The sequence below is a fragment of the Pseudochaenichthys georgianus genome, chromosome 4 (genome assembly GCF_902827115.2).
Source record: "Pseudochaenichthys georgianus chromosome 4, fPseGeo1.2, whole genome shotgun sequence".
In the NCBI taxonomy this organism is placed as follows: domain Eukaryota; kingdom Metazoa; phylum Chordata; class Actinopteri; order Perciformes; family Channichthyidae; genus Pseudochaenichthys; species Pseudochaenichthys georgianus.
The window spans coordinates 18,524,355-18,628,520 of record NC_047506.1 but is presented as its reverse complement, the minus strand read 5'-3'; the positions used below and the strand labels follow the sequence as shown (position 1 = coordinate 18,628,520).

Here is a 104,166-nt window from a genome sequence, read left to right as displayed (position 1 = left end):
TTAGCTAACGAAACGAACTGCCGAGAAAAATTGGAAAACACTGGTAATTAATTATTCTATAATTTGTAAAACTACGGTGTTAAAAACGACAATTTCAAAAATACAGATTCTAATGGTCAGATATAGATATACAGATACTAAAGATAGGCAGGTACTTGCTTTCAAGCAGAACACAGGGGAAAACAAACTTAGCGGGAGTGTTTTACGTGTGTAGGCGTAATGACGTACAACGGCCTCGACAATTTCTGTAGTCCTATTCAGCCACTCGGTAACAACCATTGTTTTTCAGACACGTAAACTCTTCAAAGATCACCAGTGGGGTCACTGCTGATGTATCTACTGTCGTAGAACAAAACGTGATTTATCTCTTAAATTTGTGTCAACCACAGACCTTATTAGTGCGAATGCTGTTTACAGCATTCCACTATAGTGCTTCAAAAAACTTTATTCTTCCTCTTATTATTATTTCAGCCAATACTTTGGCTCTCCATAACTTCAGCTTATTTTCAGCTACAGAAACCATTCAAATATTAAACTATTCAGCCTGTTCAGGAATCGATGGAAACCTTCAACTTTTTCAAAATATTTTATACTTTTTGAAATATTCAGCTTTTTAAACTATTTTTTAACATTGAAGTCAATGGGAGATGCCTTCAAATCCACTTTTCCTACACTTTGCGCCAAATGCATCTCCTTCTCACATAATTTCAGCCAGACACTTCATTCCAACTTTCAAATGATCACAATACCTTCAGCTATAAAACTTGTATAAAATAATTTTGATATCTTTTCAACTTTTTGAGATATTGGAATTAGTTTGGAGCTTAGCAGAGAGGCTTTTTCCAGATCTTAACATTAGAGTGGATGGAGCAGCTCGTTAACTCTAGAGTGCTTTGATCTCAAAACAGAGTGCAGCAGTGCCTGAAATTCTCCCCCAAAAATGTTTTAAACTTGCCATAATTCCCAAACCCTACACTCCTCAGACATATTTTTTCATGGAAAACGTAGGAAAACCTCTCCAGCTTGGAAAATAAGAAACATTAAGAAAACATATTAAACAAAATGCCTCTTGAGGGCATGAAGAGAGAAAAAGTCCAGCTAGCTCCCAATTGATTGCCATGTTAAATTGTTCCGGATCTTTCTTCAGAGCAGGGAGAAGTACACTTTAGACAAACTGCTCCCATCTCCACATTTTACACACAAAACCAAAAAAACAACATATTTCAGTTCATTGGGGTTCCCTGATGCTCAGGTCTGGTCATTTTTTTTATAGGTGCCATAGTTTTTGAACAGGTGGAAAATTGTCAGATATACTCCTCAATGCATTCTTATGGGACTCAGTGCTGTAGATGGTTGTCATGGTGTTGATGTTGGCAGATTGGAGCCACACACACGTGAGTGACATCATCCAATCAGAGCAGACACCATGGAACCCTTTGATCTCTGGTTTACACACACAGGTGTTTGTAAACATTCAATACTACTACTTACATTTAATATCTGTATGTAACTCCTTCAGCCTAATTTCAGCTGCAGGAACCATTCAAATATCAAACTATTCAGCCTTTTCAACACATGATGGGAAACTTTCAACCTTTTCAAAATATGTTATACTTTTTAAAATATCTCTCACACACAGACTCACACACACAGACACACACTCTCTCACACACACACACACACCCACTCTCTCACACACACACACACACACACACACACACACACACACACCACAACACACATAGTCTCTCACACACAGACACACCACATAGTCTCTCTCTCTCTCACACACACACACACACACACACCGTCTCTCTCTCTCACACACACACACAACACCCACACACACACTCACTCACACACACGTCTCTCTCTCTCTCTCTCACACACACCACACACACACACACACACACACTCTCTCTCTCTCTCTCTCTCTCTCACACACACACACACTCTCTCTCACACACATAGTCACTCCTCACTCACATAGTCTCTCTCTCTCTCACACACACATAGTCTCTCTCCAACCTGATCTCACCAGAATGCGTGACTCCACCCGACTCCTTAACACCACAACTGGAGTCACGAACTTTGTTACATTTGCGTGTCGGCACCACGCAAACAACCCCAATGTAAAGTGAATGAGGCTCCTTTGTCGTGGTGCACACACGCATTCTACAACGTCCCGCAGTGAGCTTTTATTCTATACAACATTTTTTAAATCTACTTTATAGCGTGTAGTAACTCACGGGAGGCTTCTTTTATTTATTTGTATTCATAATTATTTTTTATTTTTCGTCAGAATGTAAAAATTACATTAGTTACGAATTTGTGTTCTCAAAAAACAGTGCATTGTGTGTAATGCAACTGTTAATTTTATTAAATTAGTTTGTTTTTAAGGAAGGCCAGAGCTTCAGCTGTGTCAAATAGATTGTTCCCTTTAGTTAACGTTATTTAAAAGATAATGATCATGTCTTGTATTACGAGCGTCCATTCCCATTGGATAACGGAGAATTTTACACCCGGAAGTAGTGTTGCACGGTGTACCGATACTTGAAAGGTACCGCGATACCCTTTCGTTAAAAACGGTACGATTCCTCCGTTTCATTAGTATCGGTACTTTAAGAATGACGGGGAAAACGCCGTTTTAATAAGAGCCGTGTGTGTTCAGCGCTGTGTGTTCAGCGCTCTGCTTCCACTCCCTGCAGCGGTGCCTGCAGTCCCGCTCCTCTCAAGCACGTTCTAAGTCCCTCCCCTCTCTCGTGCACGCGGCCACGCGCTAGCTGCCAGAGCATGTGAGAAAACGAGAAGCATGGCTGCAAGTGGGAGTGCAACTGCTGCTGCGCCTCGGCTTGTTGACAAAAAAGACGCCAGAAGTCTGTGAACGGGCCGTTCAGGTGTTTCAGAGCAGAGCTCCCTGTCGGAGCGGAAGAGCGTGATCTGCACTGAAAAGTGTTTTGTCGCAATATTATCGTTGAGCAAACTTAACTAGCAAACTAGCATCACTATCTGCTAACGTTAGCTTTAGCCTTCGTTTTCTATTAGTTTTTTTCATAGGCTATAACGGAGGTGGTATAAGTATATATATTGTACTTGAGTAAAAGTAGAAGTACCCGGGTCTTGTACTTGAGTTAAATAGAAGTACCAGAATGTAGGAACAATCCTGCAATTAAAATGTTCCTCAAATAAAAGTACAAAAGTATTATCATCAAAATATAGTTAAAGTAGCGACAGTAAAAGTAGAAGTACTCAGGTCTTGTACTAGAAGCACCAGAGTGTAGGAATACTCTGTTACAGTAAAAGTACTGCATTCAAAATGTTCCTCAAGTAAAAGTATTAAAGTAGCGACAGTAAAAGTAGTCATTGTGCAGATTGGTCCATTTCAGAATAATATTATGATTGTTTTATAATGATTGATCATGAAAGTGTTCTCAAAGCTGGTAAAGGTGCAGCTAGTTTGAATCTTGTGGATTTACTCCAGGTGGAACTAAAGTCTGATTTAACACTTGATTATATTTCACATCATTCCTCCACATCTGTGAAGTAACTAAAGGGATTAATACATGTAGTGGAGTAAAAGTACACCATGTACCTCTGAACTGTAGTGGATTAGAAGTACAAAGTAGCAAAAGAAACATTGAAATACTTAAATAAAGTACAAGTATCTCAAAATTGTACCCAAGTAGTACTTGAGTTTATGAACTTAGTTACTTTACACCAGTGGCTATAAATAGAAAGACTAAGCCTTGCACAGAGGCATGAAAATACATTTTCAAAATGCTCAACAGTGCTGACAAAATGTTAAACTCACTGCTACACAATTAAAATAAATGCTTTTATATATATTATATTAGATGTGACTCTTTGGTGTTTCTGTTCTTAGTACACTGCTGCTTTAGTTGTTCTGACTGCTAAAATCATCTGTTATTCCTAATTTTAAAGCCGATATTCCGTGTTTCCCTTTTTTTAAGAAAAGTATCGAAAAAGAATCGGAATCGCAATTCTTGACTTGGTATCGGTATCGAAACCAAAATGTTGGTATCGTGACAACACTACCCGGAAGTAAGTAGCCTCTTCTCCTTACTGTCGATTGATTTTACAGTGATATCTGCACTACTCATCGACTAAAAAACACCAAATGGTCCTTGTTAATTACACAACATTGATTGGTTTGAATTGTGCAATGCTTTTGTATTTTCCCCCTTCGATTCGGAGAAACAAATATTTTTTCGGAGTTTTTGGACGGCAGAAGACACTACACTACCCAGAATCCTCAGCTATCGTTTGGGACTACACCATGAACCCCGTGATCAGCCCTCAAGCTCTTTGATTGGTTGACCTCCAACTGCATTCCATATAAAAAAAAACGTTTCGTAAAAGAGAAAATCATACTTTATTCAGCAGTGCTTGCTTTACTCTTTGATAGTCATCACATGAATGCATTGTAATAAATGGTTTGGCTGCATTAAATATTACACATCTGTCTTAGTTCTTTATTTATCTACAGAGATCGGGCATCAGAATAGAACGGAAACTATTCTTTTACCGTTCTGTTTTAATTTCACAATAAAGTTAGTAGTAATATTTTGTTTTGATATTATTGTTTTTTATTAACTACTAGACGACTGGGTCATGTTAAGACCATCTTTTTTTGGTTGCTATGGGTTTTTTCCATCGCTTTTGTGTTACAAATATCAAAACAATAACAAAATAATATTCGTCGTAAACTAAACCGGAAACAGCAGTATATTTTATTTTGTTAACACTGTAAACATGACAGCTTTTTAACCTATGCTTTTAACCCAAACCACCTACTGGTTAAAGCACGTTATTACACGTTTAGAGTAATTGCAATGCAGGAAGATTGTGTTGCTTTTTAATGACTGTTTAAAATGCCTTTTTCTTAATGTCTTTCATTTTGTAACGCACTTTTGAATGTGTTATATTTTATGAAAACATTCAAATATTAAGAGTACATACAAATAGTGGGAAAGTAGAAGGTCAATTATATAAATATAGAATAGAAAATATCAAGAAGATACTCAAATGATATCTTCGATTCCTGTTTTGAATAGTGTGCCGTCCATGGGTAGGGTTGGGTATCGTTTGAATTTCCACGATTCCGATTCCGATTCTACTTTTCGATTCCGGTTCTTAACGGTTCTCGATTCCGATTCTTTGAGGGGCAGGGTAAAAAAATGATACATGCTTCTTCCACCAAAAAAATTACATTTATTCGAGAAACTTTTACACAGGTTAGTTTAAAGTAATATTCACATTAATCAGTCTGTTTTATATCACTGCTATGTAACTTTAACCTGAGAACCCCTGAAGCTACAACAGTTCAACTTTTAAAAACAGTTCTTGTTGAGAAAAACAAGCATATCTGCCTTCTCAGGCATACCGGGAAGAAATGTTTGAACATTTTTGAAGTAAAATGCTTCAATCTGGTGCACACGCAGAATTACTAGAGACTAGATCTAGGGGGTACAACTCCAAACACCCATATGAAATCGGTTTACATTTGAATAATAAATAACAAATAGCCTACATGTAATGCATTTTATTTTTGTTGTTCATTCATATCTTATTTTACTATTTTATTTATGCATATTTTTTATCTCCAGTTTAAAACGATATGTCTGGTTTACTGTCCCTATAGTATACATTGGAATGATTTCAAACCTGTTTTATCCCAATAATTATAAAGGAGTGCCTTGGAAATATGTGTTTACATAAATTGTGATCAAAACGTTTGAGACCCACTGAGATAACTTAGACTAAAGTGAACTATCTAAACACTGAGAGTCCTTTACCTCACTGAGCTGAAGTTATCAGCCTCTCAGTCTGACTGGAGAGGACTCTCCCTCCACATCATTGTAGAAACATCTTCTTCTTCCGTAAGAGCAGCTAGCACCAGATGCTAATAACAACAGCGCCGGTTCCAGTGCACCCTCGTGAGCTTGCGGTTGCCAGATAAGCCAACATCCCCCATTTTCATCACTTGTCAGCGCCCAACGTACAGGGCAAATGAAAAGTGTAACCGGGATGAAAAGGGTGTTACATTTACTTAATTATGAATGTTGTTACATCAAGGGCCGAAAATTAGGATGAGCACCAACGGTCAAAACATTTATTTTTTCTCCCAGAGCTGTCAGCGCAGCGCCTCCACAGATCTGGCGCCCTAGGCGAACATTTATAATGCCAGTGCGACAGGCCGGCCCTGGTCTCAGGTTACACTGTAGGAAATGTAGATACAACGCTACATTTCCCGCCCCGCTGCAGTCATGCAGTAGGCTACGGAGAGCGGCGAGAAACATTTCCTCAGGAATCGAAAAGCGGAACCGAAATTCACATTTCTAAATGATACCGTTGGAATCGAAATATTGGAACCGGTTCCGAACCGGAACCGGTTCTCGGTACCCAACCCTATCCATGGGTTTCATTCCATTTCAAAGTCCTTTTGGACGCTCTGTGTAAACGTCGCGCATCCAATCACAGAGGTTGAGGACTGATCACGGGTTTGTCAAGCTAAGCACATGGTGTAGTCCCAACGATAGCTGAGGATTCTGGGTAGTGTAGTGTTCTTCTGCCGTCCTAAAACTCCGAAAAAATATTTGTTTCTCCGAATCGTTGGGGGAAAATACAAAAGCATTGCACACAATTCAAACCAATCAATGTTGTGTAATTAACAAGGACAATTTGGTGTTTTTTAGTCGATGAGTAGTGCAGATATCACTGTAAAATCAATCGACAGTAAGGAGAATAGGCTACTTACTTCCGGGTGTAAAATTCTCCGTTATCCAATGGGAATGGACGCTCGTAATACAATACAGAGGACATGATCATTATCTTTTAAATAACGTTAACTGAAGGGAACAATCTATTTGACACAGCTGAAGCTCTGGCCTTCCTTAAAAACTAACTAATTTAATAAAAATCACAGTTGCATTACACACAATGCACTGTTTTTTGAGAACACAAATTCGTAATTTATGTAATTTTTACATTCTGACGAAAAATAAAAATTATTATGAATACAAATAAAATAAAAGAAGCCTCCCGTGAGTTACTACAAGCTATAAAGTAGATTTAAAAAAACGTTGTATAGACTAAAAGCTCACTGCGGGAGGTTGTAGAAATGCGTGTGTGCACCACGACAAAGGAGCCTCATTCACTTTACATTGGGGTTGTTTGCGTGGTGCCGACACGCAAATGTAACAAAGTTCGTGACTCCACCACGCATTGTGGTGTTAAGGAGTCGTGGTGGAGTCACGCATTCTGGTGAGATCAGGTTGTCTCTCTCTCACACACATAGTCTCTCTCTCTCTCTCACACACACACACACACACACACACACACACACACACACACACACACACACACACACACACACACACACACACACACACCACACACACCACACACACACACACACACATCTCATTTCACTTTTCTACACCTCACACTCTCCAAACCACACACCCCCTTCAAAAGAAAAGCCCTATAGATGTAATGCTACTTGAACTTTATACTACTACGTACATCTGATATCAGGCAACTTTCAGCTGCACAAACTATTCAACTATTACTTATTCAGCTATTTCAGGACATTGGGGCTATACATGTTGTTGTTTACACCTTTTTTTAAACCTTTTCTTTTAAATATTAAGCTTTTCCTGCATTTCTTTTTAGCTAAAAGCAGCTACTATTCAGCTAATAACATATTCAGCTTTTTCTGCATTTTCAGCTAAATTCAGCCATAAATGTTCACAGTTTCCAGCATTCGCACGCATTTTCTGCAAGAAATGCATTTTCTAGTTTCGAGCTATTTTCCAAAACCCTATGGAGAAAATACATTGGTTTTAGGACGCGTCACTGCGGTTCTCTATAGAGAACCGCAGTGACGCGTCGTAAAAACCCGGAAGTAAGTTAGCATTTTTAGCACTTCCGGTTCCTTCGTCAAAAAGCAATGCATTTTCTCCATAGGGTTTTGGAAAATAGCTCGAAATAAGGTCTGTGGTTGACACAAATTTAAGAGATAAATCACGTTTTGTTCTACGACATTAAATACATCAGCAGTGACCCCACTGGTGATTTTTGAAGAGTTTACGTGTCTGAAATACAATGGTTGTTACCGAGTGGCTGAATAGGACTACAGAAATGGTCGAGGGCCGTTGTACGTCATTACGCCGAACACGTAAACACTCCAGCTAACTTTGTGTTCCCCCGTGTTCTGCTTGAAAGCAAGTACCTGCCTATCTCTAGTATCTGTAGTATCTGTATATCTGACCATTAGAATCTGTATTTTTTTTTTTAACACCGTAGTTTTACAAATTATAGAATAATTAATTACCAGTGTTTTCCAAGTTTACTCGGCAGTTTGTTTCGTTAGCTAACGTTAGCTAAGGCTAGCGCTACTAGCTACGCAATGGTTTGTTGCTTTGCTCCGGGTTGCAGCCACAGGTCTTCGCATGAAACGTGCTCGTTCTTTCGTTTCCCAGCCAATGTTTTCAAAAGGAGAGTCTGGATTCGTGCCATGAGGTGTAAGGAAATATTTGTATGTATTCATGCAACTGTGAAGAAGCTTGAAAATGATTTGAGTAAGAAAACTGTGAACTGTTTTCGGGGCCTGTGAACATTTGGTTTTGTTGAGGACAGAGGAAGAGGGGGAAGGTGTGGAGTTGACATACAGTCATCTCAGATCCCTGTGATAAGGAAGCTGAGCCACTGGGATTGGGGACTTAAGATGTGAGCTGTTGATACTAATTTGGGCAGCCAATCACTGGTCTGGAAGGGAGGCGCAGATAACTCCTCCTCTGGTCAGCGAAGTATATAGACAGGAACCCCGCTGTGCTCGCCCTCTCTCTTCACGCGTCACTGGGACTGGAGGTCCGGGGGCCTGTGGGCAGGAGCCAGGAGTAGGCCAAACTCCTGACAGTACACATGATACGATATGGTTGTGTATGGTAATGTATTTGATTGTATTGCATTGTATATTACCATTAAAATGGATTATTGTTAAACGGTTACTTGTATGATCTGGATTCCCTTCCTGTAAGATAATGGCTTGTGTAGGGACGCGAGGAGATTTGGAAATGCGGCCTAATTAACATTTATATCTCCTAACAAATGGTGACTCGACGCTGAATAAACATGAGCTGTGGAAGGATTCAGAGGACCACACTGGGTCGGGAACAAGCACTTTTAGACGCCTCGGACAATAGCAGGGCCCTGTGGGATTGTCTGTAGGCGTTTCAGAGTGTTTTTGAAGTTTGAATGGAGTATACAATGCATCTTTTTTACCATGTTAGGAAAGTTATATATAACACGTGAACGTTGATCGCCAGGTATAGAGAGTCCTGCGTAACAAGAAATTAGAGCAGTTTAGCGTGGATCTTCAGGTAGTTTAGTCCTGAAGTGGCGTAGGAGCGGTGCAGTTCGTGGGATGTGCGGTGTGAGTCCCACACGGCGAAACCTGGATGATCGATATTTCAGATCGATCCGTCGTTTATAACTGGGGGTAAAATAGCAGTCTGAGACCGAATAAGCGAAAGTGTCAGTGGACTGTTATCTGTTAAATCCTTGGGAGAGAGCGCTAACGTCACCTACATTGTGACGAGACCGGCTCCCGTTTCCCTTGTCTGTAAAAATTAATTTGAAAGGCTGACGTAAACATAACGTTGATCGCAAGGTAGGCAGAGAGTCCTGCGTGACGACATATGTAGCACGTTATCAAGCCGGACAAAATGTACGGGGAATAAATCTGTGTGATTTTTACCTGAATAATCTGTGTGACCGATTGTCTGTGATAATCACACATTCGCTCAGAAGAGTGAAGCTCATTTGTGCTCTGCTGCTGCCATCTAGTGGCTGAAAGGGGGGGAAGCACGTTAATTAAGTCAGATAAATAAAAGCGAAGTCAATATATTGCGTATATTTAACTAAATGAGCTGTCTGTAGGTTGTCATTGTTGATTAGTACAGACCTTGTTTTATGTTGGTAAATGTAATGATACAAAAGCAAGCTATTCATCACAATTGTATTTTTAGGTTATGAATAGCATAAGGGATAAGCAGAAAGGTTTTTGAACGCTTGTCAGTTATGGCAGAGGTGCTTATGCCCGCTTCGGTTTTCAATGTTCGCCATCACGTTAAAACAGGATTGGTGGCATTTTCAGTTCATTGCTTGCTTCCACACGCCTTCCCCCTCCTTGTCTTTTTCACGACTATAGTTAATGTATTAGAACGATTGTCAATTTGCCGTGTTTCTAGGAATCGGACTCGCTGTTCCGGAACGGCCTTTCAAAATAAAAGCCGAAGGCCGCTGTTCGCCAGAGAGGCCTTCACAATAAAACAGTAATTACCTTAACAATATATTTAACTTATATTACGTCCTTAAATATTGATTTTAATTCATTACAGATCTAACCTGCTTGTAACACAACTTTGATCAAAAATAATAGGATAAGCAAGTGGTTAAAGGGGGTTTCCTGTCTGGCTCATTTGATTTAGAACTGAAGTAAGGGAGAATAGTGTTTTATGAGTCATTCCTCATGGTTTCTGAAGATAAATCATCAGTTTGTCTGGACTTTGATATAGAGATAGGATCATGGTGGAGAAGGAAGACCTTTTTTGGTTTCAAATTAAAGAAGAGTTTAAGGATGAAGTAAGCAGGACTTCAACTGGCCAAAAGACATTTTAAAGTTTAATATTCTTGGTTAGCAAACAAGACATCTGATTATTATGTCACACATGATAATCTTGCTATAGAAACTAGCTTAAAATATTGGAGAAAATATGTAGATGTTCTTTCGTAGTGTGTGGAATATGTGATGCTGGAAACATGTACGTTTTTCAATGTATAGGAGAAAATGGTTTCCTGAAAGAGTTATGTTGGGTAAATATGTAGCAATGGATGAAACAATTTTTAGAGTGAGTTTTTGTAATATCATTTGTAGACATCAATTAGGTTGTTTAGATGGCATTTAACAATTAAGACAGATAGTATGATTACAAAGAGTCAGAGTGGAAAGGGTTGGATTTATTTAACCTCAGTGTGCTAGATTTTTTATAGGTAATGCGTCCCGAGACCTGGACTCCCCCTCTGAGTTAGAAAAGGCTACGACCCGACCCTCCAAGCAGACAAAAGACCTAACCCAACGGGAGACTCCTCCTTCTCCATCGAACAGACAGAGAACCAGAGCTGAAACAACAACAACAACAAGACTGCAGCCAGAACTATCTCCACCTGTGGCATCCAGAACCAAACAGCATGCTGACGGGCAGAGATCTACGCTCATCAGTCCCTCAGACAGGACCATGAAGTTCCAAGCTGAGCACAAGAGCAAAGTGTGGGAGATGAGAGCAGAATCTGCCCTCCATAAAAACAGCAGAGAGACTGTAAAGGAGGGGATAAAATGTAAAGCAGTGCAAGAACATTGGCATGAGGGCGCATGCAGATGTAACTGGGCCAATGGCTGACAGCGGATGAAGTTACAGCTGATGGACTGAAGAGAACACAGAATCAGAGGAGTTGGCATGGTCGATTAGAAGTGAGGAGGCCGGGGTCACGGCTTGAGAAAACCAGAGGAGGAGAAAAGGAAAACGGGAATGAGTGAGTTTGCACATAAACACACTTATTCACAAAACGCACATTTAAAGCATAAATACGTAAAGGCAGAAAGATTTATTAAATTAAAAATAGCAGTAAACTATTAGAGTAAAATGAGAACACACTGAGGGTTCAGAATACAACCATATTCTTCAATCTTTTCATCAGGTTAACAAAATATTCTTTGACATTTTTATTCACGTGTGAATAAAGTAGTGGGATAGTTTTAGGAACCACTCTATAAGACAAATCTTTATCTGTATGGATAATGTTAAAGGGAGAGCTGGTGCCAAGCCAGATATAGTATTCCAATCTAAATAATTGATTTCACCATTGTAGCATAGTTATTACCATAGGAAATATGAAATGACTTCTGTTTTTAAATCCTTGATAAAGGAGGGAGGAATGGTTGCATGTTCGGACATCCAGGGTTCCACACACTGCTAAAGAGTTTAACATTGGTTTTTGGGTGGACCAGAATGGATGACATGTGGTTGTTATACCATTGTTATCGTGAACAAAACATAGATAAGGACGTAGTATCTGCTTGAAGATGAATGGATTTCATATCCTAGAGGGGATTAGTTATTGTGAAGACTCCACAAGGTATCTACTAATGTATTGTAAAGAACTTGAATTGACTTGATAAATAAGTGAAGATAAGAAGATGTATGGACCATAAATTAGTCAAGTGGTAAATAAAAATAGCGGAAAAGAGGGGAACTATTAAAGGGAAGTGGAAAATCAGTCTAATACACACTGATAAAAAAAGGGGGGGGGCATGAAGGAAGTATGCACTGGATTTTTTATTCGTGTGTGAATTTGGTAGTGTTTTAATTTGTTACAGTATTGATCAGTTCAAAGGGACAGTTTTAGTAACAGCTCTATAAGATCAGATAAATATTTATTTATATAGGTCATGTTGAAGGGAAAGCTGGTTCTAAACAAAATATAGTATTTCAATTTGAGGTACTGGTTTCATGTTCAGACACCCAGAGTTCCACGCACTGTGAAAGAGGGTAACATTGTTCTTTAAGTGCACCAGAATTGAAGATAAATTGATAGAATGAGTTATGGAATACATAGCAGATCTTTAACAGATCCTAGTAATGTTTTGACACAAGATAGTGATGTACACATGTTTCTGAAATAGATCTATTAGTCATTTTAATACTAATTAGGTGTAAATGAATTGCAGTAATAGTAATAGTACAATAAGGAAGTGACATTTTTTTGGCTAGACACTTTTCAGGGAATGTGGGAAACAGCAAGGAGGGGTTGGAGATATCTTGAACATTATAGTTGTAATTGTGAATTAATAAATGATGGCGCTCCATATATACAGATTTGTATAGACGGAGGATGCTGGCCTGTGCTGGAACATCTTTGCAGAGCACGACACATGGCCAAAAAGACTGAGACCAACTGACCGACAGGGTAACTTGGGAAGGCACTGTCAATGACTGACTCTGCGGTGAACCTGACCAAACCTGACTTTACAACCTGACAGTGTGAGTGTGTGTATGTCTGCACCTGATCAGTGCAACTGCATGATTTAAAACGATGACTAATCAAGCATGTTTTGGACTAACACATTATTTTTGTGTGATAATAATGTGTGAAATGAGAGGTTTCCTAACATTGCACAAAAGGGGAAACCGTATCTAATCTGCTTCATGATGTTTCACTCCCACAGGAGGTGGCGGTTTGAAGAATGTGAAACTCAAACTATGAAATTTGGAATTCTGTTTCTTTTAGGACTGAATGATGGAGAGAAACACTCTCAAGTGTTTACTGGGAAAAATGTTTGGTATTGTCTTATAATCCATTATGACCTGAAGGTTTTCTTCCCATACAGGTTTTTGTTTACACATGAGAGAATGTGTAAGAAAGGGGGAGTGTAAACTTTACAATGTACATTTTTCATTTAGGGACTGAAAGGAACCTGCTGCCCAACTCCATTGTTCAATCTGACCATTGATTGACAGTTTTAGAATTGACCTGCTCCATATTTGGGGATAAGAGGCTGTTTGGTGAATGTTGACATGTATATAGTATTGATTGAGTTATAGCAGGTAACACAGGTAGAGAATCAGTGGCCAAGGGGCTACCAGAGAGATGTAAGTCCAGAATGAAATACTGGAGAGGCTGACCGGTTAGTAATGTGTCAACTAATGTTTCAACAGGTATTAAAGTAACTGAGGTTTGAAATGTAGAAAGAACATATTTACAGTTAAGCTAAAACATAGTAATGTAATGAGACACAATGTAATTTGGACAACATCATGTAACTAGTCTGGTAAAGAAGTAAAAGCCATAGACTTTATTGTTTAGGTCATTATGGGGATATACATTTCATCTACATTTAGAAAGACATTTGATGACAGTTGGTGGGAACTCTGTATTCATTTTTTGCACTGACGGGTAGAAGCAGTATCACCAGGAAGCCATTCACTTTGTTAGTATTGTGATTTTGGTTGTTTTTGAATCCATAAGATTAGTGTGTTTCTTTACCAGAAACATTAGCAGTTCAAATCATATTTTTAGATTTTTAATGGGATCTCAGGGATTTCATTTAAAAATAAATACAGATGCTTGTCAGAAATTCAGAGCTATTGAAATATGTTATTTAGTTTACCTAAAGATGTTGGGGTTCTTATTTAGTGGGCACAGTCCAAGATTCTGAAGCAGCACAATTAATTTAGAAAACCTGTGCACACACGTCTGTTGTTTTAAGACACCCCACCAACAGGCTCCAAGTTGCCACGCACTGGTGGGTTAAACAGCCGAGGGCCCCAGAGCCCGGAGCGTAGGCTTGAGGGATTTGTATCAGATTTCTCCACACAGGTTGCGGACGCCGAAAGAGGGACCCGAGACGCAGGAGGCTGACTGTCAACCCCAGGCTCTCCGGCCCCGACCGAGTGACCCAGAGGACATCCCGTGTCGTCCGCCTACAATCAAAGGGGGACAACTGGTACCACTGTGCGGAGCCAGTGTGCGGCGGGGGAAAACACCTGCGAGGACCCTAGACGACATCAGGACGGATCGGGCTCTCATCATGGAGGTCGACTGGGAGGCATCATCATCGGACCGGAGAAGGAAGATCGGGAGGACATCTATTCAGCATCGACTCGGAAGCCGCCATCAGCAAGCCGGAGGAGAAGGAAGACATCTCGCCGCCGTCAGCGGATCAGAGGGGACAAAGACACGGCAAGCCAGGATGGCACAGGGGACTCCACTCTCCGCTGAAACAGGAGTGTGGGTTAAGTGCAACAAGACGGTGTATGGAGCCAGCCAGGCCTGCCAAGCTATGGGCAGCCTCTACCATGACAGCTGCTTCACCTGCAGCGCCTGTAGTCGAAGGCTGAGAGGGAAGGCGTTCTACTATGACGCAGGAAGGGTTTTCTGTGAAGAGGACTTTCTGTACTCTGGGTTCCAGCAGTCTGCAGACAAGTGCAACGCAGGTGGACATCTAATCATGGACATGCAGGCCCTGGGGAAGTCTTACCGCCCCGGTTGCTTCCGCTGCGTCATCTGCAACGAGAGCCTGGACGGAGTGCCCTTCACTGTGGACACTGAGAATAAAAAGTATGGAGACTCAGCAGACAAGGATGCAGTGCCTTGTGTAAATTGCACTCTCTTGCACTCTCTTTTTTAAGAGTGCAAAAGAGGGAATTGTAAGGAAATATTTGTATGTATTCATGCAAACTGTGAAGAAGCTTGAAAATGATTTGAGTAAGAAAACTGTGAACTGTTTTCGGGGCCTGTGAACATTTGGTTTTGTGAGGACAGAGGAAGAGGGGGAAGGTGTGGAGTTGACATACAGTCATCTCAGATCCCTGTGATAAGGAAGCTGAGCCACTGGGATTGGGGACTTAAGATGTGAGCTGTTGATACTAATTTGGGCAGCCAATCACTGGTCTGGAAGGGAGGCGCAGATAACTCCTCCTCTGGTCAGCGAAGTATATAGACAGGAACCCCGCTGTGCTCGCCCTCTCTCTTCACGCGTCGCTGGGACTGGAGGTCCGGGGGCCTGTGGGCAGGAGCCAGGAGTAGGCCAAACTCCTGACAGTACACATGATACGATATGGTTGTGTATGGTAATGTATTTGATTGTATTGCATTGTATATTACCATTAAAATGGATTATTGTTAAACGGTTACTTGTATGATCTGGATTCCCTTCCTGTAAGATAATGGCTTGTGTAGGGACGCGAGGAGATTTGGAAATGCGGCCTAATTAACATTTATATCTCCTAACAGAGGTAAGCTGACATTACATATTTGTCCATGTCACGGTGAAATGTAAATGACGGGTAGTGACTGTATCGCCGTTTTAGAGATGGCGCTGCTGAAAAGACCGTAACATAAGTAAAGATAATGAATACATCCTATTAAAACCTGTGTGGCTTATATGATAAGTCTAATTAGTACAAGCAGCATAACGTTTCACCATGTGACTAAAGATTGTAGTCAGGGAAATCAGTTTGACATATTGAACTAATAACAAATCACCTCTGGCTGGCAGAGAACTCTCTGCTCCATAGCTTCTCTTGGACGTAAAATCACATGTACATTTTACATTTATATTCAATTTAATATTCCATCCCTCACATACTTTTGTATATATAATAACAACTTATATTTAGTTTTTCTTGTTATGCTGCTGCAACACAAACATTTCCCAAATTGGGATCAATACAGTAATATCTTATCTTAATTAAGAAATCAAACTATTATAATTAGTGTAGCAGCTGACACCTATTTTCAATATGGATTAATCTACCATTTGTTTCTTTTAGTTCAATTTTGATCTATACAAATGTCAAAATAGTGAAAATGTTCACGAGACTTATCAAAGTGCAAGGTTATATCTTTAGATGTTTTGTTTTAGCCTATGTACTGTATGTCTTAATGCTCTTATATGTGACGGTGTGACTTCCATGAAACTAATATTTTATATCTTCCCAACAGACGAGCTGACAGGAAGCCCAATGCCAGTTCCCGCATCTGCAGCTGTCATTTTCCTTTACAAAAGAGAAAAAGGCCTGTTTCATTTGAAGCACAGAATGTAGAAGAGCATTCCTACTGTCTGAGAGGGATAATTGATGGAATGGAGGAAGGAGCTGCGTGTCTAATGACTGAGGACGAAGCAGGTCCATCAACACAGGCGGCTGCTAATGAAGATCCTCAACCACTATCTGAGAATGCAGAGGAGCAAGCAACCACGGTAGAAGAAAAACTTCAATCTCAGCAAAGACACATAATGCAGCTAGAGATCCAGCTAGAGGAGTCCAAGGCAAAGCAGAGTTACTGCCGTGACAAGTATTCTGCCTCTCAGCTGAGTGAAAAGGTTCTTCGGATGGAGACAGGATTGCCAGATAGAGACACATTCAGTGCTGTGTGTGAGTATGTTGCTCGTTTTGAGGGTTCCATTACATACCCAGAAGTAGGGGTGGGCGATATTGAAAAATATGTTATCACGATATTTTCAGGCAGTATCACGATAGACGATATATATCACGATATTTGTTCATGTCGGTTATTATGGTTATTTTTCAAGTTACTTAACAGTACAAGCACCTACAAGGTAACAGAAACTAAAACAAAAAGGAGTAACAGACCAAAATAGCATTTCAAGCTGGTTTTATTTCAGAAATGAATCCCTGAATGAACAAGTGAGCAGTGAACATCAATAAACATGAAAAGGAGGGTAAAACATAAAACATCAATGAGGAAAAGTCAGTGCCAAACAATTAAAATGTAAACTTTAGAGTAGACTTGAAGTGTATTAAAAAACTTTAGCATAACTGAAGGGAAAAACATAAAACGCCACAGCGTCAGTTATGTCTTTCCACCGTTTGCTAGTTTTTTCATAAGGAGCCCCTTTATGAAATGCCTGCCCTATGGTTGCTCGCTGCAAAGAAAGGGGGCGGGGACTTTGGGAGCGTGTCAAACAACTCGGACTGAACGAAAGCAGAGGTGCGCTGACATTGTGAAATCGATCGGGCTTGATATATGGTGAAATTAAAATCAGTAGGTGAGGCTGGGGGAGCGGGAGGGGAAGAGGCTCTCCGTCCGCTGTCATAGCCCCCTGCGCCGCGCACGGAGAGCCTCTTCCCCTCCCGCTATTTTTTTTTTTTATCACGATAGGACGATATCTCTGAAAAAGCATATCGTGGAGACCTAATATCGTCACGACGATATATATCGTCATATCGCCCACCCCTACCCAGAAGGTTGGTTCCCCAAATCACTGAGTCTTGAAGACCAAGTTTTCATGACCCTCATGAAACTGCGTCATAATTACACACACCTTCATCTGGCTGCACTCTTTCACTGCGGTGAAAGCACTGTCAGAAATGTGATAGTAACATTTATAGAGGTTCTCCATAAATTACTTTTTAAGGATATAATGAGTACTGTTCCCAGCCGGGAGAAAAATAAAACCAGCTTGCCTTCTTTATTTCGGCACATCCAAAACTGCAGAATGATAGTGGATTGTACGGACATCAAAATTGCTATCCCCAAGCAAATGGATATCCAGAAAGAGACCTACTCTGCTTACCGTGGCATGCACTTCTTCAAACTACTGCTGGGGGTAGCACCAAACGCTGTGATCACATACTGCAGCAAACTATACCCAGGATCAACAAGTGACAAAGAGATAGTACGGGATTCTGGTGTTCTTCAGCATTTCAAACCTGGAGATCTGATATTGGCTGACAAGGGATTCTTAATCCAGAACATTCTTCCTGAAGGAGTCACTGTCAACATTCCCCCATTCCTCTGTCATGGCCAACTGACACACAGCGAAGCACAGGCTACGCACAAAATAGGATTCACGTCGAGAGAGCAAATGCTCATTTGAAAGAATTTAGGATCCTAAAGTTCATTCCATCTCACCTGAGGCATTTTGCAGATCAACTGGTGCAGGTATGTTGTGCACTAGTGAACTTCCAACGTCCTCTCATAAAAGAGGTGGCAGAAAAATAGTGTCTTTTCACATGTAAACACATGTGTTTCATACACATCTTTTCAACTCTGTAAGCCCCCCTCCCCCCTCTCAATCAAAACCTCTTGACTGACTTTTCTGTTTATTTTATTTTACTATATTTATTTGTTTGCCTGTCCTTGTTTCTCTACCCTCCCTCATAATGTAAGGCGTCTTTGAGTTGTAGAAAAGCGCTATATAAATCAAATGTATATTATTATTATACTTTGTTTTACATTTTGAGTTCATCATTACACTCAAACTGTCTTTTCATTGGGTGCATTTTATTTCTTTTATTTAGATTCTGCTGTTTAATCAATCCAGAAACATGTTTCATACTTTGTTTTACATTTTGAGTTCATCATTAAACTCAAACAATGTCTTTTAAACTGGGTGCATTTTATTTCTTTTATTTAGGTTCTGTTTAATACACATTAATTTGACTCAGATGTGCTGATAATATCTGCAAATATAAATCTTTAAACTGTCTTTTTACCTTGAAGTCTGGCCTCTCGGGTAGGCTCTGTTTTCTGTCTTTCTTTATCAAAAACGTTACTCCAAAGAATGGTTTGTGGTTTGGGATTCAGAGGCAGGCTTGAATCAAGAAACCACAATAGTTTTCTGCATGGACTGCCTTTTTTTATTAAGAAATATTATTTTGTAAATATGTTATTCTCTGTAGTCATAAACCTAACACTCTAACAACCACAACATTGCAAAGGTGAGTAAATGTACATTAAAAACGATTCACAATTTCTTAAAATTACTATATTTGAAAATGATAGATTTAATGATCTTTTTCATCGAACATATGAACGACTCAAACAAGGATCGCAGCAGCTACAAGAAAGATCTTCAAAGGGGAACCATAACATCCTGAAGATGAGTTTTCTCTAAAAAAAATATTTAATTTTAACAACAGTGCTCTCTGAACTCAGAACAAGTCAATTAATATGCCTTTTTGTTTTTCTGTCTTTTTCAGAAAATAACCACAACAGTGAGAAAGGTGATTATTCCGGCAGTGCCAGCTTTGGAAGCATGTGGGCCTTGAAAAAGTCCTCGAGAGCCAACAGGTTAGGCTGCCAATTGTCATCTCGGGCTATCGGAATGATGACACTGTCTTTCGTAGTCCAGACCACAAAGTAGCAAGTCTCTCTTGCAGTGAGGTGAAGCTGACCTTGCACTTGGTGCCAGTAAGGATGCTCCTCACGCAGGCTGAATGGTTCTCCTTCCTTACTGACACAGAAGCCCTTGATTTGCAATGCTTCACTAATTGTCATTTCCCTGGCTCCGTAGGGACACTTTACCTCCAGCACAGCGGAAGACCATCTGGAGATGCCCCCAACACTCCTGATTGGGAGAGCCACAAACCTGACTCATGGGCCTGCATCTGGGTTGCAGTGGTGAATGCCCTGACGCCCTCACATTCATTCATAGTCCCCCACTGTACAGACAAAACACCATCCAGGGCCTGTTGTTGCCCTAGCACCCTGGCAATAAGGGAAGCAGTCACACGCTTTGACCTCAGGACAGCTCCAAAGTTGCTGGCAGTCAACCTTCCTTTCCTGAAAATATGCCAGTTTGGGTTGGTTCGCTGACCAGTGGTAGCCACCTGAATTGCCCTCTGTTGCTCCTCAGACTATGCCATGCTTGCCACAATTGCCTCACGTCCCTGATGCCCAACAGATTTGATAATTTCAGGAACAGTAAGTGTTTCCAAGCTGTAGTGTTCCTCTTCTGGCTCGGGGGAGAGAAGCCAAGACATTCCTGAGAACCTGCCCCTCAGCCAGTCACGATCTGCGGAGGTGGGCTCTCTTGTCAGCGGGTTGAATGACTTATTGGTTGGAGGAAATAGCTCCTCCACTGAATGTGTACATTTAGCTGCCTTTGGCTTCTTCCACTGACAGGGGGTGTCAGTGCAGCTGAAATTGTGGATGGCAAAGATGGCTAATGCAGCTGCATGACTGCATTTCCATTCTCCACGTGGGCATTCACATTTTGTGGAGAGAATTCCCTCTTCTCCTGTAGATACCTGTGGTGGTGGGATTGTTTTATTATTTAAAATATATTTACATTTGTAATGCCTTCCCAATTATCCCTTTAATTGTTTATATAAATATATATAAATATAATATATATATAAACTGTATGTTTATTTCATGGATATTTCTGTGTTTTCTGGTGTGTAATATTTGTAATAAAGATTTCATGTGACACATAAAATGGATGTGTTGATGGGAATTAATGTCACTAATGTGAATAAATTAACGGTACTCTTGCTATCACTACTCACCGACACTCTATAAACCTTGTCTCTCATGCTAGCCCTGACAACACCGGTAAGCACACCTTCATCTAGGCTGCACTGCTGTACGTGTCCTGACTTGTAGTGGTTCTCTCCTCTATCTACACTCTTCTTGTCATCTTTGTAAAATGATATCAGACTGGCAATTGACACAGCCATGACTTCTAATGAAATTCAGTGTGGCTCAAATGAAAAGCTTTGTTAAAATATGCAAGCGCGCGAAAGTCAGTTGAAACGATCTTAAGTTGGCGTGACGTTGAAGTCGTGCGACCCTGCTGCTGGACTGGCTTGTAGTTCGTTTATAGCATAACGTTAGCATTTTGCTTCTGGCGACTAGATTTATGATTTCAAAATTATAAAAGTAGGGTAGACATGTGGATATTATCCGGCTGAACAAAACGTGATCCGTCTCTTAAATGTGTGTCAACCACAGACCTTATTTCGAGCTATTTTCCAAAATCCTATGGAGAAATTGCATTGCGTTTTTGACGAAGGAACCGGAAGGAGTTTACATCCGGGGTTTAGGACGCGTCACTGCTGTTCTCTATAGAGTCTGGCTGCAGACCGCAGCAAGGAGGCGGATCCTATAGGGGCGTTTCCTATAGGGGCGTTTCCTAACTTTTTTTATCCAATAGCAACTTAAGGGATTCCAGCTGCTTTTATAAATCCTCGCAGAAGAAGTCATTGTTCTAGTGATGGGAATTCCGGCTCTTCTTGCTGAGCCGGATCATTTGGCTCACCAAGAAGAGCCGGCTCTTTCGGCTCCCAAAGGGCTCTTCAGTTTACCACATATTATACCTTTTAATTAAATCAAATGTAGCCCTGTTTTGACTAATGATTTATATGTGTACACATATATCACTTAAATGTTCCTATAGTGAACGACGGGAGCCGGCTCTCGCCCGCGAACGAGCCGTTTTTTGTTTTGTCAGTTGCCAAAAGTAACTGGCAACTGAATATGTGTCGCCGTAGCTATGATGTCTATGTCTGGACCGCTGCGTAAAAAGGAGGGTTTCTGACCCATTACTTCTCTTCTTACTTCTATAAGAATAAAACACGGAGGACGGAGATCTCTTTTTGTCCCCCTCTTCTCCCCGCTGCAGCCTAGCAGTTGATCTCAAAGCACGCTCCCCTCTCCTGCAGGGAGAAAAACTATATTTATATACTTTATATAGGTTGATACCGTAGCCCCTTTTTTAAAATAGTTTTTATAGGTGTTGTAATTTGTTTTGTGTAGCGTGGTTCTACAAGCAAGTCAATGCATTCATTGGGTGGTATCAGAGAGTTACACGGGTCTGTAAATGCAATGAAAACAATTGGCCACAGCAAATAATTTATATTAAACATGTAATTTTTACTTTTGAATACTTTAGTACAAAGGATGTCTTGAATAATGTAAGTGATATATGTGTACACATATAAATCATTAGTCAAAACAGCAGGCCCGATTCTACGGGGGTGCATAAGGGTGCATTGCACCCTCAATTGAGTCGTTATGCACCCTCATTTGAAAAATGAAAACTGAAAAAAAAAATTAAAAGTGAAAAATATTACATATATAATAACAATAATAATAATTGTAGTAATAATAAGAATAATAAGAAGAATATAGTCAGTGATGGACATCAGAAAATGGTTAAAACAACCAGCCCTTATCGCCAGCAGTAACACTGCATATACTGCAGGTAATAACAGTTCAGATCATGGGGACATTACGTTACCCGCGGCCACTGTCAAGGACACTAACGTCCTCCAGCCCGACTCGCCGGCTTTGCCCGCCTCGCACGGAGGCGGAGCAGCCGCAGCCGTCTTCATTGCCCCAAACACTGCCACCCCTCGGCGGCACGCATGTGCCAGAGGGCCTCGGCAAAACAGAGCCAGCCCAGGTATATTTAAAAAAGTACCCAACTCGCCTGTACAGTGGGGTGAGGCGCTCATTTTGCAGCTCACGGTTTCAAAACAGAGATTGGCTGGAATATTCATGTAAAAACGATGCCATCTTCTGCTATGCATGTAGACATTTCGGTTCAAGTACATCAGATGCCTTCACCACAACTGTACCAGAGTACCAACCGCTGTCTCCTGCTACTCATCTGAGTAACTCACTCACTAAATATGAAATACTATATGACAGTAAAACAAGAATGCAGTTTGAAAGGTGAAAAGTGATTTGTAAAATATCCATAAAGAAAAATTAAATCTGTTTACAGTTCTGTTTCATATGAGTGTTGAGAGATGTATCCATAGATCTCTTAATTTTGCTCTCATAATGCACCAGATTGATGCTTTTAACTTCAATATTTAAAAAAAATCTTCCCGGGGGAGCATGCCACCGGACCCCCCCAGAAGAGGTGAGGTCCACTCCCCACATATAAAAATAGCACTTTACCCCTGCACCCTCTCTAATCTCAGATGCACCCTGAGTCATTTTGTTCTGGAACCGGGCCTGCAAAACAGGGCTACATTTGATTTAAATAAAAGGTATAATATGTGGTAAACTGAAGAGCCCTTTGGGAGCCGAAAGAGCCGGCTCTTCTTGGTGAGCCAAATGATCCGGCTCAGCAAGAAGAGCCGGAATTCCCATCACTAGAACAATGACTTTTTCTGCGAGGATTTATAAAAGCAGCTGGAATCCCTTAAGTTGCTATTGGATAAAAAAAGTTAGGAAACGCCCCTATAGGAAACGCCCCTATAGAGAGGCGAAGTCCCTCCCTTTCCGGGAGCCTCCATGGGACCCCGGAAGCGTAAAATTATACATTGAAGTCAATGGAGAGAGAAAGGTTATCTTTTGATCCCGTTTGAATTGTGCCACGAATGACACATATGATGTTTGTCAATTTAAAAGAATATTTTGCAAGTCAAAAAAATTAAAATGTGTCGTAAAACTGTGAAGTTACAAATTGTTTTGTGTGAAACCGCTGAGTGAACTACAGGTCTCTTGGTCTCGCACAATACGCGTCACCATCACAAAGATGGCCGTCACGTTAGCAAATTTCACCTGTTTCTTTCAGAATGAGAATAAAAGTATAAAACGAGGTGACTACAAGTCTGGACACCTTGAGAGCTGTACATACACGAAAGGGGAGTTAGTCGGTTCTGTAAGAGCAGCGGGACCGGCGTTACAAGATGTTGGTGAGTAATATGAGTGCAATGTGTAACGTTAATGTCAGCTAGCTAACATTAGCTAACAAGGTACACTAACGTGTTTTGTTTCAGTAACTAGTGTTCTCCTTTAGAACTTCGTGGTCTGTGTGTATGCTGTGGATAACATTAGTGTTCACAAGAACAAGGTAAACTCCCGTGTTTTGTTTTAGTTGCTCTTCAGATTGAAGCGGCCAGTTTTATATCGACTATACTGTATGTGTGATCTCCTTTTACATCTCGTTGTGTCATTTGAGTTTATTTGCTGTGTAGATTCAAGGATTTTGGTTATCTTGTCAATTTGTTTGGTTATCCAGGCACAGCTGTGCGTGACTCCCTCGGGTACACTGGTATGTGTTTTTCTAATGTAGAGAGCATTGATTAATTAATAAACTACACACTGAGTCTAGATCCTGACCAAATCCTTTTTTATTGTTGATCAAATATTTTTCAAAAATGTATTCATACACATTTAGAAAAATACAATGTACAATCACAACCAGTACAACACACATTACAAAAAATACAGAAAAAACAAACAATAACAACAATCAGACAAAACTATGGAAAAATAACCCCTCCCACCCCCAGATCCGGACCATCCTTGTATTATTGCTCATTCAATCTATTATAGCATGCTAACAAACATGGTACTTACTTTATTTGAACAGATCTGCATGGGAGAGGATGGCGCGATGCAGAGCGCTGTCTGTGATTGTGCACGGGGGATGTACAAATGCAGCCACGCTGCAGCATTGGCAATATGTGCCATGTGGCAGATCAGCTCCACAGATGTTGAGTGCCAGTGGAGGAAGCCTGGCACTTCCAAAGTAGTCCAGCCGGTGTCTCAACTTTACCAACAGTGAGAGGAGACATACAACCCACTGGCCAGAGACATCGCCACTCAGGATGTAGACTGGTTCAGGTCTGCACTGAGGGGCGCACAGTGTGGCATGGCATGGCTTTTGTCACCTGAGCCAGAGCCGCGGCCTCAACATCAGGCCATTGTCACCGTGCCGGAGCTGGTGAAGGGGCATGGGGGCTTGAGGCAATTCTTGCCTCAATGCGACTGAGCAGAGACCAGCAAGCTGCCATCCAGACAGCCACCGGAGGACAGCGGACAAAGTGGCAGTTACACAGGCGGGGCAGGTTGACAGCCAGCAAGTTTGGTGCTGTGCTGCGGTCGGGACTTTCATCCACTCCATGCGCGTCCCTCATGAAGACGGTGCTCGGGGGGTACAACTTGGACGGAGTCATGGCTGTCAACTGGGGGGTTGTAAACGAGGCCGAAGGGGTGAAGGCTTTTGTGCAGGCCTATCAGGAGACAGTGTTCGAGTCTGGTCTCTTTGTGAGTGAGTCGGTGTTTTGGGAGCATCTTGTGCAGCCATCTGCCCTGCTGGAGGTGAAGTGTCCACCATCATTATATAGGATATATATATATATATATATATTTGTATACATATCTGTAAATTGTATAATTTTATTTGATTTAAAAGTATTTTTGATCTCTGTCTATAAACACAAACTGAGTAAGATTGACAATAAAGTTGACTTTGAAAAATATATATATTCTTTATGAAAATAGTTGACTGTTGGAGAAATGAATCCAAATGAAACGTTGGACTGAACTACAACTACGCCTTTAAATCTCTACGGCCTGTTTTTCAGTGGGATGGCAAGTTCCTATCTTTAAACATTTATTAGTTTTTTCTCAGAACAGATTTGATTGAAGTTAATTTAACTTAACCATGTAAGGTCATTATTAAAAAGGTACAATCAATTTGTTTAGGGTTGACTAAAATAATGATAAACATTTCATCTGGATAATTTACTGACAGAATAAGAAACTCAATGCTCTACTCACCTGTTCCTTTTTATAAAGTGAAACAGTTGAAACAATAGATTTTAGTAAACTTAAAAACAACCTTCTCCAAAAGCTATCAAGGAATATACCGAATACTTATTTTAGAACTTTATTACATATTATTTGTATATAGTTTGAATGATCCATAATTGACAGAAGCTTGTGTTTACACGGACCTGTCACTCATATATTAATGTCTTTGTAACTTCAGTAAACCACTACCTCACTCATTTCTTTCATCACGGTTCAGTAAACTAAGTGACACATGAACCAGTTGAATCATTATAATAACGTAGGATTGCAACTCTTTGAAACTGTAGGTGGCTCTTAAAAGAGCCGTTGTGTTTGGGTGTGCTGGTCTCAGGTCAGTCTAAGCCCTCTCTCTGCGGATGCAGCTGGAGGTCCTTGGGCATGATAGTGACCCTCTTTGCTTGGTTCATCTTACTGGGGGCAGCTACATGGATGTCGGTGCAGTCCACAGTCATTGTGCAGTTGAAGGCAGAATGGATGAAGGCAGAATGAATGTATTATTGACTCCGAATGAAGCACAACTTCATGTCACACAATACATTGACTTTATTTGTAATTGTGTGAAAACATATGAGCATAATGATTAGCAAGCAGGACCTGCAGGAACAGAGCACCATGATGGATGGAGCTGGGAAGAGAGAAGAATAAAGAAAACAGATCAACTTCATTTTCGGATATTAAAAATTCAATTTCAAAACAAGTTGCCGCTCCTACAGTTTTCTAGTGTGTAAAGATGATTTCACTTGACCTATGCACAATATCACACTCAATACATGTGTGTCTCTGGGGGGTGCATTGTGCCTTTGATGTATATCAATAATATACCATAACCAAATACTATTACGTACAGTGGAAATCAGGTTGCCAGAGCAGGTCAGTGTGCATGTTCCTCAGGGTCTCAGCAGTTACAGGTGAGGGAAAGGAAATAAAAGAGAAAAAGGTCAGTAACAACACTTTAAAGTAACACAACAGTAACACTTTGAATAATTATCCCTTCTAATAATTTTCTCTCAGTAATCACTCAACTACTGTCTTTCCAACAAACAGATTGACTCACCCTTACTGTCATCACAATGAAACACGTCCAGAAGAATCTGTCATGCAAAGCTCCCTGCCTGCCTTCGACTCTCCCTGACTGCTTCCTTATCACCTGGTGGAGGGCGCAGTAGGCTACTCTTCAAATGTTTCACGAAATACTTACCATCTACTCTTACTCTTACTTCATGTAATAAAATAATAACTTCATGGTAAGGCTACTAAAAATGACAAGGCTAAGTAATGTAATGCTAACTAACGTGCTCGCTACTCGTCGCTACTAGCTAGGTAGCTAACTTGACTATATGTTCCATGCACAACATGTATATTACCTGATATGTCTGATCCGGCGACTCCTGGTCCTTTCATCAGACGGGAAGCGATAGAACGAGCAAGTGGTTTGATCACTTATGTGATTACAACCTGGTACAAAGCACACATGCATCTTGTAAAAGTGCATTTATTTTTAGCAATCTCTTATTTATTGGAGGGAATACATCGGTTATGAGATCTTCTTCTTCTTCTTCGCTTTAATTACGAGTCGCAACCACTTGGAGAATTATCGCCCGTGACATCACTTACGCGAGCCAGAATGGGATTTGGGATTTGTAGTCTTTGTAGTCGCGTATTTTTCATAGTCTTATATTTCAACAGTTTTACGACAAAATGTGACTTTTTTGACATGGAACTTATTGTTTAAGATTGAAAAACATCATATGTGTAGTTCGTGGCACAATTCAAACGGGATCAAAAGATACGTGTTCTCTCTCCATTGAATTCAATGTTAATTTTTCGCTTCCGGGGTCCCATGGGCCGGAAGTAGATGGGCGTGACTTCGCCTCTCTATAGGAAACGCCCCTATAGGATCCGAGTCCTTGCTGCGGTCTGCAGCCAGACCCATCTCCCTGCTGTTGACTTGACAGTAGACAGCATGAGGATAAAGTGTATTGTGGATATAGTTCAAAACAAAGTAGGCCTATACATAGGCTATATTACAATTTAAAAAGTGGAAATGTGAAAAAAGGATGCATTGAGTAATACATCTGGAATTAAATTACAAGCAGTGTACACTGCAAAGGTGTATATTATATACTTTATTGAACACACAATAAAGAACATAGGCCTACAATATATCGTCGAAAAAACATACATATAATACTGTATATTACCATATAAACAATATAAAATTAAATGAAAAAATAAATCCCATAAGAATTACAATCCTTAAATAGGTTTAGGTGTTCATAAAGCCACGCCTTTCCTGAGCAAATCATTGCAAATTCCCTCAAGTATCTTACTGTTTATAAAGCTTAGGCAAAGTAATGCATTTGCATTTTAGAAGTTAAGACGTGTATCGGACACACTTTTCAGATAATAAAATGGACGCAGGTTTCAATTAATAATAATAATAATAATTAATTATTCAATCTATTTAGAGGCGCCTTTCAAAGCACCCAAGGGCACCTTACAATTCATAACATATTCGAAGGAAAGGTTTAAGACAGTACAAAAGGACGTGGGCTGTGTGTTTTATTAAACCGGTTCTTATTGACAGAGTTCTGAAGAAAAAATGGGTAGTCCATCACTATTAAGGCCCTGATTTACCTCAGGCATGTGGCTCTCACATCTCTTGTGATGAAAGCTATGCGGCAACCAACTAAAAATACCCACTCTGGTTTCCATATTGCGCAGGCAGAGGGGTTACTGTGTAGACTGCATTATTATAATTGTATCACACTAAGATCAACAATCGCATATCATTATCTTAATGTGAATAGTTTTTTGTGCAGTAATATTAGCATTTCACATCGATATTATCTTACCATGAGGTTATTTTTCACACTAAGATCATCATTCCATATTTTTATCATAATTAATGTGTATAGATTAGATACATGCTTTTTTAATAAAGTAATATCTTATATTTCATAGTGTTGCTGTACAATTCTATACGAGCCTCTTCAAATTGCTCCCAAGACAAAACAAGGGTCTCAATTGAGAGGGTTTCACACTTTTCTCTGTTTAATATCTCTGTAAATTGAATATCTTTTGGTTTTAAACTGTTGGTTGGACACAAATAAAGTTAAGACATTTATAGAGAAATAGAAAATAATCTGAAAATTACTGGTTAAAAAACATAAATGTTGGTTTATTTGTATACGTTTAATATTAAAAAGCTCCATACAATTTTTCTCAAATGTCTTTGGGGGTTTGTCGATATAAACAGCTCAAACTTTCATACTGTAATGTATCGTGCCTTAGTGGAGTTGTTGTGAAAATAAGGACAGAAAAAGCACCTGGAAGTTATTTTTAAAACATGATACACCTTTAATAGGATGCACATAAAACCTCACAAATACATTCCCCTTCGACAAAGAGTGGCTTCCTTTATATTGCACTTCAATAATATCATGTGCTTTTACTGGTACACATAAAACAAGACTAATACACTAAGGCAACAGGAGAAACATGTATGGACATCATTGTGTAGATGATCACATTTAAAAAGAAGAACATGTCTTCCTTAAACACATAACGTATATTAATAAATTCAGCAGCAGAATCAGATGCCTGACAAATACTGAAAAGTGCAGCAATGCAGTAAAAATAAATACCCAAGCCGGTATCAAACACAGCAAAAAGATTGTTTAAATGATTTTTGAGAGTAGTTTTGATGTTAAATCTGTATAAATAAATGGCACTATATTGTGTAAGTCAAGGTTTTTAAATCAACACTGAAAACTCACTTTTTCTCTCTGGCTTTTGTTTAATTATTTAGTTCTTTATTTTAATATTTATAACATAACATAGGATTTCATAAAGTATTTTTAAAATAGTTTATACATTATTCGAATATAGGAATAGTAGATAGGATTACTTAAAATATAGTACCTTATATTTCATCTTTTTTCCCTTTAGACCCTTGCGGTTTATTCTTAAAAACCCTTACCCAATACCCACCCCCCATTTTCCCTCTGCTGGTCTATGGCCTTGTAGAGGGTAACAGGGTACAGAGTCGCTTAGATAAGCGGGGGAGTGCATCTGACGAAGAGATAGGTTGTTGTGCTCCCTATCTCTGTTTCTTATCCTATATCTAATAGAACTGCTCGGGTCTTGATAGATTGAGTGGGGAAGTTCATGAGATCTTTCTCAAGGGTTATCAAGAATAACTTTTATCCAATGACCTTTTCCCTCTCTGTCTGTGTCTGTGTATTCTCTTGTTCCGATTAACCCAGCCAAATCTTTTTTCTTGTTTTGTATCTATATCTACGCCGGGATCCGGAGTCGAGGCTGATCCTCTTGCTGTAGTCCTGTGTCTTGGATCCTCTATCCTGAGTTCTGGATTAAGTCGTGGACTTCGGGTCGTGGCTGAACCTGTCTCTGCGGTCCTGCCTTGGGTCTCGTCATGCTGCTGCCCTGATGGCTTCCACAGGATTGTAGCTGACATCCTCGTGGATTCATCTTCTTATTACAGACACATGCATTTCCTAACATTCGGTCTATATGCTGTAAAATGTATTATCTCTTCGATTTACACACGGCATCTATTGCACGTCTGTCCGTCCTGGGAGAGGGATCCCTCCTCTGTTGCTCTCCCTGAGGTTTCTCCCATTTCCCCTCCCTTAAACTGTGGGTTTTCGCTGGAAATCTTTCCTTGTACGATGTGAGGGTCTAAGGATAGAGGGTGTCATTTTTCTCATACTGATATTCTGAACAATCTGTGCTGTTGTATCTGCTGTAAAGTGTCTCTACTGTAGGCTATTTTTATTTTTTATTACTTTGGCTCGAACAAAAATCGTTTATAAATGTGCTATATAAATAAAACTTGATTTGATTTGATGGGACAAAACCAATATGCAACACTTGTTTAACAAAGAGCAGCACACACTGACATTAAAAACACATGAATAATTCATGTAGCTGCCTTAAGAGGTCCAAACTGGCTTTAATATGAGATATCAACATAAAACACTACCCGTGTTCATTTGTGCAATCATTACTGTCCGTTGTGGTTTGTTGACAAGTACATTTGAGGAGACAAACAACACTGAGATACGGTCAAAAAAGGATAATCTTAATAAAACATTCAAAACTATACAATCAAAATGTCTAACAATATAAGGTTCAGTCTGTTGATACCTTTGTAAACACACAATCTAACTATAGGTTACTAACGTAACCCCAGTTCTCAGAGTAACATGAAGTGAGATGTCTCACTATGGGATACGCCACCCCGCGAATGCCTCAGAAGCATCAATCTCATTACGCCAATCCTGATTGGCTGGTGATCTTGACGACCACGTTAGGGAATTTGACCACCCTTTAAGTAGCTTGCGCTACGACGCAGCGTCATTCAAAATAAGCACCTCTTCTCGCTTCGCCTTAGCAAGAAGGGCTGTTTGGTGAGACATCTCACTTCATGTTACACTGAGAAACTGGGGTTACGTTAGTAACGTAACACTCCGTTCGATGTCTCACTATGGGATATTGAGACTCCCGTATTGCTAGACATGCTTATCTCGAAAATCACCAAAAATCAGTACTCAACAGGTAGAACTCTGGCCCAACACGGGGTCCAGCACCGCATGGGCCACACTTGGAGCAGAGACATCCAATCTGCAAAAACGGACAAAAGTGAGCGGTGAAGACCAGCTCGCTGCTGCACAAATGTCCTGGATGGAAACAGCCTTTAACAAAGCCCAGGACGTAGCCAGGCCACGAGTAGAATGAGCATGCAGGCCCGTTGGTGCCTGCAAACCCTGACTCATATAAGCCAGAGCTATCGCTTCCAAAATCCAGTGGGAGAGTCGTTGCCTGGTAACGGGCTTGCCCTTATGAGGGCTAGCCCAGGATACAAAGTTTTGGTCATTGCATCGAAACTCTTTAGACCTGTCCATATAGGTGCGCAAGGAACAAACTGGGCACAGCAAATTCAGCCACTGTTCTCGAGAAGAACACAACGGTGAAGGAAATGCCGCAAGGTCAATGGGGGTGCATGAGCCAACCACCTTGGGCACAAAAGCAGGGTTGGGCAGCCTTCAGCAACACTCTTGTTTGTCCCGGGGCAAACTGAGTGCATGAAGGGTGTACAGAGAGCGCATGAATGTCACTGGCTCGCTTGGCAGATGCCAGAGCCAGCAACAACACTGTCTTCAGTGACAGGTGTTTCATGTCAACTTCTTCCAGGGGTTCAAATGGAGGTCGAGTGAGCCCATCTAAAACCACTGCCAAGTCCCATAAGGGCACCAGTGACCTGGAAACAGGGAGGAGCCTGCGAGCCCCTTTCATAAAATGGCAGACCAAGGGATGTTGGTTAGCCGTCTTTCCCTCAAAACCCACGTGGCATGCAGCAATAGCAGCCAGGTACACTTTAATCGTAGAGAAAGCTCTGTTTATCAATCAAGTCCTGTAGAAATGACAAAATCACACCGACAGGACATTGAAAAGAGACATGTCCCTTTTGGAGGCACCACTCCTCAAACATCCTCCACTTGCAGTCATAAAGAGACCTGGTGGCGGAAGCCCTTGCACTCTGAATAGTGTTTATCACCTTCTGAGGAAGCCCCACTGTACTCAAATTATACCACTCACGGGCCAGGCCCGTGATCAGGCCCCTGATCACCAGCCAATCAGGATTGGCGTAATGAGATTCATGCTTCTGAGGCATTCGCGGGGAGGCGTATCCCATAGTGAGACATCGAATGGAGTGTTATGAATGAGAACTCAAGACTTCCATTCAAAATGTTAGACAATTTGTGCTGTATGTAACTTTAGCCCTTCATTGGTAAAACTATAATATTTTTACAAAGTAATTTTTTTTATTTAGGTAATGCTACTCCAGAAGATAAATGATATCTTTACCATTAATTAAGAGAAATAATTTCAAGGAAATTAAATATAAATAGGAAACGTCTCATTAGCTTTTTATATGCTGTTCCCCAGGAACGCATACAAATGTTCCTTTCAAATGGTCCTTTGAAAGCCTGTATCACAATCATAAGTGTATTAAGATCCTGATGTCTTTTACATACAAGTAATTTCAAATCAAATTGTGCTCTAAAAGGTTTTTTTGATTGATTAAACATTTCTTGATCAAAACAAGGACACATGATAATATACCAAATGAGTAATGCTGCTTAGTAGCTTTTTGGGCCATTCCATTAAATGACTGAACAACACAAAAACGCACACCACCTGTTGCTCACATAATGTTCACTCCTTGCGTCAGTGGTCGGCAGTAAAGATCACATATAGTAAAGTCTTCACAGTCACAGGTCGGTTGGTTAGCGTTGTGTGGTGTTTTGTGGAATAATAATTGGTGTGCTAGCGATGCCAGCAAAGGATTCTGGGAAGTGCAAATCCCTCTCCCACTCGTCTGTCTCTGTGTTGTACACCTGCACGATGCTTGTGACATTGTTCAGGTGCCAGCTGTAGCCCCCGACGATGTAGATCTTCCTGTCCAGTAAGCAGCAGCCAGCCTCGGACTGTCCTGCTCTCATGGGGCTGACGGTGGTCCACTGGTCGCTCTCTGGAATGTAATACTCCACCGCAAGCACGTCAAAACAACGGTCCACGTGATCCATGCGGCCGCCCAGAGCATAAACCCGATCCCTGGTGCTGATCATGGCATGCAACACTCTGGGTTCAATCATGGGGGCCCTGAAGTCCCACTGGTCTGAGGCTGGGTTGTAGCAGTGAAGTGTTTTCTTATCCTCCAACGACACGCCATAACCCCCCGAGATGTACAGCCTCTCCCCGCAGGGAGTCCCTGCATGACCCCAAATCCTGCGCCTCAATGGTTCCACATTAGTCCACTCGTTCTTCTTTGGGCAGTAACACTCTACAGATGACAGACTACCAGATCGATTGCGCCCTCCGGTGGCATACAGCTGTCCACGCAGCACGTTTAGCTGAAACTGGATACGAGCCTCATGCAAAGGTTGGATGCGCAGCCACTGGTTGAGGTGCGGGTCGTAACGGAAACAGCTGTCTACCGCCCCCTCGCCGCTCCGGTACTGTAAGTGCTGTCCACCAACGACGTACACAAAGTTATCAAGTACGGCAACACAGGCGTGGCTGCACCCTGTGTCCATCTCGGTCAGCTCTTTGAATTGACGAGAAGCCATGTCAGGGAGATGGTACACCTTGTTGCTCACCGTGTGGTCGTTGTCAGTGTACGGCGTCCCTCCAAAGGTGATGACTGACAAGACTTCAGAACGTATGTGTGTCCGCGAAGACTGCATCTCATGCTGTCTGAAGGGAAGAATCTGGTAGTTGAAGGCCTCGAGGAGATACTGGCGGCAGAGCACGTCCTCCACCATGATGTCCACCGTCTGAACGTTGTCCACCAGCTCAGAGGAGCGCATGAGGGGAAAGCGCACGTGGCAGAGGACGCTGCTGGCTTGAGCCCGGCGAGACTCGTCATACTGGAGCCACCTAATGGCGGCGTGGAAGAGGTCGATCTCCCTACAGTTCTTCAGTTTGTTGCTCTGCAGGAAGAAGACTAGGCGCTCCATGGGAATGTGCAGGAAGTCATCCTCCTCCGCAATCTGAAGGAAGTGGCGGAAGGTGAAGGAATCCACCGACTCTTTGAGGGAAGACAGGCTGAAGGTGGTGGCCATCTGGCCGATGTGAAGGCAGGTCTCCACGCTCATCGCTGATTTGAGGAACTCTTCGCAGAGCTCCACGACTGGAACCATCTGAAGGAAAACGGCTGCCCCGAGGACATCTTGAATACAGTCCAGGTCTAAAGTGACTTCTGAACTGTAGGCAAAGTCAATGATATGTTTCAGTCCGCGGGCAGACAGGCCCTTCAGCTCAATGGTATCTTGATTTGCCTCCCTCATGCCTCCAGTAAACATTGCTCTGTAACAAAAGAACAAGTCAATGAGCTAGATCACATTTTTACAAATCTATGTCTTCTAAATTCAAGATTTGAATTGTGTATGACATTTCAAGATTTAGTTAAGAGCACTTGTATGACATGAAATGTCATCCTCAGAAAATGGGAAAAAGAAGAGCTAGAACAGTAGGGTATATTCAGAAAAATAAATAACTTTACTGTAATGCAGCTTTAAAGAGCCTGTGACACGAGTTTCCCCCATCATCCAAACCCATCAATTTGAGTAAATATTGTCCCCTTGAAAACCGTTACTGAACTGATTTTGGATATTTGTACTTTGATAACCATTAATCTGAAGTTTAGGAATGAGGTGGTCAATATGGGCGATCATATGGTCATGTAGCCAGTGGTGGAATGGGACTAAAAATCATCCCGGGACTCTCGACCGGCCCACTTCGGTACCGCTAGTAAATTGTCAACGGGGGGAGTGGGGGATGTGAGGGGCGGCGGGTGCTGTAGATAGTAAATGTAAATATGTAAATATTTGTGTCACTGCATCCTGGTAAAATACAAATATAATGTATAATGTCTGTGTCTTTGACATTAGCGCTGCTAGCCACCTGTGCCCTGTACTACGAAGCCAGTTCAACAGACCCTGGATATGTTTGAGTAACAAACAAAACAAACAAAAACAAACTAACAAACGAGATCTCGCTAAGTGGTCCTACGACGCTGGTTATCAACTCGGTAAATCAAGCCAGGGTTTCTCTCTCCAGCTGAGAGCGCGTTCACGTCTAAGACACGAGTGGATCTGACTTGAATTACATTTGACTCGAGTGTTTCGTCAACATAATGTGTTGCTTAAAATAATACTTCTGCATACAGTATGTGACACTGTAAGTGTTGCACGGCCAGATACGGCAGGAGAAGCTGACTCAGATAAGAAAATATATTATATATTATGATATTATATGATCGATGATCTGATTGATGATGTAATATGAATGATAAGTGCGACACGTCGGCGTCTTCTCTGCATATGGCAGTTTAAACTGTATTTCCTTTATCCTGTAATATGACTTGAGAGATTTAAACTCCGCACACTGAGTTGATCTCTTTTCTATAGACGCCGGAGGCGGGCAGCGTCAGGTAAAAGAAGTGATTTAGCCTTCCCAAACCTGAGCCTCAGGCGCCACCTATGGGGGATGTGCTAGTGACTTATCCGACCGGCCCACTTCGGTACCGGCCCATCGGGATTCGTCCCGGGAAGCCTCGCTGCGGGGGAAACGGTGGACCTAGTATCCCGATCGGAGTGGGAATAATAATAATAATAATAATAATAATAATCCGTGCATTTTATCCATTAATTTCCCCAACATTGTGGTAAAAAAAAACACACGTTTAATCCATGTTGGTGTACTACAACTACAAAAAGCATCGGTTTGTTTTCTCATCAGGAAATGCAGACCGGCACAAACGATTTTTAATCATCATCCTCATGATCATTTAATGTATCATATGTTTGCCGAATTGACATGAAAGCACTAATAAATGTAGTTTCATCCACTTGAGTTTACAACTACAAAAATAATAGATTTGTTTTTATATCACATCCTACGGGAGGAAATTCAGCAGCTCTCGCTACCGATTTTTAATCCTAATGTAATCATCATCTTCACCACGATCATTTATGTTTATGTCGCCGAATTGACATGAAAGCACTGACAAATATGAATATACTGTAGTCAACTTCATTAAAACGTTATTAACGTGCCTAAACTCAGTAATTCACCATTTCTACGCATTACAACACACTTTGTCCGTGTTTGGCTCTCTCGCCGCACAGTGAAGGGTTCCCGCATTGACGTCACTTCCGGCTTCCCCCAAAACTTCAAAATGAGTCGAAGGAATTTCCTCGCGATGTTCGAAATTATTGATATTTAACGGAACGGTATCGCTTTTTCTTTTTTAAACTGACGGTTCGAGATGACTAGTAGCCCAATATTTCATTGCACAACAGTTGTTGGGATACTGTCACAGGCTCTTTAAACCAGTAAAAAACACTCACGCTTCACCATATCCTCACAATGTATCTGGTCTCATATCACAACATCTATACTACATTCATATATAATCACAACCTAGTTCAGATTAAAGATTAAATGAAAGAAAAACAAGTGAGCGCATCCTTTAGTGCTTGTTGTGAATTTCACATTTTTCCACTCTTTACCCTTTCCCCGAACTGAATTGCTCTTAATGTCCTATTTTATCTGCAGATTGCAGCTCACTCAGAGCACTCTGGATAAGAGCATCAGCTAAGTGCTTCCAAATAAAAAATGGACAGTGAGAAGTCTTGTGATTCATACTAACCTGAAGTAATCACTACAGGAGGCCAGCACAGCTTTGTGGACATGGAAGCGCTCCTCATTGATGGCCAGCACAACGTCAAGTAGTTGGCCCCGAGAGCGCAAGACGGACAAGCCCTGAAGGAGGCTGGCGCTGTGGCTCGGTGCAGAGAATGTACAGCGCAGGGTACTATTCTTGTTAGCCATACTGGAAATAAATAAATGGTACGGTCACAATGAATAGATCAAGGGATCCTATATATAAAACCCTCCTATAGTTTTAACTTGAACTTGTGGACACTTTCTTCATTTTTCACTATAAGGAAAGAGCTAGATGCTCTGATCTTCTGGTTGAGCAGGCTGTATAGCTCAAGAAAATATAAATATGATCCGTATGAGGATATCTAATGTTAATTCAAGGTGTAGCTGCACACAGCAATACAGTGATGGACATTTTATCTAATATGCCACTGAGCCAAGAGGAAATGCAATCTGTGGTGTACAGTGTCTTTGCATTAGTGAGAGTAAATCTGCACACAGGAGAGAAACAACATTACTATCAATAGAAATGTCATGTCTAGACTACCCGCTGTTGCTGCTGCTGCACAGAAAATGTAAACCATCAGTAAGAAGCATGATCACGGTGTTGGAAACATCCCTGCTACAGGTAAGCAATAACAAAGGTCAGTGTGCGGTAGAAAATCTAACTTGTTTGTTTACATCACTGGGGACAGACATGTCAAAAGACATAAAAGATACAAATATATTTGAAGACTAAAAAGGTACAAACTTTACCTGAGAAATAAGCTTACTGGCATAATTTCAAATATGAAACATTTGAACAAACACCACATGTAGAAAAACTATATCAGATATTTGTACTGACAGCTAATATTATTTGGCACTTTCCTAATGTACATGCTTTGTTAAATGAGAACCAAAATTGCATCCAATCAAATAAAAGGCAGATTACAAATGACAGAAATCCCATCTGCTTAACACATCCCATTGTTCGAATCCTTCACTTTTGTATTCCGATTAGAATATAATACCGAGCAGAATTCAGGTCGTGAAATATTTAATGAAAATAAAGCTCTGGAACATTTAGGCTTGTGTATACATGGCTGAAACAATACAATATTAAAAACACACACATTTTCATTGTTATGGATGAAGACAGATGATTACTTACAAATACTTACAAAATGACTTTCTTGCCCCTCATATTTTTTTATCTGATCAAATCAAATCAAATCAAATCAGTATTGTCATTACATGAGGAATATGCCCAAATATAAGATTACAATTTTCACATTAGGGCTAAAACAACAGTTTGTCTATAAAGCCCTACAAGTGTGAAGTATTCCACTTCTTTCATTTGTTGAGTACGGGAGTCATTTTGAAAACACTGGGGTTACTAAACCATCATTTATCAAAGTATTCACACCTGTGGGTTTTCCCACAGTGACGTGTCAACATGAGAAAACGGCCAAATAATTTATCCAAAAATACAGTTTTCACAACCCATGTTGAACTATCAGCCTTTATTGAAACCAATAGACAAGACTGACATCAGTCAATGTGTTTTATGAGATTATATTCAAAACAGAATGAAAACAAGTCAACACATTTTCACTTTTACCATTTATGTTCACAATTTGCAACTTTATTTAGTCGAGTTTCCAGTGAAAGCTTTGTAGTGTAACAATGTTGCTACGCCTAACTTCTTTTTGTTAAAATGTGCTGTATATTTTACGCAATTTTATCATAACAGTGACACTATTATGAATTGTGCCTTGATCTTTTCAGGCAATATTCTTCCTGTTACAGTCATGCAAATAAAGCATAGGCCTACTAAATTAAAATGTACATTAATAAGGGTGGCGTTATTAACATTTCAAAGTATTGAAAGTAGTAAAGGAGGAATGCTTTACCAAACGTCAACAGTGTGTTGAAGTTAATCTGCTACAAACAACAGGCTCACTTCGGTGTGTTTACTCCACTGAATGGAAATTGTCACACCCTTACTTTATTTCCACTGCTGGCCACCCCTATAGCAGTCAGCGTGGACGCCTGGAGGCCAGCTCAGCTCCTCTGTGTTTCCCGGAGTCAAGCCGTGACGCTGACACGCTTCAGCGGGTCTCGATAGGGCTGCAGCCACGGAGCCGTGGAGGCTTCGCACAAAGTAACACCGAGGGACCAAAACAGCACCGCGGACACAGCACATCCTCACCCGGCTTCACTCACCTGCTCTGTGGGTGTTTCGAAGCACAGTCCCCGCCATCCGACTCCGCCATCTTCTAGCACTAAGCAACACGCATGGAGCATTTTCAGTAATGTTACCAGAAGGTCAAAGGCACGTATGGCCTATTCATGCCGTTTACAAAAGTATAGACACAGCCCGTTATGCAGGCACGGGGGGAAAACAGCATTGTCTCCGGTGGGAACACGGTGCTGACCTCTCCCACCGGCGGTCTGCTGCACCTCCTTCCTCTGTACCGACAGCCTCTTGCCGCTGGGAGGCTCCACTGTCATACTGTCACATATTAGGCTTGTTTGAGACACATTAGAGGCTTCTCAATACTCAAATTTCCCCTCCTCGACTCCCCTCCTCGACTCCCCTCCTCGAGACTTAGTCCCGCCCACAGGAGATGCGAGCGGAGGACCGAGGAGGGGAACCGGGGAAAGAGGAGGGGAAGCAGCAGACGTTTAAAGAAATGAGAACTCCTCTCCTCTGAGCGGTCATATTAAAGCGACGTCCGTTCATTATTACGTGGCAACAGCTGCATCAGCTGTCGAGTGTTTTGTCATATTTTATAATCTCTGTTAGATCAGCTGAACATTGTTCCCCCACATATTTACCTTGAATTCATTGAGAGTGCGGTATAATGAGACAATAACAGGCTACAGATGCGGACACACACACACAAATATATTTATATAAATATATGCAATTTAAAGTATGAGAGCACTCTCATAATAACGTAACACAATCAGAGACTGGATATATCCCCCCCCCCCCCCCCCCCCCCTCTCTCTCTGGTCACTGAAATGGGGAATTGAAATTACGGGCCAAAAGTTGTATTTGCAAGTATTAAAAGTAAGCAGAGGACACCAAACCAACTGAGACCTGTCTGTCCGCCGCATCTGCGCACACACTGTACCACACACACACCTACACACTGTACAGGACATACCTACACACTGTACCACACACACACACACACACACACACACACACACACACACACACACACACACACACACACACACACACACACACACACACACACACACACACACACACACACACACACTGTACCATACACACCTAAGCTCCTAAAGCATAATCAGGCTACAGCCGTTGTGTATTTTAGTATGTGAAGCACTAAATGTTATTAGAAAAATATCGACTCTTTGTTTGTATATATCTACTAAACTAAAGCAAATAAAGAGAGTAGGTCTGTTATACTGAGTGATATTTATTTTACACACTGCTCTGCTTTCTGCAGGACCTCACAGCTGTTCTCACTGTAAACATCGCGTTGCGATGAGAGCAGTTTCTAAAATAATATCCAGGGGATGCATGCAGAGCTGTCATTGGCTGAGATAAGTCCGGCCGTGTGTCACGCCTCCACCGTTCCCGGAAATGCATCCGCGGAGGAGCCGTGGAGGAACCATCAGTGTATCCTCGGTTATAGCTCCTCCAGAGAGCCTCCTCGACGCTCGATCCTCGGTCCTCGGTGTGCATTTAGAGAAATGAGACGTCCTTCAAAATGGCGCGCTGAAATTCATTTCCGGGTCACTACCGGAGGACCGAGGAGTCGAGGAGTCGAGGAGGGGAAATTTGAGTATTGAGAAGCCTCTATTGCGGCTCGTCTCGAAAGTAGACGAGAGTAGCCGATCGCAGCCGGGGGAGGTGTTAAAAAGCTCGTCTTAAGTCGGACAGCTCGGACTCGGAGTCGGCTTGACTGGCTGGGTTCCATAATTAGAAATGCTCCTCCCTCTTAATGTTTGCAAAACTGATAGGTGGACAGGCTACAAATGATCAGTCCCTTCAGATCCGCACACGTGAAGCTTCATGAGCATGAATTGAACAGACCTGCTGCTGTGTTAATTATTTAGCTGCCACTTTAAGCTTTATGATGTGTACAACATGGATGTAATTTGATTTAATCTTGCCATTTTAAATGATGTATTCAATAAATAAGGTTAAACCAAATCATTACATTACAATAGATTTTAATGTAATGATTTGGTTTAACTTAAAGAGACATTTTATTGTTATTGCACATATTACAGGTACTGAGACAACGAAATGCAGTTTAGCTTCTAACCAGGTGCAACAAGCAGTGAAGTGAAAAGTAATGTACACAATCTACAGAATAACATATAGAATGAATTGAATGATGAATAAACAGTGGGGCAGGCCCGGACTGGCCATCGGGAGGACCGGGAGGTTTCCCGATGGCCTGGCCTGTTAAGTGGCCTGCTGGCCTGAGGAATTTCTCTTTTTTTATGTATGTATTGTGAACGCAACGCTGCGCAAATGTGGGTCTGACTCTGCCTCACAGAGGGTGACTGGCTGTCTACATGATGTGGCCTGCCGACATGGCCACTTTCATACAGATCATACATACACTAATGCCCTCGATTGGTCTCTGTGTGTCATTCAAGCTCGGGAGGGTGTGTGTAATGTGGCGCGAGCGAGTGAGAGATAAAGCGCGCGCACCGGTTACGTGTATTGTTGTTGTTAGCATCTGGTGCTAGCTAGCTGCACTAACGGATATAAGCAGCTTTTTCAACAACAAGGTAGAGGAGAGTCCTCTCCTGTCAGACTTAGAGACTGATAACTACAGCTCAGGTGAGGTAAAGGACTCTCTGAGTGTTTAGATAGTTAACTTAGTCTAAGTTATCTCTGTGGGTCTCAAAGGGTTTGGTCACCATTTATGTAAACACATATTTCCATTTGAGGGGGGAGTGATTAGTAAAATATGCATGAATAATAAAAAATAAAATGTTAACTAGGTGAAAAAAGGTAAGATAAACTTGTTGAGAGCTAAAACTAGTCTTTGCTGCTGCCTCAAAGAGGAGCAGGAGGGAGAGGAGGGAGACAGGTGAGGCTGGTTCAGGAGCACAGACACACTCGCAACTATAAATGAACCAAAAACAAATAGGCTAAATAAACAAGTTTCAATGTTTTTTTATATTGGATATGGTATGTTATTGATTATGGCCATGATGTTATGATTATTTAAATGTATACAGTTCTGTTTCATATGGGTGTAGTCTCTTTATTTCCCCCTCAAAATGCAGATGGATGCATTCAAGTCAAACATTTAAAAAAAATCTTACCGGGGGAGCATGCACCCGGACCCCCCTATAGGATTTGAGGTCCACCCCCACTTAAAATATGTTCACATAGGTCCCTAAATAGATTTTCACATTTTTTTAAATAGTAACCCATGTCCATATGTTTATTTTTGGGTAGTAGATTTAGACGGCTATCACTATGGGCAGCAATGCTGTAAAAATTGACAAATAAATCCAGCAAAATGGCACAAAAAACTAGTAGTGGCCTGGCTGGGTGTATAATTCCCGGCCTGACTTATTGTCCCAGTCCGGCCCTGCAGTGGGGTATGAATACACTAGATATCAGCCTGTGAGCAGTATGAACAGTGTGTATGAATATGCTAAGATATATAAAGTATGAAAACGGTAAGCAGTATAGTTTAAAATATATAGATATTAATTTCATGATGATAAACATTGTGGAACAATGATAAAAAATGGGAATGGATGTGGCGACGTAAAACTGACACAAAACAACAACAAACTTTTGCCAGCCAATTGGAGAGTTTCATCAGCAGCACGTGGTAAAAACCACCAATGAGCGCTCAGCTCGAGCAAGTCGGACAAAATGACTAACCATCATGCAACGCACTAGCAAGACGTTGATCGCAACTGTGCAGGTCTGCGCAGGTCTTGCTTGTCTCAAACAAGCCTTGCATCTACATGTGGCGGCTTTACCACCCCCCACTGGGAAAGAGGTATTCAGATCATTTACTATAAAAACAGTCATAACAGTGTTGAAATACTATTACAAGTCCTTCAATCCTACAATTTTACCTAGCCTACGCAAACGTATAAAAAGTATTGGACTGTCAGATGTAATATTAGAAAGAGATCTGCAAACTTTATCTTAAACTATAGGCCTGGCTCTGGGCCTATTTGTTGATTACATGTTTAATTATTAATCTGAATCATTCAATAATTCTAAATTGTACTGTGAGGAAGCGCATACACTCCCTCACTAACATGTGGCTTAACTATTTGTTTGTTAAGAAAGGTAGTACATTTTTCTTCAACATTTTATTTATTTCATTTAAAGTTGTAATATCACGTGGACAAAAAGGGCCTAGATAACCGGGGTATACAGTTTAAAATGTTAATAATATATTTAAAGTGTTCAAAGTGCAGTTTCAGTGCAAGTCAGTTGAAACGATCTTAAGTTGACGTGACGTTAAAGTCGTGCGACCCTGCTGCTGTACTAGCTTGTAGTTCGTTTATAGCATAACGTTAGCATTTTGCTTCTGGCGACTAGATTTATGATTCAAAAATTATAAAAGTAGGGTTGACATGTGGAGATTATCCGGCTGAACAAAACGTGATCCCTCTCTTAAATGTGTGTCAACCACAGACCTTATTTCGAGCTATTTTCCAAAATCCTATGGAGAAATTGCATTGCGTTTTTGACGAAGGAACTGGAAGAAGTTTACTTCCGGGTTTGAGGACGCGTCACTGCGGTTCTCGTAGATGGATTTGATATTAACGAGGCGGCAGTTAGCAGGTAGCGGCTAGCTAGTCATTATGCTAATGTACACATCAATCGTTATGTATTTATATTACGCTGTAACAGGATCTAGTGATATCCAAGCAACAGAGCTTCATTTAGCATGAAAGAATTATTGCACTGTATATATATATATATATATATATATATATATAATATATACTTATAATAATAAGTAATCTTAGGCTAACTTTATTTAATACAACATTTACAGTACAAGATGTAATCATACAGCCCATGTAGTATGATAATGAATTACAGCAAACATGTGCAATATCTCCATTATTACAGCTCCGTGGGATGGCAGTGAGACGATATGGGTCCGTTCTTATTGTGCATCCATGGGTAAAGATAAACGCAACTCACATTGGTTTCTCAAACAGCATCTCTGTAAACTACGTGTATTCACTGAATTTCACTCTCTGCCTTTAATGGCTCATTGTAGCTCCAATAGCTCCAGCCCCCACCCTCCATGTGAGCACAGTGTGCTCTGATTGGTCGGGACCATGCTGGGCGGCGCGGTCCCGTGGGTTAAATGCACGTTCATAATGCAGAGGGAAATAACTCTCAGAATAACGTTATTAGCACATTTTTACAACTTGAGGAACGAATGTTTTTAATAAGGGCTATACAAGTGCTCATACTGGGTAGTTTATTTAGTTTAAAATGTACAGACTGTTACGATTATGTTTTAAACAGGACCCAGGCGCAGGCAAGGACTGAAGATGTTTAAATAGTTTATTGCTTCGGAGACTCAGGCAGGTTTGGTAATATGGAGGTCCGGAGTGGAGGTAGGCAGTGAGAGGCTGGACTGATTACAAGGCAGGCAGGTATGATGCAGGAAGAAGCAGGCAGGTTGGCTGGAAGCTCTGGTGGACGATGGCCGAGGGATTGCACTGGAAACACAAGAGAAACTAGTTACAAAAGGTACGGAATTACACGCAGACAGGATAACTGAATGGGCAGCCAGGAGGATGTACTACCACTGATGTAGAAAACAATCTGGCGGTGAGTTGCTGGGAGACTGGAGTAGATAAGCTGTGTCCTGATTAGATGATGAGGGACAGCTGAGTCGGCCGGCCAGGTGAGAGCAATCAGGCTGCTGCCTGCAAGGGAAACCACACCCTCTCCACACACAGGGGAACAAACAGGAACACAGTTTGGACCGTGACAATACCCCCCCCTCAACGGGAGCCTCCAGGCTTATCTGGGTGGTCTCTGTGAAAGTCCCGAATGAGAGAAGGACCTAGAATGAGCTTGCGGGACACCCAGCTCCTCTCCTCAGGACCATAACCCTCCCAATCGACCAGATACTGGTACCCACGGCCCCGGCGACGAATGTCCAACAGCCGTCGGACCGTGTAGGCCGGGTGGTCATCAATAACAAGGGTGGGTGGAGGGGAGATGGCTGGATGGCCCAAAGGGCTGGACAACACTGGTTTCAACTGGGACACATGAAAGGTTGGGTGAATTCTCATGGAGGGAGGCAGCTTGAGTCTAACAGCAGATGGATTGATTATGCGCTCGATCACGTAGGGGCCAATGAAGCGTGGTTTCAACTTCTTAGACTCAGCTTGTACAGAAATATTTTTTGAAGAAAGCCAAACTTTCTGACCTGGTTGGAACTGGGGAGCTGCGGTCCGGTGGCGGTTTGCAATATGTCGATTGCGTTCATCGGAGCGGAGAAGGGCAGAGCGGGCATCCTTCCAAATCCTCCGACAACGACGGAGATGGGCTTGGACAGACGGAACTGCGATCTCGTCCTCTTGGGCTGGGAACAAAGGGGGTTGATATCCAAGAGAACATTCAAATGGGGACATACCGGTGGCAGCACTAGACAGTGAGTTATGAGCGTATTCAATCCAGGGCAGATGTAAGCTCCAGGAGGTGGGATTCCGGAAGGTGACACAGCGAAGTGCAGCTCCAAGGTCCTGATTGGCTCTTTCGGCCTGCCCGTTAGTCTGAGGATGATAGCCTGAGGAGAGACTGACAGATGCTCCAAGTGCTCGACAGAATGCTTTCCATACCTGAGATATGAACTGTGGCCCTCGGTCGGAAACAATGTCTGTTGGAATGCCATGAAGCCGGACCACATGATTGACTAAGAGGTCAGCAGTTCCAGAGGCTGTGGGGAGTTTAGGAAGAGGCACAAAATGAACCGCTTTGGAAAAGCGATCAACAATAGTGAGAATGGTCGAGTTACCCTGTGAAACCGGGAGGCCGGTAACAAAATCTAGGCCAATGTGACTCCAGGGACGACTAGGGACTGGGAGAGGCTGGAGTAGACCGATAGGAGCCTGGTGTGAAGACTTGCTACGGGCGCAAACAGTGCAGGCCAGCACAAAGGCTCGAGAGTCCGCTTCCATAGAAGGCCACCAGAAGTGTCATCTCAGGAGGGATAGGGTCCGACTCACACCCGGGTGGCAGGCAAAGCGGGAAGCATGGTTCCATAGGAGAACCTGTGAGCGGACAGAGTCAGGTACAAACAAACGGTTATCTGGACCATCTCCTAGATCTGGATGGTCTCTCTGTGCCTTCCTCACTGAGTTCTCAATCTCCCATGTTACAGCGCCCACCACTCTGGTAGCGGGGATTATGGTGTCAGGAGCTATGGGATCCTGATCCACTGCAAACTGCCGGGACAATGCGTCAGGTTTAAGGTTTTTAGAACCAGGTCGGTAGGTAAGGGTGAAGTTGAACCTCCCAAAAAACAATGCCCAGCGTGCCTGACGGGAGTTTAGTCGTTTGGCAGTTTGTATGTAGACCAGGTTCCTGTGGTCTGTCCACACAATGAATGGATGTTCAGAGCCTTCCAGCCAGTGCCTCCATTCTTCCAGCGCAAGCTTTACAGCAAGCAGCTCCCTGTTGCCAACATCATAGTTGCGCTCAGGGGTTGTCAGTCGTCGGGAAAAAAAAACACAAGGGTGAAGCTTTTGGTCGGAGACTGAGCGTTGTGATAGAACAGCCCCCACACCGGTGTTGGATGCATCAACCTCATCAATAAACTGAAGAGATGGGTCAGGGTTCGTAAGAATAGGGGCCGAGGTGAAACGTCTCTTCAGCTCAGAGAAGGCAGCCTCAGCCTGAGTAGTCCACGAGAAGGGGATTGCTGGGGAGGTGAGTTGGTTGAGAGGACCGGCAACACGACTGTAGTCTCTGATGAACCGGCAATAGAAATTTGCAAAGCCCAAAAAACATTGGAGCTGCTTCCTGGTGGAAGGTTTGGGCCATTGGGCCACTGCTTTAACCTTCTCTGGGTCTGTTCTCAGCTGACCTTGCTCAATGATGTAGCCTAGGAAATCCACTGAATCCACGTGAAATTTGCATTTCTCTACTTTGACAAACAGCTTGTTCTCGAGGAGCCTTTGTAGAACCTGCTGCACATGTTGGGTGTGTTCCTCCATGGTCTGTGAGAATATCAGGATATCATCAAGATACACAAATACTGAACGGTTCAGGAAGTCACGGAGGGCATCGTTCACAAGAGCCTGGAAGACAGCTGGGGCATTGGTGAGTCCAAAGGGCATCACTAGATACTCGAAATGGCCTAGTGGGGTGTTGAACGCCGTCTTCCACTCGTCTCCTTGACGTATGCGGACCAGGTGGTAAGCATTCCTGAGGTCGAGTTTCGAGAAAATGGTGGCCTTCTGTAGGGGTTTGAAGGTTGAATTGATGAGGGGCAGCGGATACTTGTTCTTGATGGTGATGTTGTTAAGGCCTCGGTAGTCAATGCAGCGGCGTAGGAAGCGGTCCTTCTTGGATACAAAGAAGAAGCCTGCTCCGACGGGGGAAGAAGAGGGTCTTATGATGCCAGCAGCCAGTGAGTCTTTGATGTATGTCTCCATGGCCTCACGCTCAGTTCGGGACAAGTTAAACAGGCGACTGGATGGGAGAGATGCCCCAGGAAGAAGATCTATTGTGCAGTCGTAAGGGCGATGAGGGGGCAGAGAAAGAGCTCGCTGTTTGCTGAAAACCTCTCTCAGGCTATGATAAACCGAAGGGACAGCGGACAAGTTGAGTGGCTCCTGCTGCACTGGGGTAATACTGACCTCTGCTGGGGGAATTGCAGACCGCAGGCATGAAGAGTGACAAAAGGAACTCCAACTCCTTACTTGATTCTCCGACCAGTCCATGTGGGGGTTGTGCAGTTTTAACCATGGCTGGCCCAGAACTAGGGGTGTGTGAGGGGAGGACATGACGTGGAACTGAATTATTTCATGGTGATTACCAGACAGGACGAGATGTAGGGGTTCGGAGATGCCGGCTGAGGCAACCAGTTGGGCATCCAAAAAACTCATCAGCCCCAGAGTCCACTAGGGCAGGCAGAGAGAGAGACTGTTGATTTAACAGCAGTGTGGCTTCGAGTGGCTTGCGGGTCTGGGGGGTTGAGGAAGAAACAGCTTTGCTCACCAGTATCCCCACCTTTACTGGCGAGCACCCTCTTTTGGGCGCTGGGGGCATGTGTCCACGAGATGACCGGAGTGAGCACAGTAGACACAAAGTCCTTCTCTTATTCTCCGGAGACGTTCTTGGGGAGTGAGTCGGGCTCTGCCTAGCTGCATCGGTTCCTCTGAAGACAGGAGAGGAGAAAATACTTCAGATGGAGCAACAGGACTTGGGAAAGTCTCCGACCTGAATCTTGCGAGAGGAGACGAGACAGGGCGAGAGGGGAGTGACCCAGGAGATCGGCTGGCTCTTTCCCTACGGCGCTCCCTAAGGCGGTTATCCAGTCTTATGGCTAGGGAGACCAACTCATCCAAGTTAGCTGATTCGTCCCTCACTGCTAACTCATCTTTAACAGAATCAGTTAGCCCGGTTTGAAAAACCCCTTGAAGGGCTATGTCATTCCACCCTGCCTCTGCAGCTAAGGTCCTAAATTCCACTGAGTATTCGGCTACACTACGGGAGCCCTGTCGCAGTGAGAGGAGACGTTTAGTAGCGTCCCTACCGCTGACGGGGTGGTGGAAAACTTTCTTAATTTCTTCTGTAAACTCTGGATAAGAATAACAAAGGTTGGACTGACTCTCCCATACAGCTGATGCCCAGGCTAGGATGTACTACCACTGATGTAGAAAACAATCTGGCGGTGAGTTGCTGGGAGACTGGAGTAGATAAGCTGTGTCCTGATTAGATGATGAGGGACAGCTGAGTCGGCCGGCCAGGTGAGAGCAATCAGGCTGCTGCCTGCAAGGGAAACCACACCCTCTCCACACACAGGGGAACAAACAGGAACACAGTTTGGACCGTGACACAGACCACTCTTTCCCCATGTAAGTCAATGGGAAAAAGTGTTTCCGGGCCTGGCAACCAAACGGAAGTGTAGTACCGCCGTTTGGCCAGCACGAATATTTTCATCTGAGTCCGGCGCACTTCCTGGGGGCTTGATCCACACGCATGGATTAACATCGATTTAATACATTAAAGGTGGGGTAGGTAAGTTTCAGAAACCGGCTCGAGTCCACTAAAATTTGAAAGTACACAGCCGAAAAGAATCCGCCCCTTCCTTCAGACTTCCTTACAGAGCACCTCCTCCAACACACATGAACGCGCAATGCACGCCCAATGACGGCACGCCCAATGAGGGCACGAGATACATTTGTGCGTGCACAAGATGGAAGGCTGACAGACAGGGCGGCAATCCAATCCGTTTAGGGCTAAACTGATTGGTTGTACTTTTTACAGTATTACGGGTTCCACCAAGCGGCAAACTCTGGGGAACAGCCGGGAAGCCAATACGGAAGTGCCACACACTGCAGTTCATACATGGGCCGCGAGGGACTGGCTGCAGAAAGGAGCAATTTCCATAGACCCCCATGTTAAAATGCCCAACTTTACTGCAGAAAAAAACATGTTTCTACCCATGGATGCAATACATATTATTATCGATATAGTTAGATTCCACCTTCATGATTATGAATCTGTGAGTGAATTGTTTTCTAACACGGCCCTTTTATTTATATTAGGTCTTAAAGTTTTTGCATAAATTAGGGCGTGGTCACGTTGATGGACACGTACATGCCTCACTGTCAGCTAACAGCAACTTGTCCACTCTGCTAGGCTACAACCATAGAGGCTACAACGTTAGTTAGTCATAGTCAGTGTTGGGAAAGTTCACTTTCTACATGAACTAGTTCAGTTCACAGTTCACACATTTTAAAATGAACTAGTTCAGTTCATAGTTCATAATTCAAAATGTTGAACTAAAGTTCATGGTTTCAAAAATGAACTAATTTATAGTTCATAGTTATTTTTTCAATAAGTTGCTGCGAGCTATTATTTGTCTCCTGTACGATGTTAATGGGCCATTTAAATGTTTACAATATCCTCAGAGGGCCGTACAAGTTATTGACCTCTGCTTAAAAAAACTAAAATCACAGCCCATTCATTTCATTCTGTGCAAAGAAAAAGCAACCTCTTAATCCAGATATCTCACCATGATGATGCATGCACGTGCAGGGTGTGGCGTGACCACCAAAACAGAAAGATACACAAGATGTGTGCAAATGTATTTAGTTTCCTATCCATGTGAACATGATTTAAGTGGGGGGGGACCTAACCTCCTCTAGGGGGGTCCGGAGGGCATGCTCCCCTGGGAAGATTTTTTTTTAAATGTTGAAGTTAAAAGCATCAATCTGGTGCACTTTGAGAGCAACATTAGAAGATCTATGGACACATCTCTCAACACCCAAACACAACTGTAAACAGATTTTCTTTTAATTTATGGATATTTGATAAATCACTCCCCTTTCAAACTGTATTCTTCTTTATTAATAACTGTCATATAGTATTTTATACCTGTTTACTTTATTCTCTTATTTTTTTGATAACTATAATGATCATATAAAGATGTGCCTTTACCTCACTGGTTGTAGACAAAGCTTCTTATATTCGTTAGCATAGCTAGCTAACCAGATGCTAATGATAACAACACAGTTATTGACTGTATGACAGATGAGCAGATCGCCACTGGGCTTTCAACTAAAGACACAGACACGCAGAAACTGCGGCATGTGTATGGACTTATCGGTACTGCAATTTCTGAAGTGCTGGAGTGGCGTTCTGGTGCTCTCCGTCAGAACTGCACCCCTGCTGTCAGTCGAGACATATACCACGTGATGACACGTTAGGCTCGTGTTGTGTTCAAGGACCCTAACCTTGGCCAGGAAAAACAGGCACTCGCTTGTTTAATTTTTTTGCGGTCTAGATTTCTTTCATTTTTTATTTTTTGCGTGTGTTTATAAATTACCTCGATAGCCGTACCAAATTGTCTCGACAGCCAGGGGTGACAGGCGCGTACGCGTCACAGGCAGCTTGCTGTTGCCAGATTGGGTGGTTTTCCGCATTATTTTGAAGCCTGTTTACGGTGTGTTTTAACTGGGTTTTCGGCTGAAAGGCATATGAAATCTGGCACACTTTTGAACGCCGTTATAATACAGTGCTGAGAATGAACGCACTTTTGAACGCCGTTATACAGCACTGAGAATGAACGCGTTCTCAATTACGTTCATCTAGCGGAAATACAGTACGTTCAGTTCACGTTCGCCCAAAATATGAACGCGTTCATGAACGATCGTTCATTGAACGCGTTCAGGTACATCACTGGTCATAGTACTGTACTTAACCCTTTAGCTTTAGCCGTGTTCGTGGTGATTGTGCCTTTTAGGGAATATTGTTACAAATACCAGACAATTAAAATGTCGTGCTCGTGAATGTACTAACAGAACTTCCAAGAAGTCTAAAATGATAATATTATACATGTTAACCCCATTCGCAGGTGTTTGTGTGCTTGGTAGCTTAGCTTGTTACTTATTGGCCAGCTAAGGACGTAACCCTTTATGCATACATATACATTTTAGTTTATGATTCAGCCTTGGGTAAGACTTTTATAGTCTATGGCTATGACGCCCATAATGGAATTTCCGGTTATTTTTACACTGGTTAACATGGGTTAACAATACCGTGTAACTGTCACGTTTGAAGGGACGAAATCATGACATCTTCACGTCTCCCAGCATGGTAAATCGTTTTTTTGGCAATAATACTTGTTTTATTGGGAATATGCAAACAAAATCAAAATCCTAAAAGTCTGAAAACAGGATTTGCTCTCTACCATTGGACAAGATGCATTGACAATGTGTATTGACAAAACCTGTGACTGATAAATGCTCAACTTTTCATATACAGGCACGCTGAAAAATGTTCATTGAAAAAAAATATTTCCTGCATAATAATTCTTCAGATAAAAGTAGGCTATTCGTCAGGTCTCCAGAGAAAGTCAAACAATACAGTATGTCAACCCTTGATAAAGCCCATTTGTGCAATGTTGTGCTGTAAGAACAGTTCAATTAATCTCACAGGGAGTCCCTCTTCACATGGAAGACCAGACCTTTCTTGTATATCAGCATGGCGATCTCATTGTCCAGCTGTTCCACATCTGTAATGTCTCCTTCTCTGGAGCTCCTCAGTGCCTCCCCTGTAGAGCCGGGACTCAGACCCTCATCACTGGATTCTCCTGACATCCTTGAATCCCATCTCTTGTTGTCCTCATCCTCATCAGTGTCTTCCTCCCACTCTCCAGCGAGGACAGCGCTCTCTTCTGCGTCCTCAGGGACAGACTTTCCTTCTGGGTGTAGCTGGAGCAGTGTCATCTCATCCACCTCCTCCTTTCTCTCCAGAAAATCCTGTTCAAATTAGCAGAGGAATTTAGGATTTTAAACTCTAGTATTGTCATACTGTATGAACAGAGTGTAAAAGGCAGATTCTTAGATTGCTGCCTTATTAATAGCATAAATAATATGCAAGTATAAAATCAAAACATCGGTTTAAGTTTAATACATTTACAATGAATTCAAGTTATTCCACTCACAAAAAGTGAACACATTAAAATGTATACCATATTTAGTGTGAGATATTTGCACAATTAACTCAAACAAACAAGACAGCATTTTACAACAGAATAGTAAGAAATGGCCCATCTTTTAGCTAACTAAAGATTCAACTGGTTTTAGAAGAAACAGCTGCAAACCCGTAAAGAACTGTCTCTTACCTGACTCTCTGGTTGAAAAGGTATGCAATCTGGAATAACAGGTGTCGGAACAGCAGGGAAGATGTTTTCTTTGATTCTAAGTGTGAGAAGAGGGTTAAAAACAAAACAAAAAAGGACACATTCTGAAAAACTGAGTGGACATATGATAAAACCAGTACAGATTGCCTTCACCAACTTAAACCATCAATTTGCTATATGGTCACACAAACAATTAAGAACTACCTAGCTTCAAAGCCAGAACAACAGTGTGTTAGTCTGAGTTTGAATCAGCTTTAAGTCTGTCTGTATAATTTATTAGGTTTATTAATATTTCATCTCAAACTGTAGAATATTTACACGAGGCTTCACCTACCTCTTCAAGATGCAGGTGCACAATGTTGTGAGTAAAAAAAACAGAATCAGCAGGCAGAGACTCCACAACACTAATTTTGGAGAAAAAATGAAAATTGTGTTTGCTCCCACATGTGTAAAAACGGCTAAAGTGACTTGTATGTAACTACAAATTCAGAAATACAAGGCAGTTTATAGTTTATTTATACCATTCACAGGCTTCTCTGGTGGCGTGTTGATAGTGAGTGTGGCTTCAGGTCCTTCTCCTACTCGGGTCACTCCAACCAGGCTGACGTGGTATTTCGTTCCTTGCGTCAAGTTTCCCAGCCTATATTTCATCACTGAGGCTGATATTTTATGGCACTCTGATGAAATGAGGGAAAACTTTCAGAAAGGGACACACTGCAGTGCTTACACTTAAACACACTTGGCTGTGAAAGTGAGTTTGTTGTTCAATCAAAAGTAGGTCAATATACAAATACATAATCAAGTAAATCTAATTGTTTACTTGAAAATCTACAGATGAGTAAAATTATGTTTCCAACCTTTGCGCTCATCTTGTGAACTGTCTTTCACGCTGCACAGGCTGTAGTGTGTGAGGAAACCTCGCTGGTCTGCAGAGGGAATGGCTTTCCAAGACAAGTTAGTAGAAGTGTGTGTTTCACTGAAAGCAGTGAAGTTCTGAGGTTCTCTCTGGGGAGCTGCAGAGAAAAAGAAAATGTTCGGTCAAAGTTCCTAAATTAATAAACTTAGCTGTGTTTACTGAAACTTGATCACCAGCCTAACCTGGATCAGTGTCAGCATCATATCTCATAAATACACTGCATGCTGGCAACATTAGACAGGTAAATAACTGTTTTCTCAGTCATGATAACATGCACATACAATAATGTATCTGATGTTGCACACATGAGATGAGGAGTAAGGATTATCATTAATGGGAAATACCTGTGGCATTAAACAACTCTTAAAGTGTAAATCAGCGTTGGACTGTACATGAATGGTAGCCAATATGGTGTTGCGTCTCGTCTTTTTAATTATGAGGAAACCTTATCTTATAAGACACTTTATTATGTTTTATTTATTTATTTAGGGACATCAAGGGGGACCTCTTTTTGTGATTTGTGTGAAATCTTGGACGTACTATATTATTGTATTTAAATCTAATTTAAACAAACTTACCATCCTCTTTTTGATAATAGATGCACATTGTTACTGTTTGTAGTTTCCGGCCAACACATTTGTGTTTAAAGTAAAGGTAGCGAACGTAGTCCTTCATGTCTGTAACACAAACAGATTTATAGTTTCCTGGCACAGAAAATAGTTCTTATAGTGAGTCACAACATCAAATATACAAAATAAGAACATTTGTTGTATGAAAACGATTTAGTCTTGTTTTTCTTTCTGTAGTCTTTCCACAGAACTAACCCATTCTTTCTTTCTTCGTACTCTTTGCTGTTAAGTGCATCACATTTTCAGGCCTTGAATCTCCATCTTGAAGCTCGTACAACTCAACGTAGGTTTTCTTCTTTAATCTTTCACGCAAATCTGATGTGTTGTCACAAACTGCCGTGAAGAAAATAAATATTAGCTGTTGGTCGACTGAAGGATAAACATACTTCACATATGTGACACTCAGGCAGGCAGGCAGGCAGGCACGCACGCACGCACGCACGCACGCACGCACACACGCACACACACACACACACACACACACACACACACACACACACACACACACACACACACTTCGGCCTACTTTTTAACCCTGCAGCTTGTACGGCTGGTACTTGTAGGATTGCTGGTGGAGAACTTCCTGCTGCGTTTCTTCCGATAACAGAGATCTTGACGGCAGAGTACGAGACAAAAGCAGTATATGTAGTCTCAGTCGTGTTGTTGCGATATCTGTTCTTCGTACAATTACAGCCATTGGAAGACTGTGTGTCATTCAGACTGTACGTCGCAGCATGAGGCATCTTCTAAAGAGCAGAAGAGACAAACAGCAAACTGAACCACTGGACAAGGTCACCATGATAAACTGTGAGTGGTACAAAGCAGCACCAGGTGAAAGAGAGAAATATAAGATGAAAAAGGGTAACAAACCCTGTTTAGAAACAGTCAAGAGAGTTTCATGTGCCAGGTTTCAACTCATTCAAACTAGTGAGGTTGAACATTTTCTTTAAACTTTTAAAATAGTCACGAAATGTTTATCTCTATTTGGCAACATTTGTTTTATGAAATGACAAGACAACCTGAAGTTTTTTCTCTGCGGTAGAAAGAGTTTAACTGCGTACATTGTGAATATAAGGAATTTACTGTATTACATACATAATGTCAGGAATATACACAGCATTTTTTTATTTTATTAAATGCATGTTGTGACTCGACAGATATGTTAGGTTTAGTTATGTTTTTATTTTGAAAGTAATCTTTCCTGTCATTTCAGATCCCACAGTTCCTGTCTTTGTGTGTTTCCCGCCAGTGAGATTGCTTGGCCCTGCCCTGATTGTTTTCACCTGTGCCCATCCCCCTCACCTATATATAGCCCTGGTGTTTCTCTGTTCCTTTGTCAGTTCGTTATGTTTCATGTCGTGAGCACCCAGGCCTTTTGACTCCTGATACCTACCTTGGGATTTAGACCTTTTGTCAAGTGAGTTTTTGTGTTGCTGTACAACTTTGTTTTGGCTTTTTATCTACTTTCTATTTTTTGTGAAAGTACGATTTAATTTGTGATTAAAGAACATTCTATTTTTGGACATCTGTCTCCGAATCCTGCTTTTGGGTCCTGCGTCCTGTATCTCGGTTCATAACAGTACGAACTGACCAAAATATGGACCCAGCGGATTCAGAGACAGTGAAGATAGCTCTGCGAGCTCAAGGAACAAGACTACACCAGCATGAGGAGCAGCTGGGCGCAATCAACCTGGGGGTGAGGGAACTGACCGGCCGTCAGGAAAACTTTCAAGCCTCAGTCAATACTCAGGTGAATCACCTTGCTGAACAGCTGCACCGTGTCCTCGCTCACCTGGAAGCTGGTTCATCCCCTCAGCACCCTGCTGTTGCTCACACACCTATTGTTCCAGCTGACCATGTGCCACTCCCAGTGATGTACCTGAACGCGTTCAATGAACGATCGTTCATGAACGCGTTCATATTTTGGGCGAACGTGAACTGAACGTACTGTATTTCCGCTAGATGAACGTAATTGAGAACGCGTTCATTCTCAGCGCTGTATAACAGCGTTCAAAAGTGCGTTCATTCTCAGCACTGTATTATAACGGCGTTCAAAAGTGTGCCAGATTTCATATGCCTTTCAGCCGAAAACCCAGTTAAAACACACCGTAAACAGGCTTCAAAATAATGCGGAAAACCACCCAATCTGGCAACAGCAAGCTGCCTGTGACGCGTACGCGCCTGTCACCCCTGGCTGTTGCACTAAAATATAAATATACTAAATATATCAGACTCCTCACAACAAACAATGTGGAACCGCGGAACCGGCGAGCATTGAATGAATGAATTAGTATGGACAAGCCGAGAGCAGCTGCAGCAGCACTCGCTCAGAGTGAGACTCTCCGGCAGGGGTGGGGAACCTCCGGCCTCCGGGCCGTATACGGCCCGCGAGACAATTTGGTACGGCCCTCGAGGTAATTTATAAACACACGCAAAAAATAAAAAAATGAAAGAAATCTAGACCGCAAAAAAATTTAACAAGCGAGTGCCTGTTTTTCCTGGCCAAGGTCAGGGTCTTGAACACAACACGAGCCTAACGTGTCATCACGTGGTATATGTCTCGACTGACAGGGGTGCAGTTCTGACGGAGAGCACCAGAACGCCACTCCAGCACTTCAGAAATTGCAGTACCGATAAGTCCATACACATGCCGCAGTTTCTGCGTGTCTGTGTCTTTAGTTGAAAGCCCAGTGGCGATCTGCTCATCTGTCATACTGAGCAGACAGTCAATAACTGTGTTGTTATCATTAGCATCTGGTTAGCTAGCTATGCTAACGAATATAAGAAGCTTTGTCTACAACCAGTGAGGTAAAGGCACATCTTTATATGATCATTATAGTTATAAAAAAAATAAGAGAATAAAGTAAACAGGTATAAAATACTATATGACAGTTATTAATAAACAAGAATATAGTTTGAAAGGGGAGTGATTTGTCAAATATCCATAAATTAAAAGAAAATCTGCTTACAGTTGTGTTTGGGTGTTGAGAGATGTGTCCATAGATCTCCTAATGTTGCTCTCAAAGTGCAAAAAATCTTCCCAGGGGAGCATGCCCCCCGGACCCCCCGGGTTAGGTCCCCCCCCCACTTAAATCATGTTCACATGGATAGGAAACTAAATACATTTGCACACATCTTGTGTCCATATCTTTCTGTTTCTGTTTTGGTGGTCACGCCACACCCTGCACGTGCATGCATACGCGAGTCATGGTGAGATATCTGGATTAAGAGGTTGCTTTTTCTTTGCACAGAATGAAATGAATGGCCTGTGATTTTAGTTTTTTTTAAGCAGAGGTCAATAACTTGTACGGCCCTCTGAGGATATTGTAAAAATTGAAATGGCCCTTTAACATCGTACAGGAGACAAATAATAGCTCGCAGCAACGTATTGAAAAGATAACTATGAACTATAAATTAGTTCATTTTTGAAACCATGAACTTTAGTTCAAAATTTTGAACTATGAACTGAACTAGTTCATTTTAAAATGTTTGAACTGTGAACTGAACTAGTTCAGGTAGAATGTGAACTTTCCCAACACTGGCCACTCCATGCTCCACCGCCTCGTCTGGCATCTCCAGAGCGATTCTCCGGAGATTCCGGTGACTGCCGCCCTTTCATTGTTCATTGTGATCTCCATTATAAATATAACCCTGCTGCATTCCCCACTGATCACTCCAAAGTGGCCTTCATGGTGAGCCACTTAACGGGGAGAGCAGCGGCCTGGGCTACGTCCGAATGGGCGAGAGATTCATCTACCTGTAATTCGCTGGATGTATTTACAGACACTCTCAACAAGGTGTTTAATCGCACGGCTCCTGGAAGGGAGGCAGCCAGAGTACTGATGCAGATTAAGCAGAGTCAGCGCAGAGTATCGGACTATGCCATTGAGTTCAGGATCCAGATAGTGGCTGGAATTCTGCAGCACTGCTCGACGCCTTTTTGTCTGGTCTTTCGGATTCCATTAAAGACCAGTTAATACCTTTGGACCTCCCAGAAGACTTGGATTCTGTCATTGCACTGGCAGTTCGAATAGACAATAGACTGGCCGAAAGACAAATAGAAAGGTTCAAGAGTGTGGCACGTCTGCCTCGACACCAAGGGGACACACCAAGCCATCGTCCCGCCTGGAGACCTCCTACCGATACTCCTCCTGAGAGAAGAGTGCTCCCTGGTGTTTCAGAGGAGCCCATGCAGTTGGGTCGGGCTAAGTTGACTCCGGAAGAACGTCTTCGGCGCATTCAGGAGGGCAGGTGTTTTTACTGTGGGGAGCAGGGGCACCTCCTGGCTTCATGTACAGCAAAAGATCGGGCTCATCAGGGACGAGGAGGACCCTGGTGAGCCGACTGTCATCTGGATTCCCTCCTCGTACCTTGACACAGGTACAAGTAAAAATAGACAGACATGTTTTAACTCAGGGGGTTCTCATAGACTCTGGTGCGGATGAAAGTTTAATGGATTGGGGGTTGGCCAAGAAGTGGAACTGTGGGGTAATTCCTTTGACGCAACCGTTAAAGGCCTCTGCTCTGGGTGGTCGGTTATTGTTTACCGTTACCCACTGTACTATGCCCATTGAAGTAACCGTAAATGCAACACATACTGAACACATGACTTTCCATTTATTTGACTCTGCTCAGCATCCACTTATTCTTGGTTACCCATGGTTAGTCAAGCACAACCCACACATAGACTGGAGATCTGGGAGAGTTAAGGGATGGGGAGAGGACTGCAAGCATTTCTGTTTGAGAGACAATAAGACTGATGACAACACTCCCCATGCAAGAAGGATTGCATGTACAGAAATGACTGAGGCTATCCAAGTACAGGAGCAAGTTTTCCCTGACAAGTCCAAGGTGCCCAGTTGCTATTGGGACCTAAAGGAGGTTTTTAGTAAAGCCCGAGCCACTGCCCTGCCACCACATAGGCCTAATGACTGTGCAATAAACTTGGTACCTGGCTCCCCAATTCCAAAGGGTCGCCTCTACTCTCTTTCCGGACCCGAAAGGGAGGCCATGAACAATTATATTGAGACCTCCTTGCAGGCCGGACTCATTCGCCCGTCCTCGTCACCGGCGGGAGCGGGCTTCTTTTTCGTAGACAAAAAAGATGGATCACTCCGGCCCTGTATAGACTACAGCCCTCTGAACGCAATCACCATCAAAAACAGGTACCCTCTCCCACTCATCTCCTCCGCCTTTGAACTTTTGCAAGACGCCAACATTTTCACCAAACTGGATTTAAGGAATGCTTATCATTTGGTGAGAATCAGGGAGGGGGACGAATGGAAGACTGGATTTAACACACCTAGTGGACACTATGAGTACCTAGTGATGCCTTTTGGCTTGACAAACGCACCGGCAGTATTTCAGGCCCTCATAAATGAGGTGTTGGGGGACTTCCTGAATAAGTTTGTGTTTGTATATCTTGATGACATTTTGATTTTTTTCTCCTGACAACATAACCCACCAGCAGCATGTCCGTCAAGTCCTCGACCGCCTGCTACAGAACCAACTTTATGTTAAAGCAGAGAAGTGCGAGTTCCATGTCCAAACCACATCGTTCCTGGGTTTCATCATTGCCCCCGGTCAACTAAAGATGGACCCTGCCAAGGTCAGTGCCGTGGCCGAGTGGCCAGTTCCTGTCAACAGGAAAAAACTACAGCAGTTTCTGGGGTTTGCAAATTTGTATAGACGTTTCATCAGAAATGTCAGTTCTATTGCTTCCCCGCTACATGTACTTAACTCTCCTCATGTCCCGTTTGAATGGAACTCCAAAGCTGCTAATGCTTTTCAAGCTCTAAAGGAGATGTTCACCTCTGCTCCCATCCTCACCATCCCAGATCCACTTTGACAGTTCGTGGTAGAGGTGGATGCCTCTAACCTCGGTGTGGGGGCAGTTCTCTCTCAGCGGGCTGCAAAGGATAATAAGCTCCATCCCTGTGCTTTTCTCTCCCGTAAGTTGTCCTCAGCGGAAAGGAACTACGACGTGGGAAATCGTGAACTACTGGCAGTGAAACAAGCCTTGGAGGAGTGGAGACATTGGCTAGAGGGGGCCGCTCAGCCGTTCCTGGTATGGACAGACCATAAGAACCTCGAATACATGAAAAAGGCTAAGAGACTGAATTCACGCCAGGCTAGATGGACACTTTTTTTCAGTCGTTTTGATTTTACCTTGTCATTTAGACCTGGCTCCCAGAACACCAAGCCAGATGCCTTGTCCCGTCTGTTTGACCCTGAGCCTGCTGCCAAGGAACCAGAACCCATCCTACCACTGAACCGTGTGGTAGGAGCGGTAACTTGGCAGATAGAAAAAGAGGTGCAGCAAGCAAATGTTGAGAGTCCAGCACCTAGTGAGTGTCCGCCTAATAGGCTGTTTGTTACAGTGCCCTTACGCTCCAAGATCATTCACTGGGCTCACACGTCCTTGCTCACTTGTCATCCTGGGATTAGAGGAACCATGTTCGCACTTAAGCAGCGTTTCTGGTGGCCGTCCATGGCTAAAGATGTTGGTGAATATGTGAATGCCTGTCCTGTTTGTGCTTGCAGCAAAACCTCTTCCATGCCTCGGGCTGGGTTGCTGCAGCCGTTGCCCATTCCCCAACGGCCCTGGTCTGACATATCCATGGACTTTGTTACTGGACTCCCGGTGTCTCAAGGTAATACCACTGTGCTAACAGTGGTAGATCGTTTTTCGAAAATGACTCATTTTATTCCATTGACCAAGCTACCCTCGGCCAAGGAAACGGCGGAAATTATGATGGTCAATGTGTTCCGGATACATGGATTTCCCAGGGATATTGTGTCAGACCGGGGCCCACAGTTTGTTTCCAAGTTCTGGAAGGAGTTCTGCAGTCCCATTGGAGCCACCGCTAGCCTCTCCTCTGGGTATCACCCCCAGTCCAACGGACAAGCGGAGAGATTAAATCAAGTGTTGGAGACATGTCTGAGGTGCTTGGTGGCTCAGAATCCCTCATCATGGAGCAAGCATCTAACCTGGGTGGAATACGCCCACAATTCTCTTCCTACCTCTGCCACTGGTATGACTCCCTTCCAGTGCGTCTTTGGCTACCAACCACCCGTGTTTGCTGAGACTGAAAAGGAGGTCTTGGTCCCGTCTGCACATGCCCTGGTCAGACGTTGCCATCGCATCTGGGCGGCTGCCCGTCGAACCCTTCTAAGGAGTTCTTCTTCAATGAAAAGGGGGGCTGACCGACACCGCCGGCCAGCTCCAGTGTACCAGCCTGGGCAGAAGGTGTGGTTGTCCACGAAAGATCTACCCCTCCATGTCGCTTCAAGAAAATTAGCCCCCAGGTTTGTTGGTCCCTTTCCAATAACGAAGATCTTGAACCCTGTGTCTGTGCGCCTGCGACTCCCCAGATCCCTGCGGGTCCACCCTACATTCCACATTGGGAAGATCAAGCCTGTCAAGGAAAGCAGTTTGGTGCCCGCAACTAAACCTCCGCCACCCCCCAGAATGGTTGATGGTGGCCTTGTTTATACAATAAAGAAACTGCTGGCAGTCCGGAGAAGGGGACGTGGCAGGCAGTTCCTCGTTGACTGGAAAGGCTATGGAGCAGAGAATAGGATGTGGATCCCGTCTCGCTACGTTGTGGATCAGGAGTTGATCAGGGATTTCGACAGGCAACATCCTAATCTGCCTGGGCCGTCAGGAGACGTCCCTAGAGGGGGGGGGTAATGTTGTGACTCGACAGATATGTTAGGTTTAGTTATGTTTTTATTTTGAAAGTAATCTTTCCTGTCATTTCAGATCCCACAGTTCCTGTCTTTGTGTGTTTCCCGCCAGTGAGATTGCTTGGCCCTGCCCTGATTGTTTTCACCTGTGCCCATCCCCCTCACCTATATATAGCCCTGGTGTTTCTCTGTTCCTTTGTCAGTTCGTTATGTTTCATGTCGTGAGCACCCAGGCCTTTTGACTCCTGATACCTACCTTGGGATTTAGACCTTTTGTCAAGTGAAGTTTTTGTGTTGCTGTACAACTTTGTTTTGGCTTTTTATCTACTTTCTATTTTTTGTGAAAGTACGATTTAATTTGTGATTAAAGAACATTCTATTTTTGGCCATCTGTCTCCGAATCCTGCTTTTGGGTCCTGCGTCCTGTATCTCGGTTCATAACAATGCATCCATATATTTGTATGTAGCCAGTGGCGCCGCAAGAGGCTCTGGGGGCCCCAGGCAGAAGAGACATGCCACCCAACACATCAAGCACAACTGTAGTAAATATTTATTTTTCTAATCTCGACCCAGCATGAATATATTGGTGTTGTTTCCGGACACTGGTTTACCTTCCACGTTAGCGCCACCTTTCGTGTCCCATTTGAAAGGGTTATATTCATGGTTACTTCAGGTTTTTGTTCCAGCTCTGCAATAAAAATACAAGATAGGGTTAATAAGGCTAGTATCTTAAGGCTGCATCTGCTCACATATTTCCATCTAAAAGGTACAAATAAGGAACATGTATGCATTTTGAAAAACAAATCTAGGGCGGGCAGCCTAATGTTCTTAGGGAGGTCTTTTTATAGGTGTTGAAATACTCTTAACAACCTGACTGCTATTAATAGATCAAATGCTCTGACGAAGAACAAAAAGGTCTGATATCTGTGGCTGTCGCAGGACTTCAACCAACCTTCCTGTCTGCGCGTGTCATTGTGCGTCACCATAATCTTCCACACACTGCTAGCTTGATAGCTGTGAGTACTAACAATGGCCATTTACATTTTTCATAAAGATAATTCTGGGATATTGGCTTTGAAAGGGAGTCCTGAAAGGAGCGCTGTCAGTGTTACAAATTGTTGTTCTTCGAGCAACTGTCATTGGAAAATTAGTAAGCAAAACCGTTCTGGGTTTTAGGTTAAATGATAAAAATCAGACTAACTCTTAATGGCTTAAGGTTACCTAGCCACACTTTGTAACCCTGGATAATGTAAGGGGTGGTAGAGAGGACTGATATGTCTAGGATAAATAATTGAGTTTGAGTTATCCAGTGACAGATATCAGTACATTTTCTCTGGTCTCAGTGAGTCTTTGTGATTTGTGAAGCCACACACTTTATCAATCAGAAGTCTTTAGCAAAATACTTGAAATCAGGGAGTTTACCTGCAGGAACAATCACAACAGGAGACCAGTCGCTCCACAGTGGGTTTAGGGCCTTAGTGGACCGATGTCTGATTTTAACCTGGTAAACTGTATCCTTTAACAGATTCTCAACAAGCACATGGTCTGTTGGATTAAAACAAAAACAGAGATATTTAATGAGTTTGAAATGTACACATTTTCTATTCTCAATTCATATTTAAACATGTTCTACTCTTAATTCATTACTTTTACGTTTTAATATATTATTTGTTTCCTATCATCAACAAACCACATGAAAGGACCAAAGTTAACAATGAATAAAACCAAACAGTAGAAACCAAAACCTTTTTCCATACTCTGATATATCTGTTCCTCTTCAACATACATGTAGCTCTCCATTGTTGCACTGTGAAATCCTCCTACTTTATAATGAACCAGGCAACTGCATTTTAGTTTGAGTGAATATCACATTCACTGCTGTGCTGCTGTAAACACACACTTGTTCATATTAGGACACAGAATATAATCCTCAGGAAATGCACAATTTCTTCTCAGTGACATCAATGTTTGACTGAGCCTGTTTAAAGATTTAAGAGACAACTCACGCATTGAAGTGTCACTGGTGGTATGTTTTGTTATCTGTAATAGCAATAAGGTTAAAAAGTTATTAATTAGCAACAATTTCAGTTGAATTCAACATGGTATCAAAATCTTCCTTACGTGTTTCCATGAATCTGTGCGGTGTGCATCTCTGCGTAACCGGATTTCTGCTGCAGCTGGATGCTTCTCTGATGCCGTCCAGCTCAAGCTGAGGTTGTTTTTTAACCAGGACATGGAAATATGTTTTGGTGCTTCATACTTAACTGTTGAGGAAAAGCAAAAATAAACGTTTTATGATGTTTGTTTATTTACAATTATTCATATAAACGTTTCTACCTTATCAATAGCAATAGCGGCAACAACAGTGTTTTAAACTCTCATGTTGTTGGGTGAAATAAGAGGATCTTCCAGTACCTGTGTGTGAGAGCACAACAGACGTCTTGGTGGACGCACAGCTGGAGTTTCCTATTCGAGCTTCAACCCAAATGTAATATTCTTCCTCTACGATTCCAAGCTCATCCTTGGTAATTATTATCCATGTCTCCTTGGGCGCATCTTTGTTTCTGATGCTTTATTGAATGGATTGAAAATAGAAGAAAAACCTTTTACATGTCCATATACCATTAGACTGAAGGACCACTTGACATCCAATGTGTTACTCTTAATATTTTTTTAAAACAAGCCAGGTTAATTGTTTACCCTTAAATAACGCTAAATAACCATTTCCTGGCTCGGTGTTCAATGTAAAGACATCGCAGTTATATCAATCTTCTCATCTATTCAAGAAAGCTTGAACAACGTTGTTGGTTAAGTAGATGTCAACTTTAAAATGTTGCAGCTCAAACAAAGAACAATACTCACACATTGTTCATGTAAAGATCAAATGTCACATCGCTCTCAGTGGTTTTATTCATGCTCCATTCACACCTGTATTCGGGAGCTTCAGCGGTTCTTCTGAAGCACTCGGGACTGGAAGGAGCCTCACATGCTGACCCTCAGGAGAGACACATTTCAAATGATCTCATTTATCCATTTAAACATTTATTTGACTGAGTCTAGAAATAAAACAGAGGCTGTTTTCTTATTTTATTTAACCTAATATATTGATACTCCAAATGCATTGTCTCCTGTTATTTCAGGTATACTGTGAGGCTCTTTTTATTTCACTATGCAGACAAGGTTAGAGGTTTGGCAATTTGTCTAAACTCTGAACCTCTTCCTCCCTTAGGGTTGATCTGTCAAACTGAGAAGTCAAGTTAAAAACTGAGGAATTATATTTTAGCTTGTACATCCTATAATAGAACTAACCCAACAATATGTGTAGAACCATGTTAGACAAAACTATTATGATAGCACTTCAATACGGATGCACAGAGCAGCACCCTGCAGATGCAATCTGTTGGTGGAAACCACCAGATGCTGATAAGCTAACCAACATTTTGTGGGTGACAGTTTACATTTATTGCTTAAGGATTTTCACTTTCATATGTGTGACTAAAACATTGCACTATCTTCTTTGTATATGATCAGATAAAAGGTTAACAGTAAATGCTATCATTAAGTCACTTAACTAAATTAAGATAAGAAAAGATAAATAGCATGTTTCTACCTTTGCCGACCGTTGTGAAGAGCAAGCACACAACAATGCATTCATGTAGTAAACTCCAGTGTTTCATAGTTTCCATGATGTTGTGTCAAAAGTCTCGTAGGCTCATTCTCCTGCGTGTGGGAGCCCATGTATTCAACCTGTCTTAATGTAACTCACTTGTCTTTCTCAGAAATGTCAGACAAAGTTTCACGTCCCTCATGTTATATGAGCAGCAGCAAAAACCACAAGTGTCAGGGGCGGGGGGAGGTTTGGGTTTGACGCATTTGCAGACACACACAACAGTTATCCTGAAAGTGATGACATTTCAAACCAATTTTGTAATTTCTTTACCTTCTTTTAAAATAATTTGCCAACAATTGTTGCAGAATCTACATCAAAGACAAACGGAAGGAGACTCTGGAAACTACAGCAACAGAGTTCAGACACCTACTGTAATGTGTCTGCGTTTCTATGTCCGCCACTAAGTGACCTGCATGCAGACCATCAGGATGGAAGAAGGTAGTTAGTCCAAGGAGTTTGTAGCAGAAGGGGAACATGTGCATCTGCCTGGATTTTCTCTTTTCATTTCATTTTGATGTGTTACTGACATGTTTAGGGCATCAACCTCTATACAAATGTAGCTACCAGTTGCCAGATTGCAAAGAGAACCGTATAAAGCGAAATAATCCTTTCCTCTGTGCATTGAACATTTCTTATGTATGGTAAATGTAACGTATTATTGCTCAAAATTTGATATTTACACATACATATTTTACAACAATTAGTTATAGTTTAAATTCTTGAAAAAGCTAAGTAATTGCATATAAAGAGCAGTTAACTGTATTTTTTGCACAAGATACATTGTATGGGTCCATAGTGAGTGTAGGAGTAATTCACATTCGATGCTCTTGTCTTGTGATTATTTACAGCAGCAGGGTGGTGTATGTGTGGGATTAATTTAAAATACTCTTGACAACAATGAAGCTCTGTGACATATCAGGCTTTAGCTAACTAGAAAGTATGTGATAGTAGGACAAAATGACAGTTGATTATGTTTCTTTCATGGAGTTTGATGACCATAAAAAGCATAATATTTGGCTTTCTGAAAGCAATAAATACAATTTTAAGAATGCAGAGTGGAATGTTGATTCTCTGTGTGTTTTGAAGGACAGTGATCCCTTCATAAAAATTGTTATCTTCATGTTTTTGAAAATATATATATTTAAATGATGCTGTAGTTTGTTACTAAATTGGGATGCCATCATTGTACAACTATTTTCAAACTATCTTTCTAGCTTGCGTTGGTCCAACCGTCAATCTTTCTCCCGTATTTTCCCTCTTCTTACTTCCTCATTCCTTTCCCCGTTTCCTATTTACACAACGTTTCAGTTTCATACAAAATGACTTGCGCTTTTATCTTGAAAAGTTGACTTCTGTACAAGAGGAGCTCTGGAGAAGGGCAAAGGATCCTCAGGGGTCTATGATAAAAGTTAACAAAACATTTTGTTCTACGGGTAAACCGATCATTTACAGGACAAAATCAAGCTCGAAAGATACAATAGTTTCACCCAACAATACACATGTTCAAATCCCAATTTAATTAGCTGAAACTTTGAGCTTGTGTTCGTCCACGTCCTTTGGCCCCTCTCTGGAAACTGGAACTTTGTATGAATGGGAAATGGGGGAATAAATGAGGATTTAGGAAGAGGGATAATGGGGAGAATGATCATTGGCAGGACCAACACTGGGTAGAACGTTTCAAATAGTTATACAATGTTGGCATCTCAATTTTGTCAACAGATTAAGAAAATCAAAAAATGGGAAACCCCTTTCATTAACCTCCATCCAACTCCGAGTGCTTTTGAATTTGGGAAGGTGAAACCCTATAACTTGATATTTACCTCACAAAAAATATCCATCTTCATGTGACCAAAGATCAGTTAGTGACAGACATAGAAACACAGACAGATGTACAGTGATATGGAACCTGCAACAATTGTAGGCAAAGTAACTTTAAAAGAAAAAAAACAACAACTTCAAAGACTTTCACTTTTTTCTGCCAGTGTGCCAAACACAAACCTCCCCCGCCCCTGACACGTGATTTTTGCTGCAGCTCATATAGTCTGGGGAACATGAAACTTTGTCTGACATTTCTGAGAAAGACAAGTGAGTTACGTGGTTGAATACATGGGCTCTCACATGCTGAAGAATGAGCCTTTACGACTTTTTTTTAGACTATACCATATGGAATCTTTGAAAAGCTGGAGTTTACTACACGAATACATTATCCTGTTGATGCTCTTTACAACGGTCAGCAAAGGTAAATAAATGATCTGCTCATACCTAAGGACATCATTTACTGTTAACCTCTATCTGATCATCTTAAAACACAGCAGAATAAAAAGCACACATACAAAAGTGAATTTTCTTTATCAGTATGAGTGGAATGTCAGCCACAAAATATTGGTTAGCTTATCAATACCATGTGGTTTCCGCTTAAAGATTGCATCTCCTTGTCTAAACTGATCATTCCCATATTGGTTGGGTATTTATTTTTATATATGAAGTAACTAAGTCAAAAGGATTTCTTAGTGTTGAGGTTGACTCAGTTTGACTGCTCAGAATAAAAAGGGTTCAGTGTTTGGTCCGAACCTCTAACCTTATCTGTAAAGTCTATTATATATTTTTTTTTTTATTCACAGTCGAATTGAAATACCATGATGAAATTAAAAGAATGCTATCAAGAGGTAACTTTACAATTGGAATATCAAAAGGTTAATGGAATAAAAACTGCAGCGCCACCTTCTTATGTGTTTGTTGCTGTGTTTGTTGGTTTCTAGGCTCAGTCAAATAAATGTTAAAATGAATAAATGAGATCATTTGAAATGTGTCTCTCCTGAGGGTCATCATGTGACGCTCCTTCCAGTCCTGAGTGCTTCAGAAGAACCGCCGAAGCTCCTGATTACAGGTGTGAATGGAGCATGAACAACACCACTGAGAGCAATGTGAAATTTGATCTTTACATTGAGTGAGTATTGTTCTGTGTTTGAGCTGCAATATTTTAAAATGGTGACAGCATCGCAACCAAAAATTGTCCAAGGTGACCTTTTGTTATTATTGTGTGAATACGTATTGATCTGGCAAATAAAAGATAGTTAAAAAACACCAATCCATCCTCTCCATATTGTCTCGAAAATAAACCCCTCAAAGGCAGCAGACTTCTGCAAACTTATGACATTTGTCTCACCTTTGGTCAAGCTTTGACATCGCTCTACTGAAAAAAAGAGGCAACAGTTGGGAGACGCTTAGCTTAGTGTAAATATTGGAACAGAGGGTAACAGGTATGCTTCTGTTTAAAGGTATAGAAAATACAGTTCAAACAAATAATATGTATCACATGTGAGTTGATGAGTCTTTGAGGGACTGGAAGGTGGATGTTGTTACCTTTAGATAAAACAAGTCTAGCTGTATTATTGTAAAACTGGAGTGCAGAACTTTTGTCTCCCCCCTCCTCGCAGTCAGTACTGACCACTGTTTCGGACATCAGCTGGGATGATGGTGGAAGCTTTGGAGGAAAATCACAGTTTCCAAGTAAAGTTTCTGGAGTGAATGCTCAAGAAATAAAATAAACTCCGCGTTTAGAGAAAAGTAAAAAATAGTTTGATGTCAAGGGCTTCATTAAATGTATACTTCTAACTCTGAGTCTGAGGACATGTGGGATGTATTTATGTCGTTTTCAATTAACTAGGTCTATATGTTTACCCACAGTGAAGTAAGAGTCAGGAACATTGCAAGGACCTGGTTTGAGATCAACGAGAAACCATTTAAACGACTTAAAAATCGTTCTGTCAACATTTGGGTTGAAGCTCACATAGGAAACTCCAGCTGCGCGTCCACCAACACCTCTGTTGTGCTCTCACACACAGGTACTGGAAGATCCTCTTATTTCACCCAACAACATGAGAGTTTCAAACACTGTTATTGCCGCTATTGCTATTGATAAGGTAGAAACTTTATATGAATAATTGTAAAAAACAAACATCACAAAACATTTATTTTTGCTTTTCCTCAACAGTAAAGTATGAAGCACCAAAACATATTTCCATGTCCTGGTTAAAAAATAACCTCAGCTTGAGCTGGACGGCATCAGAGAAGCATCCAGCTGCAGCAGAAATCCGGTTACGCAGAGATGGAAACCGCACAGATTCATGGAAACACGTAAGGACGATTTTATTTCCAAAGTTTAATACAACTGAAGTTGTTGCTAATCAATTCATTTAACTTATTAACCGTATTGCTATTACAGATAACAACAAATACCACCAGTGACACTTCAATGTGTGAGTTGTCTCTTCAATCTTTATAATTCAAGTGTTTTTAAGTTCATATTTATTTCCCACAATAAATTCCTCAAAGATATCAAAACCAACAATGTCTTATTTGTGATGTTAAACAGGCTCAGTCAAACATTGATGTCACTGAGAAGAAATTGTGCATTTCCTGAGGATTATATTCTGTGTCCTAATATGAACAAGTGTGTGTTTACAGCAGCACAGCAGTGAATGTGATATTCACTCAAACTAAAATGCAGTTGCCTGGTTCATTATAAAGTAGGAGGATTTCACAGTGCAACAATGGAGAGCTACATGTATGTTGAAGAGGAACAGATATATCAGAGTATGGAAACAGGTTTTGGTTTTTAGTGTTTAGTGTAATTCTTTGTTAGCTTTGGGCCTTTCATGTGGTTTGTTGATGATAGGAAACAAATAATATATTAAAAGTAAAAGTAATGAATTAAGAGAAGAACATGTTTAAATATGAATTGAGAATAGAAAATGTGTACATTTCAAACTCATTAAATATCTCTGTTTTTGTTTTAATCCAACAGACCATGTGCTTGTTGAGAATCTGTTAAAGGATACAGTTTACCAGGTTAAAATCAGACATCGGTCCACTAAGGCCCTAAACCCACTGTGGAGCGACTGGTCTCCTGTTGTGATTGTTCCTGCAGGTAAACTCCCTGATTTCAAGTATTTTGCTAAAGACTTCTGATTGATAAAGTGTGTGGCTTCACAAATCACAAAGACTCACTGAGACCAGAGAAAATGTACTGATATCTGTCACTGGATAACTCAAACTCAATTATTTATCCTAGACATATCAGTCCTCTCTACCACCCCTTACATTATCCAGGGTTACAAAGTGTGGCTAGGTAACCTTAAGAAGCCATTAAGAGTTATTCTGATTTTTATCATTTAACCTAAAACCCAGAACAGTTTTGCTAACTATTTTCCAATGACAGTTGCTCGAAGAACAACAATTTGTAACACTGACAGCGCTCCTTTCAGGACTCCCTTTCAAAGCCAATATCCCAGAATTATCTTTATGAAAAATGAAAATGGCCATTGTTAGTACTCACAGCTATCAAGCTAGCAGTGTGTGGAAGATTATGGTGACGCACAATGACATGCGCAGACAGGAAGGTTGGTTGAAGTCCTGTGACAGCCACAGATATCAGACCTTTTTGTTCTTCGTCAGAGCATTTGATCTATTAATAGCAGTCAGGTTGTTAAGAGTATTTCAACACCTATAAAACACCTCCCTAAGAACATTAGGCTGCCCGCCCTAGATTTGTTTTTCAAAATGCATACATGTTCCTTATTTGTACCTTTGTAGATGGAAACATGTGAGCAGATGCAGCCTTAAGATACTAGCCTTATTAACCCTATCTTGTATTTTTATTGCAGAGCTGGAACAAAAACCTGAAGTAACCATGAATATAACCCTTTCAAATGGTACTCGAAAGGTGGCGCTAACGTGGAAGGTAAACCAGTGTCCGGAAACAACACCAATATATTCATGCTGGGTCGAGATTAGAAAAATAAATATTTACTACAGTTGTGCTTGATGTGTTGGGTGGCATGTCTCTTCTGCCTGGGGCCCCCAGAGCCTCTTGCGGCACCACTGGCTACATACAAATATAGGGATGCATTTAATAAAATAAAAAAATGCTGTGTATATTCCTGACATTATGTATGTAATACAGTAAATTCGTTATATTCACAATGTACGCAGTTAAACTCTTTCTACCGCAAAGAAAAAATACCATCAAAATATTTTAATTTGACTGCAAATAACTAAATTGCCCTTGAGGTTATTGTGTAAAATTAATTATATATACCATTAAGGTCCGCGTTAACTATTAGAGTAGAATTTAAGCTTCAGGTTGTCTTGCCATTTTATAAAACAAATGTTGCCAGAGATAAACATTTTGCGACTATTTTAAAAGTTTAAAGAAAATGCTCAACCTCACTAGTTTGAATGAGTTGAAACCTGGCACATGAAACTCTCTTGACTGTTTCTAAACAGGGTTTGTTACCCTTTTTCATCTTATATTTCTCTCTTTTACCTGGTGCTGCTTTGTACCATTCACAGTTTATCATGGTGACCTTGTCCAGTGGTTCAGTTTGCTGTTTGTCTCTTCTGCTCTTTAGAAGATGCCTCATGCTGTGACATACAGTCTGAATGACACACAGTCTTCCAATGGCTGTAATTGTAAGAAAAGAAGAGATTATCCCATCAACACGACTGAGACTACATATATTATTTTCGTCTTGTACTCTGCCATCAAAATCTTTGTTAACGGCAGAAACGCAGCAGGAAGTTCTCCACCAGCAATCCTACAAATACCAGCCGTACCAGCTGCAGAGTTAAAAAGTAGGCCGAAGTGTGTGTGTGTGTGTGTGTGTGTGTGTGTGTGTGTGTGTGTGTGTGTGTGTGTGTGTGTGTGTGTGTGTGTGTGTGTGTGTGTGTGTGTGTGTGTGTGTGTGTGTGTGTGTGTGTGTGTGTGTGTGTGTGTGTGTGTGTGTGTGTGTGTGTGTGTGTGTGTGTGTGTGTGTGTGTGTGTGTGTGTGTGTGTGAGTTTATCATGTATATCTTTCAGTTAGTCTTTAAAGCTTTTTTTTCTTTTCCCCACTGTAGTTTGTGACAACACCTTACTGAATATAAAACGAAAGAAGAAAACTTGCCCCGAGTGGTTCGAGCTTCAAGATGAAGATTTATGGCCAAGGTCTGTTTCTGATACAGACATTAAGGACTACGTTCGCTACCTGTACTTTGAACACAAATGCATTGATGGGAAACCATGGACACTTAAAATGTGCCTCTTTTATCAAAAAGAGGGCGGTAAGTGTCTTTAAATGAGATTTTAATATTCTCAGGATGATGCTGACACTGGTCCAGTGCAGATCGAAGTTTAATAAAGCAGTGCTAAGTTTATTAAATAGGTTTTTCTGACCCAACATTTTGTGTCAGAAAAACCTAACCCAACTGACCCAACATTTTGACCCAACATTTATTTTTCTCTGCAGCTCCCCTCAGAGAACCTCAGGACTTCATTGCTTTCAGTGAAACACACACTTCTAACTTGTCTTGGAAAGCCATTCCCTCTGCAGACCAGCGAGGTTTCCTCACACACTACAGCCTGTGCAGTGTGAAAGTTAGTTCACAGGATGAGCGCAAAGGTTTGAAACATCAGTAGATATTTCTTTAGATTCATTTGATTATGTATTTTAAATATACTTCACCAATTGTAATACTTCTGATTGAACCACAAACGTACTTACGCTTACAGAATGTGAGAAAATGAACATTATAATATCACAGCCAAGTTTGTTTAAGTGTCAGCAGTGTGTCCCTTTCTGAACGTTTTTCAGAGTGCCATAACATATCAGCCTCAGTGATGAAATACCGGCTCGGAAACTTGACGCAAGGAACGAAATACAACGTCAGCCTGGTTGGAGTGACCCGAGTAGGAGAAGGACCTGCAGCCACAGTCACTATCAACACGCTGCCAGAGAAGCCTGTGAATGGTATTAAAACTGCCTTGTATTTCTGTATTTTTAGTTACAGGTCACTGTAGCCGTTTTTACACATGTGGGAGCAAACACAATTTTCTTTTTCTTCTCTTAAATTAGTGTTGTGGAGGCTCTGCCTGCTGTTGCTGTTTGTTATACTCACAACAATGTGCACCTGCATCTTGAAGAGGTAGGTTAACCCTCCTGTATTATTCTACAGTTTGCCAAACTGTGCTGCTTTTGTTTATTACCCGCTCTCATTTTTTTAAACGCCATTAGCAGCCTTTAGGAATTTGGTTTGTTTGAACTTTTGCAATCTTCAAATCCGAAGTTTTATCTTTTTCTAAACTTTTTTCCAACACTTAGAATCAAAGACAACATCTTCCCTGCTGTGCCGACACCTGTTATTCCAGATCTCATCCCTTATCAACCAGAGAGTCAGGTAAGAGACAGTTCTTTAACAGATTTACAGCTGTTAAGCAGATGTTGACTTTTGTCTCCTTCTGAAAGCTTGACAAATTAATCTGTGGTCATTTAGTTTTTTTAGGTTTACAAGTGCCTTGGGGCAAGGAGTTTTAACATTATGCTAATGAATTACACTGATATTAAATAGAACAGAGTACAACTTTATCGTCTACTGTGGTGAGAAGACCTTAGTATTTAGAAGCGTAAATGACAGGCATGGGGAGGCAGCTGGTGTTGCTGAATGCATTGTACGTTTCGATAAAACAAAGGAAAGTCCCTCATGAAACTGTAGAAAGACAATGTGAAAAAAACACCAACTGTGATGTTGACCGGAAAGCAGAACCATGACCATTTTCTCCGTCATAGTAAAGACAGGTTACAGTAACTTAGTGTGTTAAGTTAACTGCTATTGTGATCGGAAAAACTCACTCCCATTGTTCTGTGTGAACCACAGAGCTTGTGTAGGTCCTGTTTGTTTACTATTTATGGCAATCAAACAAGGCAGCCAACAAAAAAATTACTTTTACACTCTTCATCAGATAATTATAGGATTTACATTTTTACATTCAGCATTCCTCTGCTAATGTGAACAGGATTTTCTGGAGAGAAAGGAGGAGGTGGATGAGCTGACGCTGCTCCAGCTTCATCCAGAGGTAAAGTCTGTCCCTGAGGACGCAGAGGAGAGCGCTGTTCTCACTGGAGAGTGGGAGGAAGACACTGATGAGGACGAGGACAACGAGAGATGGGATTCAAGGATGTTAGGAGGGTCCAGTGATGAGTCCTGGCTCTACAGAGAAGGCACTGAGGAGCTCCAGAGAAGGAGAAATGACAGATGTGGAACAGCTGGACAATGAGATCGCCATGCTGATATACAAGAAAGGTCTGGTCTTCGATGTGACGGACGGACTCCCTGTGAGATTAATTTAAATGATTTTACTGCCCCACAGCACAACATTGACTTATTCTGAAGACTGCATACATATTTTACTGTGCAGAATTACTTATTAGGAAAATGTTTGTTAAATGTTCATGTTTTTTTTTTTCAATGCAGGATCTCAAATCATTGTTCAGACTTCAGATTTTTTTTCATTTTAGGTAATTTCAGATAGAGAAAATCTCAACAACCTTTGGATGAATTGCCATGAAACTTTTAAAATGCATTCTCAGAACATGATTCATACTGTTATGGGTGATCTTATGACTTTTCATCTTGGGGTTCCATGAGCTCAAAATCCATACAAACGTTTGTAGATGACAAAACACCATCAAACTAATGACATCTGCACACTGCTATTCATGCTGCTTTGTATGACATTCAAATGTAATTTTTTATAAAGCTCAATTATATATAGTAAAATATAATTGAACCATTAAAAAAGACACAATTAGATATCAGTCAGATAAGAGTCTGGTCCATTGTAAGGCAGTGTAAAACGAAACCTGAGGATGCCAGTAAAGAGCCAGTGTCTTTGTTATGGCTGAGCACAACTGAGAGAATTGCCTAAAGGTGAACATGTGACAGGAAGTGGTCACAAAAAAACCCAGTGTCCTTAAAAGAAGGTAGCTCATGCAAGGTGACACACTATTACTCATTGCCAAAGAAGCTTCTGTGGTGTTTCGATCTACCTTGTAGAACATGCCATGTTTAAGAAGTGATGACAGACCAATAGCATTTACCACCACACTGCACCCTAGTTTCTCTGCAAAATAAATATTTGACCTGCTTCCTGTATTGTCAGGTGGTGGCCTGCTTGCGGCATGTGTCACTTTATTGTTTTTGATAAACACCATGTGGGACATGATAATACAACCCAGTCTCACGGCATTTCGTGTTCACCAACACGATTTTTAATCTATTGATTCGTGTTCACCAACACGATTTGCCCCTTTTTTTCGTGTTGCACAGCACGATTTTAAAAGCAATGTATTTCTACTGGTAATGTGTTTCGTGCCTGCAGGCTGCAGCATGTCTTTTTCTCCGGTCGGGTCGTGGAAGACCGGAAGCTGTGTGGTTCATAAAAACATGTTCTTACTCAATATCAAGCCACAGTTATTGCTTTTATTTTAAATCGTATAATTTCGGACTTTTGTTGCCGTCTGTGAGGAAAATAAATGGGGCTCAGAGCCTCAGGATACTGAAATCTGTATTTTTTAAATCTGTTTTTCCTTCTAATTTGTTATTCTTTTCAAAATAACACACTGTTATCCTTGCTTTTATTTATTGGTTTAATTCCATAATCTCGGGCTTTTTTGGCGTCCGTCAGGAACTGAATTTCAAAATAAATATAACCGGAAACAAACGTAGGCATTTCGAGCGATTACCCAAGATCCTCAGCTATGGTTTTAAGCTCGCTGATTGGATGTGTTAGCCGCAATGCATGCTGGTATTTGGTGTTTATATTATATGAAATCCGGAAAACATTTTAAAAGTATAAAATAATACTTAATTCCGAGTGCTCTTGCTTTTCTCTTTGAAAGTCATCACATAACGGCATTGTAATACACGGTTCGGCTGCATTACATATTACAGATCTGCCGTAGTTCTTTATTTAGAGAGCCCTGATGAGAAGACCTTTGGAAAAACTGGAAGAAATGCCACCGAAACTGAATACTTGACGTGGATCATAAATATATCAACAATTAAACAACATCTTCAATTTCTCTTCACACAATACGTCTCCTTGCAGTATCAACACTAATTCGGCTGACTTTTACATTTGATCTAATTCATAGATAGGTTATATTTACACCATAACGGTGCACAGCTGATATAAAAGGACTGTAGTTTTTAAAGATATTACTGATTTTCTTTGAATGTAAGAATGTAAATACTGAGTCTGAAATAGTATAGCAATATGCTGTAAAATTATGTGAAAGCATGCATAAAACTATACATCTTCAGATGTTGTACATACACACTAATAATACAAAGTTATTATGGCTGTGTGTACCTTGTGTGCACCTCCTAGTGGTTAAAGCACGTTATTGAATTATTGTTTTTATGTGTTATATTTGATTACAAAAATATTAAGAGTACATACTTTCATAGGGGGGAAGTATAAATATAGAAATATAGAATATAAAAATCAAGAAGATACTATAAGTGATCTCTACAATAAAACAGTTTAGTGCAGGATGTACAAAGATATTAATAGGAGGAGGTGCAAAACAGAAAAACGAATTAACCTTTATTTAAACATTAAATAACAGATTAAGGTCTTCTTTTAAATAAGAAAAAAGGAGGTACACACATATTGATAGATGTCTTGTAATGCACTGTTGAGGAACCTGTGACCCAAGTTTTTCATTCATTGCATAACTACACCGTAGTTGTGTATGATATGTCAATAAACCTTTGAAAATCTTGAAAGGGATGTGCAAAATAGCCATAATATAGAGTCTTTAATTAACTATTAGTAGAGAATAACGAGTAATGAATATACTTTATTACTTGTTTCCATTCATGTCAATTGCAGATACATGTTTAGTCTTCTCAAGTACCAACTATCAAATATCTCTCCTGATTGTTGGCACTTGACAATCACCTTACCTGAATTTTACTCAGGTGTAACTAAAGTCTGATTTAAGGGTTGTTTATATTTCACATAATTAATCAGAATCTGCAAAGTAAGATTTTGAGTTCCAGAGTTTAATCAAAAACTAAGACATAACAGTTAAATCACATCCAGAGAACCCCAATGTGGCATAACATTGTGTCGTCGCAAGCTATGATACATTGATGTGAAAATGTATCTTAAAAACTTAAAAAAGGTTGTAAGACTTTTGGGAAAGTACATTGCTTGTCAGCTTAGGGGAAAATTAGGTCCCAAGTGCATTTAAAAAAAATACAAAAAAGGTCAAGGAATAAAAGGCGAGCATTATTAAAAAAGCCGATGACAACAAGAAACAAATACACTCTAACAAACTGGGGAGCACATGCAACAGGACAAACTTACAGACGGGAGCACGCAGGTAATATGGTAAGGAAAAGACGACAATCAGACAAGGAGCAAAGGGGAAGAAAAGACTAAATACACAGAAGGGTAATGTTAGGAGATTTGGTGGACAACTCGTCCGCTTTCTTAAATCTCCTCGCGTCCCTACACAAGCCGTTATCTTACAGGAAGGAAACCCAGAGCATACAAGTAACCGTTTAACAATAATCCACTTTAATGGTAATATACAATGCAATACAATCAAATACATTACCATACACAACCATATCGTATCATATGTGTAATGTCAGGAGTGTGAGAGAGATTTTCTTTTCAGCAATGTTGATGGAAGGAATGGAAGCTGGAGTCCGCTTTATATCAAACACTGAGTTTAATGAGAGCCAACGGCCGTGAGTGAGCTCAAAGCGTTTACACAACATGCTATGAGAAAACCCTCCAACTCACTAAAGCATTACACAGAAAACACAGACGATCTACCGGAGAATCCGGGAGGGGCCTCTATTTCGCGCGTCTTCTGATCGATAATCACAAAAACACATGGATTCAGAGACAAAGACAGTCTGTTAAAGTCCTCTGGCAGTTAGTCACAGTCCCCCAACAGGAAAGCGGAACCTTTAACCCTTTAACCTTTAAACCTTTAAACCCCTGCTCTAAGTTATGGCAGACCTATGTGAAACACAAAATGCTTTTTGGTACAAACACATAAACAAAATATTTCCTCACAGATCCACGCTTTTATCAATTCATTGATAACCAATTAACATTAGTCTAAGAATATTTTCAGTCACTACTTGAATCAAATAAAACGTCCTCAGAGTTGGGTGGATTCCTCATTACATTAATTACATCAAAAACAGAATAAGATTGGAACAGCCAATCACAATGGTTGATACAGACAACCATAATAGAAAAATCATCTTTCTTCAGTGTTTGATTTCTTTTGTCAAAAAGCACAATAATAACACATATGCAATACAAAAATATAATAGTAAAATATATGTTTCAAAAACAAGATCTTTTATCATTTATCCCTCAGTTAATCTCATTCATCAAACACAAATTCAAATTCAGCTTACATCTTTAAAGATTTACTTCAAGGCAATTCATAATTAAAACACAATTAGAATGTAGGATTATAAGAAATCCAATTGAGGTATAAAATCAGAATCAATAGGGATTCAGTTAAAAATTCACAGTTAAGGTATAAATTCACAGTGATGAATCGATCAATCTGTAATCTGTAAAGGTACAGTGTCCTCCATTTTTAGCATTACTTTACGTTTACTTCAATACACTTATTCAAGAGTAAGGCACTTTACTACATACATTTTATTCAAATACATTTGTTCAAAAATCTGAAAAGGAGAAGTCAGACATTTTATTGAAAACAACCTGAGAAAGGAAAAGTCAAAACATTTATTCTTAACAACCTGAGAAAGGAAAAGTCAAAACATTTATTCTTTATTCTGAGTGTCAACTTTAATCAATTTATCAATCGCTGAAAGGAGGTACCCAAGGTACCGGAGCTGCCACGGAGACCCATGGGTCTGGAAGCTCGGCGTCGTACATCAACATTGTGTCATCTACAGTAGAGTACCCCACTAGCCTCTGTGGGGCCTGGAGGGCAGTTTTGGCAACCCTGCGTATGGCTAATTTAATTACAGTGATCAAACAGGTCACTAGGATTAGCACAACCAAGATAAACACTGCAACAGTAACAACAAATTTAACCAACCCCGCTCCCCAGGACCCAAGAGTTCCGCTTAAATCCCCAAGTGTAAACCCATGAGTTTCATGCAATTCTTTTATCCCCTTAGCTGTGTCCTGGACCATATCCGTAACTTCAGGTGTGGCGTCAGAGACAAAGGAACAGCACTCCGCACCAATTACTTTACATGCGCCCCCCTGGGCAGCTAAGAGGAGGTCCAGCGCCATGCGATTCTGTAGTGCTACTGTCCTAACTTCCTGCAGTTCTTTATGTTCCGCTAACATCGCGATACTTGATACATTTAGATGATGCTCCACTACTTTGGACAATGCCATGATTTCCTGCTGACTAACATAAATGCCGTACCAGGGCAAAAGTAGGCTCGCTACCTGTTGTCCTTTTGTAATGGACCTGCTGTTCCTGTGTAGAGAGGGAAGTATCGCTGCAATCTCATTTGCCTCTACTTTACGGATTAAAGGAATTAGGTAGGCTAGATAACAGGTGCCATAAAAAACGTCATACGGTACGCAGCCATAAGCCCGGTCGCCACAAACTAAGTAAACTCTCTGTGGGAGGGGAATTCTGGCTAATGTTACCCTCACTATGGTATTACAGTCGCTGTGTCCCACATCCGGAGAGGTGTGAGATCCTGCTTCATTCTGGAAACAGATGGACACATTCTTCCATTCGTGTACTGAAATTGGGGGGAACATATACTGAACAGTCACGTGTAGGGGGATTGCCTAAGGGTATTGGTATCGTGCAATCATGTATTTTAACCTCAACGGAGTTCACTGTTCTGGAGCCAAACCAGGGCACAACTGTCACTAAAGCTTCAACCAGCAAAGATGCCAGGTGTGGTTGTTTTGTGCATGTTGGACTTGTGGAATTAACCGAACAATTAGTTTGTACCAGAGCTAACTGGAATCTGTATTCAAAAGCTAGGTTAATGTATTTCTTCACATATATTAGTTTTAAAAACATCAATCGTTTGAAACCGTCAGGCAGATAATTTGTATTTACTGTCTCAACAATGAGAGAGACTAGACCCTTGTACTGTAACGGTTTATCAGAGTCTGTTGGGTATGACGGAGTATAGCAGTCCTCAGCCTCATCGCTAATCCTAGAGTAAATTTCGTTCCAGCTGATTAATTTATAGTCTGCTCTTGCAAACGGAATTGGGCTAAACATGGGAGAATGCATGGATTCTGGCATATTTTGGCACAGCCAACAGTTACTAATATTACGTTCATGGGCGTAGTCTAACATTAAGTTTACTGCAGAATTAGTTTTAGTTTGTTTAAAAGGAGTGATTAAGGCCTTTTTTGAAGAATCTACCTCACCTCCTGAGTGTTTACGTGGAGTGGATGGAACATTTGTTTTTTCCTCTGGTTCAGACAGGTCGCACACAGCAGCACCTGGATCGGAAACCTGGTAAGCTGGTTCCCTATCTCTACATGTTACTTCATCCCTTATCATTGCCTTATACTGCTCTCTAGTGCAACACCACAGTTCTGGGGGCATGTTTTCAATGGTGTCGAGTGCCACTCTCACCCCTCCCGACGCCACTCCGTCCGTACGGTACTGGTCCATTGGATATAAGTCCCATGTTGACCAATCTGAGGACACATAATATACAATAATACAGTTAGATGAATCACATATTGAAGCTGGACAGTTAAAAGAAATAGTCTTTGATTTGTGATTAGGGAGGGAGACAATCCTCCTGATTCTTCCTCCTTTTCTTTCTCGTTGTGTCTCTCGCACCATACTGAGTGTCTGTGTGGTGATTGGATACAACCTGTCCTTGTCGCTATGCACTGATTTGCCCGTTGGTGTCGTTTTGCCCTCAGGGTCTGGGCCCTGAGTGGTCAAGTCGTCTGTGCTCGTAGATAAGAGCACCTTATTTTCTTCCTCAGACGGGCGAGGTCCCTCGCCACCTGTCGTTGGGATTCCCACAGCTCCATCTAGCAGGGTGACCTTGGCCAGGTACAGAAGACCCAGCATGACGATGATGATGACTGCCTTCACACGCCAGCATCCGGTAGAGGGGAGAGACGACATCTTGTAGCGTGAATCCACTCCGGTCTCCCTTGTACTCTCAGCGCTGTTCTGGTCACTATTAACACCTGGAAAGGACCTTTCCACCTGGGAGACAGAGCATCTTTTTCAAGAGATTTGATTAGTACATTATCACCAATCTGAAAGGGGTGGGTGGGCTCCTCTCCCGGCTGGGGAAGCCTGTCAGCCACCTGCCTGTGAAACTTTCTCAACATGTCAGTTAGATATTTGACATAGTTAGTCATGTAATCCTCTGTCCACAAAAGAGTGAGTTTGTGGGGTGTTACTGGGGGGCTAGATCCTGCGAACATTACCCTTCCCATCAATACCTCGTGTGGGCTAAGCCCTGTCGTTGCATTTGGTGAACTTCTGATGGAGCACAGAACTAGCGGCAGCGCGTCTACCCATTTTAGTCCTGTGGTCAACATTGTTTTAGTGAGTTTCTCCTTTATAGTCAAGTTCATTCTCTCAACCTGGCCTGAGCTCTGTGGGTGATAGGGAACATGCAATTGCCATTTGAACCCTAACACTGTAGCTAGACTCTGGGTTATCTTCGAAATGAATGCTGGACCTCTGTCACTGTTAATTCCTGTGGGCACACCAAATCTAGGAATAACATCTTTGAGAAGACACTTTACAACTGTTCTAGCGTCTTCTTTTCTGGTAGGGTAGGCCTCTACCCATTTGGAGAACTGGCACACTATTACCAAAAGATATTTGAATCCTTGGCATGGTGGCATATGTGAAAAGTCAATTTGCATATTTACAAAGGGCCCCGAGGGGGGCGGTAAGTGTTCATGCTGAATTTGACCACTTCTTCGTCTTGTCTGCTGGCATATCATACATCTGTCTACAAGGGTCTGTGTAGCTAGTGTGATGCCTGGAGCAAACCATTGGGACTTTATAATCCCATTCATCCCTCCTTTTCCTACATGTGATTTGCCATGTGCAACATGTGCCAAAACATGGAGGAACGAACGTGGACAGACCATCCGTCCGTCTGGGTGGAGCCACAAGCTGGACTCAGCGTCAAGTGTACAACCTCGTCTTAGCCATAAATCTTTCTCCCTAACATCAGCGCGGGCTTGCATGTCCGCGACATCATTAAAGGAAGGCAAAGAAATGGGCTCTGCGGGTTGTGTCAAGGGGCATTGGAGCACCATAGAAGAGCAGGAAACTGCTGCTTGTTTAGCCGCGGTGTCGGCTAACGCATTTCCACGCGAAATAGGATCATCAGAATTTGTGTGAGCAGCGCACTTAACCACTGCTAGCTGTGTAGGGAGCATGATAGCGTCTAATAGCTGAGCTACTAACGCATGATGTTGAATAGGCTTACCGGCCGATGTTAAGAAACCGCGCATTTTCCACAAGACACCAAAATCATGGCACACACCAAATGCATACCTGGAGTCTGTGAAAATGGTTGCAACACTGTCTTTAGCCAAAATACACGCCCTCAGCAGAGCATACAACTCTGCAGCCTGAGCTGACGTGCCATTTGGCAAGGCCCGGCTTTCTAAAACTTCCCAGTCATTTACAACAGCATAGCCTGCTAAGTGTACTGTGTCAGATGGCCTGCTCGCAGACCCGTCTGTGTATAGAATCATATCTGAATTAGGGATAGGAGTTTGCAACATATCAGTTCTGGGGGAAGAAGATATGTCAATCGTTGTGACACAGTCATGTGTGATTTCAAAATCTGGAATTGGCACCAGCGTAGCTGGGTTTAGAGGGGGAGAGCGTTTAAGTGTGATGTGTGGGCTTGAAAGAATTATTGCTTCATAACCAGAGCGCCTTGCTGCTGTCATATGCTGAGTAGCAGAGGTGTTCAGAATATGCAAAACTGCATGTGGAGCATGTACTACACAGTCACTGGCCAGTACAATGGGAGAGGATTGTTTGATAACAATTGCAACTGCGGCCACTGCTCGCAGACATGACGGCATACCGAGCACCACAGGGGAGAGTCGAGACGAGTAGTATGCAACAGGCCGGAAATTAGAGCCATGCTTCTGTACCAAGATGCCCGTTGCAAAGCCCCCCTTCTCATGGACATGCAGGTGAAACGGCTGATGGTAATCAGGGAGACCCAGGGCAGGAGCTGATGTCAGGGCTCTCTTTAAGTCCTGAAAGGCTGTGTGCATGTCCTCAGACCATTGAACAATGTTAGGAGCAGCCTGCAGAGTGGCAGCACGCAAGACAGAGTCCATTGCAGCGTACTCGCATATCCAGTGTCTGCAATAGTTAGCCATGCCCAAAAAAGACAGCATGTCTTTCTTTGTGCGGGGTGGTGCCACTTTGTTCAAAAGGCAAATCCTTGCTGGCGAGAGGAGTCGGTGTCCATCCCTCAGAATGTGACCCAGGTATGTGACCTCAGTCTGGCAGTACTGCAACTTAGCCAGGGATGCTCTGTGTCCGCATTCAGAAAGTCTTTTCATGAGCAGAATGGAGTCGATGCGACATGCGTCCATGTTGGGAGAAGCCAGCAAGAGGTCATCGGCGTATTGAAGCAAGGTACTACCTCCTGTAAGGACCAAAGTGTCCAGATCTCTCTTAACCGCTGCTGCGTACACCGTAGGCGACTCGACGTACCCCTGTGGGAGGCGCGTGTATGTGATTTGTTTACCTTTAAAAGTAAATGCAAACAGATACTGGCTGTCTGGATGCAGAGGAACAGAGAAAAATGCTGAACACAAATCAATTACTGTGTAAAATTTTGAATCTGACGGCAAGGATGCAAGAATTGAATTAGTGTCAGGCACTATGGGAGCTGTCGGAATGACAATAGCGTTAATAGCTTGCAAATCTTGGACAAAACGCCACTCATCAGGGCGATTGTGCTTGGGAATTGGCAATATGGGAGTGTTACAAGGACTACTTGTATATCTTAATACGCCTTGATCGAGCAGAGACTGGATGACTCCTTCAATCCCCAAAATGGCTCTATGGGGTAAATTGTACTGTCTGATAGCTGGCAATCTGGCATTGGCTTTAAGTGTGACTCTGTGTGGAGGGGCTGAGCAAACAAACCCCACATGATTTTTGTGTTTAGCCCATAATGTGGCAGGAACCTCAGAAAAATCTGAAGGTGGTCCGTATTGTGTGGATTCGGGTGGCTATAGATGAAGGAATGTGCTTTGAGGGAGAGAAGGTTGCTCAGAGAGACGCAGCATGTAATGCTCCTCCCCTAGGTTAATCAGATCGTGTGTGTGTGTGTGAGAAGCCTTTGTAGCTCTCAGCAGAGCATGGCAGTGAGCTGCCATGACCCCCACTCCTTCAGGGTCACTCCCTGAAGTGACCCCTATTGCGAGGTGAGGAATCGTGTCTGCAGCATAAAGAGCCTCTTGTTTGGTTGTGAGCCTTAGGGGCAATGCGCAACCCTGGGGTCCAATAAACATAAAGTTTTCACATTCCAACTGATCTGAGCTGTTGCAAAAACCTCTTACTGATAGTTTATAGTCGTCTGATGGGTTAAAAGCAGCTGTGCAGTGACAATTCAATACAGGCCTCATAAGGGACATTAAAGAGGCACACGCAGGGGAAATGCTAGCAATTTTCTGAATTCCTGTTGTTGAAAAAACAGAAATCATGTTGAAATCTGGAAATGACCAACAATAAAGGTTGTCCTGAGATGATTGAATGAATTGGACAGCTTGATAGACTTTGCTGTCAGGAATAGTCAAAAACAATCCATCTGGAGTGCAATGTATTGTTGCTTGTAATTTACAAAGCAAATCTCTGCCCATTAGATTAATAGGACTTCCATCTGAAATAATGAAAGAGTGTTGGACATGTGATCCTTCAATTGAAATATCAGTTTTCTCTGAAACGGGCTCGGACATAGGGATGCCAGAAACTCCCATTGTTGTGACAAAATTATTGGTTGCTTCACACACTTTTTCTTTCGTACGCACAGCTGATAATGTTGCTCCACTGTCAATCAAAATGTCTACCGCTTTACCACTGAAATCAACGGGCATAATCGGATCTTCACGCGGGCTATTGGAAAGGCGAATTGTTGCTGCTTGAATGGGGAAATGCTGTGAATTTGACCCTATTTCTTCTTCTTGGCACCTCTATCGTCTATTAAATTGACTTTGCTGACCGTGTTGCCCCTGTTGAGCCTGCCTGACATCTTGACTTGTCAGGGGAGGGGGGGGCAGTAATGCAGGGTGTTGGCGAGGGGGCTGGGGAAGAGCAGGCAAAGGTTGTGCGTCCTGCTGTGGTTGCCAGTGTTACAGGGTGGTTTAGGCTAGGTTGCAGCTCCACCCTGTGGACGTATTGTGCCTGTGTTATATATATATCTGCCTCACGTGAATATACCTGAGTTGTATGATTGCCTGCTTAATGTGAATACACGGCGTTGAGACACAGCCTGAGTTGCCTTATTCATTAATGCACATACATCTACAAACAGCCAGCGCCGTCCGCATTGTCCTGCCCAGTGATCTGTTGCGCCACAGACGTGACACGGCATCACCTTTCTGGGATTTCTATTCTGCTGCTGTCTCTGATTTTGATACTGCTGTGTGCGATGTTGTCCCTGAAACTGCTGCGAGTTATCCGCACTCTGATAAGCCTGTGTATTTGGAGGCAACTTTTGCGCAATTCTGGGGGTCAGAAATATCTGATTTTTGTACAACGCGCGTATTACTGCGAGGGTTGATTTCCATGTTTTAATTTGCCAATCCGGGGTAGCCATCATATACACCTGAGCTGTTTCAGGGATTAAATTATGCAACAAAGTCTGTATGGCAAACAAATCATTGCCCTCTCTTTTAATGCCCGCATTATGATCCCAGGCTGTCATAAAACGCTGGAGAAAATCTGGGACTATTTCTGTTGGGTTCTGTACGCAAGCCGTCACCAGTGAAAAATCTGTGTGAGTTTTGGCGCATGCTTTGACTGCAATAGCAGCTATCGTTTCGATCCACATATCCCGTGTCTGTGTCGCAGGCCAGTCACCCGCAGGCGTACAGGCAGGGAATTTGAATTCCTCTTTACACGTCGACCAATCTGCTTTATATGTTAGGATTATCAGCTGTTTAACATCATGAACCAAACAGTTATAAACTGAGCAGACATTAGTCAACCACGACAGATACTCATCTGGGCTTTTAGTCGGACTTGGAGCGTGATTTGTGACATCTATAACCTCAGCGGGTGTCCAAGGCTTATAAACTGGAACATCTCCTATCAGTATTTTCGGTGCTGTCATAGCTCCAGTAGAATTATTATCCTGAGATGTTTGCAGTCTTGTGATAATTCTATGAGGGACATAGTTCTTAAAACTGGTGCCGTACGCGTGTTTGGAGCGTGTAACATTTTCGTTGCGGAGCCAGAGGCCGGCGTGTGTAATGGGCTGCTCTCTGGCGTTTCCTCTTCACTGTCCGCTGCACTGTGTTCCTGCTGCTCCCTTTCTCTATACTGTCCTTCCTGATATGTCAAACGATTTTTATTCATGATAGCTGCAGCTGACATTAATAAATCGTCCTCGGAGTTTCTTGCCCCGGAATTTGAGAGTCCTATCGCGGGAATCATTTGTGTGCAGAGAGACACAGCCTGCTTCCCCTCCAGCAGCCCCGTGTCCGTTAAAATGGAAATTAATTGAGCTGTACTGGGAGATTTGCCTTGTCTTTTCAGCCAATCGTACATGACTGATTTCGCAATGGCTGTGACGTCTTTTCCGTGTCTTTGTTTAATTCTGGACATGTTTTCTGATTTAACATCAAAAGCAGCCTCTAGGCTAAGCAAATGACAAGTAGCTGCGCATTTAGAAACTCGTTCAATCAAAGCTTTGAGTTCAATGGAGCCTCGCTCGGTGACCACAGACTTTTCATTTTTCCGCTCATCATAACCTCTTTTTTCTGCAATAGTCATCCAAGCTTTAACGCAGTCCTTCATGTACGTTGCATCCCAGGAGCAATTCGCCTCCTGTTCAATTAATTTGAACGCTTGCCACAGTACCATCATGTCAAAAGTGCCCGTTAACGGCCAATCAAACAGAATCTGTCCTTTTTGACTATTCTGTTGCGAGTGCTCACAAAGTAACGATGTGAACGGCATAACTTTAGTCCAATCCAAGCTTCTTCCGACAATTCCTGACGGCATATTAGGGGAAAACATGTGCGTGTAGTGGCTGTCTGTAATAGGATTCTTTGTAAGTGTCTTGGTGCGTGAAATATTGTCCCGCTTACCAACGGACCCGTTTGCGGAGACAGTATTACCCATGTTTAACGGTTAGTACAATAAAACAAACACTGCAATTAGACAAACAAACATAAAAACTCTCAACAACTCAGCCTGACAAAAACTCTTCCAGCCTATTTTAATCCGAATTAGGGAGACTTTCAGAGGGGCCACTAATTATGAGAGCCCACAATACTCATAATTCTCGTGTATCAACAAACACAGCCAAATTCAGCAATTCATACAACATTCTCAAACCACACATTGAGCACTTTCTTTAGTTCAAAAGCGTCAATAATCGCGGATAATGCTGTATGCTCCTTTTTTCTACGTGCAGCTCTCCCCAGGGGGCGGAGAATCGGCACCTCAGCAGAAATGCTATTTATCCTCTGAAAACTCCTAAATTCGGCGATTTGTTTAAATACAAATCTTGCGACATTGCTTCTAATTCAGAAAATCCACTTTGCTGGTGCATCTCTCAAAAGTTTCTCTGAATATTTGTTGTGTGTAATTGCCTGGTGAGTTAATTCCAAGAAGCACACACAGAGGAGATCGATGAAATTCGATATTCCTAGGTTATCATTAGCCCCAAATATTCTCATAGTTTTCACATAAGCCGTGTTTGCTCGTAGACACCTGTCCCAGCAACAAACACGGGGAAATCGGCCAGGACAATATCCCCTTGACACCGATTCCTGAGGTTATAGATTAGCCTCCAGATGTAATGAGTAGAGAAACCCAAAAAAAATGCAGCAGCTCAGTTCTCTCAGGTAATTTTAATACACCGGTGATCTCAAACGCTGGCGAGTCAATCTCAAAATAGAAATGTACTCACCAATGTTTCAAAGATCTGAAGGTGCCTGTTCGTGACGCCAATCTGTGAGAGAGATTTTCTTTTCAGCAATGTTGATGGAAGGAATGGAAGCTGGAGTCCGCTTTATATCAAACACTGAGTTTAATGAGAGCCAACGGCCGTGAGTGAGCTCAAAGCGTTTACACAACATGCTATGAGAAAACCCTCCAACTCACTAAAGCATTACACAGAAAACACAGACGATCTACCGGAGAATCCGGGAGGGGCCTCTATTTCGCGCGTCTTCTGATCGATAATCACAAAACACATGGATTCAGAGACAAAGACAGTCTGTTAAAGTCCTCTGGCAGTTAGTCACAGTCCCCCAACAGGAAAGCGGAACCTTTAACCCTTTAACCTTTAAACCTTTAAACCCCTGCTCTAAGTTATGGCAGACCTATGTGAAACACAAAATGCTTTTTGGTACAAACACATAAACAAAATATTTCCTCACAGATCCACGCTTTTATCAATTCATTGATAACCAATTAACATTAGTCTAAGAATATTTTCAGTCACTACTTGAATCAAATAAAACGTCCTCAGAGTTGGGTGGATTCCTCATTACATTAATTACATCAAAAACAGAATAAGATTGGAACAGCCAATCACAATGGTTGATACAGACAACCATAATAGAAAAATCATCTTTCTTCAGTGTTTGATTTCTTTTGTCAAAAAGCACAATAATAACACATATGCAATACAAAAATATAATAGTAAAATATATGTTTCAAAAACAAGATCTTTTATCATTTATCCCTCAGTTAATCTCATTCATCAAACACAAATTCAAATTCAGCTTACATCTTTAAAGATTTACTTCAAGGCAATTCATAATTAAAACACAATTAGAATGTAGGATTATAAGAAATCCAATTGAGGTATAAAATCAGAATCAATAGGGATTCAGTTAAAAATTCACTCATTCATTACACAGAAAACACAGACGATCTACCGGAGAATCCGGGAGGGGCCTCTATTTCGCGCGTCTTCTGATCGATAATCACAAAAACACATGGATTCAGAGACAAAGACAGTCTGTTAAAGTCCTCTGGCAGTTAGTCACAGTCCCCCAACAGGAAAGCGGAACCTTTAACCCTTTAACCTTTAAACCTTTAAACCCCTGCTCTAAGTTATGGCAGACCTATGTGAAACACAAAATGCTTTTTGGTACAAACACATAAACAAAATATTTCCTCACAGATCCACGCTTTTATCAATTCATTGATAACCAATTAACATTAGTCTAAGAATATTTTCAGTCACTACTTGAATCAAATAAAACGTCCTCAGAGTTGGGTGGATTCCTCATTACATTAATTACATCAAAAACAGAATAAGATTGGAACAGCCAATCACAATGGTTGATACAGACAACCATAATAGAAAAATCATCTTTCTTCAGTGTTTGATTTCTTTTGTCAAAAAGCACAATAATAACACATATGCAATACAAAAATATAATAGTAAAATATATGTTTCAAAAACAAGATCTTTTATCATTTATCCCTCAGTTAATCTCATTCATCAAACACAAATTCAAATTCAGCTTACATCTTTAAAGATTTACTTCAAGGCAATTCATAATTAAAACACAATTAGAATGTAGGATTATAAGAAATCCAATTGAGGTATAAAATCAGAATCAATAGGGATTCAGTTAAAAATTCACAGTTAAGGTATAAATTCACAGTGATGAATCGATCAATCTGTAATCTGTAAAGGTACAGTGTCCTCCATTTTTAGCATTACTTTACGTTTACTTCAATACACTTATTCAAGAGTAAGGCACTTTACTACATACATTTTATTCAAATACATTTGTTCAAAAATCTGAAAAGGAGAAGTCAGACATTTTATTGAAAACAACCTGAGAAAGGAAAAGTCAAAACATTTATTCTTAACAACCTGAGAAAGGAAAAGTCAAAACATTTATTCTTTATTCTGAGTGTCAACTTTAATCAATTTATCAATCGCTGAAAGGAGGTACCCAAGGTACCGGAGCTGCCACGGAGACCCATGGGTCTGGAAGCTCGGCGTCGTACATCAACATTGTGTCATCTACAGTAGAGTACCCCACTAGCCTCTGTGGGGCCTGGAGGGCAGTTTTGGCAACCCTGCGTATGGCTAATTTAATTACAGTGATCAAACAGGTCACTAGGATTAGCACAACCAAGATAAACACTGCAACAGTAACAACAAATTTAACCAACCCCGCTCCCCAGGACCCAAGAGTTCCGCTTAAATCCCCAAGTGTAAACCCATGAGTTTCATGCAATTCTTTTATCCCCTTAGCTGTGTCCTGGACCATATCCGTAACTTCAGGTGTGGCGTCAGAGACAAAGGAACAGCACTCCGCACCAATTACTTTACATGCGCCCCCCTGGGCAGCTAAGAGGAGGTCCAGCGCCATGCGATTCTGTAGTGCTACTGTCCTAACTTCCTGCAGTTCTTTATGTTCCGCTAACATCGCGATACTTGATACATTTAGATGATGCTCCACTACTTTGGACAATGCCATGATTTCCTGCTGACTAACATAAATGCCGTACCAGGGCAAAAGTAGGCTCGCTACCTGTTGTCCTTTTGTAATGGACCTGCTGTTCCTGTGTAGAGAGGGAAGTATCGCTGCAATCTCATTTGCCTCTACTTTACGGATTAAAGGAATTAGGTAGGCTAGATAACAGGTGCCATAAAAAACGTCATACGGTACGCAGCCATAAGCCCGGTCGCCACAAACTAAGTAAACTCTCTGTGGGAGGGGAATTCTGGCTAATGTTACCCTCACTATGGTATTACAGTCGCTGTGTCCCACATCCGGAGAGGTGTGAGATCCTGCTTCATTCTGGAAACAGATGGACACATTCTTCCATTCGTGTACTGAAATTGGGGGAACATATACTGAACAGTCACGTGTAGGGGGATTGCCTAAGGGTATTGGTATCGTGCAATCATGTATTTTAACCTCAACGGAGTTCACTGTTCTGGAGCCAAACCAGGGCACAACTGTCACTAAAGCTTCAACCAGCAAAGATGCCAGGTGTGGTTGTTTTGTGCATGTTGGACTTGTGGAATTAACCGAACAATTAGTTTGTACCAGAGCTAACTGGAATCTGTATTCAAAAGCTAGGTTAATGTATTTCTTCACATATATTAGTTTTAAAAACATCAATCGTTTGAAACCGTCAGGCAGATAATTTGTATTTACTGTCTCAACAATGAGAGAGACTAGACCCTTGTACTGTAACGGTTTATCAGAGTCTGTTGGGTATGACGGAGTATAGCAGTCCTCAGCCTCATCGCTAATCCTAGAGTAAATTTCGTTCCAGCTGATTAATTTATAGTCTGCTCTTGCAAACGGAATTGGGCTAAACATGGGAGAATGCATGGATTCTGGCATATTTTGGCACAGCCAACAGTTACTAATATTACGTTCATGGGCGTAGTCTAACATTAAGTTTACTGCAGAATTAGTTTTAGTTTGTTTAAAAGGAGTGATTAAGGCCTTTTTTGAAGAATCTACCTCACCTCCTGAGTGTTTACGTGGAGTGGATGGAACATTTGTTTTTTCCTCTGGTTCAGACAGGTCGCACACAGCAGCACCTGGATCGGAAACCTGGTAAGCTGGTTCCCTATCTCTACATGTTACTTCATCCCTTATCATTGCCTTATACTGCTCTCTAGTGCAACACCACAGTTCTGGGGGCATGTTTTCAATGGTGTCGAGTGCCACTCTCACCCCTCCCGACGCCACTCCGTCCGTACGGTACTGGTCCATTGGATATAAGTCCCATGTTGACCAATCTGAGGACACATAATATACAATAATACAGTTAGATGAATCACATATTGAAGCTGGACAGTTAAAAGAAATAGTCTTTGATTTGTGATTAGGGAGGGAGACAATCCTCCTGATTCTTCCTCCTTTTCTTTCTCGTTGTGTCTCTCGCACCATACTGAGTGTCTGTGTGGTGATTGGATACAACCTGTCCTTGTCGCTATGCACTGATTTGCCCGTTGGTGTCGTTTTGCCCTCAGGGTCTGGGCCCTGAGTGGTCAAGTCGTCTGTGCTCGTAGATAAGAGCACCTTATTTTCTTCCTCAGACGGGCGAGGTCCCTCGCCACCTGTCGTTGGGATTCCCACAGCTCCATCTAGCAGGGTGACCTTGGCCAGGTACAGAAGACCCAGCATGACGATGATGATGACTGCCTTCACACGCCAGCATCCGGTAGAGGGGAGAGACGACATCTTGTAGCGTGAATCCACTCCGGTCTCCCTTGTACTCTCAGCGCTGTTCTGGTCACTATTAACACCTGGAAAGGACCTTTCCACCTGGGAGACAGAGCATCTTTTTCAAGAGATTTGATTAGTACATTATCACCAATCTGAAAGGGGTGGGTGGGCTCCTCTCCCGGCTGGGGAAGCCTGTCAGCCACCTGCCTGTGAAACTTTCTCAACATGTCAGTTAGATATTTGACATAGTTAGTCATGTAATCCTCTGTCCACAAAAGAGTGAGTTTGTGGGGTGTTACTGGGGGGCTAGATCCTGCGAACATTACCCTTCCCATCAATACCTCGTGTGGGCTAAGCCCTGTCGTTGCATTTGGTGAACTTCTGATGGAGCACAGAACTAGCGGCAGCGCGTCTACCCATTTTAGTCCTGTGGTCAACATTGTTTTAGTGAGTTTCTCCTTTATAGTCAAGTTCATTCTCTCAACCTGGCCTGAGCTCTGTGGGTGATAGGGAACATGCAATTGCCATTTGAACCCTAACACTGTAGCTAGACTCTGGGTTATCTTCGAAATGAATGCTGGACCTCTGTCACTGTTAATTCCTGTGGGCACACCAAATCTAGGAATAACATCTTTGAGAAGACACTTTACAACTGTTCTAGCGTCTTCTTTTCTGGTAGGGTAGGCCTCTACCCATTTGGAGAACTGGCACACTATTACCAAAAGATATTTGAATCCTTGGCATGGTGGCATATGTGAAAAGTCAATTTGCATATTTACAAAGGGCCCCGAGGGGGGCGGTAAGTGTTCATGCTGAATTTGACCACTTCTTCGTCTTGTCTGCTGGCATATCATACATCTGTCTACAAGGGTCTGTGTAGCTAGTGTGATGCCTGGAGCAAACCATTGGGACTTTATAATCCCATTCATCCCTCCTTTTCCTACATGTGATTTGCCATGTGCAACATGTGCCAAAACATGGAGGAACGAACGTGGACAGACCATCCGTCCGTCTGGGTGGAGCCACAAGCTGGACTCAGCGTCAAGTGTACAACCTCGTCTTAGCCATAAATCTTTCTCCCTAACATCAGCGCGGGCTTGCATGTCCGCGACATCATTAAAGGAAGGCAAAGAAATGGGCTCTGCGGGTTGTGTCAAGGGGCATTGGAGCACCATAGAAGAGCAGGAAACTGCTGCTTGTTTAGCCGCGGTGTCGGCTAACGCATTTCCACGCGAAATAGGAAAAAGCAAAAGCAAATGACAAGTAGCTGCGCATTTAGAAACTCGTTCAATCAAAGCTTTGAGTTCAATGGAGCCTCGCTCGGTGACCACAGACTTTTCATTTTTCCGCTCATCATAACCTCTTTTTTCTGCAATAGTCATCCAAGCTTTAACGCAGTCCTTCATGTACGTTGCATCCCAGGAGCAATTCGCCTCCTGTTCAATTAATTTGAACGCTTGCCACAGTACCATCATGTCAAAAGTGCCCGTTAACGGCCAATCAAACAGAATCTGTCCTTTTTGACTATTCTGTTGCGAGTGCTCACAAAGTAACGATGTGAACGGCATAACTTTAGTCCAATCCAAGCTTCTTCCGACAATTCCTGACGGCATATTAGGGGAAAACATGTGCGTGTAGTGGCTGTCTGTAATAGGATTCTTTGTAAGTGTCTTGGTGCGTGAAATATTGTCCCGCTTACCAACGGACCCGTTTGCGGAGACAGTATTACCCATGTTTAACGGTTAGTACAATAAAACAAACACTGCAATTAGACAAACAAACATAAAAACTCTCAACAACTCAGCCTGACAAAAACTCTTCCAGCCTATTTTAATCCGAATTAGGGAGACTTTCAGAGGGGCCACTAATTATGAGAGCCCACAATACTCATAATTCTCGTGTATCAACAAACACAGCCAAATTCAGCAATTCATACAACATTCTCAAACCACACATTGAGCACTTTCTTTAGTTCAAAAGCGTCAATAATCGCGGATAATGCTGTATGCTCCTTTTTTCTACGTGCAGCTCTCCCCAGGGGGCGGAGAATCGGCACCTCAGCAGAAATGCTATTTATCCTCTGAAAACTCCTAAATTCGGCGATTTGTTTAAATACAAATCTTGCGACATTGCTTCTAATTCAGAAAATCCACTTTGCTGGTGCATCTCTCAAAAGTTTCTCTGAATATTTGTTGTGTGTAATTGCCTGGTGAGTTAATTCCAAGAAGCACACACAGAGGAGATCGATGAAATTCGATATTCCTAGGTTATCATTAGCCCCAAATATTCTCATAGTTTTCACATAAGCCGTGTTTTGCTCGTAGACACCTGTCCCAGCAACAAACACGGGGAAATCGGCCAGGACAATATCCCCTTGACACCGATTCCTGAGGTTATAGATTAGCCTCCAGATGTAATGAGTAGAGAAACCCAAAAAAAATGCAGCAGCTCAGTTCTCTCAGGTAATTTTAATACACCGGTGATCTCAAACGCTGGCGAGTCAATCTCAAAATAGAAATGTACTCACCAATGTTTCAAAGATCTGAAGGTGCCTGTTCGTGACGCCATCTGTGAGAGAGATTTTCTTTTCAGCAATGTTGATGGAAGGAATGGAAGCTGGAGTCCGCTTATATCAAACACTGAGTTTAATGAGAGCCAACGGCCGTGAGTGAGCTCAAAGCGTTTACACAACATGCTATGAGAAAACCCTCCAACTCACTAAAGCATTACACAGAAACACAGACGATCTACCGGAGAATCCGGGAGGGGCCTCTATTTCGCGCGTCTTCTGATCGATAATCACAAAAACACATGGATTCAGAGACAAAGACAGTCTGTTAAAGTCCTCTGGCAGTTAGTCACAGTCCCCCCAACAGGAAAGCGGAACCTTTAAACCCTTTAACCTTTAAACCTTTAAACCCCTGCTCTAAGTTATGGCAGACCTATGTGAAACACAAAATGCTTTTTGGTACAAACACATAAACAAAATATTTCCTCACAGATCCACGCTTTTATCAATTCATTGATAACCAATTAACATTAGTCTAAGAATATTTTCAGTCACTACTTGAATCAAATAAAACGTCCTCAGAGTTGGGTGGATTCCTCATTACATTAATTACATCAAAAACAGAATAAGATTGGAACAGCCAATCACAATGGTTGATACAGACAACCATAATAGAAAAATCATCTTTCTTCAGTGTTTGATTTCTTTTGTCAAAAAGCACAATAATAACACATATGCAATACAAAAATATAATAGTAAAATATATGTTTCAAAAACAAGATCTTTTATCATTTATCCCTCAGTTAATCTCATTCATCAAACACAAATTCAAATTCAGCTTACATCTTTAAAGATTTACTTCAAGGCAATTCATAATTAAAAACACAATTAGAATGTAGGATTATAAGAAATCCAATTGAGGTATAAAATCAGAATCAATAGGGATTCAGTTAAAAATTCACTCATTCATTACACAGAAAACACAGACGATCTACCGGAGAATCCGGGAGGGGCCTCTATTTCGCGCGTCTTCTGATCGATAATCACAAAACACATGATTCAGAGGACAAAGACAGTCTGTTAAAGTCCTCTGGCAGTTAGTCACAGTCCCCCAACAGGAAAGCGGAACCTTTAACCCTTTAACCTTTAAACCTTTAAACCCCTGCTCTAAGTTATGGCAGACCTATGTGAAACACAAAATGCTTTTTGGTACAAACACATAAAACAAAATATTTCCTCACAGATCCACGCTTTTATCAATTCATTGATAACCAATTAACATTAGTCTAAGAATATTTTCAGTCACTACTTGAATCAAATAAAACGTCCTCAGAGTTGGGTGGATTCCTCATTACATTATTACATCAAAAACAGAATAGATTGGAACAGCCAATCACAATGGTTGATACAGACAACCATAATAGAAAAATCATCTTTCTTCAGTGTTTGATTTCTTTTGTCAAAAAGCACAATAATAACACATATGCAATACAAAAATATAATAGTAAAATATATGTTTCAAAAACAAGATCTTTTATCATTTATCCCTCAGTTAATCTCATTCATCAAACACAAATTCAAATTCAGCTTACATCTTTAAAGATTTACTTCAAGGCAATTCATAATTAAAACACAATTAGAATGTAGGATTATAAGAAATCCAATTGAGGTATAAAATCAGAATCAATAGGGATTCAGTTAAAAATTCACTCATTCATTACACAGAAAACACAGACGATCTACCGGAGAATCCGGGAGGGGCCTCTATTTCGCGCGTCTTCTGATCGATAATCACAAAAACACATGGATTCAGAGACAAAGACAGTCTGTTAAAGTCCTCTGGCAGTTAGTCACAGTCCCCCAACAGGAAAGCGGAACCTTTAACCCTTTAACCTTTAAACCTTTAAACCCCTGCTCTAAGTTATGGCAGACCTATGTGAAACACAAAATGCTTTTTGGTACAAACACATAAACAAAATATTTCCTCACAAGGAGTTTGGCCTACTCCTGGCTCCTGCCCACAGGCCGCCACGACCTCCAGTCCAAGCGGCACGAGGAGAGAGAGAGAGAACAGCAAGCCGGATAGGCTTTCATACCAAATGATACAGGAGGGGGTGGAGTTTAAGGACAACTGGTCGTCTTTCTCAGTCATCTCAAACAAACACCTCTGACCCTCACTGTCTCCTATTTCTGCAGCCTCTGCAGCCTCCACACATACACACATCCCCCCATCACATTCCAGAGACCACAGTGGGGTCTTGTTCCAGCTCCCCCACAGCAATAAAACCCTTAACAGCCCTTCACAGTTTGCATGAATACATACAAATATTTCCTTACAATTCCCTCTTTTGCACTCTTAAACAAGAGTGCAACTTACACAAGGCACTTGCAAAAAATGCATCCTTGTCTGCTGAGTCTCCATACTTGTCCTCTCTGGATACAACTCGAATGGTTTCATCAGACCCCTCTGAGGGCAGGATGGGCTGGGTACACGCAGCACATTTAGGCGCCAGGACCCAGTCTTTGGCAGTCTTTCAGACAGTAGATTTTAAAGTCCTCTTCACAGAAAACCCTTCCTGCGTCATAGTAGAACCCCTTCCCTACTACAGGCGCTGCAGGTGAAGCAGCTGTCATGGTAGAGGCTGCCCATAGCTTGGCAGGCCTGGCTGGCTCCATACACCGTCTTGTTGCACTTAACACACACTCCTGTTTCAGCGGAGAGTGGAGTCCCCTGTGCCGTCCTGGCTTGCCGTGTCTTTGTCCCCTCTGATCCGCTGACGGCGGCTTCTGGGCTGCCTGCTAGAGAGATGTCTTCCTTCTCCTCCGGCTTGCTGATGGCAGCTTCCGAGTCGATGCTGAATAGATGTCCTCCCGATCTTCCTTCTCCGGTCCGATGATGATGCCTCCCGGGACGACTGCTGATACAAGCAGTCGTCGAGGATGATGCCAAGGTTACCGATGTGATTGGAGGGGTTGACACTGGAGCCATCAATGGTAAGAGAAAAATCGTGGGTTGAGCGGGTAAGTGAGTTTGGGCTAATGATTATAAGTTCCGATTTGTCACAGTTAAGTTTTAGAAAATTGTTTTGCATCCAAATTGTAATGTCAGTGAGGCAGGTGCTGAGCTGGGAGTGTGTGGTTGGAGAAATTGATTTTGTTGAGAGGTAGAGCTGTGTGTCATCAGCATAACAGTGGAACTGGAGTTGGTGTTGACAGAGGATGTGTCCAATTGGGAGGATGTAGATGATGAACAGAAGGGGACCAAGTACAGAACCCTGAGGGACGCCATGATTGACGGGGGCTGTGGGGGATTTGGAGTTGTTAATGGAGATGAATTGTTGTCTGTCAGAGAAATAGGATTTAAACCAGGAGAGGGCAGTACCGGTAATGCCAATGGCAGACTGGAGGCGGTTGATGAGGATGGAATGATTGATCGTGTCAAATTCGGCTGTTAGGTCAAGGAGAATGAGAATTGAGAGGGAACCAGAGTCAGCAGAGAGGAGAATGTCGTTGGTCACCTTGAGTAGGGGAGATTCTGTGCTGAACCCTAACCCTAATATAGACAAAAGGCATAATTTTAAAACATACATCTATTGCAGTTATGATGTCATAACATACAATTGTATAAAACACATTTTGCCTACATTTTTGTCCTCTTTTGAGAATCAAACAAATAATGCAAACAAACAAGTGAAATGAACAAAATTGCTGAATTGCTTTTAATTAGGGATCGACTGATAATCGGGGCCGATATTCCGCATTTGACCGATTATCGGTATCGGCCTTTTTTTTATCAAATTGCCGATAAAACTTTGGCTCTGATGCGGCCGTTTCTCTGGCTGCAGTCACCACTCTGTGTACACGAGCAATGTCCCGCCCACAGCGCTATCTGATAGGGTATTACTGAAGATTTTATGGGCGGGAGCCAGCCAGAGAGGCGGGACTTTCTCAGATTACAGGCAGGTGCGAAAGAACGCAGACACAGACTGAAGCAAGCAGCAGCGCTGAGCGGCAGAGCCATACATGTGTTAAACCGAAGTTCAATAAACATCCCCATCCCCTATGCTGAAGTTGCAAAAACACCACGATCTTATGATCCAATTCTATCAGTTTCCCAGTTACACAGGGACGCGGGAAGTCAGTCAGAGTTGGGGGTGCGTGCAGCGTCTCGCAGCGGAGTAACTGTGGTGCGGAGGGGGGGGGGGAGGGGCTGCGAGTGGAGCCTCGCAGTTTTTCAGGTTGATATGTGAAGCTCATTAGCTAGCCAACATGTATCTAGCAAATGTTTAGCAAAATATTAGAAGTGAGGCTACTAGACTAACGTTAGGTCTACTGTAATAGCCTCACTTTTAATAGTTTGCAAAACATTAGCTAGAACTAGTGTTTTGCAGTTGCTAGCAGCTTATTGGGATTGTATGCTAGATAGACAGATATAATAAATTGAGCATTATTGTTAGTTAAGCATGTCAGCCTGCAGCCCCACTTCTTGTCTCTCTCTCTAACTCATTGCAGATGACTGCACTAAAGAAAAGGGCACAGAGAGGAAACCAGTTGTAAGATGTTTAAAAGTTAATTAAACATAATATATGCTTACATGCATTTCAAAGAAGTTGTGTTGAGTTGTGTTGGAGTTTGTGTTATTCTACATTTTGACACCAAGATTTTCTGATTTTACTGCAAATGTATATCGGTTCCAAATATCGGTTATCGGTCTCCTTGATTACTAATAATCGGTATCGGAATCGGCCTTGAAAAAGCCATATCGGTCGATCCCTACATTTAATTCACTGGCAGGAGCGACAAGTGAGAAGGAGCAAAAAGTGAAGAACGAGGGAGAGATTGAACAAAGAGAAAGAGTTGAGGACAGAGAGAGTAATGAACAGGAAGAAGACAGAGAGACTCAAGAAGATGGAGGAGAGGCTGCAGGTAGTGCTGCGTACCTGGACTCACATTCAGGTTCAGGTCCGGACTCAAGTCCAGAGGTTCAGGTTCAGGTCCGGACTTATAAGTCCGGACCTGAACCCATGGCTTGTGTCAAGTTGTGTGAGTAACTAAAGTGAACTTATTGTGAGCTAATTATCAATTGAAAATTAACTCATAATCAACTCAAATTCAAACTCGTCAGGTTTGCTCCCTTCCAACTTGTGTCTACATTTCTCTACAAAGTACAAATGTAAAAAAACAACTTTTTGACACTTAGTCTACAAATGACTTATGACAGCAACTATATTGAACTACTACAAAGTTCAAACATTTATTTCATTTACCAAACTAAAGTAACCAAACAGTCCCTGAGCTGAGCTAGTTATTTCATTTACTAAAGTAACCAAACAGTCCCTGAGCAGACTGAGCCTAAATCCCTAAAAGGTTGCTGAAAGGTAGAGTGTAGTGTAGAGTAGACTATACGCATTACACTGTTACACACCTACTATACAGTATAAGCTACACTGTAGTGACTGACTGTACAGTCAGAGTGTACTGTACTGTCTGTACACCATGTATTTTCCACAACTCTACATGTGTACATTATACAGTACATACTACATACATAGTGATGTACATACTGTTAGAAATTCAAATCAATGTTGATATGGCGTAATTTTGAATTAAATACACTAATTTAAATTAGTTTTATTCTGAAAAAAACGGAAGTTCACACTTAACTTAATACTTTTATTCTGAAAATTCTTCACTTCCGGTTAGCATTAGCATGTGGCGAAATGCTACGTTTTCAAAACCGTGAATCGAAGGTGAAATGACATGTGATGTTGTACACTGAGCACACTGGGATTAGCACTCATTTATTGACGCTGAATAACGTTTATCAGGGAATGTTTAAATAACCACAGACACCAGAATATATGTAAGTGCTAGTTTTTTTGCGAGTCCAAGTACCGGTTCCCGACGTTCCGGTTTTAACCGGACTTGAACCGAAACTTTTTACAAGTCCAGTACCGGTTCGGCGTACCGGTACGCAGCACTAGCTGCAGGTTATGGAAAGGAGAGAGACATGGAAAATGGATGTTGACAATGTATTGTGATCATTTTAGCCTCTTCTGCATGTCCAGATTATTAATAGTAACAATCAACTGATTCTTATGCATCACACTTTCAAAAATAATTAATGCTGCAGCCCACTGACATGGTTTGAAATCAATATATTATCCAATTTGTGACCCCCCCACAGGACTTAAAAAGCACCTAACTAGATCATGAAAATCCCAAAAATCTCGGGGGGTATACCCCCGAACCCCCCTAGCATGTTAGGACCTCGGTATTTAGGAAATCCTGGATACAGCCCTGGTGACGCCTGTTGTTGCTTTGGTAAACTGCATGCTGACACAGGCTTACACTGTGATGTAATATATGCGCAGACGCGGGAGTGTACATGTGATGGAGTTGTGAGTTATTGAAATAAAGCTGCAGACTGAAACATGGTGTCAGAAGCGGTCTTCTTGGACTAAAAGCTCAAGAAAACTCATGACGACCAACAGTATTCCGGCACCCGAGGGCATGCATGTGTCTGGTGATATAGCAAAAACTGGGAGGTTTTTAGAGCGGAATTTGAGGACTTCTTGCTCGCTACAGGTCTGACCGAAAAGACGAAGGCGGTGCAGGCAGCCACGCTGATACGGCTTTTGGGGAACGAGTGCCGGCATTTATAAATATATAGGCCTACGCACAACGTCACGCTGACCGAGGAACAAAAAACAGACCCCAAAGCAATTTTGGATGCGTTGGGGGATTATTTCCAAAAATGTGATTTATGAGAGATACACGTTTGGATGCTGCAAACAAGGACCGGACGAGCCGATCGATAGCTTTATAACAAAGCTGAGGGAAAAAGCATCATCATGTGAGTACCGTGACCTGAAAGATTAACTGATTAGGGACAGGCTGGTACTCGATATTGCCAGCGAGAGCACCAGACGGCGACTGCTGTGTGAACGGGACCTAACGCTGCCAACAGCTGTGGAGATTTGCCACCTTGCAGAATTGACGGAGTCACGCATGAGGGTTATTGAGAGCCCGCAGGCACAGAAGGACAGTGTTAATGCTATGGTGGACAGGCAAGGCGGACGACGCAAAACAGTGGAAAACAGAGGAAAGAAACACAGCGGCTGAGAGAGAGCAGCAGTGGACCTGCAAATACTGTGGAAATGGACACAAACGGGACAGAGAGCAATGCCATGCCTATGGTAAGACCTGCCGAGCATGTGGCGTTTCAAATCCCTTTGCAAAAGTATGTCAGGCCAGCAGAGAAAACGAGAAAAGTTAATGTTGTTGACGATGTCGAGCAAACTGAAGGGGACTCAGAAACAAGTGAAAACCTATTCAATATCACTGAATATGTGGGGAATGTGAAAGCATCTGGACGCAAATGGTTTGTGCACCTACATCTGAATAAGAAAAGACAGCTATGCCAGCTAGATACAGGGGCCACACCTGCAATGTTATGGGCCGCCAGTTTAAAGAGAGACTGTCACCAAAGACATCCTTACAGCCAACCAGAACAAGGCTAAAGCTATACTGACACATACATGCCATCCCTGGGGAAATTTCACACTGAATGTGTGGTCAGGGGGAAAACACATAGTGTTTGAGATGGTGAACACCAAACAAAAGCCCCTGCTAGTATAGTATAGGTGGTGCTGCATGCACTGATCTGGGCCTTGTGAAATTCACTATTCCAAGAGAACTACTGCCAGCGGAGGTGAACAATATTGATGTAAGCCAGTCGATGCCACTCACAAAATAAATGCTACTGAAAGACTTTCATGATGTTTTCCATGACCCGATTGAGTCAGTCCCAGGTAATGTTCATTTCGATCTGAACCCTGAAGTGACACCAGTCCAGTGCTCACCACAAAATGTCCCTGTAGCGCTAAAAGCCCGGGTTAAGTAAGAGCTGGACAAACATGTGAAAGCAGGCAAACCTTACGCCAGTGACAGAGCCAACAGCGTGGATAAGCAATATGGTGACAGTAGACAAGACAAACCAGACAAGATAATAATCTGCATTGACCCAAAGCCTCTCAACCAGGCACTTCTCAGGTCCCATTACCACATGCCAATGCTAGAAGACGTCTTGTACAAACTGCCCAAGGCTTGTGTCTTCACACTGGTTGACGCCCGTGACGCCTTTCTCCAGTGCAAGCTTGATGAGGAAAGCAGCCGGTTGAAGACATTCTGGACCCCATGGGATCGGATGAGATGGCTCAAACTCCCGTTTGGAGTATCGAGCAGGGCTGTGAAGCTCAGATTGAGTGAACGCAAGCTGCAGTTCAAGCTCAAAGCTGTACATTTCCACGGCTATGTACTGTCTTCAGAAGGACTGAAAATCGACCCAGAGAAAACTCAAGCAGTGTTGGACATGCCAACACCCACGGATGCTAAGGCAGTGCAACGCATGATCAGGTTT

General features: G+C 41.9%; 3 protein-coding genes across 5 annotated transcripts; 1 reads left to right on the top strand and 2 right to left on the bottom strand.

Moving 5' to 3' along the window:
* Positions 1-30,338: 30,338 nt before the first annotated feature.
* klhl26 (kelch-like family member 26) lies at positions 30,339-39,634 on the bottom strand. Its single transcript, XM_034081721.2, has 3 exons — positions 39,418-39,634; positions 37,196-37,378; positions 30,339-34,848 (listed from the first exon to the last, which is right to left on the bottom strand). The coding sequence occupies exons 1-3, from the start codon at positions 39,465-39,467 to the stop codon at positions 33,267-33,269; spliced, it is 1,815 nt and encodes a 604-aa protein (XP_033937612.1). The 5' UTR covers positions 39,468-39,634; the 3' UTR covers positions 30,339-33,266.
* Positions 39,635-52,058: 12,424 nt separating this feature from the next.
* On the bottom strand, positions 52,059-66,077 carry LOC117444843 (leukemia inhibitory factor receptor-like). 3 transcript variants are annotated; one of them, XM_034080221.1, is made up of 15 exons: positions 65,932-66,077; positions 65,184-65,316; positions 64,737-64,891; positions 64,443-64,585; positions 64,328-64,361; positions 63,744-63,866; positions 62,933-63,009; positions 55,159-55,378; positions 54,828-54,965; positions 54,582-54,680; positions 53,945-54,100; positions 53,609-53,764; positions 53,422-53,491; positions 53,070-53,145; positions 52,059-52,704 (listed from the first exon to the last, which is right to left on the bottom strand). In XM_034080221.1, the coding sequence occupies exons 1-15, from the start codon at positions 66,005-66,007 to the stop codon at positions 52,375-52,377; spliced, it is 1,986 nt and encodes a 661-aa protein (XP_033936112.1). In that variant the 5' UTR covers positions 66,008-66,077; the 3' UTR covers positions 52,059-52,374. The 3 variants fall into 3 exon arrangements, with proteins under 3 accessions (XP_033936112.1, XP_071059005.1, XP_033936119.1); XM_071202904.1 differs by having other exon boundaries at positions 54,849-54,965; XM_034080228.1 differs by having other exon boundaries at positions 65,250-65,316.
* A 2,002-nt stretch (positions 66,078-68,079) lies between these two features.
* Positions 68,080-76,273, top strand: LOC117444857 (interleukin-31 receptor subunit alpha-like). The gene is made up of 14 exons (XM_034080237.2): positions 68,080-68,230; positions 68,812-68,938; positions 69,679-69,836; positions 69,986-70,128; positions 70,217-70,250; positions 70,799-70,921; positions 71,658-71,734; positions 72,405-72,627; positions 72,892-73,095; positions 73,281-73,433; positions 73,626-73,781; positions 73,887-73,956; positions 74,133-74,208; positions 74,825-76,273. The coding sequence occupies exons 1-14, from the start codon at positions 68,098-68,100 to the stop codon at positions 75,083-75,085; spliced, it is 1,938 nt and encodes a 645-aa protein (XP_033936128.1). The 5' UTR covers positions 68,080-68,097; the 3' UTR covers positions 75,086-76,273.
* Positions 76,274-104,166: the final 27,893 nt, after the last annotated feature.

Coding starts and splice junctions, on each gene's coding strand:
- klhl26 (XM_034081721.2), bottom strand. CDS start 39,467: ATGGCGGAGTCGGATGGCGGGGACTGTGCTTCGAAACACCCACAGAGC. Junction 37,379..39,417: donor TCGAAACACCCACAGAGCAG/GTGAGTGAAGCC, acceptor ATTTATTTCCAG/TATGGCTAACAAGAATAGTA. Junction 34,849..37,195: donor TCCTGTAGTGATTACTTCAG/GTTAGTATGAAT, acceptor CTTTTGTTACAG/AGCAATGTTTACTGGAGGCA.
- LOC117444843 (XM_034080221.1), bottom strand. CDS start 66,007: ATGGAAACTATGAAACACTGGAGTTTACTACATGAATGCATTGTTGTG. Junction 55,379..62,932: donor AGGTGGCGCTAACGTGGAAG/GTAAACCAGTGT, acceptor TCTGCTCTTTAG/AAGATGCCTCATGCTGCGAC. Junction 53,765..53,944: donor TTCACAAGATGAGCGCAAAG/GTTGGAAACATA, acceptor TCATTTCATCAG/AGTGCCATAAAATATCAGCC.
- LOC117444857 (XM_034080237.2), top strand. CDS start 68,098: ATGGGCTCTCACATGCTGAAGAATGAGCCTTTACGACTTTTTTTTAGA. Junction 69,837..69,985: donor TGTTGTGCTCTCACACACAG/GTACTGGAAGAT, acceptor TTTCCTCAACAG/TAAAGTATGAAGCACCAAAA. Junction 73,782..73,886: donor GCCAGAGAAGCCTGTGAATG/GTATTAAAACTG, acceptor CTCTTAAATTAG/TGTTGTGGAGGCTCTGCCTG.